The sequence below is a fragment of the Gopherus flavomarginatus genome, chromosome 1 (assembly GCF_025201925.1).
Source record: "Gopherus flavomarginatus isolate rGopFla2 chromosome 1, rGopFla2.mat.asm, whole genome shotgun sequence".
NCBI classification, from domain to species: Eukaryota; Metazoa; Chordata; order Testudines; family Testudinidae; genus Gopherus; species Gopherus flavomarginatus.
The window spans coordinates 80,658,073-80,802,251 of NC_066617.1; positions in this window are offsets into that span (position 1 = coordinate 80,658,073).

Here is a 144,179-nt window from a genome sequence, read left to right on the forward strand (position 1 = left end):
TAAAAGGCACAGAAGTATTGAAAGTTATTCATTCAATTGTATTTAATATACACCAACATTTAAATGCACTTGTTGCTAACCCTGACTCTGTTTATACTGAGCCAGAAATTCCTGTTTCATACTTTTTTGTATATTTTCTGTCACTGTAATTTTTATAATGTTTCAAATACATTGGTTTGAGTCCCTGCTTCATCAAAACTATTGGACATTGGCTCAAATACAGCATTACTCTAGTTCTCATACGGCAGACTACTGTATGATCAAAACAAATGCTTTCTAGGAGACTTTGTCTGAAAAGACAAAATAAAATGCCCATTGTACTTGTTTGCATGAAAAATCAGAGTTTGTTTACTGTGCCATCTTAAATGTCCATTCTTGCATGGAAATTGCGTGATTTGTATACATCATAGCAACAATTGTTGATCATGGGATTTTTGTCATTGGGAGCGGGTTTGGGCCCTGTATTTGGGTTAAATCCTGATCCCTTTGCTCTGCGGGCATGGAACATTCAAACCTCCATACAGCTGCTTTGCAGCACAAAGCATCTACAGAAGTACCCTGAAGGGGTAGCTTGGATTCCACTGCCACCATGAAGCCATAATAGTCACCTGCTGTCTCACATTCCCATTGTAAGAGGGAGTTTGAGAGGGAGAAGGCAACCTCTGGCTACACTCCTCAGCCATCAGAGAGGTCCCTAAGAGATTGTTTCAGTGGCATAACTTAGAGCAGTCTGTGGGCTGCTATACGTTATGCTGCAGGCTGAAATGGCCCCAGGATTGAAGAAATGGAAAGGTGGTTCTAAGCTAGACTGCAGCTGTGATTCTGACAGTTTTAAGCCTTCATTTAAAATAAAATGTTATTACATTCCCTTATATGATGAAACCATTATTTCTTTGTGATACCGTATCCAAAGTGTAGCATTAATAGGAAGTATAGTAGACCTTTACCATAAAAATAAGACAGCATAATGTAAAAACACAGTATAGATAAAGAAATATGTATTTTTTAACTGATAGGTATCGTTTGGTATATCCATATCTGCCTTTCGGTCTATTGTCTGTATTTATTATGTATATTACACATATATTATACTATCAGCAACACACTGCATGCTCTAGTTGTGATTGTCCTTGTAAATGATGGAAACATGTAACATGTCTTATTTCAAAATAGGCTGTTAATGTTTTGCCATATAAAAACTGAGGTTCACTGCTGCTGAGTAGCTTTAATTTTAACAATACTCACTTAGGCAGGATCTTACTAAAGGAATTCCTTATGTTCTGATACTCTGAGAAGCCTCTCTAGACTCTTCTCAGGAATTACAGAGTTTCCAGTTCATTCATACAGAGATGCAATATTATTTATACCTGCAATTAGGAATACTTTGTGGGAAAATTGGCAGGCAAGAGTCCCTGTTTTGGAAGTTGTGTTTATTCCTTATGCATGAACTGATTTTTTTTAAAACTGAAACAAAAATTAAACCCCCCTGCTGACAAAGCCTGCCTTCATGTGAAAGCAGATGATGCTGTGGGTTCAGTTGTGTTGTGAATTAAGGGGTGGTATGGAACTCTAGCACAGCATGCTCTTCTTTTTTGTGGTTGGCTTGCTTTGCGGCCTTAGCACCATAGGGAAATCTCTTTCCACCCACTCATCTATTTGGTGGTTCCTTTCATCCCAGAGTGCACTAGAAAGGAGCAGTCCCAGTGTTTGGGCTAGTGGTAGAACTGCAATTGTCATTAACTCTTGCATAGGAGCATGAGAGAAGAAGACTCCTTATACATCCTTGCACCTAGCACACTCACGGAAGCCAACCATAGTTCAGCCTTCATGTCAAGTAATGTTATGCTAATTAAATCACATCCAAATGCACAACAAATGTGTTTGTTTTGTAATTAGGGAAAATTATATTACAGGGTTCAAAATAATTTAGAAATTCTTTCAGATGCTACAAGACTCGGACAGTCAAGCTATTAAAAAAATAATCACATGATAAAACTCATTGTTAAACAATAGAATACCATTTATTTAAATATTTTTGGATGTTTTCTATGTTTTCAAATATATTGATTTCAATTACTACACAGAATACAAAGTGTACAGTGCACGTTATATTTATTTTTGATTGCAAGTAAAAAACCAAAAGAAATAGTATTTTTCGATTCACTTAATACAAGTACTGTAGTGCAATCTCTTTATCATGAAAGTTGAACATACAAATGTAGAATTATGTACAAAAAAACCCTACATTCAAAAATAAAATAATGTAAAATTTTAGAGCTTGCAAGTCCACTCAGTCATACTGCTTGTTCAGTAAATTGCTCAGAAAAACAAGTGTGTTTACATTTGCAGGAGATAATGCTGCCCTCTTCTTCTTGTTTACAATGTCACCAGAAAGTGAGAAGACATTTGCATGGCACTTTTGTAGCTGGCATTGCATTGTGCAAAAGATTCATATGTCCCTTCATGCTTCAATCATCATTCCTGGGCACATATCTCCATGCTGATGACGGGTTCTGCTCAATAACGATCCGAAGCAGAGTGGACCGACGCATGTCCATTTTCATCATCTGAGTCAGATGCCACCAGCAAAAGGTTGATTTTCTTTTTTGGTGGTTTGGGTTCTGTAGTTTTTGCATCGGAGTCTTACTCTTTTAAGACTTCTAAGAGCATGCTTCACGCATCGTCCCTCTTAGATTTTGGACGTCACTTCAAATTTTTAAACCTTTGGTCAAGTGCTGTAGGTATTTTTAGAAATCTCACATTGGTACCTTCTTTGCGTTTTGTTAAATCTGCAGTGAAAGTGTTCTTAAAATGAACAATATGTGCCAGGTCATCATCTGAGACTGCTATAACATGAAATACATGGCAAAATGCAGGTAAAACAGAGCAGGGGCATACAATTCTCCTCCAAGGAATTCATTCACAAATTAAATTAATGCATTATTTTTTAACGAGCATCATCAGCATGGAAGCTTGTCCTCTGGAATGGTAGCCGAAGCATGAAAGGCATGTAAATGTTTAGCATATCTGGCATGTAAATACCTTGCAATACCAGATGATTGATTGAGAGCCACTCGCGGTGCTAACAATTCTCTCACTTTTCTGCCTTCCCTTTCCCTGTTTTTGGTTTTCTTCTCTTTTGCAACCCTAGTATTTTGATTTAGGGACTCGTCACACTTTCTCCTTTTGATTGTTTCAGTGTGGCAATATTTTGTATTTTATTATTTGAAAAATCTATTTATAAGCTGTTTGGACATTCATATCTTAATTTCAGTTTGACTTTTGCCTTCTGTCTTATTGCATTGTAATCCTGTATCTGAATTTGAAATTCAATGGATAGGTAAGGAGTATCATAAGTAGATTATAGTTAAATTATTATTAAACACAAACGTGTCCAGCTGGCCTGGATTCTTGATTGACTCTTTGTTTTTCTTTGTCTCTTCTCCACTTCACCATGTAGACAGTTGTCCAAACCTATTTCCTGCTTTTCTGACAAAATCCATTATATCTCTTTTCAGTCTTTCATCCCTACAGCACAAATAACAAACATTGTATGTAACTACATAGAAAAGTAGTATTACAAAGGTAATGCAATATTTTTGGGGAAGATTGTTTTTTTAACCTATTTCATTATTCAGCTGTCTTGAAACATCTATACACATTCACTGAAAGGTTTGTGAACCAGGACACTTTTATCTATTTCTATTGGGGAATCATTGTGGATAGTTCAAGAAAAATGTCTATGCAGTGTACTGCAGCAATACAAAAGCAAATATCACTAGGTTGTTTGGATACATAAAAAGAGTGAAAAATAACACTGAAAACATTATTATGGCACAATACTGAGCTACTGTACAGCGGGTCCAGATTTTGTCTCCTCTCTCTCTCTGATATATAGATATAGATAGTGTGTGTGTGTGTGTGGCTAGTAAAGGTCAAAATAATGGAGATTTGTTTAAACCATTTTGTATGTGTGGGTTGGGAGGTGTTTTGATGAATTTTCCATTTTGAAAAATGTTTGAATTTTTTTGAAATTATTGAAATATTCTGTTTGGACATTTTTTAAACAAAAAGTCTGCTTTTTGGTTTGAAATGACACTTCGTTTAAAAATTTAAGTTAATTTTTTTGGGGAAAAAATCTTAAAAATGTTGAAATCAAAAATGAAATATTGAGAAATTATCTGAATAAAACATTTTGGTTATCCCAGTATGATCATTCCCTCCTCCCCTGCCACCAGATTTTCAGTTTGTGGGCATTTTTGAGATTTTGAAATTTTCATCCTCATTCCGGACAGGAAATTGTTTCAAAATCTCGAGAATTCTCAGCAGATGGGAAAATCACTTTCTGCCCAGCTTTAATTATCATCTGTGTTACTAAGATGGATTTCAGAGTCTCATGAAAGACAGAGGCCTCCATGGAGATGATCTTGGGACATCTATAAATTTGGAGAGCCAGAATATTTGCTCAGTCTACTTTTGGCAAGGTCCTTGTGTCCCACCATATATTGAGGCATTAAGGCTACGGAAATTTCCATCCAGCTTTGATCTTTCTATGATTCTTTTTGTGGAGAGCATACCCTGTGCCATACTCTCTAAAAAACTTGACATAAAATCAGAAGGCCCCAATCTTGCAATCTTATTTGTAGAAGTAGCTCTATGGAGGTAAATAGGACTACTATGTGAGTAATGATTACAGGATCAGGCCTAATGTAAGGGAGAAATATGGCAAGCAGTAGACATGTCACAGCGCTACACTGTGCTCTGAGTTCTCTATAAATTTAATGCTACAGCACCATGGGAAAATGGAACAGCTCTTGAGAGTTCATGGAAGCTCATCAACACATAACTGCTTTACAAATGGAATTCCTGAAGTGCCTGCTCAGATTATTTTATGTTTGTGTTTTCTGGTAGCGTGACATTCTCCTTTGATTCAAATGTCTGGATGCTAATATACAGGAGATGGAAGAGATTTTTTTCCATTTCTGCTGTTATGCTTCTGCAGTATTGTCACTTTAAGAGAAAAAACTGCTTGGCTAGGATAGTTGTTAAACCCTTGGAGTTTCACTTGCCTTCCTGATTTGTCCTGGTTGCCTGATTTTTCTACCTCGGTTCCTCATATTCAGGATAATGAAAGGAAGTTCATAACAATTACTAAACATGACACCAACTAAAAGCAAAAGAAAGAAAACAAATTTGTTCTCTCCATAAAGTACCAGAGACAAAGGATCAGAGGGGTAGCTGTATTAGTCTGGATCTGTAAAAAGGAACAGAAAGTCCTGTGGCACCTTTAAGACTAACAGATGTATTGGAGCATAAGCTTTTGTGGATGAATACCCACTTCCTCAGAGACAAAGGAGCGAATTTAGAAGGAAGGTCAATTGCCTAGAATCCCATATCTAAAAGTTCTTCCAAAGGTTTAAAGCGGTCCCTGCACAAGCAGCCAAAATTGAGTCAGTTCCATTAGAAAATAGAGAGGTAACCTTAGCAACTTGGTTATTTGTTGTTACATCTTTGGAAATTAAAATGGACTTTCTTGCCCCTAGGGTTGCCAGGGTTAGGTAATAAGGTGGAAGTAGATCAAAGAAATTGTCATCTTGGAAAAAACTCATAATGTTCCAAATAAAAGGTGGAAACAATTGGTGCTAGGCTATTTCAGCAGCTCTTACAAAGGAAAATTGTTTTCATAGGAAACTGACAACATAAAAATATGGTGTTAAAATATGAGGCAAGGAGCTGCTGGCTGGAGCAGAAGAGGATGATTCAAATGACTTGGGATATTTTTTTAATTGAGAAGGCATTTTGTAATTTAAACAAGCAACTGGTGGACAAATCTGGCAGCCATTACATTTCTCTGTTTGCAAAAAATGGTGAACTTTGGAAGAATATTTTAATCATGTGGAAAGGGCAGCCTGTCAATTCTACTTTCATATCGAGCTATTGACAAAGCAGAATGAATAAAAGATGAATCCACTGTGGAATATTTGTTCATGAAAATGATTTCAGTGAGAAGGACAGCAATATTTATTTTTTCTTCATTTCTGGGTCTTCTGCTGCTGCTTTGTGTCTATTTATTTACTTAAGTGCTGCTAATGCTGCTGGTGATACACTGACATATAGGAAGATACAGCCTCTCACCTTGGAAGGTGAGAGTAAAATTCAAGCCCAGACAATGTAGATCAGAAACATGTTTTATGCAGTTAAACTGGAAACAGATTGACATATAATCACCAAAGGTCTTCATGGAAGGTGTTTGTTTTAAGCGGGGATCTGAAGGTGGAGGAGAAGGAATTCATTAGAAAAATAAGCCATGTTCATGGATGGCACAGAAAAACATGTGATGAAGGGTGTAGGAGGATGGAAATTTAACAGTTAGGAAGTTGGTTTGAGTTTGAGAAACATAGGCAAAATGTCCCCAGAATGCCAGAGGATTCCAGTTTTTGCTTTTGTCTTATGACATTCAAAATATCTTCCATTGCTAGAAATGGTTTAACCACCCTTTTTTCCCCCAAAGGGAAAAATGTTACATAATATTTGTGTTCCTTGGATTGGGTCCAATAACTGTGTGTAAATCATGATATTTTCAGAGCCCAAAGGATGTATGTTTTTAATGGCCTGGACTTCACTCTATAGATATAAATGTTACATTTTCCCCAGATGTCTCTTATAAGACGGACAGTACAAGACATATTAAAAACTAAAGTTTTAAAAATCAAGGACATATTGAAATTGAAAAATTTATTCTTTGTTGTATATAAATTTATTAATAAAGCCTAAAGAAACAAAGATTGCTAAGTCATTCCATATATTATAGGGATTACACATGTTCCTTATCAGTGAAGAATTGTGGGTTTGTACCTATTGGTGTCACAAAAATCTATCCGAGTACTGTATATATTTTTTCTACCTACTTTAGCTGTCAGGATCATGGAATGGTGGTGCATCATATTTAGTTCCATCCAGATATTATCAGCCTGTATTTGGCTGGTTTTCACAACTGTTTTTGAAAACGAACATAAGGCTTGATTTATAATTAGTTCTGAGTACGATGCAAGCTGAATGAGATTAGGCAGCAAAACCATCATTCTTATAGCATTTCCAGACTTCTACATTTTTTTGCTAGAGCAGAAGGGATTCATTTTATTTTTCTCACTGAAAAAATTACTTTTCCAGCTGGCCAAGAAACTGTATGAAGCTCGTCCTTTGTGAGATTTCTGCGCCTCACACACATAAAATCCCCAAACCTAGAGAAGGGTGCTGTATAGCCATCACTTGGAGGCATCTTGTGTCTGGAGTCTCACTTTGGTCCATAGGATGTCTACAACAATTGCCATCTGGCCAGTGGCTATCCAAGAGGCAACAGACAGCCATTGAAGGAGGCTTGAAACATAAAACCAATTTATTTAAACCATGGTTTTATGAAACAGTAAAATTTTTGCAGCACATTGGTGATAATTACATTTGTGAAGTGGTCTAATAAAGGCATAAATCAATACAGTAGGCCTGGGTTGATGTATGAGGTGGAGAAACAGTCCCATTCTCTCTGTACTATATATAAGACTAAGGTATTTTATGGTACATAGATGAGGCAGTAACCTGATGGAGACTTGTGCCTGCCCTTTAGCCCTGGTTATGTTTATAAAGGAATGACCTCACCTTGGCCTATATTAGTACACTATAATTTGAAAAATATGTCAGACTGACTGAAGTCGGGAAATCAGGACGAGCTCGGTGTCTGAGAAAGCAAAATGAGAGCCATATGCTCTCAGTACATATGCTCTCAGTACATCACTTCTGAAAGAAGGGTGAGTAGGTAACCTCAGATTCAGCACATCAGCCTTAGCTACATGTATGAGGCATTGACCTCTGAGATGGTTGATAAGCAAATCCTAAATAGATGTGAGGCAGAGTTGCTAAGAAAGTAAACCAGGGATGGATATTTGAGAGAACATTCTCAGTGGGCATGTTATTACAATGTGAAAATGTGTGAAATAATATGAGAAAGCTGGTCTACACCTATGCAAAATTTCTTTATAATTCAATAAAAAATGCTATTTTTCCAGAAGGATTTCTGTATTTATAATTACAGAATTTAATATGAAGTTGTAAAATCAGATATAAACTTATACCCCAATATTCTATAAGGTGGTTCAAAAATACAGATAGGAGAGATATTATCTGTTCTGTAGTCTTTAAGAATAACTTCTATAGGATCATCTTAAATGTCTTTTAGAACCTTGCTGGTTTAATCTTGTTCCCATTCTGTAGGTCTTTTCTTGAAGGTTATTAGTGCTAACAGTAGAAATATGCTTGATCTAATGAGAAAAATGGCAGCCTTCCTCTAATAGCTTGTTATGAAATCATCCTCAATAAATTATTGACAGTTATTTTAGAGAAAGATACAAATGTTAAGCAAGCATTGTGATTCAGAGGTGAAATCAAAACTAAAATTAGTTTTAGCCTACATTTTTGCAGTAAAAATTTCCTCGTTGCCTATATTTCAGCCTCTGTGTATGCATATTTCAGCCCCATTCTAAGCATCCAGAAACCTAAGCCTGGCACAAACTGGGGAATGATATGTTTCCTCAGAGTGTCTCTGTATGCAAATCAGCAGTCCCATAGGATGAGCTACCATATCATGTTTAGCCCAGTGATTAGGTTACTCACCTAAGATATAGGAGACCTAGTTCAAGTCCCTCTGACATGGGGAAGGGGATAGGAACAGGACTCTATCACCTCTTAGGTGAATGCCTTTGTCACAGTGCTACTATAGGATATTATTATGGAGCAGTGGATAGATAATGAAAGAGTCCTTGGGCCAGAGAGAGAGAGAACAAGTATGAGTCCATAGCATAGCAGTTAAAACACGCACTTAGGAGAACCACGAAGCAGTCCCCCTCTTCTCCAATAAATGTTTTAATGTTTTATCCATAATGGAACACTTTCAACAAGAGTCTGAAGGAGGCCTCCACATCAAAATATCCCATAGACCACTGCTTAAGGCACTTACCTGAAAGGTAGAAGATCGCTCGTCAAAACCGTTTCAGTCAGAGTGGGCACTTGTAATGGGGGATCCTACAGCCTAAGTGAGTAGGCCAACCACTGGATCAAAAGTTGTGCAGGGGCTCCTCCTCCAGCTTTTTGCAAAAATGGCCTAGGCACCTACATCCAAAAAAGGTTTGCAGCTCAGAATCCTAAACAGAGAGAGGCACCTCCCTCAAGCCCAGATGTAGGCATCTATCTCAAAGAGGGATTAAGGTTTAGGACACACCTCTTGCCTGGGCATCTCCAGTTGGCTGGTTTAGGCAGGGAGCTGCCCAGCTTGCTGGCTTTTGTGAATCTGAGTGAATCCATTCTGAGGTGGGGGGTTTTGTGAATCCATTCTGAGGTGTTTGTTTTCCTTTATTCATTATGAAGGAATCCTCAGGGCCTAAATCAGACTTTGTGAATCCCGATAATTCTCCAGGTCAGGGATTGGCAACCTTTGGCACGCGGCTGGGCCAGTTTGTTTGTCTGCTGTGTCTGCAGGTTTGGCCGATTGCGGCTCCCACTGGCCTCAGTTTACCATTGCAAGCCAATGGGGGCTGCCGGAAGCAGAGCAGGCCAAGGGAATGTGCTGGCCGCTGTTTCCCACAGCCCCCATTGGCCTGGAGTGGTGAACCATGGCCAATGAGAACCGTGATCGGCCGAACATGCAGATGCGGCAGGTAAACAAACCCATCCCGGCCTGCCACGGTGCTTACTAAAGGTTGCCGTTCCCTGCTCTAGGTACTTAAAAGGCAGGTAGGATTATGCTAGATTCTAATCCATAGTGTCTGTGTGAACACAAGTGCAGCCTCTACATCTGACATGTATTCATAGAATGGTGTTGAATTCGCAAATTTGTTCTATGCAGACTAAACCTTTTCATAACAATTGCTTTCTGTGCTTTTATTCTGGAGTCACGCCAATTAAAATCTGAGAAGAACTCTCTTGAAGATGTTTTACATTCATGAACTACTGTGTCTTCTGAATTTAACAGCATGATCCTGTTTTTATTTGGTGTCCTGTTGCCAGCTGTCTTTCAGTTTCAGCAGTGTGACAAAATTCCACATGACTATAATCAACTGGCCTTTAGGCAAGTTTTGAGGGGGGAAATATGGAAGGTGTGTTTGTGTCCATGTGTTTATATTCCTTTCCATTATAAAGTTTAAATTCTTCCCATATTTATGATTTTAAATTTAGCATTATTTATGGTATTAATTTGTATATAGACCAGATCCTCAGCTGGTGGATATTGTCATAGCTCCATGGAGCTCAATGGAGTTATGCTGATTTAAACCTACTGAGGACCTGGCTCATTTATTTTTATTTAATGTTAAGTTGCTCTTTCATATTTATTCTCTATAGAGGGTTACTGGCCTTCGCATATACTTCATGGAATTGTTTCCAAGGCCCACAGTTGCCCCTTAAAATAGTCAGGCTGATTTTTTTCCTTGACTGAAGAATTATTAAATATATTATTTAACATTAATTCTATTTGCTCAGTATGAGTGGATCTTGTCTCCCCCACAGGGCTATGAAAGGAAATTGCTAATTATTTGTACATCCACATTTGTGGATAATTCTGCACTGTAACTGAATTATCTTCCATCTGATTATCCTCAGTTGTCAGATCTTAGGTAATAAGGTAGGTAATAATTGGAGATATACCAATCTCCTACAACTGGAAGGGACTTTGAAAGGTCATCATGTCCAGCCCCCTGCCTTCACTAGCAGGACCAATTTTTGCCCCAGATCCATAAGTGGTCCCCTCAAGGATTAAGCTCACAACCCTTGGTTTAGCAGGCCAATGCTCAAGCCACTGCTCTAGCCATACCTCCCCAAGCAAAATCAATAGTTGGTTGTTTGACCTGCTGTCCTTGTCAAATATTGGGTTTTAAGATTTTTGTTACATGAGGTATTTCACTTATCAAATTGTAAAACCAAGCCAAAAACACCTACTGTTTGCTAACTGGAACTGTTAGACCAGAAAGTCAAATCTACATTCAGTACAATTGTGGTGGTGGTGGTGGTAATGGATCATATATGAATTCCTCATCTAAACCTAACCTGTAAATTCCTGGTCAGATCCAGAGGGGTTTCATTACAGTTCCACTATCAATGGCAGGAGAACAATGGATCTCATATGTGATTTTCTCCATTTAGGCCTAAAATCCTACAAAAAAAGTTCACAAGATTTTGATGCCATCAACAGTGAACACTGAGCTAAACTTACCAAATATGAACATGACCCAAATGCAGCCTCACTTCAGCCCACTTTGACTAGCAATGTGGATCACAGCACATCTTTGTGCATTTTAGTGAGGGAGTGACAGTAAAATAGGCAATGGAGGCAAAGCAGTTATTGACAAAGCAGTAGTTTAAATAATCTAATCGTTTCCAACACAATCATAAAACAGGCTGTTTCATTTTATTTTACAAATTTTAATCAGATTGCTGGTGATTAAAGCATAAGCAAAGATGACAGATGTGCTCTGGTTGTGTTTATCCATCATTTCATCTTGGTTCATAATAACAATGAGCCAAATTAAATAAAACTCTGGCTCATACTATGTGGAAACTGATGCTAAATTGAACAAACCTTGTCCTCCCCCCTATTCCGATCAAATTTTTGGTCTTGCATAAGTTTCCCCAATGCAGAAACCAGATGGAGTTTTCATTTACTCCAACTTGGAGATGTTATCTTTATTAGATTTGTTGCAATCATACTGTTATCATTTTATAAATTCTGTAGCTGACAATAGAAGCCTGCTTTTCCACTGTTTCCTATTTAAGAATCTACACGCTCCTGAACAACAATCTATCCTCATCAAATGGAGACCCAATGCTGACCCCTTTTGAAAGTGTATAAACAGGCAGATTTTGTTTAAAAAAATAGTCAGTAGGGAAAACACTTTAGATAATTTTGATGTAAGTGGAATATCAAATGTCTCGGTCACTGGTTCTGTAATACCAACATTTCTGTACAATTGATTTCTCCTCTGTAAATAGTTTGTTAGAGTGAACTTTTAATGTCCCATTTTCCTCTCAGCTATCAAAGAAATATAGCTTTCAAGATCATGTACCATAAAACGTACATGTGAATTCCACCATAACTATGAAATGACTAAAGTACCAAACAGAGGCTTCTGAAGACAAAGTTGGATGAAATTCTTAAAATACACGATTTAAGGAGTAAAGGATAAAAATCACATATAGTACAAATGATTTCAAAGACAAACAAGCCAGGACGTTCTTTGTGTGGAAGAAGCCACATCAGTGGGGATTTATGGCAGGAATTTCATACCTGCCGAAAAAGATATCTTTTGGTTTCATTTACTAAAATTTGTCTCTTCAAGGGCAGAAGTAACATTTGATGAGTCTCAGTGTGCACAAGAGCTCTGTGCTTAGTGGATAAGATTCAGAAATAATAAAGATGATATTATTCCTTTGTTATCAGCAGGATGATCAAGGAAAAAATATTAGATCTATTCCTGGAGTCACAGTAACGTCAAGGGATTTTGGCTGTCTCAGTCAGTACTGGATTTTGCAGTGGGAATGGGATTCTTGAGGATAACTGAGGGGGTGCTGCTTCAGTGCTTCCCAGCCAATCAGAGCCCTCCTATATTTGAAGGGTTGCTAGTGATCTTACCCTTAGAGGCACTGGGTATGTCTGCACTTGGAGCTAGGGGTAGGGATTCCCAGATGAAGGAGACATACCCCTGCTATCTCTTAGCAAACTAGCATGCTAAAAATAGAATGTAGCCATGGCAGCATGAGTGGCAGGCAAGGCTAACCATTAGAGTACAAGCTGTTAGTCCATAGGCACATACTCAGATGGCTAGCCTCTTCCACCGTTCATGCTGCCGTGGCCACACTCTACTTTTAGCATGCCAATTGGATGAGATTTGCATGAGTACATCTCCTTGAGCGAGGAATCACACCCTGAGCTCCCAGGGTAGACATATCCTAATGAGCATTGTGAATCTTCTGTGGGTGTCTGGACACCACCTATGTAAAACAGTGGATGGAGGTAGCAGGTCAGTTTCTATTCTGCAAAAGCCACTGCTGGACACTTGCTGCATGCTCTAGGAGATAAGCATACCTCATTCCTGCATCACACCTAGTACTCCAGTCAATGCATATAACACCACGCCTCCTGGTTCCTTCCTTTTATAAAGGTTCTTCATTCTCCCTTCCCACTCATTTCTTCAATCACACTCCAGCTATGCATCTTGATATTCTTCTAGCTTCCCACTTCTTTGTGCAATGCTTAACCATGCTTCTCTTCTCCTCCTTCTACTGCTTAGCTATGCTACACAGAGCATTAGAGAAAGGGTTTTTTAGCAAGAACTAGGTGCTGGTCACATTACTGGCCCTATTGCAGCTCTTTTTCTTTTGGGTGTCATTCTACAAAATTTTTCAAGGGAGTATTATCCACTACTCCAACTTTCTTGCCCTTGGAGCTCTTCAATCAGTAATGCCTTGACTTCAAGGCATGGTCAATATGAGAGCTGAGTAAAAATAGGCATTTCTAGCCTGTGGGAAAATATGATATTTCAAGACCTCAAGCTGGGACAAAAAATGAAATATCAAAAATGTTCATGGGGAAAAAATGTTCTGAAAATGTTCAGTTCAGAAATGATGAAGCATTTCACTTTTGCATTTTTGATTGACATTTCAGCACTCCAGAATCACTTCTTTTTTCCAAGTCAGTTAAACATTAAGCTGCATTTTCCTGTTGTGGAGCGTTGCCTCATGAGCACTGTAATTCAGGTTGCCTGATGATCCATTCTCCTAAATAGACTAGACTCCCTTGCTGGACTACATGTCCCATGATGTACCTACAGTCATATGATTGCATGACACACCATGGCATTCAGTCATAAAAAAAGACTGTGTGACATCAAGGGATGTGTAGTACAGCTGGTAGCCCATGTAGGAGAGAATGGAGGCCTGAACTACATCTTATATGAGGCAATGAGCCACAGAAGGGAAATGCAGTTTAGTTTTGAACTGACCTGAAATTAACCATTTTTGAGTCAGTTCACCAAAACAGAAATATTTCAATTTGGGTTCAGCCAATCCAAATCAAATATAAAATAACAGAAAAACGGGAGCAAAATGGTAACTCAATTTTCCCATTAAAATTTTAAAGAAGTTTCATTTATTGTCAAAAAATCATTCCAATAGAAAATTCCTAACCTGCTTTACTTGGCACTCTAATGGTCTGAAGGCTGTGGGAGTTGCAGTGGCTACTAGCTGATATATTATTAAGCTTCTTTGAGTCTTATTTTTGATAGAGTGTACTGATTTTGCAAACGTTGCCAATAACACTATGCCCTCTTGAAAGAGTTTATCTATCTTGAGGTTAATGATTTGGTTGTGAACAAATGGGTTGAGTTACACATCCTAGTGAAGTAAGATCAAACTACAGTAAATAAGGGCTTGTCTATATATAGTGTGTTAGGCTGCACTAAAGGGGTATAAAGTTTAGTCGTACTAATGTACTGTGCACTAACATGAGTGTGATTGGATATGAAAGGGCAATAATAGGGATTTTCACGCACTCAGATTGTGCACAAACACTGAAGCACAAGGCAAGTCTGAGTGCTTTGGTGGATATACAACTCTAATTTGAGAGTAAATATTTTCAGCTTAGACATATTATCCTGGATCAAATATTGAGGACCTACCAGTGCTCGAAAACTGTCTTAATAATCTCTGTTGATTGAGTAGGGGGATGTGCTGACCAATGGAGTTGAAATGCCTTCTCTGTTATTACATGCTTGTCTAGTAAACTGTACTGCATTATACTTCTATGTGTCTTCTAGCTTCTCAAATAACATCACTGTCAGTTATACCTCCTCTCCAAGAACTTTTCAACAAGCCCATCCTTTATTATATGACTGTTGCTATCATCACTGTATATTTTTTAATCCTTCAAAACTGGCTATGTACATAATTCTTTTTAATTCATTGCAGATGGTGGCTTTTAGCCTTCAATAGAAATTATAATCTGTTAGTTTTCTATATAAAGATGTTTCATATGTGCTTTTAAATATATTAAAAAGCTGTAACAGTTAACCCCTTGTAGATTTCATTAAGCAGTGAATCTAAGCATTTCATGTTTTTCATTTTTATAATTTTGTGAATTTCTCCAAGTCTTCCCCATATCCTGACCAGATCAAAAAAAGTCTTATTATTACATCAATATCAAGTATTTATTACTTTATCTTTAAATCTACTTTAGTCAATATTTACTATAATTCCAGACGCTTATAAATATGTTGGCATAACATTGGCTAACCTGCCTTGCCTTCTGCTTTGGTTTCACTCAGTACCTCTAATAAGCAAAGTCTGATTCACCACTGTGTGGAAGAGTCTTCTCCCCACCAGCATGCCCCTCATGGCTGAGTTTGGAGTAGTGAACTCTCTTCCTTAGGTACCCATTGCTGATAGGCACTCTGACCCTGCAGTGGTTTGCCCCTTCTCGTGAGCTGGCCCTCTGGCCGGGTCACTTTTAGTCCTGGCTCCTCTAGGGAAATATGAATCCACCACAACAGTGGTCTGTTAGTATCATGCCAGAGGTTCAGCCCAACTTTAGGCTTTTGGAGTCTACCAGGCCTTGGCTCCAGGGCCTTTATGCCTCCACTCTGGATGGTCTGTGTGGGGCATTTAAGTCCACACTCTAGTCTGAGTTCCAGTATGAAGCAGGAGAATTATGTTTGTTCAGACCCTCTGCTGTGTCCCTGGGCTACTTCTAGGGTTGCCAACAGTCCCTCATAAGGGGCATCCTGTATTTTTTCATCTCTATACAACAAGATTGCGAGTTGTGGAGTGCTACACAAAGCAGCAAGAAATACCCTTGGTGATTCTTCACCTTCATCTTGGGAAGAGGGGTGGATCAGGGAGCGGTGCTGAAAAAAACAATCCCTTATTTTTGAAATGCAATGTTGGCAATCCACTGCAGTTAGACCTTCCTCACAAAGGGAAGCCAAACTAGTTATGAGGCACAAAAAGAACAGAGGTCCCAAGTGGGTTCTGACATTTAGGCTCTAACTCCAGTGTGGTCCTTCCTTCCAGCCAGCTTCAAGGAAGTCTGTGATTAGTTTTTGTCACAGCCAGGCCTTCTTTAAGAAGTCTACTCCCTCTCTGTCAGCTACCACTGAAATGGACTTTTCCTCTTTTATCTCCTTCCTCTAGGCCTGATGCCCTGTTAGTCTATAAGGTGCCACAGGACTCTTTGATGCTTTATTAAGGAAGTGCATTAATGAACTCTTATAAAGGGTCCATGGAAAACTTTGCATGTTTTAATAGTTTATTGAAAGTTAAATCTTACAGATAATAACATTCAAGTGATTTGAACAGGATACTCAGGAATCAGAAATCCAAAATCATCTTAGTCAAGGGCACCTATTATTTATCTTTCTTACATGTTTTCAAATTTATATTTATTACATTTAGGAGTGGTATTGAACTGTTACACTTCCCTTCCCTCCTTGTGTAAGTTTTGGGTAATATAAAAATTGAGAGAATTTAGGAGGCATTGAAAAGTGGAAGACAGACTGGATGAGGTTGAGAAAGGAAGAGAGTATGAGGGAGAGCAAGAGAGAGAGGGAGAGAGGAAGAGTGTATGTTTGAGAGAGAGTGAGTTTTTATAAGAGTATGTGGAAGTGAGAGAGTGGAGGGGGATGAATGAGGAGGTATACAGTGAATGAGAAAAAAAGATGGGAAACTTAAGTTTTAATTAAAATTGCAATCTCACGGTCATTTATTACTCATAGAAAAGTAAATGAGAGGGAACATTGGTTATGTGGGGGACAGACATGTCCCCATATAATTTGGCCATTCAAATTATGACATAATTTCCTTCTTTCTTCAGGTGCACTTTGTGATATAATTTCAGTATTTTCCTCTTACTGCTTCTACACTAGATATTTTCTCCTGTCTTTTGACAGGTTTTGACAATGTTTGACTGCTCCCTGGGGCAGAAAGATGTGTGGAAGACTGGGGTCTGTGCTGCTGTTGAAATAGGTGGTGGTCAGACAGATCAAGAGTCAGCAAGGAACATGGGGAGATTTCTAATAGGAGGTACTTGGCCACAGTACAACCATGGATACCTTCTGGTATAAGACTCATTTTATCCTCCATTACTGGCCTGAGACAGACTTCCACTCCACTGCATTCGTTATCTTTTGCCTCCTTAAGGCCCTTTTCAACAAAGCACTTAAGAACTTGTTTAAGTTTAAGCAAGTCTTTAAGTACATCCATATTTAGCAAACCATGTGCTTATGACTCATGTGACTTAAGTATGAGGTTAAATCTAAGCATTTGTTTAAGTGTTTAGCTGACCACAGGTCTAAGTATATAAATCTAGAGTGTCTGCCATATAATTCACATCTAACGTTTAGCATAAGATATGGGATCCTAGATATGGACATTTCAATTTTGGCTCATTTTAAAAAAAGAGACATAATAAAAAAGGTTAACTAGAATTTACAAGCTAAGGCAGTCTTATTTTCTTCTGTATCCTGACTAACCACATTTCTAATATAAATAAGGAAATAGTAGTTACATTTGAAAATATTAAAAGAGAATAAAAATTATGTGTATATATAATTGTCTCTCTTTTTGCCACACTTTGTATGTTACACACCTGCTTAGGTGGGGAAGGGACCATGTCTATGTCTGTTTGTTCAGCATCTATCACAATGGGGCCCCTATTCTGATCAGCGAATGTGAGGGCCACCACAATATAAATATTTAACACAATTTAAAAAATGGGAACTAAAATGCACCAGTATTAAAAAGACAGGCATTTATACTAGTCTATAAATTAGCTGGTAATGATTTTAAATTTACCCTCCCAGGAAGAGTGGGGTGGGGAGAATAAGGGAACAATTTTGATATAAAATAAGTAGACATAAAATGTGGTTGGAAGGACAGAAACAGAAGATAATAATTTAACTTTGACCAAGAGACCTACAAAAAATACCTTTCTCAAAATTCCTAGTAATTTGTGTATGTGTGTGTACATAATGATGCATTACTGTTCCAGAAGAGAATAAGAAATATCTCACCGTATCTGCATAAGAAAGAAAGAAAAAACCCAATTTTGAAATATCTTTATTTGAAAGATGACAGTAATGTTTATGAAAGACTTTTCTAGATGCAAACCATCTGGTTACCGAAAGAATTCAGATGTCATTTTTTTGAGCACAGAGTTAACTGCATAGCTTTGTTCACTATTGATAATAAGAGCAATCCCCCAGGTATGATGTTGAAAATATACCTCTATTTCTTGCAGTTATTGATCTTTAATATATAGATAGAGAGATCTTTATATATATACATATATATATATAGAGAGAGAGAGAGAGAGACAGAGACAGTGAGATATCTTTTATATATATATATATATATATATATATATATATATATATATATATATATATATATCACACACACACAAATTCAGGTCAGTGAAACTGTTGTACATATGTATGTGTACGCACACACCATTTTAATATCATTTGTCCAAAATGAAGTCCTCTCTAAGAAATGCAGAATAAACTGGAATGAGTAGAGAAAATTCAGAAAGATCCCTTTTTATAAGATCCTTGATATAAAGTCAAATTCTATACTATTCAGGTCCTGATCTTGCACAGCATTGTCCACTCACATGGATTTAGATCATGAACTTTAGCGGGACTCTACACAACCAAAAAAGCCTGCCTTACAGTTTGCTTTGCAAGATCGGCAGTTTACACTGATGTGAAGCCAAAGTAACATAGTGAGATTCACTGGAGATGATCCAGATTTACACCAGTTTAACTGACTGCAGAATTTGGTATATTAAATATATGATTCTGAGGATAATTGAATCTCATCCCAGCATATTATAGCAACTAGAATTTAGAAGAATTCCAGCATAGTTCATCTTTCCTTAATAAAATTGATTCATATACTTGAAGCCCAAGCCAGAACTGTTAGAGAAGCTAATCTGCAGATAAATCTCACATTTAAGGACAGAGCCGACCCTTGGATGCACACATGCAGCTTTCATTATGTTAATGGGAGCCACACTTGCACATCCGAGAGCAAAATTTGTTCTTCAGCAAAACTATGTAAGATAAACAGATAGAAAAGTTCACCAGTACAGTAAGGGGGGCTAATTGAAAAAGAGGAAATTCCACTGGGGGATATCTTCAAATACTGGGGAAGGAGCTTTTACAAATAATAAAAATAAGTCAGTGACTTACAAAGCCTAAATATTTTCAGGTGTAATTTGCATTCTTCTTCCACTGTCAAAGTAAACAGTTCATATATATATATATGTATTGGGGGGACTCACTCAGTATATGAGAGGTTGGAATGTCTCTCTGAGACTGTTTGAGCCCCAAGAGCAGCAAAGCTCAGGCAGATTTGATTGTTTCTTTATGACTTACACTGCCTATGAGTACAAACAAAAGCAAGATGATAAGATTAAAATAATAATGTGTATACATATCTTTTATGTCTAGAGCAGGATGGGAACATTCCCTGCTTTATACTCAAAATTGAGCAGTGCTGATCTGAACAGCCCTAGGAGAGGTGCAGGGCACAGTGTCATAGGGAAGCAAAAGTGGAAGGGAGAAAGGCCAGGCCTAGATCAAATGGCACCCCAGGCCAGGAGCGTCTTTGGTGTCCTTCACATTTGTTAAACTTTTGAATACCTTATTTTTTATTGCATTTGTAGGCCATTTCACAACTCGGATGTATGATTTGCATGCATGATTTATCATTGTCATATAAGACAACACGTTTTCATGCTAGCATCTGTACATCTGTATTTATTCATGCCATATGTAAGCAAATAAAAAAAAATGTTTCCTCTAAGCTTATAGAAAGTTTTTAATTTTAAGAATAACTGAAATGTACTAACAACAAGATATTGAACTGTGCACTACCATTGGGTGGACCAGTATGAAATAGGGTTACATTAGGTGACAGTCTTAGAATGTTAACCCTAGTCCTTTAGTTCAAAAGATTGTTTTTCTCACCTTTGCCCTTGTGTACTGAAGCACAGCGTCAGTGAGGTCCAAAGACTGGCCTATGGTATTTTCAAGCGATAAAATAGCAAGCGATGTCAGTCTTGTGTCAGCCATAGTCTATCAAAAATATGTTTTATTGAGCCTGAGCTTTGAAAAGCTGTGCTCACCACACGCAACTGTGACCGGTAGCATGAACAGAATCCTTAAAGCTATCCACACATTAGGAAAAGTGTCCTTCAGCTCTGCATCATGAATGAATTGGAGGACCTGGAGTGAAAAGTGCTGCCAGTGTTGCAAAATGTGATAGTTATTGTCCAATTCAACATAGAGGTCTTTATCACTGATGTCTGAACATTCCCCATGTGTCAGCCTCTGATGAAGGTCCATACAGTTGTTCAAGAATGTTTTCCTGTCCTCCAGAAGCTTACTAAGATCATGCAAAACCCTCCAGGTCTTTTTGTGGTGCTTCATTTCTCCAAACCTTTCTTCGTTTGACACTCGACCACTGTCAGTGAATGAGTAAAAAAACTGACTCTTGAATTTTTCTTCTGAGCTTCCCCTCACCTCATAACCCTCGTAACCAAACTATCTCTTCTTCCAATGAATATGAGTTTCCTTGAAGACAGGCTCAGCTGCTATGTTTTCTGCCATTTCTTTGGCAATGACATCTTCAAATCCATTGTCTCTTTAGGCCACAATGAAATCAAGGCACATCTTCTCATCGGTCACAATGTTCTGTGACTAAGTTTGTAATACGCTGCTTACAATGTTTATTCGGAACATGATATTGTGCCAAACCACAACTGAGACCAGAAATTTGAAGTCAGTGATGTGGTTTGCCAGGCTTTGTGCTTCATGTTGGATTCTGGTCTCGGCTTTACTTGACTACACCAGTTCCATCAGGGCGTTGTAAACCTCATTTACTTTGGTACCTCACTGGCCTTATGCTATCAATGTCGCTCTCCCAGTGAGTGTCACTTAGTGATTTCATGGTCAGATTTGTAACATTGTCCATGAGGATCTTCCACCTGATAGCTGAGGCTGAAAACAGGACATATGTCCTTCGCAGTACTCCTAAGAGAGATACTGAATCTAAAGAAGATGACACTGCATCCTACAAAACAATGTGGAGGGAATAGCAGCCACAAGGTTGAAGAAAGCTCTTGGAGTCAATGCAGGGATCCTTGCCTAGACACCACACCTGGACACGATAAATTCTATCAATTCATTTTGAATTGTTTTGTTGCAGTAATGGTCCATAGCTTCTTTATGAACTACTTGACGTAGGTGCTCACATATGACATCGTCATATTCCCCAAGGAGTTCTACCAAACCAAGGAAATTACCATTATGTTCAAGGAACAACTTGTCTGACAAGCCCTGGAACACCAAATTATTCTTTGCAAGGAAGAGGGTAATTGAGTTCAGATGCTTGAGCACATTTCTCCAACGCTGGGTTTCTACATAACTAATGCACTGGTTTTCTGCGTCTATGAATTTATTCAATTTAAGTCTGGACTCAATCTCCATCCATTTGAAGTAGGCTGTAAAATGGCCAAGTGACTTTTTGTGTTGCTTCAGAGCCTCAGCTACATTATGCCAGTACTTGTACCTGGAAAGTGCAAGCAATGATTTGGTATTCTTGTAAAATATTTTGCAACAAAACCAGATTTTGTCAGTTGATTTTTGAGTAAACTAGGCAACGCCAATTCGGTTTCTTTCCATTCTTGAGCACTCTTTTCCTGTATGACTTTGAGAAGTGATAGTTCTGCTATTTTATTAGAAATGTCATATCCTTGATTGTCATATCATCGATGGCCCATTCAAAATTGTATGATCAATATCACCAGAGTTTAGGATTGTCGGCCATAAAACAGGATCTGATATAGCGATTTTTCTCACTGCTGTTTCTGTCATCATACAAGGCTGATTCTTCTTTATAGTTTCTCTCCTTTTCATGTAAACTAGATTTTTCTTTGTCATGTCAATCCTTTTCATGTGAGCAACAGTCTTCTTTATCATCACTCTCCTTTACACCAGAAGGAAAACTGAATGATTCTCCATCACTTTCGTCACATTTCCATTCCTTATCTTCAGGTAAATCTGCTAATTCCTTAGTAATAGGACTTCCATTATTTATGCTTTGCTTCTCAATTTCTTCTGCACTGGGATGATCACTGCTGCCTAAAGCCTGACCTGTGTTCTGTTTCAGATATTTTCCCATCAAATTTGGTTCTTGCTGAAAACTAGATTGCAATTGAGGTTCTTGCTTCCTATACTGAGCTCCTGAAGGCTCCTCAAGAACATCTTTTATTTTCTATTTAGAGGGTGGGACAGATAGTATTAAGGAAAGCAAAAGGCTATGTTCCAGTCTTGGAAGTAATCAAACATTACGTGTTAAGCGTGGCAAAAGAAATAACAGTATTTCTATTACATTGTTGCATAAATAGGGGTTAGATAGATATCTGAGGCTACTCATTAAACATGTCCCTTATTAGTAGCTACTTACACTCTTCAAGTCTTAAAACAAATGTACACTTTCACAATTATTCAATAAAACAAGGTTCAGAGTATCACAGCTGGGATCTCACTTCATTCTTATATCTCACTGACTAACTGGTGACATCCCTCCACTTATATACTCATGAAGATATGGCTAACAAAATTCTAGTCGGTTCAAAGAAAATTTAGTTCTCAGCATATCTGGAAAGTTCCACAAGATTCTACAAGGTCCAGAAAATTCGAAGAGGTTAGTGAAAAATGAATCCACATATGGAATACTGAAACATTTAACTTCAAACATTTTATTTTCCCTTTTGTCATTAACAAGAAAAACAGCCCCCAAGCCCAGCACCCCCTAAGTCCAGCACCCTAGGCAGTTGGCTGGGTCACCTGCCCCTAAATCCTGCCCTGGAAAGGAGCATATAACCTAATGGAAAGTTAAGTATTTTAGAAGTGGGAGGTTTGCCATGAGACAGAGGTATTAAAAATGGTAGCAGCAGCAATCCCTTCCTGGCCCAAATAGGGACATTTTTACCTTCCTATACTAGTAGCAACTTCCATACAACTCAGATGACTCTTTCCACTAAACTAGAACCTACATATGCTCTTCATTGTATGTTATGAACCGAAGACAGCAATGCTATATTAATTATGCACAAAATGTGTGGGGATTCAGTGCTGCATGTGGACAGTCTTTCCAGCTATGGCTGCATAGTGTGAAGCAAATTGTTAGAACCAAAAGTAGGGGATGATAAAGTGAAGTTCCCAGACTGGTCAGGGAATGAGAACCGTATCACTGGCAGGAGAGAGACAGGGCAGGAATTGTGTCTGCCCAGGAGGTCTGACCTTGAGCCTTCTCCAAGTGGCAAGAGATTCTCTCCTCCTCTTCCCACACAATGCCTCAAACAGGCTCCCAGAAGCTCAAAGCTGGCTAGTCCTAAACTGTAAAACACCTCAGGATTGTCCAGTATCCAATGTTAGATAGCTCAATTCTATAGAACATGTTTACACAAATGTCTTCAATGAATAACAAAGAAGGTACAGTATTTAGACTGAATACTTTTTTTTCTACAGTGCATCGTAAATTTAGATTTAGTTGGAATTCAATTTAACAGTACAGGGTTTTTGTGTGTCGGGGGGGGCGGGTTGGTGATGGTGGTTTTTATTAGCTGTCTACTCCCAACAACTAATTACATTATTTCATTTTAGTTTCTACTTATTTTATGTTAAGATCTTGCAGATATTGCTGTCAATTAAGCATGCTGAGATACTTCCATGAAAGGCTCCATAGTAATGCAAAGAATTAGTAGCAATATTCTTTCCCAAAGGATGGTTTTATGAATTCCATGTGGATTCTTCTTCTTAGGGTTTATTAGTTCCTTATCTAGCAAGAGAATCTCTTTAATTCTCAATTAGAAAACCTTTTCACTTCAGGAAAAATATTACAGTTAGCAAGTTTGATTGGGTTCCTGGAGGTTCTCCTTTCTGTCTTTCTTTATGCTATGAGTTTTACAGACAGTTACAAAACACTCTCTGAGTGGGTTAGAGAAGGTCATCCAAGTGGTCAGAGTTAGTAAATATAACAGACTTAGCTGTGTAGGACTTGAAATGCTGGGGATCCAATACTTGTCCATTTTTACCTCATCCTGTTATATGGTTAGTAAAAACATATGCCTCAAAGTCAAGCTGCTGTCCTAGCAGGCACTTTTAGAATTCCAAATCCCCTAAGGTACTCTAACTTCTAACCTCAATATAACAGTTACTTTCAAACAGTGTGGGAAGTTTGATAAAACCTCTCTTTTTTATTTTTCTTTGTTAAACAATTACAAACCAGGAATATCTTGTAGCTCAATAAGAATTGAATAAAATTCCTTGTCATTGATAACTTGGGAATGTTAAATTATAAAATTTCAGTCAGTGTAATTGAATTTCACAATTTCATCTTCACAAATTCTTTCTCAGTTTCTTTTTTAAATTGATAGACATGTCCCCAAATCATATTTTTAAGGAAATAAACCAAGGTGGGAATGGGACACAGAGAAAGTGTATTCACAACAAAGGGAAAAAATAAAATACCAAACTCAACAGTTATATAGACTAACTTTTCATAATGCACAGTAGTCTCATATGAAACATGTTTTGAGAAAGTCTATGACAGGGCATAATGGACTTTGATATTTTATACACCATTTCCTATTTAAATTCCAGTTCAAAACTTTCCAGTTTAAAACTCTGTGGTTCCTTAGCTACTGATAAGTCTTGCAATACTAAGGATCACTGCTTGTATAACACTGTCTTGGAGGTTTGAACTGAGATAATAAGAACCTTGGCTAGCCAGCTAAGACTTTTGCAGAGTGTTTTATAATATACAGTAGTACTAAAATGTGGCATATCTTGGAACACTAGGTAAATTGCTTCATCTTTTAGATACATATCTAGTTTCTTAAACTTGTGGTTTGCTGAGTTAAGAAACTTAAAAATGTTAGAGCAAGATCTCACCACTAGTGTGAACATCTACTCATATGGCTTGAGAAAGCTATGAATTAGGGTCAATAGTAGATTTTGTCTTCAGCTGCCAAAAAATTAAAGAGCTGGATATTTTTGTCACCTGCAGGCATGAAATGTTGAATGCATGTAACTATGGTGATTCAATAAAAAGTAAAAATAATCTGGAAAAAGTGTAGAACTGGGAATCGAGACTGGCAGGCTGCCAAAAGACTTCATCTTCTTTAGGCAGATCATTTTTATTATTGACCAAAATTATATAGCAATATTTCTCTGTAATAGCTATAAGTTTAACTAGTTCATCATTTGTAAAAAGCAATAAGTGTACTTATGGCTCAAGGTCTGCAGATTTATTGTGTAATATTATGTGATATTTTCAAGGATGGAAGACAAGGAAGATCAGTCCCTCCTTCTAAAATGTCATACTTCCATGTCCTTTAGAATATACTCTCTAGAGCTAATGAGATCAGCAGACATTTTGATCTCCTTGCTCATTCACCTTTTGGCCTTTTCAAATATCAAGGGCTAAAGTTTCAGAGTCATGCCAAACAGTCAACATCTCTTTTTCTCCTGTGGTTGACTGCCATCACTGTGCAGTAATTAAAATGACAAGGCTCATTTTATTGGCAAATGTTCACAACTGCTTTGTCAGAGTAACATTTGTCAGTTTAGTTTGGTGAGAGTTGTGCTTTAAGTCCCAAGGGAAGGGCCTTCACTCAAGCTAGTCTATTGTTTCAGACTTTCAGAGTGAATTCTCTTGCAGATAGCCAGTAATGGTACCTGAAAACATTTACAACATTTAAAAGTTAATCTGGATTTATAATTTCATTTTATAAATTACATTACTGTGTACCAGGACAGGTTCAGATAACATAGACAATGGTATACAGGCATCACACTGACATGCTCCCTCACTCTTCTCTTTTCTTCAGAATATACAAATATATATACACTCCTTTTATAGCTATTGCATGATCTAAACACTGTACTCACATTAACCAATCAGCACCCCCTCTCCATGAGCTCAGTAAGTTTTACTGAGGGGATGTACAACAGGGAAGAGTGGCCTCTATGGGAAACTCCTTTTTTGTTATGTACATTGTACAGCCATCATTCCCGTCTTTGCATTCTCAGAGCACAGGAATCCTGGAATTTTGTAGGTGCAAGTGCCTTAGCTGCAATGTTAACACTCAGTAGCCTTTTCTACACTAGGAAACTAACCCATTTCTGACAAGTTGTCCAAAAGAAGTTCCGTTTGACTGATGTTAAAAATGTTTTAACTGATATTTTAATCACGATTACAGGAAGGGTTTTGAATGAATGCTTTCTGCAGTAGTGCAGCAGGTGGTTTTGTCCAGCATACACTAGCCATTAAACCATTTGCAGAAGTATATGAGAAGGATTAACTGCTGGCAACCATTGTGAGCTACAGCTCAGTTTCCTAGGATAGAGTGTGCTAGCGCCCATTCATTACCACCTTACATCATGAATACAGATGTTTATTTTATTTTTCGTAACTGAAATATCTTTTGCTTTGAAAAACAATCATAAAAAAGAATAATTATCCCTGTTCAGGAAACCTGTTTACAAAACTGAACAAAACGTAAATTAAGATATAAAGTGAGTGGATCAAATTTTACAGCTATTTTGTAATTACTTCTCTACAGTATAATTTAGTTATAGTCACAATCAGATCCACAGCTCACAATAGCTTCATTTTTCAAACGCAATATGTTTAGTCACAAACTTTTTACTATCTAGTGACAAACATAAGGAGTGTAAAATTATAAATTGATAAAACCATAGTGTTAGCAGGAACAATGCTATCCAAAATCATCTGGAATTTTTCCAGCTATGATTAAACTACACAAAGAACAAAGGGCTCATTTGAAATGCAGATGTAACATTTTTTGTAGCACTGTGTCGATTGACAAGACTGGGCTGCCTAGTGACGCCTTTTTAATACTAGCGCTCAGTGTACCAGTGTTTGCTTATATCAGTCAAGATGTCAAGATGCTATGTCAAGACCAAGAGTTCAGATCCTGAGGCTAACACTGCTAGCAGCCTAGAAACCACTTCATTCACAATGTCTTTCTCAGGCTGACGAGCATTCAGCCCTCTGAAAAGAAGAAAAAAGTAAAACAACTGGTGTCCTTTCTTTTCTGAACTTCCCAAGGAATCCTTTCAACAATCTGCAAAGTGTGCTTTCCACTGAGTCACTCTGCTCAATAAACGTTGATTAATGCCTTTGTAAAAAAAACAAAAAAACAAAATAAAATCTTTATGAGGATTCCTACTGTGGGCTGGATTGTATTGTTTGATTTAATAACACTTAGATTGACCTCTTTCATTCTATTATGCCTGATTCATGCTGCTATATTGCATTTCAGTGATTGGCTGGGGGATAAATATGGTTACTATTTTTTTTAAATTACATGCAATAATAGAAAAGCTTCTGGGGAAAATTCATTACCAAAAATATACTCAGTCTCCTATAGTGATTAATATATTTTGCCTCCTGATTTCTTACATATGACATTAATGGGTGCTTTGAATGTAATCATGCAGTATAAGTTGTGCATGCTGCTTTCATTTTTCTCATAAATAACTACAGTGATGACTTATGATAACACAATGGCAATATCTGTATGAGTTAACAATTCTAATGGAAACAATACATTCTGCTTAAGGCAGTCAAGCATAAAATGGCTTGCCAGATGCTAAAACCAATATGGGTCCCCAGTACTCTACTTCAGGCAAAACTCCCACCAAGGTGTCAGTAGTTTTGCTTGAGTAAGGACTGCATGAATTTTGTTACCATCTAAAATTCATTATACGTACAAACATAATAGTCACTACTTTCTCAGGGCCCAATCCTTCCTCCTCCATGTAACCCTTCTCATGCCTGAGATGGGGAGAATAGACCACAGCGAGTCAGCCCACTTGAAATCCCATGTAGTTCCCCTATGCAGAAAACAGCAATCAACAACCCTGCAACTACAATAGCCAGAATGCGAGAGAGCGGAGTCACAGAGTGCGGAGAACAGGTGTTGATCCAGACTCGACAATAAGGGAAGGATTCAGTCCCATTATAACACCTCTGGAGGTCCCTGTCCTGGGATACTTTTTCCCTGTAGTACGCCCTCCTTATTTAATGTGATACTACAGACAGTCTCTCAGGGCCCTTTAAGCATTCCACACAGTCCAAACAAATGTATGACACAATCTCTCTGCTGGAGTTCTACTTTATTAAATCACAAATAAACTAAAGTCTTTTTCCTTGGGCTCAGGGAGTGCTCAGCTATTCTCCTTAGGGCCTGTGGTTCTCAGTCCCGACCTCTCTGGCCTGTAGTCTCTCTCCTTGGCTTAGGGACTGCATAGCCCTCCTCCTTGGGATCTCTCTGTGACCATCTCTCTTCAGCTGATTGCTGGTAGCCTTTTATCAGGCCCCGGTGTTGGTTATTCAATTAGCTAACTAGAGGAGCTTGTTCATCACCAGTAGCCTTGGTCCAAACTCCGCTTAAAGGGGCCAGCAGGGCTGGATTAACTTTTTGTGGGCCCAGTGCCAAACATATTTGTGGGCCCCCACAAAAGGTGCAGGGGGTGGGATGGTCAGTCTCCAGAGTGAAGGGCGGGCTCTGCGCAGCCCAGCAGGAAGGGACTGTTTACAAACCTGCAGCTGCCAGACACACACTGGCCTGCCCAGCCCTATGCTGCCCGCATGCCCCTTCCCCTTGAGGACAGGCCCGCACCGCACCACCCCCCTGCCCAGTGCCACACCCTTATGCCCAGCACCCCTCGCCCAGAGACCTCCACCACAGAGCTCTATGCCCAGCCCCTACCCCTCCCAGAGACCTCCCCCACTGGCCTCCCACCACAACTGCACAGCACCATGCACACCACACCGCTCGCCCAGCACCCTCGCCCATAGACCTCCCCACTGCCCACCACCTTCTTCACAGTCCCACCATCACAGCTGCACAGCACACATATTCCTGAGGGGATTCTGCACCAAAAAATAAAAAGTTCTGCACACAATATTTTAAAAGTCTGCAAATTTTGTCAATAAATAAATGTGGAGGCTCCAACATGGCAGTGAGGAGCACAGGCCACTGGTTGCATGGAGGTGAGAGATTACCCTGCAGCCTCCCCTCACCCAAACCCACACCGGGACACCACTTCCTCATCCCATCCCCTTCCTTCCCCACTGCCTCTTCCCCCCTACCCCCACTTCCCCTATCCCCTTCTCTTCCCCATCTCATGCCCCTTCCCCACTGCTCCATCTCCACCGTCCCACCTCCTGCCTTCCCTCCTGCCCCTGCTTCCCCCATCCCCCTTATCTTCCCCATTCCATGCTCCTTCCCCACCACTCCATCTCCTTCTCAGGCTTGCGAGGGGTCAGGTGGAAAGTACCCCCCCCATGAGCTGACAGAGTGGAGCGGGTTGGAGCTAGGTCACTCCACTTCCTGCTGCCTGGTGATTGCAGGATGGGCCCGACCCCACACTCACAGGGCGGTGGGAAGTGGAGTGACCTGACCCCAGCCTACTCCGCTCTGCTCCCCTGGCTCCCAGCCTTGGGACTTGGGGGTCAGGAGGAACTGTCTAAGCCTCAGAGTGATTCACAAACCAAGGAAAGACAGGTACTTGGTTGCTTAAATCATGTGTGAGGCCCAATCCAGTAGGCAACCTCTGAGCACATATACTGGAATGGGTCCTATTCAAAATCCAATTGGAGGAGGAGGAGGTGCTTGTAGTGAAGTCACAGTGGTTAGAGGCCCCCCCTTCAAATCCTTTCTATCTTTCTGCCAGAGAAGGGGGGAATTGAACCTGGGTCTCTCACATCCCAGGCAAGTGCTCTAACCACTGAGCTAAAAGCACTGCTGTCACCGTCACCACCTCCTGCTCCTTATCTTTTTTCCTGCTTCACCTATTTTGTATAGCATGAGTCATTGCCACAAAAAATGCCTTAGGTGCATAAGCCACCTGAGCCCAGACGGCTGGTTCCTGTTCTTGGATCACTAGCAGAGATTGCTGCCTCCCTGCATGTATCCAAGAGAAGGGAATGGATTAGCACACACACCTGTCATCCATATTTCTCATTGGTTATTTTAGGTGACTCCCACCTAGCATACTGGCTTTTGTGAATTGCATTCTTAGGTGTCTTTTTTTCTCCTATCCCTTGCATAGGGTGGTTAGGCACCTAACTCAGCTTTGCAGATCACTTTCTTTTTGTGATTTTCTAGGCACCTTAAAGTTAGATGTTGCGAAGCTCAGTGTTGCAACACCTAAGTCCTTTTGTGGATTCCACCCAAGCAATTTACTTAAAATTTGACCAGGGATTACCAGTGAGAACCAACAGTAATATCAGTTTTATATTAATATTTACATCAACAAGTACACTGAAAGATTAAATTCACATGAATAATGTAAATTGATTTAAAATCTCAATTCACAAGCATTTCCATAGTGTTTACCTGTCACAAATGAAACAAAAATTTTGAACTATCAGTAGTTTACCTGTTTATAGAAAACCATGAGAACTACTCAGTACTACCCTCAATTATCATTACATGGGACCAATTACACTGGTCTACAATTTTTGAGAAGTCGTCTGCTTCAGAGATAAAATGTGATATTTATTATGTATTTTGATGTGCTGAATTCAAATATGACAATTAAAACAACTGATTGGCTACTGTTTCTAAGATATTTAAGTTTTTACATTTTATGTCTATGTATGTTGTGTAGATAGTAGAGTTTTAATCATAAATTGTAAACCTAGGTCTTTTCATGTGTTTATGGTTGCTTTACGTAATAATATTTCACCTGTCCTGTTTATGTAACACTTTAAAAATCAGCAAAAGGGTTATATAAATAAAATGTATTATGAAACAAAAGGCAAAAAACTATTCTGTACATAGTTTAGTCCTATTCAGTGTCTACTCGGCACTTCTTGGCTTGTCTCTTGTATTCATTAAATGGAGCATCTCTTGTCACTGTCCAGCAATAGTCTGCAAGCATTGATGGGCTCCATTTGCCCTGATAGCCTGCCAGGAGATTCCACTGCTGTAGTCTGGAGCCCAACAGCTCTGCCTTATTCTTGGATAGTTCCAAATCCCTGACAAGGTTATTCAGTTCACCTTGTGTTAGGAGGTGTGGTTCAGAGGAGGAGGATGGGAGAAAATGTGGGTCCTGTGACAATGATGGTTCAGGACCAGAAGTTTCATCCTCTTCCTCTTCCTCATCTGACTCAAGTGAGAAGGATTGTGGTGCATCAGGAACCGGCAGTCCTTCTCCGTGGGGTACTGGGCGTATAGCTGATGGAATGTTTGGATAATGCACAGTCCACTTTTTCTTCTTTGACACACCTTTCCCAACTGGAGACACCATGCAGAAGTAACAATTGCTGGTATGATCTGTTGGCTCTCTCCAAATCATTGGCACTGCAAAAGGCATATATTTCCTTTTCCTGTTCAACCACTGGCCAAGATTTGTTGCACAAATGTTGCAGCATATGTGTGGGGCCCACTCTTGTCCTGATCTCCAAGTTTGCAGCCAAAATAAAGGTGATAGGCTTGCTTAACCATAGTGGCTATACTGCGCTTTTGTGATGCAAAAGTCACTTCACCACAAACATAGCAGAAGTTATCTGCACTGTTCACACAAGTACGAGGCATCTCTGCTCACTTTGGGTAAACAGAAATGTGTCCCTTTGCAAAATCAAACACTGACAAATAAGAGAGCACGACATTGTATGATTTCTAGAGCTGATATAGGGCAATTTGTTCAGCAGAGTGATGTAAGCTTCGTTATGATTGCATCATCCATGACTTCTAGGAATAACATGATGCAATTCATATCATGTATGACGCAATACCAGCTTCAGATTGCATCATTCATTGTTTTGCCTCAAAAGCAAGTACTGTCCAAACCCAGTCATAGATTTATTCATAGATCCAGTCAAAGATGTATTTTAGTCATTTCTGGTTTAAATTGAGATCCCTTCCCTTTATAACTCACTTATCCTCCACCATTCCCAAGTCAAGGGTCATAAATACTGACCCAATAGCATATCTTGAAAACTAGAGCCAACCAACAATTTTAAGCATTATTTTCGTTCTCTGTGACGCAGAATTAGTAAAGTTGGACTACATTTATTTCAGAAGCATTTTGGCTGTAGAGCAGTGTTATCTAAGTCTTTGGACTATCCAAAATCTGTTTTTCCTTCCCATATGAAATGTGTAAATTATCTCTAATGTATATGAAAACTAATTATCACTGGGGATTTTTGAATAATCTGACCATGTTTCTATTGCACTGGTACTACAATTACTTTATAATACGTATTTTTCAAGGTTGCTGTCAACCATTAAGTTGGGAAATCAGACTAGATCACAGGCCCTTCTGGTTCATAATTTATTAATCAATTAATTATCTGTCAGAGCAAGGCATGTTAAGCAAAAGCAACCCCATAAGCAAACAAAGCCTGACACAACAAGCGAGGAGAGAGGAGTTGTTGGTTGTGGAGATGAAGAGAAATGAGGTATAAACATTCTGATAGTTTATACGAGAGTGGGAGGTGGAGTTTACACCATGACATTTAGGAGGCTGTGTCCAGTTTCAATAACCAGGAAGAATATTAGATTTAGGTTAGTGTAAGGATGTTGGTAGAAAACTGAAAACATCAGTCTTGTGAAGGATTACAGCCCAGATCAGTGAAAATATGACGTGACTACTAGATTCCCACTATTTTGGGCTGAAATGTCATAATAGGCTGAGCTTGTTGAGATTTTGTCCCATTGTCCGGCTATGCTGGAAAACAGAAAGGAGACACTGGATATGGATAATTAGGCCAAAACTTATTCCTAAACGTCTGGAAGTACCTGGCAGATAAAAAGTGTACAGCACAGGTAATTCCATTATCATTTACATATATTTTGGGAGAGAGTTGCTGCAACCCCTCCCCCTTTACCGTTCCTGGTTCCTCAGTGAAACAGCTGCTGGGACTTTGCTAGCCCATCTGCAAAAAAAAAAAAAAGAAAATTAAGAAGGATCTATAAAGGAGCACTGGGTTGACTCCCTGCTCTATTAGTCACAGGCACCCTGAAACATCCTGTTTCCTCTCCTTTAAAGAATGACTCTTAAATTCTTTACCAATCTGTTACATTTGATCTCTGTATCTGTTCCCTATGGAGTATCTGCATTAGACAGCCACCCCACACTTGCATCATGAGTTGTGACATCATAGCCTAACCCCTGTTTCACTTTTGCACCAACTAAACCCCCAACCCACTGTGGAGAAGGCAAAAAAATAAAAAAATCTGCCTCGCCTTGGCCAATCTGTCAGTGAGGGAAAAATTCCTTCCCACCCTCCATGAAAGGAGCTGTTAGAATAATACCCACAGCAGATCATGATAAACCTGATATTTAACTGCTGCCATGGGTGGGAAGGTGAATGCTGCTCAGCATGATCTAAGTAAAAGACACTTTTCCTGCACTGGTCTGACTATAAATAATCCCTCACTCTCTTCTGGTCACCTGGTGGAGGAGGATGAATCAATGTCCCTATGCTGATCTGGTGTGGAGCTGCTGCAGCAAGTCATTCTCTTGCTCTCTAGCCCTTCAAGGGACTACACCTTGCTAACCAGACAGACAATGGCCCCCATCGCTTATTGAGAGGTGAGACCAATCTCTACAGAACCAAGAAAAAACCCCAACCCATTCTGGTTTTAGATCCAACTTGGAAACAGGAGCTCAGAAGTAGATTTCAGACCTGCCACTGATCCACACTCCACTATGAAATTTAATATGTTCAGATTCTAAATTTAGAGATGGAACATTGGCTTAAATGAATCACTGTCTGGACTGGGTACAGTAATCTTATGTCAGGAGATCTTAATCTTGGACCTTCAATCCTCAATTCTTGCTGAGCTGTGCTTGGTGCAGGACCTCATGGGTGTTGTGGGGGTGGGGGGAGCTCAATCTGCCTTTATGTCACCTCTGTACTTTCCTGATTCCCAGGACCCAGGAGCCAATTTAGCCTCAATTGCAAATTAGAGGAGGTCCAGGGAAGCTTTAACTCATGCCCACTGAGAAGTGCTGGAGAGCAGCTGTACTCCAAACACATACACACACCCTCCAGCCAAATCACTGTTGCTTTCTCTCCCCTGCATTCCAGGTGAAAGAGATTAAGCTGCTCCCCTAAATGGAGGCAGCACTTTCTGTGATCTCTCACACCAGGAGGCATTCTGCTCCCACTTTTATACAGTGCTATGCCCACATGGCTCATGTGAGACCTCTCTTGATTGATGTTGAATGTTAACTACATTTCATGTTTCAGTACATAATTTCCTGTTTAATATTTTATAAGTAAGGAAAGTCTTTCTTCTGAAACCAGGAGAAAGTTTAGAGGAAACCAATAATTAAATAGAAAAACAACTTATTTTCTGTGTCTGGAGCATATATGTATGAGAGGGTGTTAGGATTGTCAAACTGAGTATAGTACAATACAATTGTTCAAATAGGGAATCTGTAGAGAAGACAGCTTCTGACAAAAGCATAAGCAGACTAAGCAATTGCTTATGACCCCAAGCAGCTCAAGGGGGGCCTTGTTTGTTTTTTTATTATGTGTTGGGAGGGGGGATATTCCTGCTTAGGGCTCCCAATGGGATAGCACTGGCACTCAGTATCTTTTTTCTGTTTAGTCTCAGAGGGAAGAAGTTGTAAAACTTGTATTCTTGTATATTTTCCTCTTTGCTTTGTTTTCAGTAAATCTTGGTGTTAGAAAACAGATTAGAGTCTGATCTTTTATCTTCATGCTCACAGGAGCATGGAAAATCCAACATAAATATCAGTTAACCCTTCACAACCTTTTTACGCCATCCCGTTCCAGCAGTCACAACAGTATTTGTGAGTGGGGGGGGGATCACTCTTGGAGAGCCTGAAGAAAATAATCAGCTGAGAAAGCAAAAGACAAATGGAGGTTGGGAAAGCTGCCACCCTCACTGCTGGAAAGTCTAACTGCTGCCAGGTTCTTTGAAGTTGCCCACCATTTGTCTGTCTGCTTCCCACTTTCCCCTAGATTTTGGTAGGAGCAGCTGGCTGTAGATGCAGCATGAAGGGAGACAGCCATCTGCCCAACCAAGAGAACACTAAGCAGCAGTGGCTACTTTTGTCAACCATCAGGAGATGAGATAAATACGGAGACATATTGAGGAGAAAAGAAGCATAGTTTGAACATAGTTTTAGTAGGGTAGTAAAATGGACAGGGACTTAGAAAGTGAAGGCACTTAAAAGTCATATGTGTGAGGTACTATGAATTTGTACCTAAGAGCTCAGCTAATCCCTGCTAGCCTTTATCCTGAATCTAGTGTAAATGCCAGTGCAAATTACTTGACTCATACTTCAAATATCTGAACTATCAAACATCAGCAATCCAAGTATTTACACACAGAGCAATTACTACATTGAATCATCTCTACCAAAAATACCCAGGTTGCCACTGGACAAATATGCATGTAAAGACCCAGCCTCACAGTATCTTGCTCAGATACCATTAGATATTCATGTGACGTTCTGGAATAGATAGTAGCAATAATGACCTCTGAGTAAGGCTTTTCATAGCAGTTAATGAACTGGGTGAAGGGCCTACAGCATTTTGTTTAAAATTATTCATGCCACAGGAAAGAGAAGAATATGAAAATATTCTGATGCCATTGTTTAAATTTAGGATATTGTTATGATGTGACACATATTGCCCTGAAGTACATTTCAAACACTGTGTGAGTTCTGTGTTATGACAAGGAAGTCTGCTTGAAACTAGAACAAGGTGTTAAAGGAAACCAGACTTTATACCTAGAAGTAACAATTATTTTTGAATTTTATAATCACAGCCAAGTTGAACTTCGGTAACAATTTCCAGGTGAGAGGTACAGTAAGTCCACCCTAAGGTTAAATGTTCAGAACTTTAAGCATGAACTTCAAGTCTAAACTAGATCCACAGTGTGCAGGTATTTATATTTGAAAATATATATTGGCACAATAGAGTTCAACGAACAGGGCAAGGACGAAGGCATAACAAATATTTATACAATGTGGGTGCAGCATGGGTGGACTTTTCAGTTTAGTCATTCATTTCCAATATTCCGTAGCAATTTATGTGGTCAGTGCCCGTTATTCTTGTGCAAACCTGGAAGTAATTACTGATATTATTCAGTATATACACACGCATTAAAGCGAGAAAGCCACTACTCATACATTTTAGAACTGTTAAGATGCTTTTATGGATTTTACGAAAAAGACTTCTACAAAGAACAGAAGGGAATATTTTGCAGTGGGCAAAATTATAGGAACAGTAATGCTTTTAAGGACCATGTAGAAAAACAATGTCAAGATTTGGGTTTAACAAACTGATTATTGTGTCTGGAATCATGGTCATTGATACAAAGGAGATATGAGTTTGGTTCCAGAATGAGGGTCCTTTCCTAAGCTGGCAGGATCTCTGCTGGATGGAATGACTGTATTAATCATGGGCTCCTGCAGAAGGGGTAAGAAAAGGAGGACATATTGGTAGTGCAGAGAGAGAGTTTGGAGATCCTGCCTTGGCAGTAAAAATACAGGGTAAAATCTTGACCCCACTGAAGACAATGTTAAACTTTCCATGGACTTCATTGGAGATAGGATTTCACCCAAAAGGTACACATGAAAAAAACTTTAACAAGGTACACATAGAAAACAACTTTAACAATTCAGTCCTGAAACTGAGTTGTGCTCAAAGCAAGGAGTCCAAGGAGTAGGGTTGGAAGCAAGGGTGGCTTTTTGCTGCCTTTGTACACCCCAAATTGGGCCCAGTTTGAGGTCTGCTTCTTCCTTTGTAACAGGTTAGCATAACCTCAGGATGAGTATGCTTCCAAGGGAACACTCTATCATTGAGGAATAGATAGGGTACAGAAATCTCCTGGTAACAACCTGTGCTGATGTCAGAAACAGATGGTTAAGGGTTAATGCCTCTTTTACCTATAAAGGGTTAAGAAGTTCACCTAGCCTAGCTAACACCTGACTAGAGGAACCAATGGGGGAACAAGATGTTTCAAAAGGAAGGAGGGAAGTTTTTCCTTTGTTTAGAGTTTCAGTTTCAGCTGGAGTGAAAAAGATCAAGGAACCTGCCTCTTATCAGAGTAGTAAGTTTTAGAAAGGAATAAATAAATTTATGTTTATTTCTTTGTAACTTGTCTTATGCAATTAGAGGTAGAATCAAATTGAGTATTTGGGTAATTTTTTGTGTAACTAAATTTATGCCCAGGGGAACATCCTCTGTGTTTTGAATCTGTTGCCTGTGAGAGTAGCTGGTATGCTAATCTCTCCCAGAGGGTTTTCTTTTACCTTTCTTTTCTTTAATTAAAAGCCTTTTTCTTAATATCTGATTGATTTTTTCCTTGTTTTTAGATCCAAGGGAGTTGGATCTGGATCCACCAAGAGTTGGTGAGAGAAAGGACGGGGATGGTTAATTTCTCCTTGTTTTAAGATCCAAGGTGTCATAAACAGATAGCTAAGGGTTAATGTCTCTTTCATCTGAAGCACCTGACCAGAGGACCAATCAGGAAACCGGATTTTTTTAACTCTGGGTGGAGGGAAGTTTGTGTCTGAGTCTTTGTCTGTCTGCCTGCTTTCTCTGAGCTTTGGAGAAGTAGTTTCTGTTTTCTAATCTTCTGTTTCTAAGTGTAAGGACAAAGAGATCAGATAGTAAGTTATATGGTTTCTTTTCTTTGGTATTTGCATGAATATAAGTGCTGGAGTGCTTTGATTTGTATTCTTTTTGAATAAGGCTGTTTATTCAATATTCTTTTAAGCAATTGACCCTGTATTTTGTCACCTTAATACAGAGAGACCATTTGTATGTATTTTTCCTTTCTTTTTTATATAAAGCTTTCTTTTAAGACCTGTTGGAGTTTTCTTTTCTGGGAAATTTCAGGGAAATTGAGTCTGTACTCACCAGGGAATTGGTGGGAGGAAGAAATCAGGGGGAGATCTGTGTGTGTTGAATTTGCTAGCCTGATTTTGCATTTCCTCTGGGTGAAGAGGAAAGTGCTTTTGTTTCCAGGACTGGGAACGGAGAGGGGGAGTCACTCTGTTTGGATTCACAGAGCTTGTGTCTGTGTATCTCTCCAGGAGCACCTGGAGGGGGGAAGGGAAAAAGGATTATTTCCCTTTGTTGTGAGACTCAAGGGATTTGGGTCTTGGGGTCCCCAGGGAAGGTTTTTCAGGGGGACCAGAGTGCCCCAAAACACTCTAATTTTTGGGTGGTGGCAGCAAGTACCAGGTCCAAGCTGGTAACTAAGCTTGGAGGTTTTCATGCTAACCCCCATATTTTGGACGCTAAGGTCCAAATCTGGGACTAAGGTTATGATACAAGGGATTGGATCTGGACTCACCAGGGAATTGGTGAAGGAATCTCTCAAGGCTACCCAGGGAGGGGAAGGTTTTGGGGGGAAAGGGAGTGATCCAGACACTGACAATTCTGGATGGTGGCAGCGATACCAGATCTAAGCTAGTAATTAAGCTTAGAAGTGTCCATGCAGGTCCCCACATCTGTACCCTAAAGTTCAGAGTGGGGAAGGAACCTTGACAGCTGGGGTCTCCATATGGGTGGTTTTGAGCCATCCACACCAGCTCTATCTGCCTATGTTGCATTCTAACCGGTGACCTATGGCTGAAAGCCTCTTGGCGCTTTGAGTCATTAAGTTTGGGCCATTAAGTTTCTCCTTTGCTGGTTTGTTTCCACAAAGATAGTTGTTCCCAGATATGATAATTTAAAGAAATAAAATATTAAGTGTGTGTTTTTAAGTGTTAGGTATTTAATAGTATGTTTGGTATATCTCAATGTACAATGATCCAAATGTTGTATCCGATTTTCTACTATTTTATGTAAGTGACAGGTATTTATGTTGCCAAGTACCTGAATTCAAATGAGCACAGTGTTCAAAGTATAATGGACGAAGCTGGTTCAGATCCAGGTTCTATTTTATTGGAACGATCTATGTATAGGATTGGATGGACAAATAAAATGTTCCACTTTTGCCCCATCTCTAATTACTAATATATTTGATTTAAGGTGAGTGAAAATAACGAATCAGAATGCCCAACCCAAAATAATGTGCATAGTATTTGTGACTTCATTTTTATAATCATTTGTTCATTATTTTCATTACTAATTTAGATAAAGGAGTGGAGAGTATGCTTATAATATAATGAGAGGGGTTGCAAATGCATTGGAAGATAGGATTAGAATTCATAACGACCTTCACAAATTAGAGAATTGGTCTCAAATCAACAAAATAAATTCAGTAGAGGCAAGTGTAAAGTACTACAAAGATCTGAGGGTTACAGTGGCTTGCAAACTGAATATGAGTCTGTTTACAGTTGTGAAAAAAGGCTGATATCATTGTGGAGTGTACTATCAGGAGTGTTGTATGTAAGACACAAGACAGCAATTGTCCCTTTCTATTCAGCACTCATCTTGGCTTTCCTGGAGTATTGTGTCCAACTCTGGGTGCTACATCTTTGCAAAGATGAGGACAAATTGGAAAAAGTCCAGAGGAGAGCCATAAAAATGATAAAAGGCTTGGAAAACCTCACCTATAAGGAAAACTTAAAAGAACATGGGCATGTTTAATCTTGACAAAAGAAGACTAATGGGGGACATGATGCCAGCCTTCAAATCTGTTAAGGGTTGTTATAAAGAGGACAGTGACCAAGTGTTCTCCATGTCAACTGAAGGTAGGAGAAGAAGAAGTAATGCAGAAAGGAAAATTGTGGTTAGATATTAGGAAAAACTTTCTAACTCTCAGGATAGTTAATTCCTGAAATAGGCTTCTAAGGGATGTTGTGAAAACCCCATCGCTGGAGGTTTTTAAAAACAGGTTTGACAAATTGTCATAATAAGGGTCCAGATACTCCATAGCAAGAACAGGAGCTCTGAAGCCCAAAGAATAACTATTTGAATCAATTGATGGTGTACAATATTATTTAACTAAAAAAGTATACTGAGTAAAGTAATTTATGAAAGCTGGTGACACTTTGGTCATGAGTATCAATTTGTGATGTATGTAGGGATTGGGTAGAAAGCGTTATAGATGTGTGCTGGAAATATGTTCTTAAAATATGTTGTGGATAGAGCTAATAAAACCCAGCCTGCCCTAGACAAAGGAATGTCTATTTATCTGTTTGACTTGGTTACAGGCAGAGGATAATGAAAGCACATGTATATATGAGGTAAACAAAAAAATCAAGTTAAACAAGCAGGATAGAAGATCACTTAACAAACAAATTAGGGGCCAGAATCTTCACCTCAGGATATTATCCCGGCTATTGAGGTAGAGATACAGACTTTGAATAATATAAGGGTGGTAAAAAGTCCTTGCAGTTATCCATCATTGAAGGGATGGCACAATAAAGCGCCCTTTGAGCCTTCGAAAATTGGATCCTTCTTGGGCTGGAAGGCAAGATTTTCTGGGGATTTAATGTAAGTGAGAAATCTACTTAGACAAAGAGTGTAACTTGCTGAAATTAAGTTTTAGTCTCTAGAAAGTGTATTTTGTATTGTTTTGTTTGTAATCCTAGATCTCTCTTTTATTCTTGCTTAGTATCAATTAAATTTCTGTTCTTTGTTAATAAACTTATTTTTGTTTTATATCAAAATCATTTCAGTGTTGTATATTAACAGTGGAGGGTGACTCCTCAGCTAACATAACAGGCTAGCGTGTGTCCCTCGGAGGCAGCAAACTTAATAACTTCTCTGAGTGTCCAGTGAGAGGGACTGGACATTGAAAAGAGATGTCTCTGGGGAACTCGGGAATTGGGGTGCACTGATTGTTACCTGCAAGACAAGGTTTGGACTGACAGAGTCTTGAAGAGCTTGCTGGCAAGGCAGACAAAAGGCTCTGCCAGGGAGCTAACACATAGCTTAGCACCAGCAAAACTCTCACTTGCTGAGGCTGAGGCTGTGTCTACACTACAAACTTATACTAACTCCAGTTACATCAGCATATAGCCACCACGGTTAGTACATCACATGTGTGAGTGCATAGTTGGCTTCTTATGTTGTCAGTGCATGTACTCACCAGTGTGCTTGTATTGCTGCAGAGTGCAATAAACCATGGGTAGATAACCCACTGTGCTACTCACCACCATCCAGCACATTGTCTTTTGGGAAGTTTTGGCATGCATAATGGGACCAAAAGTTGCACAGGGAGTCAACTTCCCAGTTTGCAATTGTGTCTATCCCATAATGTTATCTATATCCTAGAATTTTTGTGCATTTCTTCAAAATCCCATAAATCCATGAAGCCCTCCTCACTGTCTGCCATTTCTGACAGAAGCATGGAGCCTGCACAGCTCTGCAGTATTTTCGTAAATGTTGCAAGCACAGTGCTCAACATGATTCTGGAGTATTTGCAGAGCTTCAAGAAGAACCAAATGATTGGGGATCATGATGATTCCTTGGAGGACAGATTGCTGTGGGACACAACAAGAACCAATTCAAGGTTGTTAATGGCATTCATGGAGCAGCTGCAGATGGTGGTGCACTGCTTCTGGTACCGAGAAACAAGCACTGATGGGTGGTGGATCATATCGTAATGCAGATTTAGGATGACAAACAGTGGCTGCAGAACCTTCAGATGCACAAGACCACATTTCTGGATCTGTGCACTGACCTCACCCCAGACCTCTAGCACATGGACACCAGAATGAGAGCTGCACTGACAGTGGAGAAGTGAGTAGAGATTGCATTGTCTAAACTTACAATGCCAGATTGCTACCACTCAATAAGGAATCAGGAAATTCACTGTGGGGGCCATTGTGATGCAGGGCCATTAATTGTTTCTTCCTATGCAGAACTCTGATCCTTGGCAATATACAGGATATTGTGGATGAATATGCAGCAATGGGGTTCCAATGCAGTGGAGTGATAGATGGCATGCATATCCCTATTTTGGCACCAGACCACCTTGCCACTGAATATTTCTACAGGAAGTGCACTTTTCTATGGTAATACAACCATTGGAGTATCACTGGGCTTGCTTCACTGACATCAGTGTAAGCTGGTGCATGGTGCTTGCATCTTTAAGAACACAGCAGTGTTCAGAAAGCTACAAGAAATAGACTTTCTTTCCCCATTGGTGGATTACCATTGGGAATATTGAAATGCCAATAGTGATTCTGCTCCCCTGGCTCATGAAGCCAAATGCCTGCCATCTCGATAGCATTGGAGAACAATTCAACTAAGATTCAATCTGCTCAGCAGGTGCAGAATAACAATTGAATGTGCTTTTGGTCATTTGAAGAGTCGCTGGCAATACTTATTCACAAGATTAAAGCTCAGTGAGAAAGTCTGCCAATTGTTATAGCTGCCTGCTGTGTCCTGCAAAATATATGTGAAGGAAAAAGGGGAAAAGTTTCAGTTGGGCTAGAGGGCAGATGTGGTGTGACTGTCTGCTGAATTTGAACAGACAGATATGAGGGCTATAAAAAGAGCTCAATGTAGAGTTATATAGCTCAGGTAGACTTTGAAAGACCATTTTAACAGTGAGCCAGAGTAGTGTGTGTTGTTGTAGTGTATTCTACTCTTCTGTGGCCTGATAGGAATCATGTGGTGATTGCAGTACACATAGGACTATTACTATTACATTGTCCATACACCTATTAATTTTGTTGGCGAATGATCCTATGAGTTGTGTGACAGCTTTCATCCTGACCACATCACATGATCCATTATCTACAGCCAAGCTCTAAGATACAACCACATTTGCTCAAATTCCTCAGACAGAAACAAACACCTACAGGATCTCTATCAAGTGTTCTTAAAACTACGGTACCCACCTGATAAAGTTAAGAAACAGATTGACAGAGCCAGAAGGGCACCCGGAAGTCACCCACTACAAGACAGGCCCAACAAAGAAAGTAACAGAACACCACTAACCATCACCTACAGCCCCCAACTAAAACCTCTCCCGTGCATCATCAGGAATCTACAACCTATCCTGAAGGACAACCCCTTATTCTCACAGACCTTGGGAGACAGGCCAGTCCTTGCTTACAGGACAGCCCCCTAACTTGAAGCAAATACTCACCAGCAACTACACACCACACGACAAAAACACTAACCCGGGAACCAAACCCTGAAAAACAAACCCCGGTGCCAACTCTGTCCTTATATCTATTCAAGGGACACCATCATAGGACTTAACCACATCAACCACACCATCAGGGGCTTGTTCATCTGCACATCTACCAAGGTGATATATTCCATCATGTGCCAGCAATGCCCCTCTGCCATGTACATTGGCCAAACTGAAAAATCTCTACACAAAAGAATAAATGGACACAAATCTGACATCAGGAATTACAACATTAAAAAACCAGTAGGAGAACTCTTCAACCTCCCCGGTCACTCAATAACAGACTTAAAAGTGGCAATTCTTCAACAAAAAAACTTCAAAAACAGACTCCAACATGAAACTGCAGAACTGGAATTAATTTGCAAACTGGACACCATCAAATTAGGCCTGAATAAAGACTGGGAGTGAATGGGTCATCACAAAACCTAATTTTACCATACTAATTTCCCCCTACTGTTACTCATACCTTCTTGTCAACTGGTGGAGTTCCGAAGTCGACGGGAGTGTGTTTGGGGATCGGTCGCTCCCCACCGATCTGTCGGGCAGTCTCGACGTACACTTACTCTCCTCTGACACAATAGAACTCTCCACAATAAGGATAAACCTCATCAGTCTAGGAGACAGAACTTTCTTGGGGGCTGGTCTGAAACTTTGGAATGAACTTCTCCAGCAACTAAAGACCACCACAAACTTCATACCACCTTGTGCTCCAAGTGCAAAGTGCATTTCTTTGACCTTGTCTTCTCTAATATAAATGTACAGCGACATGTATATTAAAAAACAAAAACAAACAAAAGACTTTGCTAATCCAATACATAAATTAAATCTAAATCTAAAGATCCCATGGCACTTTTCCCAAGTGTAGCCTGGGTATCTTGACCTAACTGTTGTTTGGGGGTGGGAGGTTGGGTTGGTTTTTTTCTTTGGACAATTACTTTCTGCTACCTCATTTCCCCCTGAACTTTCAATAGGCTTCAATAGTCTTCTTTTCCTATTTCATATTAGTGTTTTGAGTTCCCATGTGGTATTCAGTAGTTGCCACAGATGGTCTGAGAGATAGTTGCACACAAGTGGTGAGTAAAGTGATTGCTAGCGTTTATAAAGGTTTACTCAGGGAAAAGACCTAGAATCAAGGAAGGAGAATGGTGCTATACAAATGAAAAATGATTATACTATGGTTAACCTAAGTAATATCATAAATAAGATATGCAAATCTTTTCTCCCTCTTTTGCATAACCAGGAGTACTCCGAAAAAAGATTTGTTACAACTGTAATACAGACACAATGAAAAACTTCACTGGATGAAAAATGAAGGTTTAAGTGGCATTCCATTTCTGATGTCTGTTTCTTATTACTGTCCTCATTTCTTGTCAGGTTTTTATAGTTTTATCTATCCATGTCTTTGCAGTATCAAGAACATCTGTTTTATATATTTAAAGTAACACCAAAAATTGCTCTTAATTTTCTTTTATTGCAGATTCAGGTCAAGGCCATCATGCCTGGTCTAGTATTTTCTGACATTTCAGTCTAATGTATTGCCTTGTGATTGTCTAGTCAAATTAATCATCATCATGTTTCATCTGAAAAGGGTATTTTATCAAACAACCTGTCTATTAATTCAGTGTCAACAAAGAAACATCCAGATCAGAGATTTCAAATTGAGAATCTATTATAGATAGACATCTGCTGATAATCTTACATGATGTGATTTAAAATACACATGTTCCTATCCAGATTTGGAATGTATTTGATTCGTGATACCCAGAGATAAGATTGAATGTGTGGTGAAGACTGAATTTATGGCAAACTATATGTATAGTAGTGAACATTGTGGTCTGAAAAGATTGTAGTGAACTTGACCAAATACCCATATGAACTAACTTGAATTGGCTTCCACACCTTAAATTTACCATGCAAACATTTAAATTCATGCATGATTTATTTCTTGAAGTTTTTTCTTCTAAGTTCTGTTAAAGGTGTTGGTTATGATCTTTAAATCTTTGAAACTTCTAAGATCTAACATTGTTGGGAAACTGCTTAACAGCTAGTCTACATGATATAATTATACTGGAAAAAATTTCCATGACATTCCAGTATAAGAGTTATGTTTATGTCACTTTTTAAGGATTTAAGCTAAATGGAAAAAAGTGATATGGAATAAGACTCCATATCGGGAGTTATACGGGCATCACCAATGAAACTTTCCCAAGAAGACAAACCTTAAGTCTCCTCCCGTTAACCCATCATGATAATTGATTTTATCTAGAGTGTACTTGCCAAACATATCCTGTGCTGGCAGCAGAATATGATCACTATAAGCAGTTAGGAGTATTTGTCATCTCTCCTCTTCTGACAATTCACCATAGTCCAGGTTTGGCATCCTTTGGAATAAGGCTTAGAAAAAACTTATTTAGGCAAACATTTTGATGACTATAGAGATGGACATGTTGGTTATTAGTTAATCAATACCACTAGAGGTGGCTTTTATAGCTTCCAGATGGATAGTTTATGTATTTATTTAAAAATGTTCAGAATCCTTGGTAGTGAGCAGAATTTGGGTTTCATTGAATACCATCAATTATCCTGTGAAATTATGCTAAAATACAAAGGACATTAATATTCCTTTGAATGAATATAAGAATTTTTAAAATAGGACAAGAACTATTAAAAATGTAGCTTAGAATTTATTTGAAAATTGCATTTCCCAAGTTTTGGCAAATTGGAGACCTTAATGAGCTGTCTGACAGGGGTATCCGTATGAAAAAAAGGAAAATGTTAGAATACATCTCATGAAAACTGCAAGGTCAAATCGTGATATCCTTACTGAGGCAAAATTCTTATTGACTGCAAGATTGACTTAAGTGTTGAATTTGTGCAACTCTTCAGAATAACTACAATTACTTTAATTCAGCCCTGCCTACTATATATTAAGCACAAGAAACCATGTTTGTTTGTTTGTTTGTTTCAGAACAAATAATGCTGATCTTACGTTTTGCTTGCTAAAAGAAGGGGAATTTATGTTTCTGGAAATAAAAAGTCCTAGCCTTCTGCCCTAGCACTGATAATCATTGATATTTAAACTCCAGGGATATTATTTCCAATTTATCTCATATTTCTGCACTTTAGACTTTTCTGTCAATGCTCTACTAAGAGGGATGTTAATTTGTAGAAAAGTTACAAAAATATTCTCTCAAAGAATTATCTTTGAATGAAGCTATTCCCTGCCCATCACGCATGCCCTTTGCAGTATCCAGTGATTTTATTTTGGTATGAATCACCATTAGTATTTAAAAAAAAATGACTACATGAAAGTGACTTTAATTCACTAAAATATCTTTACTCTCTGATTGTATCTTTCCTTTCACAAATGAGATGAAATGTGCCAAAAGTAATACCCAGTTTTGCTATTTTTAGAACCAGTTCCTAAAGTATTTGTTCCACAAGAATGACTAAATTAGATTAGAGCAAGATTCAACACAGATGTGTTGATAGCTCCCTATTGTAAACATGTGTGGGGAATCTGCCCCTTGTCCTATTAGTGTCATTCTTACAATGGAGGACATAAATTAAGAGTCTCCTCTCTGAATATCAGGTTTCATGGTAATACATCCACTGACTTCAGAAAGCTCTTGAAAATCAGACAGATAGTGAATTGAGAGAGATTTTTAATGGTGAAATTTGTTCTATAATGTGCAGGTCTGTGACTGGAACCAACCTGCTGTAACAAAAATAAAGCACAGAAAGTCAATTTCCTCTTTTATAATAAATCTTTTATAAAGGTTATGCCTTTCTTAATATGAAGTGCAGCCTACAAAATCTCCAAGTTAAGGTAATAACAAATATTAGAAGCTTTCTCAGGCCTTGCTAAACTGTAATCCACTTAAACTGGGGTGTATTAAAGGAGTATCCATGCCAAGAGCATGTGTCAATATAAAAGCCAAAACCTCTGATTTTAGCATCATAGAAAGCCAATATACCTTTCAATGAGAACAGTAGCATAATATGGACAAAAAAAATTGGCAAGCAATAAGAATTTGCATATAATAGAGAAGGTATGGATGTACTATTAAGTGTTAAATGCTGCATGTAATTTAAGTTTAGGGCTATGGTTTCACACAAGGTTAATGACTGGCCATTTTGCTGAAATACAATTACCATATTTCCTCTGATGTATTAATCACAACTTGGATATAGATCAGGTAGAATTTCTGTTTTCCCTCTCCATGTTTTTCAAGTCTTCCATTATTTATGTTTCCTTTGTTTTTGCTTTACTTTGAATATGACATGCTTCCAAAAATACAATGAGCCAAATGCCCAGGATTCTTAAATACCATAATTGCAATAGTAGTTTTTTCTCATTAAAGGTGTAACTTTTTCAATTGAGTACTAAAGCATAAATGAAAATTTGAAGAAAACCTATATTTATTATAAATTGGTTGACAAATAACCAAAGAAACTCTAAAGAAATGGCTATATGAACCCAGGGCCAGTGCAACCATTTAGGTGACCTAGGCAGTTGCTTAGGGCGCTGACATTTGGGGGCACCATTTTCTTCGGCAGCGACTGAGGCAGCTGGATCTTCGGCCTCCCCAGTCGCCGCTGGCATTTACGAGGAGGGAGCTGGCGCAGGGGAGCGAGGTGGGAGGCCACCTGCAGCAAGTAAGGGAAGGGGGTGACATGCAGGGGAACTCCCTGCCCCAGCTCTCCCCTGCCCTGCCTCTTCCCCAAACACACTGTGTCCACTTCACTTCTCCCATCTCCCAGGCTTGCGGCGCCAATCAGCTTAGGTGCCGCACACCTGGGAGGTGGGAGAAGTGAAGCAGCAACAGCGTGCTCGGGGTGCTCGTGCTTGTGCGCGGAGCAGGTGTAAGCTGCGGCGGGGGGGTGCCTCAGGGAAGAGGGTGGGGGTGGGGAGCTGCTCCAAGGGGGGTCCCTGAGGGCAGAGGGGGGGAGCTGCTGCGGGGAGGGTGTTTCAGGGTGGGGGCTCGGGGGGGGGAAGGGCGCAAGGTGTAAGTTTCGCCTAGGGCACGAAACTTCCTTGCACCGGCCCTGTATGAACCTGGTCTTTGCTATCAATATGAGCAGAATGATGGGAAGTTGCTGTTCAGAAGTTAAACTTAATAAATTGTAAGAATTACCATGTTTAATTGATGGATTGTTTCTCTTAAATCTGCATAATTTAAATGTTATCTGCCATCTACTGGATTTACTTTATCTCCAAGAAGATAAATGGCTATAGCATATACAACACACACAGTCTCACATTATAAAAGACTGGGATGAAATTTGTACTGAATTCAATAGTTTAAGTAGCTGATCCCCAGTGGATTGCAAAAATGACTATGGCAAGATGGATATCATCAAGAACTGTAAATATTCTGCAGTGACCTTATCATCTTGGAGTAAATGTACCAGATGGGTTTTCAGAAAAGGCTGGACATGCATAACAAGATAGTTAAGAAAGGGCTTATTTTCATAATCTCATCCAAACAGAAAACAGTTGAACATGCATGCAATTCTATAGTAAGCAATTGAGGATAGTGCATGCATGCTTTTGTATGTGGCCTATAGTAGGTATGGAGGATAAAGCCTTGTAAACCATTGGCCTACCTATGAAATTGTCTTCTGTAACAACCAAGAATTATGATATCATCACTTGCAGGAGGAATTATGATGCCACTGGTTCAACATACTCTTTCCATGATAACTTTGTACCTGAGAAGGAGGGAAAACCTTTGGAGACAATGTAAGACTACATTGGCTTTGTATAGCTTGTTTGAGAAGGAACTGACTGACAATAGAAAACTATGCATACTCCTCAGACTTGTGCAGAATCCATCCACAAAACCTCACATTGCTAGACAATACCTGAAATGAGGATGAAGTTCAGCTTCTCCTGGGGAAACACTGGTCTCCTAGTCAATGTTATATACAAGCACCAAGTTTTATTCTTCTTGTAGGAAAAATAGCATGTATTCCATCTAGAGGAAGCTATGGAAAGAGAAAAAAACAGAAAAAAAGATTAGTGCTAAGGCCTCCCATTTCTAAGAGGTAGAGATCCTTAACCATAGTTCATCAGAACTAAAGTGTGGGTGAGTACAATTGCTGGAAGAGCTCAGGGAAAGGTTCCAGCAAGTAAGTCCAGTTAGGTCATTCCTTAAATGCTCAGGTCAAAGATCATATTGAGAACATTAACTCAGAAATCTTCCAACAAATTCAAGGTAATAATCACGTGCACTATACAGGAGAGTAGATTGTGACGAGGAATCAAACAGGCAAGACGAGTGTGTGTATAACAAAGCACAAGCACTAACTACAGTGGTATCAAACCAGGAAAGATCAAATAAGGGGCATAATTTCACAAAGCAAGGTGATGCAAAGGTATATAAGAGCATAAGGACTCTCTCTGTAATAGCATTTGACAGAACTTATAACCTATCCAGTTAAGAGACCAAATCATGCAATACAATACAGTGCAGGAGGTCAGGCTATATGATCATAATAGTCCCCTTCTGGCCTTGAAATCCATGAATCTATGAAAAAAAATGTTAGTTTTTTTTTTTCAAATGGGAACAATAGAAATGAATACTTTAAAATTGATGAGAAGAGAAATTATATAGAAAACAAAAACTGAAGAATATTTCTGGAAGGACTCCTGTAAAGTATGTAACAAAGGAAGATGTATAAATAGTAGTTAATGATATTTGCATTCTAAATGGCCTTAGGGATTTTCACAATGCTGCTGAGACCATTATCTGACAAAAAATTGTATTCTATCTTTTGAAATGCACTATGTACCTATAGTATTTTTAGCCTTGGGACCTGTCATACATTTTGAAATGATACTTTGTAGTCCTACCCAGTGCGTGAGAGCTGTGTATGGGAATGACACGTTTAAAAGCTATATATTATATGCCTTTACCCAAAACCTTTCTTTGTTTTAAAACTAAACATTTACACTATCAGAATTAGTACAAAAGGGAATAATGAACATTATAAGACATGGGAGAAAATATCTGAGTCTATTTAACTTTCATAGCTCCAAAATTTAATTATGTAATAAAATCATTCTGGAAGTTTTAAGACCTGGGAGGAATGTACTTTATATTTACCCCAGGACTAAATTGGCAGGATAATATTACCCCCCAAAAAAGCAACCAAATATATGGCCATCATTCTGATGCCACTTGTAAATCAGAGTACTTACAATAATACTGGTGTAAAAATTAGAATCAGAATTAGAATTAGAATCTAGCCAGAATCAGCATTTCTAAGTGCCTGTCACCATAGTAGCTCTGAAGTCCAGTGCAATTAACCCAAAATTTAGAATTTTGTTGTAACAATTTAACATTTGAACATTATCTGTAAATACACTTTATATATCCAAGGAGTATATTTTTTTTTAGCAAACTATATTCCTGACAGGAAGAAGTACTCCTTATATTTTGCAGATTTCAGTACAGGAAACACACAATCACTAACAATCACTTTATTCTCAAATATTATATATGCTCACCATGCTCCTGTTGTGATGAAGATAGTATGGGAGGTATCAGTCTGAAAACCACACTGAGCAATGTGTCTGGAATTGGTAGGAAAAGAACTTGATCAGAAAGGGAACCTGGAAACAAGAAATAGATTGCCTGAGGTTAAGAAATTAAACAGATCACAAGAGACGAAATATTGTGAAATAGGAAAAAAGGAAGAAAGAGAAGAGAAGAACAATCATAGAAATGAGTGATGGAAATTATTTAATCATCTAGACTACTTCCCCACTACTATAAGTTTTATTCCATACAGCATATGCGGTCCCATCTATTCTTTTTTAATGGCCCAAGAGATTGGACTCCTGCAACTTCCCTTAGAAAGTTATCAAACAGACTGACATATCTCACTGTCAGGAAGTTTTCAGGAAGTTATTCAGCCTAAATTTCCTCTCAGTTATTTCCTATTTCTCCTAGTTATGGCTTCTTGTGCCATCCTAAACAATTCCTCTCCACGTTTGTTGTTCAGAGCCTTAGAAATATGTATACCTTCTGTTTTCTAACTAATTGATTATCCTCCATAAAGCACCAAATACTCTAGGACCTGGTTACCTCAGACAGTGCCTCTACTCCTGAATCCTGTCATGGTATCTGGAAGCAGTGGAGCACTTCAGATGTTGGACTTCAGAATGGTGGACCTAGTGGGGGCAGTTTGCAAATCCTTAGCTCCTATGTATAGTCACTTGGAGCTGGTGGCTAACTAAGTTAAGACATGATGAAGGCACTTCTCCTGGGTAAGACTATGGATGTTAATATCCTCTTGATGAGTGATGTCTTGAAGTGACATTCCTGTTTTAATTGCCCCCCCCCTTTATTAGGCACAGTTTTATTGGAAGATGCAGGTGAAGCTGAGTGTGTATCTCAAAGTTTGCGCAAAATATGGTGTTTTAAATATGCAGCTACTGCCTGCACATTGCAATGATGGCTGGCTGATACATTCATATTTAGCTCATTTCAGTATTTTAAAAGAGACACTTATATCCAAATTGATCTAATGTTTCAGTCCAGTGATGCTGGATTTCCCTTAGTAGGATATGTGTCATGCTTGATTTCCCAAAGCTTATAGCTGGAGAGTCCATGTAGATACTGAACACACACAAGATATTACAAGAGTAAGATGTACATGGCAGGAAACAACATCTGTGGGTTTTGGGTTTTATTTTTAAGTCTTTGATATTTCAGCCTCCAAAGATGTCCCGGATAAATTTTTTTGCTTTCTTTTTTACCTAAACCAAATTCAGATCTGATCTGAATTTGCATAAAAAAAGATTTTATTATTGTTTTCCAAACCTGGCTAGAATCAGTTGCCCAGACTTGTTCTTTCTTTATCTCCTGTGTTTATACTAGTAGATGGAGGGCAGTTAGAATTAGAACATTTCGAATTTCTAATTGAATGAGACATGAAATACACATTAACAGCATTGGAGTGTGTGTCTACTCCATTGCATAGAAAATTGAAAATTTTCTCATTATAACTAATAACAACTGTGAAAATATGGTAAAGAAATATTGTCATGTGACACAAAAACAGATGAACAAACAATACAGTAAGTGAAAAAATCAGTACGCAGAGGAAACAACCGGATCAAAGAATATATCAAATATAACTATAGCAAATTCAGAAAAGAGTTAAATGAGGTCCCTAGCATAAATATCTGTCTAATTTTATCTGCATAGTAAGGATAGTTTCTTTAATGATGAGAATGAGGCAATAAATCCAATCTGATTCGTATATGTAGTACAGGATTTCCAATATAAGGCAGACAATATCTGGGTTGGATGCATATGGCCAGGATCTAGTTCCGTTCAACAAATCCAAGCATACTTGGGAATATTAATAAAGTAATTGGTGCTTAAAGTGATCTGAAAAAAGTGGGGGAGTCAATCATAATCTGGAAGTAGTGGCTTAAAGTGTGCCCTTCAGAGACTCAGTTTGATTTAAAAAAATGATCTGGTCTGTGACCTGTTGCACCACCCCCACCCACACTACCCCCTTAAACCTTGGGAGTAATGTTGTTTAAGAGAATACAGTTACTGATTCTTTGGATGGATTCCTCTGCAGCACAGTAAAGTAATATACAGTCTCTAGGGCCCAGGTCTACAGACACCAGCTTCTTCCAGGGGTCCTCAACCCCACCGTCAGCCCCAGGCCCCACCACCACCCAACACCTTCCCCCAATCTCCCACCCCTACCCTGCCACTTCCCACCCACATTCTGTTCCAGTCCCCACCCCAATCCCTTCTCCCAAGCCCCCATTCCAACTTCTTCCCTCCCCTGCTCCCTCCCACTCCATCTCTTCCCTCCCAGTTCCTCCCTCTGCCCTGGGTGCGCCATGTTCCTGCTTCTCCATCTCCCCCTCAACACCAGCTGATCACAGTGGGAGGGAGGGGGAGGAGTTGATTGGTGGGGCCAGCAGCATATGGGAAGCACTGGGGCGGCGAGCTGGCTGCTGGTGGTTGCTGAGCACCCACTATTATTATGGATCACCCAAAAAGTTAGTGCCTATGCCCAGATCCACTAAGGGACTTAGGCATTTCAATGCTCAACCTAACATTTCATCATCTATAAAATCAATGGATCAGCAATGGGAACCACAAAGCCAGAGTTGGGCACCTTAGCTGCCTGTACAATACACAGGGAAAGATAGGTGCATAAGAATGGGATCCACAAAAGCCAATGTGCTATGCAGGGAGCCACTTAAGGCCTGGTCTACACTGCGAGGGGATCGATCTAAGATACACAACTTCAGCTACGAGAATAGCGTAGCTGAAGTCAATGTATCTTAGATCACATTAAAATTACTTACTTTGCATCCTCGAGCCACTGGATCGACGGCTGTGGCTTCCCTGTCGACTTTGCTTCCGCCTCTTGCACTGCTGGAGTTCAGCAGTCGACGGGTGAGAGATTGGGGATCGATTTATCCTGTCTACATTACACACGATAAATCGATCCCTGATAGATCGATTGCTACCCACCGATCCAGTGGGTAGTATAGACGTACCCTTAGATAGCTCATGGGGGATGCCAATAAGAGGAATGTAGCCTATGTCCTGTTCCTCCTTACAGTTAGGCACACTGCAGGGAGGATCCTATACTTGCTTGTGTTCTACAAGAAGGAACATCTCTCTTAGAGGCTGTCAGCTTTGGTATCTATGTCATGTCTTTCAAAAATAAGTTAAATCAGTGGTTCTTAACCTTTACTGCAGCCTGGAACCCTTTGGTTCTCAAAATATGTTCTTGCACTCCTTATGTCTAGATATATTTTTGTTTGTATATTACAGTGATCATTAAAAAATGTATAATGTTAATAAATATGTAGGTTTGATGAAACAAAGTAGTTGTACTTATGTGCCTGTGCTTAATTTGTGTTTTCAATGATTTACCTTCAAAAAAAAATCTGGCATGTCTTGCACCCCCAGAAAGGGCATCTCGCACCCCCAGGAGGTGTGTGCACCCCAAGTTAACAACCACTGAGTTAGGTGCTTACCTCACTCCACATAAAATGGCTGGAGGAGGAGGAGCCTACCTCATAACCTTTACCCAGTGGTTAGAGCACTCCCCCAGGAGGTCACTTGCTGGAGGATTCTCTGCAGCTTGAGGTCTTCAAACCACAATTTGAGGACTTCAGTAATTCAGACATAGGTTAGGGGTTTGTTATAGAAGTGGATGGGTGAGATTGTGTGGCCTGCATTGTGCAGGAGGTCAGACTAGATGATCATAATGGTCCCTTCTGACCTTAAAGTCTATGAGTCTATGAGGTTCAGAATTGAGGTTTGATTCCTGCCTCAGCCTGATGGTGAGAAAGTATTTCAATGGGAGCCTCTGACACCTATCAGGACAGTGCCCCAGCCAATGAGTTATGGGATACTCTGATGCAGGAGTCCCTCAATCTCTCCTGTTGAAGCTGTTCCACTTTGGCTAAATCCATTTGGCCAGAGAGAGAAAAAGAGAGAATGACTGGGTAGCCTGATAGAAATCCCATCTGGCAGGATGGAGACCCAGTGCCCAATCCCCTGGATCCAGTGTTTATTAATTAGTCATACAAAGTGTAATGGCTTCAACAAGAGAGATTGAGGAAGCTCATATCAGAATATTGCATGGTCCAGTGGTTAGAGCTGTCTTGTGACGTCTGGGAGACCTCTGTTCAAATTAGGGGATTTGAACCTGGGTTCTTCTTCGAGTGATTGCTCACATCCATTCCAGTTAGGTGTGCGCGCCGCGCGTGCACGTTCGTCGGAAACTTTTTACCCTAGCAACTCCAGTGGGCCGGCAGGTCGCCCCCTGGAGTGGCGCCGCCATGGCGCTCGATATATACCCCTGCCGGCCCACCCGCTCCTCAGTTCCTTCTGACCGCCGTGTCGGTCGTTGGAACTGTGGAGCGCGGCATTGCTGTCCTCCACGTCCCTAGCTCTCCTTGTTACTACCGTTATTACTACAGTTGTTAGTTAGTCGTTAAGTATAGTTAGTTAATTAGTTGTAGTGTAAATAGTATTTGTATATAGTTGTTCGCCGGTCTGGGCTGTAGCCCTTCCCGGCACCCGGCACCGGGCTCATGCCTGGTTCGCCGGGCTTTAAGCAGTGTGCGGCCTGTAAAAAGCATATGCCAACCAGCGACCCTCACGACGCGTGTCTAAAGTGCTTGGGGGAATCGCACAGGTCGGACAAGTGCCGCATTTGCAAGGCTTTTAAGCCAAGAACAAAGAAGGAGAGAGACCAGAGACTCAGGACTCTCCTGATGGAAGCGGCACTTGACCCAGCAGCTTCGCAGGCCGTGATCTCGACGCCGGCACCGGATCGCACCGGCACCGGGAAGACTCCCCGGCACCGACCTTCCCCTGCACCGGGTGCAGAAGCAAGACCGTCAACGTCTGCTACTCCAGCCAGGCAGACTCGGATGGAGCGCCCGGCATCAACATCGGCCGCGGCGCTACCGGCACCGTCGACTCCGGGCCCGGTGGGTCCGTCGAGTCCGGTACCGCCAAGCTCCCCCATAAGATCTGGGGTCGAGCTATTGGTCCCATCCACTCCGGAGACCTTCGCCTCGGCATGGGACCTTATCGCCCTGACTGAGTCTACTCAGCCGCCACCCCCGGTACCTCCGGTGCGGGTAGCATCTAGGGGCAAGCCCATGATGACGGCACCATCTCGGGACTCGCGCTCGCGATCGAGGTCCCGACGCCTCGGTCGCTCGAGATCCCGCCGCCGCTCGCAGTCCCGGCACCGCTCCCCTCGGCGGTACCGGTCGCACTCGCGGCACCGATCGACCTCCAGACGGTCACGGTCTGACTCCAGCCATCGATACTGGCACCGTGACTCTAGGAGCCAGTCTCGCCGTCATTCACCGCGCCGGTCGACCTCCCGGCACCGAGCTGGTGACAGGTCCCGGTCCCGGTCCCGGTCAACCTCCCGGCACCGCGTCGGTGGCAGGTCCCGGTCCCGATCCCGGCACCGAAGCAGCGGCCGGTACCGGTCCAGATCCCGGCACCGAGACAGAACCTGGTCCCGATCCCGGCGCCGCTATGACTCCCGGTACCGATCCTCGGCACCGAGAACATCTTCAGTGCCGAACCGCGCAGACTCTTATCAGCCGCGGTCGGCCCCGCCATGGCCTTCTAGACAGCCGTCGGTGTCATCTCAAGCAGACAGCGTGTATGCGCTGGGCACCGACAGGCAGGCGGCATTATTCCAAGACCCTCCGCAACAGGACCAGGGTCCGCAGCAGTGGGGGTTTTGGACACCCTGGGCGTACCATCAAGCCCAGGGCCCCCAACAGCTTCCTGCTAGGCCTGCAACGGCGGAGCACAGGGTGCCAGAGGCGTCGTTGTCTCGCCCCCCTCCCTCCCCTGATGGAGAGGAAGGATCGAAGCAGCAAGACTCTGGTCTTGCTCCTGAGGCAGAGGCGAGGGCTGAGGGGGACCCCCCACTGGACACTTTCTTGCCAGGGGTCTCCTCATCCTCCTCCCCCGACGAAGCGGTGGCTGGCACTTCCTCCAGTAGCCCTCCTCCGCTAGATCTCAGGGCGCACCAAGACCTCCTTAGGCGAGTAGCACAGAATCTGAGCTTGCAAGCCGAGGAGGTCTCTGAGAACGAGGACCCCATCGTCACCATCCTCTCATCAGATGCTCCCACCAGGGTCGCCCTACCCTTCATTAGGACGATCCAGGCCAACGCCAATACAATCTGGCAGTCACCGGCCTCCATCCCCCCTACGGCGAGGGACATCGAGAGGAAGTACATGGCCCCCTCCAAGGGCTACGAGTACCTCCACGTGCACCCGACACCGTGTTCCCTGGTGGTGCAGTCGGTGAACGAGAGGGAGCGCCACGGACAGGAAGCCCCAGCCCCCAAATCCAAGGAGGCCAGGCGTATGGACCTCCTCGGCCGTAAGGTCTATTCGGCTGGGGCCCTTCAGCTCAGGGTTTCAAATCAGCAAGCCCTTCTTAGCAGATATGCTTTTAACTCATGGGTGGCAGCGGACAAATTCAAAGAGCTGCTGCCACAGGAGGCCCAGCAAGAATTTGCGGCCATTCTGGACGAGGGCAAGAAGGTTGCGCGAACCTCATTGCAGGCCTCTTTGGACGCTGCAGACTCGGCTGCCCGCACCCTCACCTCGGGGGTAACGATGCGCCGCATCTCCTGGCTTCAGGTCTCTGGCCTTCCACCGGAGCTCCAATATACCATCCAGGACCTCCCGTTCGAAGGCCAGGGCCTGTTTTCAGAAAAGACAGACCCCAGACTCAAAAGTCTTAAAGACAATCGGGTCATTATGCGCTCCCTCGGGATGCACACGCCAGGAAAGCAGCGCAGACCCTTCCGGCCACAGCAGCAACAGCAGCGTAGGCCATACCCCCAGTTCCGCCAGCGGCAGGACCTTAATAGGTGCCGCGGCAGGAATGGGAGGCGTAGGCATTCGGGGAACCAAGGGGGGCAGAATCAAAGCTCCTTTAAGCCCCCGCCTGGGCCCAAGCCTTCGTTTTGAAGGTGCTCCCGAGGGCGCAGTAACAGTTTTCCCCACGGATCCTTCCCCCCCGTTTTCCAACCGCCTTTCGTTTTTCCTCCCGGCGTGGACCCAAATAACATCGGACCGCTGGGTCTTACGCACGGTGCAGACGGGATACCGCCTGCAGTTTATATCATTTCCTCCTTCCCGCCCCCCTTCCTCGTCCCTCTTCAGGGACCCCTCTCACGAGCAATTCCTTCGGCAGGAAGTACAGACGCTCCTCAACAAAGGAGCTATAGAGGCGGTTCCGGAAAACGAGAAAGGCAAGGGGTTTTATTCCCGCTACTTTCTGATCCCCAAGACCAAGGGAGGCCTCAGGCCTATCCTCGACCTGCGAGAGCTCAACAAGTACCTAGTGAAGTTGAAGTTCCGCATGGTATCCCTGGGGACCATTATCCCATCCCTGGATCCGGGAGACTGGTACGCCGCCCTCGACATGCAGGACGCTTATTTTCACATTGCCATTTGGCCACACCACAGACGTTTCCTTCGATTCGTGGTGGGCCGCCTTCACTACCAATTTGCAGTCCTCCCATTTGGCCTTTCTACGGCTCCGAGGGTATTCACGAAATGCATGGCCGTCATTGTGGCTCATCTTAAGGCGCAATCGTATCCACGTGTTCCCTTACCTAGACGATTGGTTAATCGGGGCACGTCGGAGCTACAGGTTTACAGCCACGTCCGCAGGATCACCGGCCTGTTTGCTACCTTGGGCCTCATGATCAACGTAGACAAGTCCACCCTGCTCCCCACGCAGAGGGTGGAGTTCATCGGGGCCGTCCTGGACTCCACCGTGGCCAGGGCTCTTCTGCCGTTACCACGGTTCCAGGCGTTGTCGGCGATCGTTCAGCGATTGCGGGCAGCCCCCTTAACATCAATACGGACATGTCTAACCCTGTTAGGCCACATGGCAGCATGCACATTTGTGACCGGTTACGCTCGGCTCCGCATGAGGCCCCTCCAGTCGTGGCTCATCGCGCATTACCGGCCAGCAAGACAACCACTAGACATGCTGATCACAATTCCCCAAGGGGTGTTGGATTCTCTCAGCTGGTGGCTAGACCAGTCCGTAGTGTGTGCGGGGCTCCCATTCCACCCACCCCAGCCCTCGGTGTCCCTAACGACGGATGCCTCAGATCTTGGCTGGGGGGCCCACTTGGGATCCCTGAGAACACAAGGCCTGTGGTCCCCGCAGGAGGTGAAGCTGCACATCAACATGCGGGAGTTGAGAGCGGTCCGCCTTGCTTGTCAAACGTTCTGTCACCAGCTTCGGGGTCGTTGTGTCGCGGTGTTTACCGACAACACGACGACCATGTACTATATCAACAAGCAGGGCGGCACCAGATCCTCTCCCCTATGTCACGAGGCGATGCAACTCTGGGACTTTTGCGTAGCCCACTCTATTCACCTCACGGCTTCCTTTCTCCCCGGAGTACGGAACACGCTGGCGGACCGCCTGAGCAGATCCTTCCTTTCACACGAGTGGTCCCTTCACCCGGACGTCGCCCTCTCGATCTTCCAGAGGTGGGGTTATCCCCGTGTGGACCTCTTCGCGTCCGGGGGGAACAGGAAATGCCAGGTTTTCTGCTCTTTTCAGGGCAGAGAACCCGGGTCTATAGCGGATGCCTTCCTTATTCCGTGGACGACCCACTTGTACTATGCGTTTCCCCCGTTCCCGCTGGTCCACAGGGTCCTTCTGAAGGTGCGCAGGGACAGGGCTCGCGTGATCATGGTAGCCCCGGCGTGGCCCAGGCAACATTGGTACCCCATGTTGCTGGACCTGGCCATAGCCGACCCAGTGCCCCTGCCCCTTCACCCGGACCTGATCACCCAGGAACACGGGACTCTCTGTCACCCGGACCTGCAGTCGCTGCACCTAGCGGCGTGGCTCCTGCGTGGCTGACCAGTTCTGAACTGCGCTGCTCCACCCCGGTACGGGAGGTACTCTTGGGCAGCAGGAAGCCTTCCACTAGAGCGACATACTCGGCCAAGTGGAAGCGTTTCTCCTGTTGGTGCGTAGAGAAAGGTCTCCGCCCGATGGAAGTTTCGGTGGCCAATATTTTAGACTATATTTGGTCCCTCAAACAACAGGGCCTGGCAATATCGTCCTTGCGGGTCCATCTGGCAGCTATCTCCACCTTTCACCCGGGTGGGGATGGCCGCTCCGTTTTTTCTCACCCGACGGTGACTAGATTCCTGAAGGGGCTGGAACGTTTGTACCCTAACGTCTGACTCCCTGCTCCAACCTGGGATCTTAACCTGGTGTTGTCTCGGCTCATGGGGCCCCCCTTCGAGCCGTTAGCTACTTGCTCCCTACTCTATTTCTCTTGGAAGACTGCCTTTCTAATAGCTATCACCTCAGCTAGACGGGTGTCGGAACTCCGGGCTCTCATGGTAGACCCCCCGTATACAGTCTTCCATAAAGATAAGGTGCAGCTGAGGCCACACCCTGCCTTTCTCCCCAAGGTGGTCTCAGCCTTCCACATCAACCAAGAGATATTCCTCCCGGTTTTTTTCCCGAAACCTCACTCTTCAGGCAGGGAGCAACAGCTCCACTCGCTTGATGTCCGTAGGGCTCTCACGTTCTATGTGGAGAGGACCAGACCGTTCTGCAAATCCCCCCAGCTTTTCGTGGCAGTAGCGGACCGCATGAAGGGGCTTCCCATTTCTTCGCAGAGGTTATCCTCGTGGGTAACGTCCTGTATCAGGACCTGCTATGACTTGGCCCACGTCCCTACGGGCCGTGTGACTGCGCATTCTACCAGGGCGCAGGTGTCGTCACTGGCTTTCCTCGCCCATGTGCCCATCCAGGAAATCTGTCGGGCAGCGACCTGGTCATCGGTCCACACCTTTGCTTCCCACTACGCCCTGGTCCAGCAGTCAAGAGAGGACGCGGCCTTCGGATCTGCAGTGCTCCATGCCGCGACTTCTCACTCCGACCCCACCGCCTAGGTATGGCTTGGGATTCACCTAACTGGAATGGATGTGAGCAATCACTCGAAGAAGAAAAGACGGTTACTCACCTTTGTAACTGTTGTTCTTCGAGATGTGTTGCTCACATCCATTCCACACCCGCCCTCCTTCCCCACTGTCGGAGTAGCCGGCAAGAAGGAACTGAGAAGCGGGTGGGCCGGCAGGGGTATATATCGAGCGCCATGGCGGCGCCACTCCAGGGGGCGACCTGCCGGCCCACTGGAGTTGCTAGGGTAAAAAGTTTCCGACGAACGTGCACGCGCGGCGCGCACACCTAACTGGAATGGATGTGAGCAACACATCTCGAAGAACAACAGTTACAAAGGTGAGTAACCGTCTTTTTTCCACATCCCAGGAAATTGCTTTAAACAGTGGGCTAAAAATTATAAGGTATGCACATATCTTCCTCCTCTAGCCAGATTTTACATAGGTGCTCTCAGAACATGCATAGTGGATGAGTATCATAAACAAGTTAGTTCTTCTCTGCCCATCTTCCCCTGTATTCCACTGGAGCTGAGGTGGGAGATAGGAGCCTGAATGTCTACAGTGAGGCAGCAGTGAGTGTGTCCTGTGGCAGAAACTTAGGCAGGTAGGGAACTTTTATTCTAAAAATTTAGGGGCCAAGTGAATTTAAGCACATACAGTGTTAGTCAGCAGCGAAGTGGGAGTTTTGTGGGTTGCAGGGGAGCTTAAAACTGAGACACAGGAACCTAATTCTGAGATTTAAGTGCCTTTGTGGATCTGGGCCTACATGAATAGTTGAAAACCAGATAAAAGTTTATGAAAGAGGAAATTGTGGTTTGGTCCTAGTTTTGGTGTATCAGTGTCCACATAAAAAAAGCAAAACAAAATACCACCTCCAAAGATGGTACTAATTTGAGAATAAAATAATTGGCCCATGACAGTAGTTCTAGAAGAGACGCTAAGGACAGGAAAAGGAACTATGACTCAAATGCTGGATCATACACATGTAGATGGACTTCTATGCCCAGTAGAATTCATTACATTTAGTTGAGGTCTGCTAAAGCATAGGTCCAAACCATGCATTGCACTGGTTAGTGTATATTACAGTTCCCCCTGAGGATCTGAGTATGTCCTACATCTTGGCTGGAGCGTCTGGCTCAAGCTTTTAGCAGTGGAGATCCCTGGTTCAGTCTTAGGTTTTGGCAAAGATGGTGGTAGTAACACAAAATCCAGACCATGAACTAACTACTAGTATAGAAGAATAGAAAAACTTATTCTACTGCTGTTTATGCTTTCCTATTCTGTGGCTAATCAGGGCCAGATTCTCAGATGGAGCTGAAGGCAAGGAAGGTACACTGCTTTACACCTGTCATAAACAGATAGCTAAGGGTTAATGTCTCTTTCACCTGGAAAGGAGTAACCTGAAACACCTGACCAGAGGACCAATCAGGAAACAAGACTTTTTCAAATCTGGGTGAAGGGAAGTTTTGGGTGTGAGTTCTTTGTCTTGGGTCTGACCCTCTCGGCTATGAGAGTGATTTTTCTATCTCCAGCTTTCTAATCTTCTGTTTCCAAGTTGTAAGTACAAAAATAGTAAGGCAATAAGGTTTATATTGTTTTCTTTTGTATTTACATGTGTGTAGTTGCTGGAGTGTTTTGAATTGTATTCTTTTTGAATAAGGCTGTTTATTCATATTTCTTTTAAGCAATTGACCCTGTATTTGTCACCTTAATACAGAGAGACCATTTTTATGTCTTTTTCTTTCTTTTTATATAAAGCTTTCTTTTTAAGACCTGTTGGAGTTTTTCTTTAGTGGGGACTCCAGGGAATTGAGTCTGCAGCTCACCAGGGAATTGGTGGGAGGAAGAAGTCAGGGGGAAAATCTCTTTGTGTTAGATTTACTAAGGCCTTGGCTACACTCACACTTTACAGCGCTGCAACTGGGGTGTGAAAAAACACCCCCCTGAGCGCTGCAAGATACAGCGCTGTAAAGCATCAGTGTAATCAGGGCAGCAGCGCTGGGAGCGCGGCTCTCAGCGCTGCACGCTATACCCGTAAGGGATGTGGTTTACATGCAGCGCTGGGAGAGCTCTGACTACACTCACACTTCAAAGCGCTGCCGCGGCAGCGCTCCCGCAGTGCTGCCGGGGCAGCGCTTTGAAATTCCAAATGTAGCCATACCCTAAGCCTGATTTTGCATACCCTCTGGGTAAAGGGGGTGGGATTAGACTTCTCAATACTTCTGTTTCCAGGACTGGAAATAGGGAGGGTGGAGTCCCTCTGTTTAGATTTACAGAGCTTGCTTCTGTGTATCTCTCCAGGAACCCAGGGAGGGAACACCTGGAAGGGAGAAGGGGGGGGAAATGGTTTATTCCTCTTTGTTGTAAGACTCAAGGAATTTGGGTCTTGGGGTCCCCAGGGAAGGTTGTTGGGGGGACCAGAGTGCCCCAAAACACTCTAATTTTTTGGGTGGTGGCAGCTTTACCAGGTCCAAGCTGGTAACTAAGCTTGAAAGTTTACATGCTAACACCCATATTTTGGACGCTAAGGTCCAAATCTGGGAAAAATGTTATGACAACACCCGCTGAGAATCTGGACCTCAGTGTCTTGGCCTGTCACTCTAATATCATTCACAAACATTACATTTGTTTACAAAAAATCATTGCAGCAGAATTATTCTATTTTAGTAGTTTAAGAAAGAGATTTAATTTGTACTAAGTATTTTACCTTGGATTTGCCTCAAGACTAGAAGTGATTCACTAGGGCCTTGTTATCACTGTTATAGGCTGCACCTGTGGGGACAGGAGTCCACCCTGATTGGCATGAGACTATGAAAATGAGTCACAAGCCCTTATTCAGGGAACATGATACTGACAAAGGGAAGCTTAGGTAGCCTGATAGGAAAAGTACTGAATAGAGCCGTAGTTATTAGCGAGCCTTAAAAGCTCAAAAAGGGAAACCTCTGCATTGAAGAAGGGGCTAGGTGGGAACTCAGACTGCAAAATCCTTCTGTTGAGAGAGAACAATTAAGGTAGTTCAAGCAGAAAGAGCTGTGCACACAAAGGAATGTTAATGGAGTCATGGCCTTAGAAGCTGTTAGAGTTCTTAGCATAATATCAAGTTTGGGAAAGATATATAGGAATATCTTCACTTGCTTCAGAGGCAATTTATATTCTTGCTAAGATTATTTAAGATTTGGATGATACTGTTTGTAGGGTCCTCTTCTAACCACCACCTTCCCAATGGAAATATTCAAGCTCTGCTTATGTCTTAAGCTCTCTATTGGCAAGTGTTATTAGACAGGCTCAGACTAACAAGTTTCAGAAAACACTACCTCCCCCAAACAATATGACCATTATATTTCTTAGGTTTTGAATCAGTCAGTTAAATAGAATTTCTGTTGGCATATCAGCTCACTGTCCAACTGACAATGATTCCTTGATGAAATTTAAAATTAAGGAAAAACTAATTTCAAACCAATATGCTAATTTAATAACTGTTTTATTAACAATGTACAGTGGGATTTTCAAAAGCATTGACAATATAGAGCTTTTCAAATGCTCCTACGTGACTTTTAAGGGACTTGCCATCCTATATCACTTAGGTGTTTTGGAATATCTCATCTATAAACCTTTTCATTATCCAGTTTATATTGCTTTTTCACTTTTGAAACTAGTACAGGTTTCACAAGTTGCATTTTGATTTGATTTCACATAGATTAAAATTTAGCATAATAGTAATTGCATTAATAGACCAAGATTCTGCCCTCAAGAATAATCTTCCACTTCTGAAAACACTTTCTTCCTCTATGCATTTATTTAATGGATTCCATTAGAATAATTGATTAAAGAAAATTACCCCAACTGCAATTGTTGTTATAAGAGAAAACACATAACAGTGTACTTCTCTTGTAATCTTTTCCAAAAAGCAAAGTAAGTAGAAGAAAAATGAGCTTTATGCATATTTACTTGATTATCATGGGCTGATGATCCAAAAATGTATTAAATTCAATAGCATATAATTGGTTGTAGAATATTCTATGAGCTCCTATCTTATCCTTATGTCCTTCAGTTGTATTTGTCAATTTGATTTTGTCATTTTTCATGGGAAACCTCTCATGTAAATGGAACATTGCACTCTATTCAAGCCAGAACAAGTGCTTAACTCATATGATGAAAATAATTAACTCAGAATGCTGATTTCTTGGGTATTCCCTGATACTTTTATGCCTCCACTGGGGACATCACTTGATAATATATATATATATATATATATATATATTAAACATTCTAATTCTTAGTGATGAATGAACAGAAGTCACATAGTCATACCAGTTTAATCACAATTGCCTGTAATCCAGATTAACATATTTCTTGACATTTCATGATCTTTTTATTTAACTAATATAGGGTTATCTATTGTAATTTTCAGCATCCAACAGATACATATCATAAGATTGGAGATTGCCCAAATTTATTTTAAGGACTACGTTTTCTACCTAAATAGCCCTACTTGTTTTGTTTTTTTTAACAGAAGAAATTATCCAAAGCTAACATCCTTCTAATAATACCAAGTGATCCATTTTTGACTCAAGAGAATTTCTTTCTACACCTACTATTAACTTGTGCAAGGATATGACTCTGAAGCAAATGGGAGAACATTCATGTCCCTAGACCTTCAGATTGAATTTCAGCAGTCTCTTCACACAAGATTAATGAAAAATGGATATATATGAGAAGAGAATAAACCCAAAAGATTAGACATCCTGGTCAGTTATAAAAGATATTGTATTACCCCTTTGCTTACCTTTATTACTCTTAGTTCTAAATTAACATGTAAAAAATAATAGTAATGTGAGATCATTAGAAAACACATGGTCTTTATAAGCCTTGATTGTGTCTTCGACGATTGTGATCAAAAGTACTTTACAATATGTTTAAGATTAGATGGCCTGCAACACATCTGGATAGATATATTGATAACTGTTCTAATAAATATAAGAACTTAGGGAACAAGGAATCATCCTTTTGAGAAAGCACTTATCTCCAGATAATTTGGTTTCTTTAGTATTATTCTGATTTATAAATGAGTGTTTTCAATTGATGTGATTCTTTATTCCGTTTCAAAAAGAGTAATAGGAAAAGATGAATTCGCAAATGGATGCCTACATTAGTAAACTAGTCACAAGGTAATTAGAGCAACCATTAAAATATCAATATGCAAGTCTGCTGAGAGGAATATCTATTTGATTCATAAAGTGAGCTCCATGTAACACGTCTTAGGGTGTCCCTGAATATAACTAGTCTTGATTGTCTACAATTACTTTTGAGTAGTCAGAGTTCTTCAATAATCAAGTTTCATGTTGCTAGTTTGCCTTCAGTTATTTTACTGCAATAAAAGCCAGACTTTCCTACTTAGGATAGACTTCCTGGTAAATATGGAGACCCAACACAACATTATTGCTAGTGTCTGAGTTTACATAAGGATACATCCATGAGTACAGCTGATCAAAGATTACAAAAGCAGCGTTGGTGAATAGTCACTCAAATGCCAAACACCAGTTTAATTTGACCATAATTATTTGCTGTTCAATACAATTCACCTGTTTAAGAAATAGTGTTTTTCATCATTGCATGTAAACAAAGCTATTCATAGCTTATTTGTTAATCATTATTTGTTGTTATCCTGTTTTTCCAGTTTAAGGCATCCAATCAGGAAGCAGAAACAATTCCATGTGACATAGGTGGCTACCACACACCCTGAATAATGGATAGTGACCAGCCAAAATAAGCAATTTGCAAACAGTCTCATATGTAGGCTGATTTTTTTTCACAAACAATTCAGTGGATATTTATGGGAAATGAATATAACATCAGAAAACAGGGCTATTTTTGTGGGAGTTTCACAGTGAAAAATAACCAGCTCTGTTAATGAGCTAAAAAAGCTGAGTTTCTAAAACAATAAATAGAATTATTGTTTCAGCTACATAATTCAGCCAATTTCATGGACAATAGGAATTTAAATAAATGTGTACATTTTCCAGTGCATTGAAAGAGTGACTTCCCCCCCCCCAGATCCGTATGCAGAAATTGCTGCAAGCCAGGCTGTATATTTAGTGATTCAGTAGGTGTCATTCTTAGTTTGGTCAGCACTGAATCTTAGTCTTTGGTATAGTTATAGGGGCAACGTGCCATCTTTCAGATGAAGAGTAAAATAAGAGTCCTGATCACTTGTGGTCATTACAGTTCCAATGGCACTTTTCACAAATGCATAGGTGGTAGCACTGGTGTCACAGCCAGATCCCAGTTTCAGTGCTTATTATTTTCTGCTTCCCTAAAATTTCCTCTGTGGTTTCAGCTGGATATAGTATTCTCTTACTTCTGATCTGAAATGGTGGTGTAATGTTGCTTTGTATGCAGTTGAACAGCTCCTCCATTCTAACCCTGAGGTAAGTGTATTTCCTTGGTGCAAGAAATAATCCTCAGATATATGTTTGAGAAGAACATTAAAGTCCTTCAGAATGAAGTGTACTTTATGAATTTAAATTATGGTATTATTTTCTCAGTGTGTCAGGATTATTTTCTGTTAATCCCTTCAACAACTTCAGAAAACTTTGCTTGTTAGTAGTGATTGAGAATTGGTCTTAGAGGGGATGAAGATGCTGCTGCTTTGGCTGTGCCAGTTCCCCTGTGGACTGACTATTCATACACATTGAGCTAGATGTGCATTTGGGGATTTCAATTTCCAATGAACTGCTCACTCAGAGAAGGAATGAGCCCTGATCAGTCTATATATTGCAATGGAGGTAGCAACACTCATGGATTCAATTATACTCACTTAATCACTCAGCAGTTCCTGTTTGTTAGCAAAGTTCTGCAATAGAAAAGGCTCAGTCGCTGACTCTCACTTAATGATTTCCCACTCAACAACTTTCCCCTTCCTTCCAGAGGACATCTGAGCTTTCCAGTCTGTCCTGTACCTGAACAACTAAAGCAGATTATTAATCCCTTGCACGTTTGCATTATTCTCGTAATTACTTAGATCCCAGTCCGTTGATACAACTGTGAGCTAAATACAAAATTCTAGCAATTAATAAAAGTTGGATCATTTATAAAAGACTCTACAGTTTTCAAATCATGGAATTTTTGGATTCAAGGAGGAGAAAAGCCTCTTTGTAAGGGTGGGTAAACACTAGCCCCGTGAGGTGAAGACTACAAATATTTCAGTGGTTTCCAGGAATTTAGTAAAAATGAATAATCTGGAAAACCACATTTAGACCATAATAGTCTCATAGTTGGCTTCCTGAGGAGATGCAGGTTAGAGATTTTGGGTTGATGGATGTCAGAGTGTCAAAGAGTGAACAGGTATGATCATCATGCAGTTGGTATGACAAATCCTGGCATGCATAATTTATAGTTTTAAAACGGCAGAAAAAGACAATAGTGCCTAGAGACTGGATGGACAAACAAGAAGAGAGTCTTGTCAAAAGTTCAGTTAACAAAGAAGACTGTTTTCAAAGTTACATTGGTTAAATCTTTTCAGACAAATTTCCATAAGTGACTTTGCAATTGCTATTGCTTTTATGTGTATAATGCTTTGATACTTGGATAATGGGCAGCAGCTTAAGACTCCAAAATAAATAAAACAGACAGACAGAATTAAGGCTGCATGCAAGTTCCAAAAGAGCAGGCATGCCAATTTTATTATAATGCATTACATTTGAAGGAGGCAGACAGAGCTGTTTTGCTATTAATGACTTTAAAAGTAGAGTTGGTCAGAAAAGGAAATTCCTTCCTGTGAAAAAATTCACTTTTGTTTTTCATCCTGAATCAGGAGCTGGCTCCTGGTGACCCATGGAGCAGAGTAGCAAGGGAAGGAACTGTCCAGCTCCCTGAGTAGCCAGTAGAGCCAGAAAGCCAGCTAGCTGGCTACCTGGTTATTCTGCTGCCCGTCAGTCAGACTGCCAAGGAGGCAGGTAGCCCGAGGAGGCGGGTGGGTGAACTAGCAGAAAACCTGCCTGGTTTCCATCAAAAGTTTCGACAGAACTGAAACTTTTCCATGGAACACTGTTCTGTCTGAAAATTTCCCACCTGATTTAAAAGCTAACTAGAAAACTTAATATATGAGGTTTTTTAAAGCCTAAACAATTTGGGCTTTATATGTTGTATTATATGGACACTGTGGACCAGATCCCCATCTAGTGTAAACTGGCATGGCTCAATTGACTTTAGTAAGTTAACATAATATATATGTTGCTTTGCTCCCCTCCTCCTGTCCCAATCTAGCTCAATAGTTTTTACACTAAAAATGTTATACCGATATAATGGGGGGACAGCCCTCTCCATTCTACAGTACTTCTCCAAAACACTACATGTGCCAAGAAAGAGTAAAAGATTAACATCCACCAAGTTTCTTAATTTGTTAATATGCACCTTAGATCAGGACAATATCTGTCTGAAGAAGACTGGTACATATAGGTAGTTGGTTATTCCCATTCCTAAATGCTTCTCCGGGGGTATTTTATTATCCATGTCTGTCAGTTCAGGCTGCACATATTATATCTAAGGTCATATCTATGCTACAGATACTATATCAGCATAGCTATGTTGCCATAGCTATGGCAGTGTAACTAAAATGGTTAGGGGTATGCATTTTTCACACTCTTCAACCTGTAGCTATGTCAGGCTAAATTTTATGCATACACAAGCCTAGGCAAATCTTTGTAGAGTTTAGCTCTATTCATATATTTAACACTAGTTCACTTTGGAAATCTGGCCATTGGATGTCATATGGTTACAAATATCTTTTAAATGTCCGAGCTGTGAACATTTTAACATGTAGGGGCTGATTCTGACCTCTGAATAGTGTAAATCAAGAGTAAACTCACTTAAATCAATGAGTTTATAACAGTGTAAAGTGGCATAAGTGAGAGCAAAATCAACCCATATTTTTTAGAGGTAGCAAACATTAATATTTTTTCTCACTTATTGATTCTGGTAGCCAACATCCTATACTAAAAGAAGAGATGCACAATAGAGCTGGTTGGAAAAACTTCAACAGAACCATTTTCCACTGGAGAATGCAGTTCTGACAAAATTGAAATTCTTCACAAAATCATGTTGGTTTTTTCCAAAAATTCATTTTGGAGAAAAACTAAGGAAAAAATTCCTACAATTACAAAATAGCTTGTTTTGGAATGAAAATGTTTTGGTTTTTCACTTTGAAATGAATATTTATTTTTTTTAATTTATTTTGTAATATATATTATAATATAAAAAAGTTAAAATCAAAACAAAATGTTTGTTTTGTCAAAACATTTCCATTGACCTAAAACTTTTTTTAAAAGAGAGTGTAGAAATTTGGGGGTTTCTTTCCAATTTGGTGTCAAGTATCAGAGGGGTAGCCGTGTTAGTCTGGATCTGTAAAAGCAGCAAAATGAATGGCTTGCCAACTACAGAACCAATTTCTCCTCTCTTGGTTTTCACACCTCAACTGCTAGAACAGGGCCTCATCCTCCCTCATTGAACTGACCTTGTTATCTCTAGCTTGCTTGCTAGCATATATATACCTGCCCCTGGAAATTTCCACTACATGCATCTGAGGAAGTGGGTATTCACCCACAAAAGCTCATGCTCCAAAACGTCTGTTAGTCAATAAGGTGCCACAGGATTCTTTGCTGCTTTTCCAATTTGGAAATCTCAAAATCGTTTGCAAATTGGAATTTCCATCCTTCATTCAACTCTAATGCACAAAAAAGGATATCAGGGTCTGGGACCTCTGATATTTTAACTATTTAATAGAAAGATGTTCATTTATAACTGGGTACTGGAGCAAAATTCTCAATGGTTAATAGATTCAATAGAACATTCAATCAACGTTCAGTCTGATTAAAATAATCAGATCCCATGTGCCTTAGAGGAAGGTGGATCAGGCCTAAGTTTAAAAGCCTTATTTTAATTGAGTGAAGATCTAAACAAAACGCGAGAAAAATACATTAGGATGAAGTTTTTCAATGACATTAAGGCCTATAAGTACATAAACACCAGATTAATTTAATAATTATGTAGTATTGAACAAATGTTACCTATATTACACAATACAGAGTCCAGAAATTGAGATTAGGTTCACAAATCCTAGATTTTATGCTATAGTATTGACATTCATATGGTTCACATTTTCATTTTGGGAATATTCTGCATGTGTTTTGTTGGGCCCTTGAAGTATTTCAGAATATTAAAGATGATTCAGAACCACAAAAAAATCATGAATTCCAGTCTGCATTTTTAATTCAACCTTTGTGTTGGGGGAAAGGAGCTGAGGTTTCAGTAATGTCAACAAAGAATGTAATTATGCTGTGAACCATAGTAATATTATTGTCAGTTTAGAGTCCTTTGCAGTACTCCTTACTCTTCCAGAATTCTCACTAATGTACTAGGAGATCTGTCAGAATGAGGGGAGCTGCACACAATCCTAATACAGTATATATGACGTGATGGGGAAGATTTCTCAAAAGTTACAGTGACTTTCGCTTCCACAACACCCAGGTCTGTTTGAAATTCCCATGCATTTTCTTCTAACAACTGCACTTAAAGTGTTTTGTCTTGATTTTACTTAGTTGCGGGGGACATAGCCTGGGTGCATCTTGCCACAAAATAATTTGTTTCAGGATTTGCAAGAGCTATAGTTTCTCAGCATAACGTCAGTGACCAATAGGGGCAGATATTTTACCACAATGAATTCAAATAATAACAAAATTTGATCCAGCAGTTTTGACTCAGTCGGAACCACCTTTGAAATACTGACTTACTGTACTATTGAGACTACAGACATATGGATTAGAAAATGAGTCTAGTGAAAAATAGATGTAGTTGTATGAGGCAGATGCTGATCTTTGTTACATTAATATAAATATAATATAGATAATATACAATGAAAATAATATAAATCTGTAGTAATGTCACTAGCTTCAAGAGAGTTATTCTGGATTTACATTGGTGTAGCTGAGGTAAGAATCAAGTCCCCTATTTCCTTGTCACTCTGAACCAGTTTTCATGATGTCAAAATAATATTAATTGGTGGAAAAGGAAATGGAGAGATAACACATGGGGAAAACTGAAGGATGGAAATGTGGGGAAAGCTAAGGTATAATCAAAGTTTATGAGAAGGTCACTGTCCATGCAGAGCAGCCACAGAGGATAACAGGGGAAAGCAGTCAGTTTCTAAAGAGGTTTATAATCACATGAGTTGTGGAACAGAGATTGCAGAAAACTTAATGGAAAAGTGAATAATGCAGAAAATTGCAGTAGAATACAAATAGCAGCTTTTAAGAAATCCTAAGCATATTCACCAAAGGCAGCAAATCAAGAAATAATAGCTGTTTATTTAAAGGAAGATTTTAGACAGATAAGAATTTGAAGTAAAAAATGACAGTGGATTCTGCAAATGTATTAATCTGTAAGTAGGTATTTCCAAAGTAGTTAAAAGCCTTGTCACCCAAGGTAGTGGAATGAACACTAGGGACAGGAGACCAAAGTGAAAATCAAAAGCAGAATGAAAGACAAGATCTACAAAGTGCACTGAATTAGGTAAAACAAGTTGTGGTAGGGGCAGATTATTTAGTTACTATGTTATAAAATACATGGAAGTGGTTCTATTGACTTTGGTCTGAGAAAAATATGAAGAGACATGTTACTCTAAATTAGAGATTCTTCTATCAGTTATAATAACTAATGTATGTACAGTCATGGATGAATGACATCCAGAGGATTCTGATAGGTCACATAATGTGGTACAGAGGCAAGCAGAAACATGCAATTTTTGGAGAAATAGCAGTACAACTTTGCTATGTGTTGAGAATGAATCGAAGAACAGCTGTTGTGAACACCAACTCAGAAATCCACACAGGGCTGCCCAGAGCATTCAGAGGGCCTGGGCCAAAGCAATTTTCAGGGCCCCTTCCATAAAAAAAAGTCGCAATACTATAGAATACTATATTCTCATGGAGGCCCTTGTGAGGCCCGGGGCCTGGGGCAAATTGCCCACTTGCGCCCCCCCTCCCCCCCCGGGCAGCCCTGAATCCGCAAGGATGAGTGTTGGTTCCTTTCCCTGATACCAGGTGGCCATTAGGGAGCTGCTTTCAGACCCAAGGTTGTTGCAGTCCCATTCCCTCCATGTCACTGAGTTCAGCCACCACCATCAGCAGTCTGTTAGGGTTCAGGATAACATAAAACTCAGGAAAACAAACATTTCTGTAACTTGTATGATGGATCCTTTGCATTATGAATATGAAGATTTTTATTTTATTTTATATTGCTTTCTATCTTAGAATTTATAACAATGACCCATCCAACTCTCTAGACCAGAGGCTCCCAAACTTGGTTTGTGGCTTGTTCAGGATAAGTTCCTGGTGGACCACGAGGCACTTTGTTTACCTGAGTGTCCACAAGTACGGCTGCTCGCAGCTCCAAGTGGCCGTGGTTCTCCTTTTCTGGACAATGGGAGCCGTGGGAAGTGGTCGCCCAGCCTGCGCTGCTTCCTGCAGCTCCTCTTGGCCAGGAATGGAGAACCACGGCCACTAGGAGCTACGAACAGCTGTACCTGTGAACACTTAGGTAAACAAAGTGTCTCGCAGCCCGCCAGGGCTTACCCTGAACAAGCACTTTACAGAACTGAATAAATTATTTCTAATGAATATTTTTCTAACTGACCCAGGACATCACTGTGTAATCACTGGTCTGTTGCAAGTGGACTCAATCACTGGATCCCATGGGCTTCCAAGCCACCTGGACCCAGGTAGAGTGATTTAGTATTTAATTATTATTGTAATTGGTACTTGGTTTGTTCATTGCCGATAATTGGTCACTGGTATTCTAACTGGTCATTTGTAATTGGTTTTCTACTTAATATAATGTAATATAATATATAATATATTTTGAAACAAAAAAGTCATTTTGAAATGAAAATATTGTATTTTGATTTTTTTTCAAAACAAATGTTCATTTAGATTAACATGTTCCTATAGAACATTTTGATACCAGAAAATTTTGACCATCGGTGCTGAGAATACCTGGCCTCTAACCTCCTCATAATTAAATTAAGGTACTGTCAGCTAATATGCTTCATTACCTCAACAGCCATCTTATCAGACAAGGATAAAAATGATCTCTAACCAGGATCCAAACTACATAGGCATTTATAGGTCCAGAACAAACCTTTATATTGCAGCTGGAAACTAGAGCACAAGTGTACATTTCTTCCTCTGAGAAACACTTCACTAAAAATATCCTTAAACAAACAACCCTTCTGCACATTCAAAGTTTCCAAATGATCTTAAAGTGTAGCCCAATTTACAATTACAGTAACTTAATATTGAGGTAACATTGGGTGAGTCAAAGTAAACATGCAAAAGGCAAGATTTAAAAAAAAAGATTAAAAGAGAAACCACATTATTGACCACTGTTGCTACCGGAACATAAAGAAGCATCTGAGTAGACAGCATAACTCCTAAGTTGTGAGCCTGAGTAACAAAAACCAGGCTATCTCTCTCAACTGATGGAGCTGATAACTCTTGCCATTTTTTCCAGCTTCACTCCCCCACCCTCAGCATAACCTTAATCTTCTCCAGACTGAGTCACAGACTTACAGCCAACTAACTCTCTTTCATTCAACACTTGAGCTAACAGGAAATTGCGTAAGCTGATCAACTGCACCAGCTGTTTCCAATGAAATAGAGATATAGGGCTGAGTGTTATCCCCTCTTGGATATATTGAAGTTCACACTGTTTCACTGATATGTTAAACATGAAGGGTGATATGATAGAACCCATAGTCCACACAAAAGAGATCTCTGGACACATGAGTAATTGCTCAACACTACCCTCTGAGTCCTGTCTCCATAGGGACAATTTATACTATTTTAAAAGATGTAGCTGCCTGCAGATTCCCTGTGGACAATGAGGTCTATTATCCCATTTGTACATTCACTTAATAGGAGTTACATATGCAATACAGTGGGACAATGGACCTTACTATGTTCAAAAACATCTGTAGGGCCAGATGCACACTTGCTGGTTCAGGAAATGATAAACTACATAACAGGTAATAGCCTGGATCTGTGGACTAGATGGTATTCACTATGAGGCAGGATAGTGTTCTCAACAATAGCATAGCGTTCTACTCTATTTATGAGACGTATCAGTTGAAGGCATATCTTAATGGGACTCATATATTATACTTAGATAGTTACAAGAACATAGGAATTGCCATATCACATCAGAACAGTTTTCCATCTAATCAAGTATCCCACCTCTGCAGGTGGCAAGTACCAGCTACTTCCAAGGAAGAAACTCTGCAGTAAGCAGTTGTGCTTATGTTTTCCCAAATGGAAAATTTCTTTCAAACCCTTATTAGTTAGAGGTTTGCTTATTCCCTGAAGCATAAGGATTATTTCATATAATTCTTGTTTAGTTTATAAAAATGTTTTCTATTTATATCTCTGAATGCTATTGTTATCCATAAAATGTCTATTATTATTATTATTATTATTATTATTATTTTTTGCCGGCTGAGCTCTTGGCATGAATGATAACTTATGGCAATGAGTTCCACAGTCTAATTGTAGAATAGTGTAAAAAGCATTTCCTTTTTATCACTTTTGAATTTGTCAACTTTTAATTTCCTATGAAGTCTCCTTAACTACTCTGTGGGTGAAGAGAGGTTCCATACCATTCATTATTTGTATACTTCTATCAGTGGATTTTCTTTGAGTCCCATCTTCAAGTTATCTCTTCCATTAGAAAAAAAACAAAACCTCTTTAATCCGATTTAAGTTTTGTTTACGGCAGCAGATGATCTTCAGTATTGTCAAATATAGTTTCCTCTTTCATTTATCTTTTGTTGCCAAAGTCTGGTGAGAGATGGTCTTAAATGTTGAAATAGGTTTTTATTTAATATCAGTTATGCTGCCTTATATCTGAGCATATTAAAGTTGTAATCATATTGAACTAAACTGTGATATCTCTTTTAGTTGTTTTAGGATTTGTATATCTCATATTATATTTGTCAGACAGAAACACAAAGTTAATAAGGGGTAAGATACTACAGTGGTAAGCATAGCTTTATAATTAACAGACACCTTTTTCAATAACATATTTCTTCTGTTAACTTCTGTAGCCTTGGGGAGGGGGAAGGGGGAATCAAATAAAATCCTAGACTAAAACTCCAGGAGGTAGTTGATCATGTTAAATGGTGCAACAATATCAGTTTATATATATTCTGTAAACCTGAGCCAAACTGACTTTTCCATACAGGTTCGCATAAAAATGAATAGTTTGGGCTCTATGTGGAACAAAAGATTGCTTCCTGAGAAACAGCTTATTACAGACTCAGAACACCTTCTGAGAATTCTCTGGTCTTCTGCTCTCAATCAGCTCCTCATAAACTTTTGGAAATGAACATATGGGTCTCTAACCTTAAGGGGAAAAAAATCAAAGGCAGAAATGACCAATGGATTGTATGGTTAGAATACAAACACAGCAAAACAACAGCTTTTAAACAAAACAGTGAGACAGAAATGTACCTGGAATAGACTAAAATAAATATTTTTTGTAACCTCTTTGGTAATTGTGAAAGGGTTTTATTTCTAATAGGGTGTGACAGATTTTTATGCAAAGGCCAAAATTTTCCAAATTACTTCAATTAACCTGAAATATCATTCTTGTGAAAATAATGGAAATACAACCTGTTAGCTCCAGGAGAAATTTACAATGGCACTCCAATAAACAGTATTTTTTTTTAATAAATGATCCCTTGTTGACAGAGAGACAGATAGCAGAAAGTCCATAATCATATGATAAAAAGCATCTTTATAACTCATTATCAAGACTTTTGTTTTCCATTTCCCTCCTTGTGTAATTCTGTATGATTTAAGCAATAAGATAATAAGAAGATAGCATACAACATCAGCTCAGTCCCTCTTTCGCCATGTAGTGGGGCACGAAGTGCATCTCTGAAACTTATTTTAACTCGGGATGGGCAAAGCAATTTTGATAAAGTGCGGATCTCATCCTTACTCTTCAGTAGTAACACTAAATCAGAGCCAAAGCTTTTTGAATTATAATAGGCTAGAATAGTTCCAGCCAATTGTTAATTCCATTCTAGAAGTAGATGTATATGTGTGTAGTTGGTTCAAGATCCCTGGCTCTTACTGACAAGCAGGTTTTGCTCCTTAATTCCTCCACCTAAATCTATGTAAATTATCATCCAATATTTTATTATCTGACGTACATTCAAGGTTTATATTAAAATCTCTGGACCACAACAGATCATCCAAAAGTTTCTGATAAAATGAACTTTTTCAGGCAATGTTTTCAAAACTATTAAATATCACAACAAAAACCAGATCATTTAACTCATGTGCTGGACCCTCCTTCCAGTCATGTTTATATTTAGCAAGGAGTTAAGTTCCAAAAGAACATAGTATGGACTGTACATTTTTCTGTCATGTTGCATACATGTCTGTGAAATAATAAGAATGTGACACACCAGAGGTGTATTTGTGACATGCCAGCCAGACTTAATCATGTTACAAGATTGCTCTTTGACATAGGGAAAGTAACAACTAGATAGAACTGGTCCATGCTATCTTAGATATTTCCTGTTGCATGCATGCCAAATGATGTAATGATAGCAGGAAATTATCAAACTGTTGATGATATTTGTACTAATGTGAAGTTCCCTCATATATTGTTCACATACCATCATCCCCATTTGGCTCCTCACTGAAATGTGACTATTTTAGTTGTGATGTATAGTTATTTTTCATCTAATGTTTTGAGTTGCTTCTTGCTGATATGAGATGAGTGCATGGATATTTGAGTGGTGGTGTGAGGAACCATGGCTACAAGCCTCTAAGGTGTAGAATAAGATGCAGTGAAGCTGGGATACCTCATTAACAAACTGCCAGCCAGATTTCAGGGTGTCTTTGGGAACGTGTAATCAAGAAGTGATTGCATACAAACAGCTAAATAGTCTTGATTGCCAGTATTTACTTTGTGATTTTAAGATTGGCTAAGCTATATAGCAAATCTTAATGTAGAAATAGCAAAAACAATAGATTTCTGTGGCAGGTCCGAGGCAAATCAATTGCCAGCAAGATGCATAAATGTATTTATAAATAAGTTGTCTTAAACCCTAACATTTTGTTACCAACTAATGAAATGCCATGCTGGGCAATAATAGCCTTGGCACTTTTTAGGCCATTTAAAAACCTGATCCACACAGTGTGACAAACTGGGGAAAATGTTTATATTAGCTTATGCATATTTTGTCTAACTTGGTTTCCCTGTCATAGTGCGACCTTCCTGAATGTACTTAAACCAAAGGAAATTGTAAAGGGGGCTTGTTAAGGAAGCCAGGAAAAGTAAAACAATGACACAAATATGACAGCCTCTCAGGGACTCAGCTTCAAAGGAGAACAATATCTGGGCTATCAGTTGGTAGGAAAATGTACCTAGCTGGCTCCTTCCAGGCTAAGCCTGGGATCAAAATGAGACCTCACCCCTAAAACACTGTTTTTGTTTGAGAGAGAGAGAGAGAGAGAGAGAGGAAGTGTCTTTTTTTGTGGGTTTTTTTTTTTTGTGAGCTAAGAAAGGGCTGGCCATTAGGATGTGGCAGTGACAGTCTGACAGAGACAGAGGGACCAGGCTGTAAGCTGTGTTTCTGTCTGCTTCTGTCAACTTATAGATAGGGGATAAGCCAGACCTACCTGAGCTATGTATAGAGAGGTGAAGCTTGGGTAAGGGAAAATGTGTGTTGGCCTTTTGGTGGTGTTCTCAGTTTATCTGCCTGACTTTTCGTACATACATTATGTAAATAATAAAGAAAATATTGAAAACTGAGCCTCTTGCTTGAAGCATTTTATTTATGAGTTTTAAGAGACAACTGTACCATTTTGTGAAATTTAAGTACTGAATGCAATATTAGAGATTCACTGAGGACTGAAGGGCAAGGAATCTGGACAAAGTTATTTCATGATTAATTCAGCTATTTTGCCTGCTATTAATGTTTAATTTCTTATGCAAAACTTTTTATGTTTGGTGTAGCTGAAAGTTTGCACTGCTCAGCTGGTGGAGAAAAAGAAATATAACTTTGCTATTTATTCCCTAACTGTTAAGGTGTTGCTTATGCAATTTCTAAATCAGTCTCTCCTTTTAGGATGATTAAATAATAATAACTGATTCAAAGCTTCCTTTATTTCTGAAGAGACCTGAATATTCTACAATGTAATATTGGTTTAGTTAAGATGCCTCTCCTATCTTCTTTTCTTTCTTCTATCTTCCCTGCTGACCAACTGTTCATATTCCTACTCTGCTTCCCTTCCCACTCTGGTTTACTTCCTACTTGTAAAAAATAAATGTGGGACCAGCTGAGTCTGTGTTAAACTCTGACACCTCTGTTTCAATTTGTTGCACTCTCATATTTTGATTTGTTGCACTGCTGCCAAGAAAAAGTGAAAATATAATGTGAAGGTGCTGGGGCCTAGGACAGATTGATTTGGGACCCACAGGTCATCTGCTAAAAGATAGCCAGGGAGGAATCATGGACTAGAGAAGAGTAGCTCCCACCAATAGATTCCAAGGCCAAAAGGGACCATTGTAACATACGCGGTAGAACTTCCCCCAAATAATTCCTCGGCCATGTCTTTTAGACAAACTTCTTATCTTGATTTAAAAATTGTCAGTGACAGAGAATTCACCACAACCCTTGGTAAATTGTTGCAATGGTTAATTGCCCTCCCTGTTAAAAATGTATGGGTTATTTCCAGTCTGAATTTGTCTAGCTTCATCTTCTAGCTATTGGGTTGGGTTATACCTTTCTCTGCAAGATTGAAGATTTGTTCCCTGTAGCAGGGTGGTCCCCTACTGCTGCCCTGAAGGGCTTAAAACAGCCCAGAAGAGGGCTCTGGCTGTGGCAAGAAGCCTGGGCTGATTGGGGAAAGTAGGCTCAGCTGTGGCCATGCTCCAATTAGGCCCAGCTGGCCTCTATAAGATGCCGTGAACCAGAACCAAAGAGTCTCTCTCTAGCTATAGAGGGAGATGGGTCTGGCTGCAGGGAGCTAGACATAAGGTACCTGAGTGAAGCAGGGCTGGGAAAAGGCAGAGGAGCTGGGGAGCTCCAGCCTGGAAAGCCCCAGGCTGCGGCCTAACGTTGGGCTAATAGGTACTGGGGAGGGCAGAGGGCAGCCCGGGGTAGGCCAAGGCAGAAGGTCCAAACCCTCCTTGCCAGTGATGAGTAGGCTGATACTGCAGTCTGCCCCAGGGTGTGGGACTAGACAATGACTGGCAGTAGCCATATACTGAGGCAAGGTGGGGATAGAGGTGGGGGTTCCCCAGGAAGGGGAGACCCAAAGAGAAAGGAGTTGCTGTCAAGGGGCAGCACCCCATGTAAAAGAGCACCGGGGTCCAGGGAGGGACACGGGGGCCAGAGGACAGGCAGATCACCAGCCTACAGAGGGCACTCCGGAGCTGGAACGAGCTAATTCCCAAGAGTCACCAGCAGGAGGCGCTGCAGGGGTCAGTCCACTCCTCTACATTTTCCATGTACGTATTTAGAATATAAACAACTCACCTCTTAACCTTCTTTTTGATAGCTAAATAGATTGAGCTTCTTGATTCTATCACAATGAGGCATGTTTTCTAATCCTTTCATCTTTCTTGTTGTTCTTCTCTGAACCCTCTCCAGTTAATTGACATCTTTCTTGAAATGTGGACACTAGAACTGGACATACTATCCTAACACCAGTGCCAAATACATAGGTAAAATAACCTTTCTGTCTACTTGATCATCCCCTGTTTATTCATCTAAGGCTTGCATTAGCCATTTTTGGCCACAGCGTCTCACTGGGAGGTCATGTTCAGCTGATTGATGTAGATTTGTGAGTCATTTTGGATAAAGTCACTACTTCCCAGGATAGATTCCTGCATCCTGTAAGTATGGTCTACATTTTCTGTTCCTAGATGCATTTTACATGCATTTATATTTAGCCATATTAAAACACACATTGTTTGCTTGCAAGACCAAGCAATCCAGATTGCTCTGTGTTGGTGACTATTCTCTTAATTATTCCCAATCTTTGAATCACCTGCAAACTTTATCAGTAATAATGTTATGTTTTTTCCTGGTCATTAATAAAAATGTTATATAGCATAGGGGCCAAGAACCGATCTCTATGGAACCCCACTAGAAACATATCCATTCAATGACGATTTCTAATGTTTGGGGAAGATTTCTGCAGCCTTCCCCCAAACTCCTGCTACCACCAAGAGATGAATGGAAGGAGGGCATGTTCTCTCCTTCAAACCATTCTTGCTAGACGAAGAAAGATATTTAATCCACTCCCTGGAATTGCCACTGCACACGGAAGTGTCTGTCCCCTGAGAGCACACGAAGGGTTCAAGGAGATGAGAGTCTTAACAGGAAGGCTATCAAAATGTTTTGCTAATCTGAATAAACTTTGCATAAATATCCAAATTAACCTAAACTCTAACTGTTCGATAGCTACTGGCTGAAGGAATTTCTCTTGATATGGAGCTGACTAACAAATTCTTTCTCCCGACAGAGTTGGATTTTGGTATAATTTGTTTCTCAAATAAAAATCCCTTTGCCTGTTTTATAAAAGATCTTTGACATGGGAATTAGATTAAAATTACAGATATGGCTTAAAAGTTGCTTTTATATAGTTGGTCTTAGTTTCATAATTTTCTTGATGTATTCAAAGCCAACTGGCATAACATTAGAGGGTGGGGGAATAGATCCAGGCTCCCAACATTGCATTCTTCTATGTATGCTGCATAAAGCAAACTTCTGCATAGGCAATAATTTTTCTGTTATCAAAACAGCAGATGGAGAGAGTAGGCCTTAAGTTTTACTTTCCTTACTTTCATCAGTTGGTGTCAAAACTCCATTGTGGACTAGAATAGTTTATGATACTAAATTTATGATGATGGCATCAGATAACAGGACTATAATTAAAATCTTTTTGGCATTCCCATTTTTAGGAGCTGATAACTCAATGAAAATAATTCAATTAAAGGTGAAACTTGACACTCAATGTGGTAGTCCAAGAACAATTTTTAAGCCTAAATTTCATTTTCTATTTCCATGTTAAAGCAGTGTACAGAAAAGTTTGTTTCTTTATTTAGAGATCAACACCTGCAGTCCTACAACGCAATTATTTTAGTTTTTAAAAATAAAATTTGGCAGCTCATTAATGTGGACTGGTGCCACTGGCTTTGGTTGGTTTAAAATAGAGATAAAAGGTAAATTGCAAAGCTTATAACTTGCCAAGACCTGCATGTAGGATTCTGTGCTTCTCCTTTGATAGCTGAGATCACATTGCTAACTCCTAAAACCTTTTAAGACGCTGCACAGTTTACATTAACATAGGTGTTAGTAATATCAACAAGTGTTGCAGGAGAAACGCAAGACTCCTTTCTTTCGTCTTAGCAGAAATGGATCGCAGAGAAAATGAGTTTCAGTTCTCATTTTTGAAATGTTATTAATCCGTGTCTCTTAAAAAACAAAAACTGGTCAGGATGATTGTTTTGTTTTTGTTTTTAATGATCTTTTTATTTCCAGCATTATCAACAAGATGGTAAAAATCACCAAAGTCCTGGAATGAATAAAAGCTATTGCAACTCCTCCAAGCATCTTGAAAATATCAGCTGTTGGTTAAAAGTTCTGATCCCTTCTGAATGCTAAGCTGAAATACTTCACATACTATGGGCACAGGGTATCAGCCAATGGGCCCAAGCTCTGCCTACATTTGCTTTAATCTAATAATTCTCCCCCCACCTTTTCAATCTTTATTTCTTGGGGCCTTAAAAATATTAAATATGTTATGCTTCCTTAACCTCCTCTTTCCAGAAGGAATCTAAGGAAATACAAAGACAAAGGCGAAGAAAACAGAGCAGAAGCCAGAGGCAAGGGCTGCCTCTTTGGCTGCTGTTGTAATGTAAAGAGTATGCAAGTCATGCTAAATGTATATTTTTATTTAGTACAATATTGTTAATTAACCCCAGATCATACTGAGGGGATGGGCCTGGGAACCACATGCATGGGGAGCAGGAAAAGCAAGGGGAGGGGGAGACAGGAAACTACACATATCCTCTAGTAGACAGTAAAAAATTATTACAATACCTCTCTCTTTATGATGAGAGGGACATTCTAAAGTAATGGCCAATAGAATAAACTCTGGCATTATGACCTTATTTGAGCATGCTGAGGGTAGTAGGGCCAGGAAGAAGAGGACCTGAGATCAGTCCAGAGGTAGAGGGCTTTTGTGTGGATTGCTTTGTGCTCAACCAATATCCAATAGAAAGTGTATGTCCTCTACTTAGCTGGGAAGGGGTACTAGTAACATCAAAAAGTCTGAGGTGTTTAATGCCTATTTTGCATCTATCTTCACTTAGAAGGTTAACTGTGACCAGATACTCAACACAATTAATATTAACAACAAGGAGGAAGGAAAACATGACAAAAAATGAAAAGAATACATTTAGAATAAATGAGGTGTATTCAAGTTGACAAGGCCTGATTACATTCATTCCAGGATACGTATGGAACTAACTGAAACAATCTCAGAACCATTAGCAATTATCTTTAAGAACTCATAGAGGATGGGTGAGGTCCCAGAGGATGAAAGAAGGGCAAACATTTTACCCATCTTTAAAAAAGAGAACAAAAAGACTCAAACTATAGACCAGTAATTCTAACTTCAACTACCAGGAAAAATATTGAAACAAATTAGTAAACAGTCAATTTGTAAGCACCAGAAGGATAATAGGGTTTTAAGGAATAGCCGTGATGGATTTGGAAGACCAGATCAGATCAAACCAACTTAATTTCATTCTTTGACAGGGTTACTGGCCTAGTGGACGAGGAGAAAGTATAGATGTGATACATCTTGATTTTAGTAATGCTTTTGATATAGTTCCACCTGAAATTTTCCTAAGCAAAATAGGGAAATGTGGTCTAGATGACCTTACAATAAGGTGAGGTACAAAAAGGGTCAGTCCAGCATTCAGAACTATTCAATATTTTCCTTAATGACTTGGATAATGGAGTTGAGAGTATTCTGATAAAATTTGCAGATGATACTAAACTGGCAGGAATTGCAAGCACTTTGGAGGACAGGATTAGAATTCAAAATATCTTGATAAATTTGAAAATTGGTCTGTAATCAACAGATTAAATTTGATAAAGATGAATGCAACATTCTACACTTAGGAAAGAAAAATCTAATGCACAACTACAAAATGGGAAATAATTAGCTAGGCATTAGATCTGGGTGTTGTAGTGGATCACAAATTGAAAATATGAGTCAACAATGTGTTACAGCTGCGAAAAAGCCAATATTCTGAGATGTATTAACAGGAGTGTTGTAGGTGAAACATGAGAGGCAATTTTGGCACTTTACTCAACAAAATAAAGATGAGGTGTCAGCTGAAGTACTGTGTCGAGTTCTGGGCAACATACTTTAAGAAAAATTGGGACAGAGTGGAGAGATTTCAGAGGTGAGCAACAAAAACCATAAAAAAAGGTTTAGAAAACCTGACCTAGGTAAGGTTAAGATTTTGTCACGGTTATTTTTACTAAAAATAAATTTCAAGTCATGGACAATAAACAGAAATTAATGTAAGTCCATGACCTTTCTATGACTTTTATTAAAAACAATGAGGGGGAGGGGTGGAGATTGAAGCTTAAATGTGGGGGGAAGCCCAAACTCTGATGTGGCAAAGGGAAGCATCTGCCACTGCGGCAGATGACAGCTCTGGGGACCCCGCTGCAGCCCCAGCAATTCGGAGCTCAAGGTGCCCCCACCAGCCGTGGTGGCTGAGAGCTCTGGGTGTTCTTGCCACACTCAGAGGCTGATAGATCCAGCCTCCAGGTGCCCCTGTTGCCCATGGGACAGCTGCTCCGGGGTTCCTTGCTGGCTGAAGCCCTGGGGAAGAAGCAGAAAATGTTATAGAAGACTCTGAAAGTTAAAGAATCCGTGACTTCTGTGATCTCCGTGACATAGTCTTATCCTTACCTATGAGATAAGGTTAAAAAAACTGGGTATGTTTAGTTTTGAGATTAGAAGACTGGGTTGGGTGAGGGCTGATAGTCTTAATATATATTAAGTGTTTCTACAAAGAAGACTGTGATCAATTGTTTTCCACATCCACTGAAAGAAGTACCAAAAGTAATAGTCTTAATCTGCATCAAGGGAGATTTCGGTTATATATTAGGAAAAAATTAAGATAGCTTATGTCTGGAATAGTCTTCCAAGGGAACTTGTGGAATCCCCGTCAGCGGAAGTTGTTAAGAACAGGTTGCACAAACACCTGCAAAGGGCGGTCTTTGCTTACTTCATCTTGCCTCAGAGTAGGAGTGTGGACTTAATGATCTCTCTGGGTCCCTTCCTGCCTATAGCACAATGATTCTGTCAAAAAATGTGTTTGGATTTCAGGTGCTAGGAATCAACCCATTGCCTGTTTCATGGGTCAGCAAACTTCCCTTCTTCTAATGGATATAAGAGAAGCTCTACAAGGGAAACCTCAGAGTGATTTTATTCATTGAAATCCACCCTGTGGCTCTTCCACTGGAGGGGACAATCTGACACCCAGTCTGGTTTTGCACTTCTCCATTTCAAAGGAAACTGCAGTGTTGTTTCTCTGCCATTAAGTGATGCTTTTTACAAATGTTGGGCTTGATGCCCCACTAAGTTGCTCCAGTTGTATGTTTCTGTAACTGCACAAAGTTAAATGAAGTTATGCAAGTGGTGAATTAGAACCATAAATTGTGGGAACTCTGAGACTCATAATTCAAAATGGTTCAACAGTGGTTTGACCAGTTTCTCTTGAACCTTGCTTTTTGGGTTCATGAGACTTAACCTTGGGAAAATGGGGTTTGTTGAACATAAACTTTTCTGAATTCTAGGGTCTGTGTACTGGTTCTCAAGTAGAAATTCATGAATCCCTTCTCAAGCTGGATTTGGAACAGTTCACAGCAATCTATTCCTTCTCTTGTTTTGTTTAAGGATGAGGGGAAAAAAAGGCAATGAGCATAATTGAAAGTTGTCTTTCAAAGGGGATGGAGGTTTTTTTACAACACACATGCGAATACAAGAGAAACCTTTATATAGACCAATTCTTAGAATCAAGGCTTATCACTGAAATTCATACCAATTGTATCCTGACTGCTGGAATGTCCTGTAGGAAAGCATCTCTGATTCAAGTGGTTATCTTTGCATAACAACCTCTCAAAGGAACAAACCAACTTGATTCCGATGATGTGCAGAGACAAAGGAAGGTTGGGGGGAATTTTAAGCTTTTTTATTTCCTTTTTTTAAATCACCCCTATTCCCACAAAATGGAGCAATAATTTAAAAAGGTTTACCAAGTGACTTGTTTGTTATCTACTTTGAGTTTAAAGTGGAAGCATCTGGAGCACATTATAAATGAAAATCTCAGCCTTATGTGCTGCTGTCTCTCCTCCTCTTATCTCCTGTTGCCTGTCATAATGTCACAACAATTTATATATCTATAACAGGTCAGAACACTCTGGATGTATATTACTGCCTGAATAAGATCCAAAATCTCTGAACACGACAGTGAAGGGGACTGGACCATTTCTATTAAACTGCATGCTCTTCTTACATGAAAACAAATCTTGAAAATAAAACATGAGTTGAGCAATTAAACTACAGAAAATGCAAAAATACAAAGGAGTTTTTTGGAGATTTGCCTAGTGGGGGAAATTGTAAAACACATGGTTTCTTTATTAAAAGTGTTTACAAACTCTGAATTTGATTCTCATTTACATTGATTCTCATTTGCCGTGGCAGGGTAAATAGGGCTTACAGTGTACATTAAGGCACAGCAGGGTAAAAGGGCCTAATTGTAAATAAGAATCAGGCCCTCAGTGTGTTTCTAGCAGAAATTGTTTCCCCTCAGACACACGCACTTTAAATAACATTAAACAGGTCAAGTGAAAGAATGAAGTGTTTGTTTCCTATTCTGCTATGTTTGGAACTTGTTTCAAGTTGCCAACAGAAAACATCACCATTAAATATCACCTTACATGCGGCAAGAGAAATGGTGTATATGAGAACAGTGATTCCTCGTTTTTCTAATGTGCAAAACTACTTATTCAGCTCCCATAGTCTGCTCCTCTTACACCAGCATAAATCAGTAATAACTCCACTGAAGCCACTGGAGTTGCTGTACATCAGTACTGTGGAGAATCAGGACCAATATTGTACAGTCAGAGTAAGGGTAATAATAGTCAGACCCATGCTTTTCATTATAAAATGATAAAATCAAATTCTGCTGCTGTACGCATGAGGCTACAAGAAATTGCAGACAATTTCTGGCAAAATTGCTTGATTTCAGGAATAAGGGCTTGAGTCTGCTCTCATAATAGTGTCAGTTGGGCATAACTCTACCAAAGCCATTGTAAAGCCAGAGTGAGAGGAGAATCAGGCCCTAAATTAATACTTTACATTACCATTAGAAAGCAAGTAAAATGGAAATGAGTACATAAAATAAGAGTTTTTAATTTCTGAATGAATGTAAATTTGAATGAAGTCTAGGGGAACACAAAAGTCAAACTGGGAAAAAATAAGAAGGTGGCACAGATAAGAACGTAAATGCAAAATCCCTTAGTACAATTTCAAAGCCAAAGGATTTTTAATAGCAGAATAATGAAAAGGACATTTCTTTATATGCTTTTGTGCCCTCACTGGCTAGTGCCAATGACCTCTGAAGATATAAAACTGAAAAAAAGATTTTTAGGGAGTTTGCCCAAATAAGAGCATAATGAAAGAAAACTCATTGGATTCCCCTAATTCCACTCTCATGCAAATTGGTTTTGGATCAATGTAAATCCATTCATTAACTTCAGCAGAGTTTTTTCCTACTTTATACTGGTATAGTGGGGGGACAATCTGGCCCATTGATTTCACTGAAGTTATAACGGACTCACACTTGTGTGAGAAAATCAGGTCCATTGTTCCATTATTTATTTCAAGTTAATGGACCAAATTTTATTGCTGCTTTATGATGGAGTAAATAGTGATGAAGGGTGTTTGTGGCGTAAACTACTCAGGAAATAGAGCATGGGATGAAGCAGCTAGAATTTCACTTGTGAGGAAGGATGGCTACCAAGAGCCAGCACAGACTTGAAAGTAGACCACACTGACTGTCAAGGAGAGATGTTCAGGGCTTCTGTAAAGTTCAGTGATGCAGTGATGTCCTCAGAAGGTCCCAATAGTGGAGCCGTCTTATGGGAATTAAAGCAACTCCCCAGTAGGTCTTAATTTGACTGACACAGAAAAATAGACTGTTCACCGACGTGCACTAGCTTTTTCTGGATTTGGTCCAATGTTTGTCAGTATATTTTATGTCTGTATTATTTTTTCATGCTTTGTTTTGAATAAATGTGTTAATTTCAAAATTACTAACATGTTACATCATATGAGCCCTGAAAATATATTGAGATTTGACAGTCACAAAAATCAGGTAAAGTATTGCCAGCAGAAAGTGGATTAATACTCACTTGGACTATTGCTACCAAGGGGATTTTAGAACTGTATAAGAAAGAAGAGCTCTGTACTGATGTAAAATCGTTGAGATGCAAGTTTAGTGTATGTCTACACTGCAACTGTGATTTCAGCAAGTGTAGATATGTGGAAGCTAGCTTTAATCTGGCTAGCTTGGGTACCAATAAGACTGATATAGTGAAATTGTGGCACCATGGGCTGAAGCATGGGCTAGCCATCTTAGTAAAAAGCAGGCTCCCAACAGGCCTCTTCTAAGGCATCTAGCCTGTGCTGCAGCCCACATTGCTGTGGCTTCACTACTATTAGTACCTGAGCTAGCTATATAAAAGTTACCTCAGATATGTTTACACTTGTTGCAGTCACTCCTCTGATTGCAGTATTGATGTACCTTTGGAAGTAACTTGTGGCCTGTGACTTTTTAGACTTGTGGGCAAATGTTCTTGCTTGTTTCATGACTTGCACGTTCCTGAAAAGATCTTTTATAAAACCTTGAAGAAAAAACATTCATTAAGAATTCTTTTTAATGCTAGAAAAGATCCAACTGCCAGTGAGCTCCTTGGTAACAAAGTAGATATGTACTATACTCATATATTATAAATGTAGATTGGCTAAGGTCTCAATGAAGTTAGTGAGGCTGATTTATCGCTGCAATACTCCCAATTTTATTGAGATATAACTCCATTGAAATCCGTGATCGATAAAAAATGGAGCAATGCAGCAGTGAATCAGGTTCCATGAGAGCCATATTCTTGTTTACTGAGGGGAGAACTGGGCCCAAATAAGGATAAAGTACATCTGATTTGGAAGAGCTTGCTGATACGTTCCTGCCTATAAGGATGCTAGATTTTGAAACCTTCCTCTTTTTCCTTCAAGGCTGAAAAATGTCCTGTTAATATTCGGCTCTTTTAATCTATGTGTTATCAACTCAATTCAATTATCTGCAGATATACATAGCTTAAACATGTAGGACTACTAGAAATTAGGTCATAAGCATGTTGTATATGGGAGGATAATGCAAGATGGGCAGTAAAAGGGCTCATCCTTTGGACGTTAGCAGGTGTTTTAATTATGAACATTATTTTCTATAATCTCAGACAAGTACAGTTCACTTTTCACTTCCTTTCAGTATTTGGCTCCTCTTAAGCAAGGATTACTAACTGCTCTTGTAATGCATGGACAAAGTTTGTTAGGGAATTTAGATAATTAAATTGACAAGGATTAGAGTAACCCTAAAGCCTAATGATAATACATAACCGTGCACGAGGCAGCTGCTTCCCAAACTCTGATACAGTAAAAACCAACCCCACTTCACGGGAAATTTGTCATATTCACTAGGAGACAGACATTAGCCTGCTGTTCTTTATGTAAATGAAAAACTCACACAGACTTCAGTAGTGTTGGGATTAGGCTTTCAGTTCCTAAAGGCAAAAAAAGTCAATGTTGCCTTAGTGCAGATCAAAAAGACTTTTACAGGCAATCATTAATAGTTTACTGAGTTCTATGAGCTTCATCGGGTAGATTTAAACCTATTGGGTAAGTGTATTCAAACCTGCCCTCGGAATTTGGATGCCTAACTCCCATTAAAATGAATGGGACTTGGGTGTCCAAATCCCCTAGATGGCTTTGAAAATCTCAGCCACTGTGCTCAAAGGAAATAGAATGTGTGGCTGACACATGCTGATTTTTTTTTCAAATCTTGAAAAAAAGTTTGTTGGTAGTGGTGTTCTTTGTTTTCTATCAAAATCTAAATTTGAGGTGTGTTTAAATGTGTAAAGGAATTTCTAGAAACAAAATGGCTAGCAGGTTCAGGTTTGGCAAAGGATAAATGCACATGAAAAGGGGAAAACTTACAAATGTTCATTGCAGCTATAGGTATGTCTACACAGCAGCTTGGAGGTGTAATTCCCAACTTGGGAAGATGTACCCAAGCTAGCTCTGCTTGAGCTAGCACCTAAAAATAAGAGTGTGCCTGAAGCAGCATGGGTGACAGTTTGGACTTGCTGCCCAAATACATACCCAGAGGGCTGGGTCGATTGAACTTGTGCATGGACACACTGTTTTTTTAGAGCACTAGCTCAAGCAGAATCAGCATGTGTATGTCTGCCTGCATTGTGAATCACACCTCTCAACTGCTGTGTAGACATACTCTTGAGTTTGCAACCTACAGTACTCCATTCCCCAAGTATTTCTCTTTCCTTCCCCTCCTCCTTTCTCCCCTCCTCTCTCCCCAAGGAAACTCTATCTACAAATGTCTCATTTAAATACAAAAGAAGTCACATTGGTGTCTGACACTGTTTGCATCTCTATCTGTTTTGAATTTCTCCATTTCCTTTTGTCTCTGACAGGAATGTAGTTTAAGGACTGTGATATTGTATACCCTCTGGTACTAAGCAAAACACTGTGAAAAATCAAATCTTCACTTCTTTGGTTTGCTCGACCTGAACTGAACATGACCTTCATCAGTATTTCTGGCTTCCTGTTGAAGAATGAGAATCATTGATGATTTAAAGGATAGAGTCATTTATGGCCAAGGTAACACGCCATAAATGATGTTCCATGTTGTTAAAACTCATAAAGTGCTGAAAAAGTATTTTCCTTTAAAAAAATAAGTTTTGTTTCAGGAGGTATTGTTTGAATGTAAGGCTTATGTGAGCCACAGGATACCCATTCTGGCACCAAGCTTCATGCACTGAATACCTAACAGACTGTTTGGTTTGACATTTTTTGCCAGGTCTGACAGGTCCCCAAGCCAATCGGAAGAAGCTGCTGAAAGTTTTAATGGGCTGAGAGGCCCTGTAATGACAGCCCACCTAAAGCTTTTAAAAGCAATTCTGTCTGTAAGTCATACATGTACATATGAATGAAAACAGTAGTGCTGAAAAACTGCATTGTTTGAATAAATATTGATACACTAACACTTCAGCAATTATTAACAGTGCTTTATTTCTTCAAGTGTTTCACAAAAGGTTAACTATTCAGCCCTCATAACACTGAAGAGGTCAGTTAACTGTTGCTATCTGTTTAACAAATGCAGAAAGCAGAGGATAAGTGACTTGCCCAAGGCCACAGAGAAACTCTGTGTCATATCACAGTGGATGAGTAGAATTTATATAAAAGAAAATGAAGGAAAAACAAGCAGATGTTGAGCGGTCCAAAGGGTTTTCAAATGCTTGAGAGCTACAGTTTGCGAACAGAGTTTGAGATTGGAAAATTTACTGTACATCACAAGGATAAAGAAGACTCACTTCAGAGCAACTAATTGTGAGTAATCTCATTAAGCTCCAGTGCATGGACTGAAAACTGGCATTAAACAAAGGATCATACATTCAATTGGATTTTTCTTCTTCATGTATGTCAATTTTTCCTGACTTTTCTTTCAGAAGATATTTCTTCAGAAAAATACTTTTGATTCTAGATAACAGGCTTGTTATGAGTCTATCACTTTTTCAGATTTTTACCTGTTTTTGCGGGAAAGCTTCACTCCCATTGTACTTTATACAGGATCAGATTAGAAAATGGGTCAGCAAGGAACAATGTGTGAGTATGGTAGACCACTAGCCATGCCATCTCTTTGACATGAATGTAGGAGCAAGAGATGCTATTGCAAACACAGGGTTCTGGGAAATCGTGATGGCTTAAAGTGGGAAGAACTTCCCTGTTCCAACATAATGAAATCACCCAACATAAAGCTCAAGTCGGGTGCCTTTGGGGAAGGTTTTGTCCCTTAGTATGTGCAAAATCAGTGCACATTTTGTCAGTACTGTACGTTCTCACTTAGACTTCTAGCAGGAAACAATGAACCGATGAAGTTAACTTATTTTTGCCTGTTTGGTCTAATTTTCCTTCCTTGGTCTTAATTATGACAAGCATAAGCCTTTAGATCTCTCAATAGCTCTACAAAACAATCAAATTAGGAAATAATTCACCTGTAGCTAAAGTGGGGGGAACTGAAACTACAAGATAAGTTTTAAATCCACTTTTATTATAGTATCATTAAAGTACCTAATGGTACTAATAAATGTAACCCTGCTGTGAAAAATGCAATTTTCTGTATGCTTAAGCTTCAGGACTCCTCTTTAATCATATCTCTGCAAAGGTCTTCTGTCTCAGACAAAATATTTTCCTTTTCACCTAAGGATTTTAAATATTGCTATACTAGTTGTGTGGTTAGTAAAATAGAGTACTCAGTTTAAATGTTTTATGATTGCAGTGGTTGAGGGATATTAGAACAATGTCTACTGCTTAACATGAATACACATTTGGTTACAATTTGGTACCATAAATATTCTAATATGATCTAATATTTCTTACAAGTTATCCATCACCTTGATGTTTTAAAAAGAAATTAAAAGCAAAAACAAGCCATGAAGAGGAGAGAGGAACATAGAGCGATTTTATTAATTTTTAGGCCGATTCTACAAGTGTACATCCAAACAAAATACATCACAAGCAAAATTTTTACCCTGGAAAGAGAAGAAAGCCAGAGATTCTGCAAAGTGTAATATGGACTTCACTATTGCTCTTGATTTTATGTGAAGATGCTCAAATACTATAATAAAACTCTGAGATAGTAACTTTATGTACTCCAACTGAACTTCATTTATAGTGCATCTGAAGAAGTGGGTATTCACCCATGAAAGCTCATGCTCCAAAACATCTGTTAGTCTATAAGGTGCCACAGGATTCTTTGCTGCTTTTACAGATCCAGACTAACACGGCTACCCCTCTGATAGTAAATTATTGATTATCTGAATGTCAAGTGGAATACTGATTAAATCCAGACAATCAAGGGTTTGGATTTTAAACAGAAGTTTCCATGTAGTTAAGTGGAGGGTAACATGATCCTGGTTCAGATAGCACTAATTGAATAATTAAAGTTTCGATTATTCAGGTTTTGTTGAACATACCTTCAGAAATGCTCACTTACTTATGGTTAAGTATTCCCTGATGATGCCCCCCATATCACAGTACCAGTTCTTCAGTTTCATAACCCTCACAACTGTTGACTAAAAAATCAGCATTTACCATGCCACGTCATTTGACTTTACCTTGGTGTTTCACATCTTCCAAATATGCCACAAATGTACAGAAGACTGAATGAATGTATGGGTTCAGAACTAGCATTACAGCCTCCTTTTCTTCCATTTTCACCCTCCCTACATTTTGTATCTATGTACTATGTTAGCAATATAGTTGGCAGCAGTAGACTGGATGACCAAGGAAGCATTGTATCTTTTTTCTCTCACGCAAATGTTTTGAGTTCTTCACCCCAATATTCTGCATGGTTTCCATGTGATCTGACTAATATCGGCAACATCTTTAAAATATATGTTGCCCAGTATTAAATGCACTGAATATAAATGCATATATTGGTACATATGTAACCCAGTCCTGCTTCCATTGAAGTCATTGGGAGTTTTGCTGTTCAGTAGGATTAGGAAAGGAGTACAGTGCACTGATGCATGTATAAAAAAAGGACAGATGTACCTGGCAGACTAGGTAAAGGGCACTGAATCAGCCTTCTCTCATACTTTAGACTGCAGCTCAATGTCCAAAACACTAAACAGTCACAAGTAACAATCAAGAAATGTATAGGGCTGTAGATGATTGTGATGTTTCCCAGTGAACCGGTACAAAGTTATTTAGCACAACTGTTTTGTCATTGTATATTCACTGGGAGAAATTCTCAACATTAAATAGCTCTCAAATTCACAGTGCAATCTGTGTGGTGGCCCAGTGTTAATACTGCTGTACGCAGCAATTCTGGCTGACTAAAAATGCTTCCAGGTTTCCCATCCCCAGTTACATCTGTGCTGCTTTGTTTAGCTAATATGTTACATATTTTTCTCCACTGATTAAGAGATTTTAAATGCACATATATAAAGCTTTCTCTGACCTTAGGAATCTCTTGCTACCACAACCATCTCCATGCCAACATATCATAGGTGTATACGGAACAAAAACAGACAGTAAAATGCGATTGAGAGATGTGGGAACTTTTTCATGAAGAATTCATCCGAACTTACTCTTCTGCTTTTATATATTTAACCACTGTTAAATATATACAGTAAGTACAGGATACTTTAGTAGATCTACAATTTCTTCCCTTTTTCCATAAAGTCTATAACAGGAGAAAAATGAATTAAGTACTGAAGTGATACAGATTCTGACACCTTTATGTATTTAAAGCAGTATCTTACTCTCCAGGAAATTCCACTGAAACCAACAGTACTAATTGTAAAGTAATGTACTATTTCATGTGAATAAGGAGATCAGCATTTGGCTCTATTTTTATTAAATACCACATAGATACTTATTTATTAGACTATTTCCTTGAGTTAGAACATGCTTTCCTACCCAAACATTAAATCATGCAAACAACTCATTCTAATTTTTCTGGTAAATGGGAGGAGAAAGAACAGACTAAAGACATTTTAACCCTGTCCTTATCTTGCCAAATGGTAGTGTGTTGTAATATGGGGCAAAAGATAAATTTTTATGTTTGGGAGGATGTAGCTGTATTTCTCATCTCCAGAGTTCATAACCTCATTTTTTTTTCACTAAAAGACCATATTGGTAATTCATATGTAAAGGTTTTTTGATACCACCATGAAAAAAGAGAATACCTTAATTAAAAAGTTACGGGGAGGGAGAGGGAAATAGTTTTCTTTAGAATCCATGGAAAGTATCTCACTAGCCAAAACAATAGCAGACTGGCTTTAAGAGAATAAAGCAATAAGACGTGGCAGACAATGCATTCGTAGGGGAAAATGTCTTTTATTGAATGGTGAAGTCTGAGTCTGAAGGCCAAGTGAACTTCAACTATCTTGGCTATTACATTTTTTTTTCCTCCCAGAAATATACTGGTCATTGTCTCCTTGCAATTATGAACTGAAAATGTGTAATAGATTAGGGGTGAAGGGACAGTCATTATGTGCATTAAGTGGATACCTAAAAATTTCTTATCCTTTTATCCTAGACATTAAATAAGTCTTACAAAGTAGATCAGCGATGAAGAGTGAATTCTGCTCACTCCTTCTACCCATCCATATTAATAAATAACTCTTTCCACCCCATCACCCTAATTTATTTCACTTAAACACTTCCTAACCAACCTTTCCTCAGAAACCTGGAAAAACTGATGATCAGCGTGTGCTGACACAGAAAAAGAGTAGGATGAGGGAAAGACCCTTGAGAGAAGTAAGGTTTAGAACCAAGGGTCTTTTACTGAAAAATCCCTCACCAGTCAGCTACACCAGGTTAAACTAGAAGACTGCTGCCTCAAATAGTGCAAGGAGAGGAAGTGGTCTCTCAGGTAATCAAGACTCAAGCAATTTAGAGCTTTTACATAAACCAACACACAAATTACACTGGGAAATGAGCTGATACACAAGTGCAATACATTTCCTAAGAATGCCTTCTCCAATAAGCTCCAAATTGTCTTCATAGGCATTGTCAGATAGAACAGCACTAGAGTAACCTAGTCCTGAGGCAACAAAAGGAATGGATAATTGTAATGAGGCCTGCATCCAGAAGAGATGACTTTGTTGATGCACATATGTCCAGTGTTCCAAAGACTCTTACTGAAATAATTTGCATTAATTGTAATTTCATCAAAATAAATTTACTTGCAATATTTGATTCTGATATTGGAAGATTGGTCATCATGGCTGAATAAGAAAAGATCTCTATTGTCTTGAGTGCAAAATCTATTTTATTTATTTAAGTCCTATTTCCTTAAGCAATTTTGCTTCAGAGCTGAGCTGTTTCATAATATTTACATATGTACAAGGGATGTGAACCCTGCTATCCAGATGTGATTAGCCGTTCAATTTAGAGAGAATTCCAAAAAGCCTGCACAGGGCTTGCAAAGTTCACAAAATATAATTTACAATCCCATTTTGTTTGGGGAGAAAAAGTGTTGGCTGGGGAAATTCAATAGGTTGTAGAGCTTCTATTGTCATTCCCTGTGAGATGAAGCAAGAGAGAAGCAACAATGAAATCAGCAGCACTTTTTGTGAATGTGATCTATGATATAAGGAAGAGAAGCCAAATATCAATAAGGGATAAGTTAACTAGTTTGGCTTTTAATAAAATACAAACCAGACTTTAGTCCAAAGTTCTATTTTGGTCTAAACTTAAAAGTCTTTCAAGGTTCAGAAAAGTATGGTTAATGTTACTGTTATTAGAGACAAAGAGTCCTATAGCATCTTATAGACTAGCAGAAGTATTGGAGCATGAGCTTTCGTGAGTGAATACCCACTTCATCAGACGCATGTAGTGGAAATTTCCAGAGGCAGGTATAAATATGCAGGCAAGAATCAAGCTAGAGATAATGAGGTTAGTTCAATCAGGGAGGATGAAGCCCTCTTCTAGCAGTTGAGGTATGAACACCAAGGGAGGAGAAACTGCTTTTGTAGTTGGCTAGCCATTTATAGTCTTTGTTTAATCCTGAGCTGATGGTGTCAAATCTGCATATGAACTGAAGTTTGAAGTCTGGTCCTGAAGTTTTTTTGCTGCAGGATGGCTACCTTTAAATCTGCTATTGTGTGTCCAGGGAAGCTGAAGTGCTCTCCTACAGGTTTTTGTATATTGCCATTCCTAATATCTGACTTGTGTCCATTTATCCTTTTATATAGGGATTGTCCAGTTTGGCTGATGTACATCGCAGAGGGGCATTGCTGGCACATGATGGCTTATATTACATTGGTGGACGTGTAGGTGAATGAACCGGTGATGTTGTGGCTGATCTGGTTAGGTCTTTTGATGGTGTCGCTGGTGTAAATATGTGGGCAGAGTTGGCATTGATGTTTGTTGCATGGATTGGTTCCTGAGTTAGAGTTACTATGGTGTGGTGTGTGGTTGCTGGTGAGAATATGCTTAAGGTTGGTGGGTTGTCTATGAGTGGGGACTGGCCTGCTTCCCAAGGCCTCTGAAAGTGAGGGATCGTTGTCCAGGATGGGTTGTAGATCACTGATGATGCATTGCAGAGGTTTTAGCTGAGGACTGTATGTGATGGCCAGTGGAATTCTATTGGTTTCTTTCTTAGGCTTGTCTTGCAGCAGGAGGCTTCTGGGTACATGTCTGGCTCTGTTGACTTGTTTCCTTATTTCCTTGTGCAAGTATCTTAATTTTGAGAATGCTTGGTGAAGATCTTGTAGGTGTTGGTCTCTGTCTGAGGGGTGGAGCAAATGTGGTTGTACCTCAGCGCTTGGCTGTAGACAATGGATTGTGTGGTGTGTCCGGGATGGAAACTGGAGGCATGAAGGTAGGCATAGTGGTCAGTGAGTTTTCAGTATAGGGTGATGTTAACATGACCATTACTTATTTGTACTGTGGTGTCTAGGAAGTGGACCTCCTGTGTAGATTGATCCAGGCTGAGGTTGATGGTGAGGTGGAAGCTGTTGAAATCATGCTGGCATTCTTCCAGTGTCTCCTTCCCATAGGTCCAGATGATGAAGATGCCATCAATGTAGCATAGGTAGGGAAGGGGCATGAGTGGACAAGAGCTGAGGAAGCGTTGTTCCAGGTCAGCCATAAAAATGTTGGCATATTGTAGGGCCATGCGGGTGCCCATAGAGGTGCCACTGGTCGGGAGGTATATATTGTCACCAAATTTTAAATAATTGTGCATGAGGATAAAGTCACAGAGCTCAGCAACCAGTTGTGCTGTGGCATCATCAGAGATACTGTTCCTGACAGCTTGTATTCCATCTGTGTGTGGGATGTTTGTGTAGAGAGCCTCCACATCCATGGTGGCTAGGATGGTGTTTTCTGGAAGATCACCAATGCATTGTAGTTTTCTCAGGAAATCAGTGGTGTCACGGAGATAGCTGGGAGTGCTGGTGGCATAGGGTCTGAGTAAAGAGTTCACATATCCGGATAGTCCTTCAGTGAGAGTGCCAATTCCAGAGATTTCCAGGTTTGTGGATCTTGGGTAGTAGATAGAATAACCCTGGTCAGGGCTCTAAGGGTATGTTGATTTGTTCTGGTATTAGTGTAGGGAGTGTCCTGAGTAGATGGTGCAGTTTCTTAGTGTAGTCCTCAGTGGGATCTGAGGAAAGTAGCCTGTAGCATTTGGTATTGGAGAGTTGTCTGGCAGCCTCCTTTTGGTAGTCGAACCTGTTCATGATGACAACCGCACCTCCTTATCAGCCTTTTTTATTATAATGTCAGTGTTGTTTCTGAGGCTGTGGATGGCATTGCATTTTGCACAACTTAGGTTATGAGGCAAGCAATGTTATTTTTCCAGAATTTCTGCCTGTGCACGTAGGCAGAAGCATTCAATGTAGAGGTCCAGACTGTCATTTCGACTCTCAGGAGGAGTCCATGTGGAGTTTTTCTTCTTGTGCTGTTGGTGGGGGGTATCTGTGTATCAGTGGGCTGTTCAGTGTTATCTTGAAGGTATTCTTTGAGTCGAAGACTGTGAAAGTAGGCTTCCAGGTCACCGCAGAACTGTATCATGTTTGTGGGAGTGGTGGGGCAAATAGAGAGTCCCCGAGATAGGACAGACTCTTCTGCTGGGTTGAGTATGTAGCTGGATAAATTGACGATATTGCTGGGTGGGTTAGGGGTGCCACTGTTGTGGCCCCATGTGGCAGGTAGGATTTTAGACAGCTTATGGTCTTTTTTCCTTTGTTAGAGAGGTGAAGTATGTAATGTAGATCTCCTGCCTTATTTTAGTAAAGTCTGTTTGTGTGGAAGGTTGGTTATTTATGAAAGTCTCCAGGTTGGAGAACTCTTTTTTTGATGTTTTCCTGTTTGCTGCATAGGATGCTGATTAGGTGGTTCCTCAGTTTCTTTGATAGTGTATGGCATACTCTCTCACTGTGGTCTGTCCAGTATGTAGATAGCAATGGATTTTTCACCTTCAGTCCATTTGATATACGCCATCATGTGCCAGCAATGCCCCTCTGCTATGTACATCGGCCAAACTGGATAATCCCTACGTAAAAGGATAAATGGACACAAGTCAGATATTAGGAATGGCAATATACAAAAAACCTGTAGGAGAACACTTCAACCTCCCTGGACACACAATAACACATTTAAAAGGGTAGCCATCCTGCAGCAAAAAAACTTCAGGATCAGACTTCAAAGACAAACTGCTGAACTTCAGTTCATTTGCAAATTTGACACTATCAGCTCAGGATTAAACAAAGACTGTGAACGGCTTGCCAACTACAAAAGCAGTTTCTCCTCTCTTGGTGTTCACACCTCAGCTGCTAGAAGAGGACTTCATCCTCCCTGATTGAACTAATCTCATTATCTCTAGCCTGATTCTTGCCTGCATATTTATACCTGCCTCTGGAAATTTCCACTACATGCGTCTGATGAAGTGGGTATTCACCTATTAAAGGTGATGCTTCACTACATCTGTTAGTCTATAAGGTGCCATAGGACTCTGTTGCTTTTTACAGATCAAGACTAAAACTGCAACATCTCTGATATTGTTATTTTTCTACTATTGGTCCACCTCCACAATTCCTGGTTGCTACAAGAAGCATAAATACCTAATGTGACAAAGTTCCTCCTCTACCTTGGCAGATTTGCTCACTTCAGTGATCTTCCCCACAGTCTGGATCAACTCCTCCTGTGTCTGATCAGGAGTTGGGAGGGAACCCAGGCCTGCCCTCTACTCTGGGTTCCAGCCCAGGGCCCTGTGGATTGCAGCTGTCTATAGTGCCTCTTGTAACAGCTGCATGACAGCTACAACTCCCTGGCTACTTCCCCATGGCCTCCTCCAAACACCTACTTTATCCTCAGCACAGGACCTTCCTCCTGGTGTCTGATAACCCTTGTATTCCTTAGTCCTCCAGCAGCACATTCTCTCACTCTCAGCTCCTTGTACCTCTTGCTTCCAGCTCCTCACACGCACTTCCTCTCCTCTGGCTCCTCCCCATCTGGCTGGAGTGAGCTCCTTTTTAAACCCAGGTGTCCTGATTTGCCTGCCTTGATTGGCTGCAGGTGTTCTAACCAGCCTGTCTGTCTTAATTGGTTCTAGCAGGTTCCTGATTAGTGCAGTCCCTGCTCTGGTCAATCAGGGAACAGAAAACTACTCACCTAATGACCAGTATATTTGCCCTCTACCAGACTCCTGTACCCCACTGGCCTGGGTCTGTCACACTAAATATCACAAAAAAAGATCATTTTGGTTGTATCTGTGGCATAGCCAAAACCAGAGAGCATTGCAAACCATGAAAGGATGCCTGATCTTGTTAAAATTTCAGACTGATTTTAAGACCAAATTGGTTGTAATAAGCTCAGATGGATGTGATTTATGTTTATCTGAAAGGAATCTCTTGAATATTACCTATGACTAGTGTGTATACAACCTTATTTGATCATTACATAACTAAATATAGAAGGGGAATGAATGTTCTCTTCCTGAGACTTATAAGAATACTAGAATGGCCATGCTGGGTCAGGCCAATGGTCCATATAGCCCAATATCCTATCTTCTGATAGTGACTGGTGCCAGATGCTTCAGAGGGAAAGAACAGTACAAGGCAACTATTGAGTGATTTATTCCCTGTTCCCCAGTCCCAGTTTCTGACAGTCAGAGGTTTAGGAACACCCAGACCATGGGCTTGCATCCCTGATCATCTTAGCTAATAGCCATTGATGAACTATCCTCCATAGACTTGTCTAAATCTTTTTTGAATCTAGTTATACTTTTGGCCTTCACAAAATATTTTGGCAATGAGTTCCACAGGTTAACTGTGCATCGTGTGAGGAAATACTTCTATATGTTTGTTTTAAACCTACTGCCTATTAATTTAACTGAGTGACCCCTGTTTTTTTTTTGTTATGTAAAGGGGTAAATAACATATTTTTATTCAATTTCTCCATACCATTTATGATTTTTAGATCTCTGTCATACCCCCCTCAGTTGTTTCTTGCCTTAAAAGTCCCAGTCTTTTAAATCTTTTCTCATATGGAAAATGTTCCATAGCCCTAAGCATTTTTGTTGCCCTTTTCTGCACTTTTTCCAATTCTAATATATATTTTTTGACATGAGGTAACCAGAAATGCACACAGTATTCAAGGTGTGGGCATACCATGGATTTATATTGTTTTCTGTATTATTATTTATCCCTTTCCTGATGGTCCATATCATTTTGTTTGCTTTTTTTGACTACCATTGCACGTTGAGCATATGTTTTCAGAGAATTATACATGATGTGTTCAAGATCTTTTCTGAATGATAATAGCTAATTTAGACTCCATCATTCTGTATGTATAGTTGGGATTATGTTTTCTTATGTGCATTTCCTATGTGCAGCAAGGGAGATTTAGGTTGGACACTAGGAAAACTTTGTGTCAGGATGATTAAGCATGGGATTAAATTGCCTAGGAAGGTTCTGGAATCTCCATCATTGGAGATTTTTAAAAGAAGGTTAGACAAACACCTGTCAGGGATGGTCTAGATAATACTCAGCCCTGCCATGAGTGCATAGGACTGGACCAGATGACCTATCAAGGTCCCTTCCAGTCCTATGATTCTATGATTACTTTGCATTTATAAACATTGATTTTGTCTGCCATTTTGTTGCGCAGTCTGCCTTGGACTTAACTATCTTGAATAATTTTGTATTGTCTTCAAACTTTGGCACCTCTTTTTCCATATAATTTATGAACATGTTGAACAGCACAGATCCCAGTACAGATCCTTAGAGGACCCCACAATTTACCTCTCCCAGCTGTGAAAACTCATGATTTTGTCCTACACTTTGTATCCTATTTTTTTTAGCCAGTTACTGATTCTAAGCCTTCTCTAATGGAACCTCAATTTGGGGCATTTCCTCAGATTTGTTATCTCGAAAAGAATGGCTGAGATGTGGGAATCTCCTGCACATCCTCTGCAGTGAAGACTAATGAGAAGAAAATAATTTCGTTAATCTGCAACAACCTTGGCCTGGTCTACACTACGCATTTAAATTGATTTTAGCAGCGTTAAACTGATTTAACACTGCACCCGTCCACACAACGAGGCCCTTTCTATCTATATAAAGGGCTCTTTAAACTGGTTTCTGTACTCCTCCCCGATGAGAGGAGTAGCGCTGAAATTGGTATTACCATATCGGATTAGAGTTAGTGTGGCTGCAAATCGATGGTATTGGCCTCCGGGCAGTATCCCACAGTGCACCATTGTGACCGCTCTGGAGAGCAATCTGAACTTGGATGCAGTGGCCAGGTAGACAGGAAAAGCCCCGCGAACTTTTGAATTGCATTTCCTGTTTGCCTAGCATGGAGCTCTGATCAGCATGGGTGGCGATGCAGTCCCAAACCAAAAAGAGCTCTAGCATGGACCTTACGGGAGATACTGGATCTGACCGCTGTATGGGCAGACAAATCTGTTCTATCAGAGCTCCGTTACAGAAGACGAAATGCCAAAGCATCTGAAAAAAATCTCGAGGCTATGATACAGAGTCCACATCACAGTGCTGTGTGACAAGCGTAACGGAAAGCCAAGGAATCAAATGGACGCTCATGGAGGGACGGAGGGGGTACCTAGGACTCCAGCTATCCCACAGTCCCCAGCAGTCTCCGAAAAGTATTTGCATTCTTGGCTGAGCTTCCAATGCCTGTAGGGTCAAACACATTGTCCGGGGTGGTTCAGGGTATAGCTCGTCAATGTACTCCCTCTCCCCCACCCCGTGAAAAAAAGGGAAAAAAATCGTTTCTTGACTTTTTTCAATGTCACTGTATGTCTACTGCATGCTGCTGGTAGACACGGTGCTGGGACAATGAACAACAGCATCCTCTCTCCTTCCTTCCCCAGTGGCAGACGGTACAGTGCAGTAGGACTGGTAACCATCCTTGTCATCATCCCGTGAGTGCTCCTGGCTGGCCTCAGGTGAGGTTGGCCGAGGGCGCCTGGGTAAAAATAGGAATGACTCCCGGTCATTCCCAGTAGATGGTACAGAATGGTTGGTAACTGTCTTCATCATAGCAACTGGGGGCTGAGCTCCATCAGCCCCCTCCCTTTCATGTGTAAAGAAAAGATTCTGTACTGCCTGGACTATCATAGCAGTGGGATGCTGGGCTCCTCTCCCCACCACCATTTAATGTCCTGCCTGGACTATCATAGCAGTTGAAGGCTGCCTCCCCCTCATTTTATCTCACTAACAAGTCAGTGTTTCTTATTCCTGCATTCTTTATTATTTCATCACACAAATGGGGGGACACTGCAATGGTAGCCCAGGAGGGTTGGGGGTGCAGGGAAGCGATTCTGGGGTTGTTGCAGGGGCACCCCCTAGAATGGCATGTAGCTCATCATTTCTGTGGGATCTGACATGGAGCAGCTGTGCTTTCTGGTTCTCTGGTACACTTGCCCCATATTCTAGGCAGGACTGACTCTATTTTTAGATACCAGAAAGGAGGGATTGACTCGGGGAGTCATTCCCATTTTTGTCTTTGCGGCCCCTGCCGACCTCAGCCAGGGGCACACATGACAGTAGCAGACGGTACAGAACGACTGATAACCGTCATCTCATCGCCAATTTACAATGACACAGCAGATGGTACAGAATGACTGATAACCATCTCTGCTATCTTGCAAAGGCAAATGAATGCTGCTGTGTAGCACTACAGTACCGAATCTGTTAACAACATCCCGTAGACATACGGTGACAGTAAAAAAAGCTGAACGGGCTCCATGGTTGCCGTGCTATGGCGTCTGCCAGGGCAATCCAGGGAAAAAGGGTGCGAAATGATTGTCTGCCGTTGCTTTCACGGAGGAAGGAATGAGTGACAACAATTACCGAGAATCACCCGTGACCCTGTTTTTGCACCATCATGCATTGGGATCTCAACCCAGAATTCCAATGGGTGGGGGAGACTGTGGGAACTATGGGATAACTACCCACAGTGCAACGCTCCAGAAATCGACGTTTGCCTCGGACCATGGACGCACACCACCGAATTAATGTGCACTCAACTTTATACAATCGGTTTTACAAAACCGGTTTATGTAAAATCGGAATAATCCCGTAGTGTAGACATACCCTTAGTCTTACTTGAATGCTCCTTTAGCACTTCAGTCATCCACTGGCCCCACTGATTTTTTGCTAGACTTCCACTTCTGGTGTACCTACAAAAAACTTTGCTTTTTGTCTTTTCCCAGTTGCTTTTTTTTTTTTTTTTGGCCTGGATAATTATACTTTTACATTTGACTTGTCAGAGATTGCTGTTTTCTATTTTCCTCAGTAGGATTTGACTTCCAGTTTTTAAAGAATGTCTTTTTGCCTTTAACCACCTTTTACTATGTTTTTTAGCCATGATGGCTTTTTTTTTTTTTTTGGTACTCTGTATTATTTTTAATCTGGAGTATACATTTAGTTTGCGATTCTATTAGTGTTTTTAATAAAAGTATCCATGCAGCTTACAGGCACTTCACTTCTATTACTGTTCCTTGAAATTTCTGTTTAAATAGCTTCCTCATTTTTGTGAAGTTCCCCTTTTTGCTATTGTGGTCAGTTTCTTTGGTATTTTCTCCCCTACAAGAATGTTATATTTAATTAACTGATGATTTCTGTTACTGAGAAGTTCAGCTATCTTCATCTCTTAGACTAGATCCTGTGCACCACTTTGGACTAAATCAAGAATTTCCTCTCCCCTTATGGAACTCCAAAAACCAGTCATTAGTGGTGTTTCCATTGATAGAAATATCATTGTCAAAGGACAAAGATGCTGAAAACCATAGTCCTCTGATGGAACAAGAAATAATATTGTATTTGATTCTAGCACTTTTTGGAACCAAAAATAAGTCTATTTAAAGGAAATTCACAATAAAAACTTACCTAGTTTCTTAAAAAAAAACTTTGTATATGTCAAAGTTGTAATAAATTCTTAACATCCTACATTGTATATTAGTTATTCACTGTCAAGTTAATATTCAAAAAGCCTGGCTAAAGATTCTGGCTTGCTAGCTGGGGAATCTTCCTCTTCTGAGTATGCTAAAAAGGGCTACCAACTTTCTAAGGGCTACCAACTTTCTAAGTTCTAAGTCTATCCTCTTTTTGGCACTTTTCTTATGTATGTAAGTGGTGCAAAACTTTTTCCATTAAAAGGACAGTCCATATTTTATAATACCACAATTCCATAGGAGGAGAAGTCAAATTTTTCCAATAAAGTGCAATACAAAGTCTTGCTGCTAACAATAATAAAGAAATGACATTGTCATTGTTTAAAATGAAGGTCCTCTACTGGAGCATTAAGTAAGCCTGTCAGGCAACCTCTAGGAAGCTCCCTTGTCATTTTGTCATAAAATGAATCTCTTTAATAATTTCCTCCTCAGACAGTCTAATTCCTGGGCACAATTACCAGCTGTCTGTTACAGCTGCATTCCTTTTTCCCCTCTCCTTTCTGTTTGTCCTGTGTGGCCGCCCCTCCCGGCCATTGTGCTAACTAAAGTCACAGCCCTATTCATAGGAATGGCTTGTACAGACTAACTGGAGCCATTGCTCTGCCTAGGGAGGGGGCTTTTTGCTTCTTTGTTTGGCTCCTTTGTTCAGACCTGGGCTCGGTGTGGGGGGTGCTGCCCAGAATGCAAGACCTGAAGTGGCCAACTAATTAAGCATATGAGTCATACCTGTGGCTCAGAACATGCCCAGGCATGCCTATGCTTACCTGCAGCTTTTCCCTGCCTTCTTTCCTCCCCTGTATCAAGAGGAGCCAATCAAATGTACTGGTGGGAAACTGCCTGAGTTTGCCTTTAAAGCCGGACATTTTCTGATCAGACCTCGGAGAAGGTCCTTGCTTTGCCACCTGGTCTGATCAGCTAGGGGTCTTTGGGGGGCCCTCTCCCTGCTCTCATTTGTTTTTGAGCGTACCCCAGTTTTTAAACTCCCCTCCCACGAACAACAAATTTGTGCCTGGAGAACTCCTGATTATTGTAAGCGAATCGAGTCCTCTCTCCATCCTCCGATGCTACTGCTGTTCCTGCCTCTGTGCTTGCTGCTGTCCTGGGGATTGGTAAGAACTCCCTCTTGCAGACTCCCCCTGTCCTAGCTGCTGGCCTTGTTTCACCAGCAGACAGACCCAAGCTAAATCCTTGGTCTGTATCTGTAATCTGTTTCTTGCTCCGCATCGCCTTTGCTGCTAAAAATAAGCCTGTGCCGCTGCTAAGCTGTGTCTTCCTGGACTGTATCCTGGGCCGCCAGCTTGCAGCCACCCCACTGCTGCAGCCACCCCCACCCCCCCCGGGGCTGTACCCTGGGCACACACCACTCTGCCCTCTGGAACTGCTCCCCCTCCCGATCAAAGAATCGGCATAGTGTAAGGTGCACCTATTAGAATCAGGTTCTTAGTCTAGATACGTTGTAATTTCATTTTCATAGCTGTGGTTAAGTTAGGTTTAAAGAATTGTTTGTATTGTGCTCTGTAAGTTAGGTTTAAAAAAGAATTGTTGCATTGTGTTCTGTTACTTGCTAATTTGTGTAGTCTTGGTTAAGTTAGATCACAGATAAGATTTTGCGGTGTTCTGTATAATTGTGGTTAAGTCTGTCTTCCCGCTGCCCTAACCCCCACCCTCAAGCTTGCCCGTGTCTTCCCCCGAGCTCCCCAGTCACTCGTTGCAGTCTCTCTGCTGTTTAAACTTGCAGCCTGTCTGCTCTCTGTGTCTCCCTGAGTTTAAATCTCCCTCCGCAGCGCCTCTGCCTTTGGTCTCTGCTCCACCACGTGCTTCTCTTCCCCCATCCCCCAACCTCATTCCTCTACCACTGCCTTTCTCTCTCTTTCTCTCCTTTAATCCTTTCCCCCACGTGTTCACCCCGCTCCTACTGCTGCCAAACCTCAATTGTATTACTGAAGTCTAGCATAAAACCCCATTGGTTACCCTTTTTCTCTCTGACACACCTCACATTTTACATTTACACCACTGTGACACATTTTTACCTATAGTTGTTGGTTATTTAACACATTTTACCCATAACTGTTAGTTGGTTATGACACACTCTTTACATATAAATTGTTAGCTACCTGTTACATTTATACTTCAGTGTTAATTGGTTACCAACTGTATTGTACCCCACTGTATTGTACCTCACTATTGAAACCTCCTATACTATTTACTAAAAGAAACCCCTCCCCAACTATCTACCTTAACAAACCCCATACCCCTCACTATTGAATTTTCCCTGTTTTTGCATTTTCTTAATAAAGTTTATTTTGCACCCCACCAGTGCAGTAGTTGTCCCCCAAGATCCCCTACCCGCTGGCAGGGTCACAAGCATAGCCCCTTTTCCCTGCAATCTCTCCAACCTCCATAGTAGCAAAAACATAGATCTTTACTGGTGTCAGATTCCATTTATACAGAAATTTATTTTAAAAAAAATCTTTTTGAGCTACAGAAATTGAAGATGTATTTCCCCTTTCCCACATAGAGACCTGCTCATCCAGATCAATTTCTTTGTCCAAGTCCCTCCCCTCTCATCCTCTCACCTAGGTTGTTTTTTTAGCAATATTTTTTTTAATCAAAACTGTATATGTGTCTTACACATTAAACCTTTTGTTCCTGCTCTCGCCTGTGTCAACTCCTCAAATGTGGTTAAGGGTCTAAATAGAGCTGCCTTGTCTCTAGGTTTCTCAATCAAATGTTTGACTTGTATCAAAAATGTGGGATCTTTATATGATTTATGTTATTATAATATCTTTTGGTATGATTTCAAATCAGGACATAGGAACAGCTGTCCAAATTGAATAATCTCAGCTCTTATTCACAATAAATAGTCACTTAGATATTTCTTAGGGATAAATTCCTGATTATTAATGGAAGAAGCTAAGGAAGAAGACCTCGGTAACAGGAACTAAAAAGAAAAAAAGTCCAAAGATTCTGAAGTGTCTGGATGAAGGATGATTTTTTTTTAATATTTATTTTTGGTGACCTAAATTTCTTTTTAATCCATCAATTACTATAAAATTGGGCTCCAGTCTTATTAGAATTTTACTCAGTGTTTGTGTGGTCTATTGTTAACCCAACTGATCACATATTTTAATTGTGATGGATAAAAATATAACAGATTAGGGAAAGCTTGTCTACTCTACTTTGTAGGTTTATATATAACTTTAGAACCCACTCTTTGTCTTATGTGTTTCCAATTTTAATAGCGCATCCTGTCATATTTTTAATATGATATCAGGGATACCTACCAGGATGCACTGAAACAAAAATAATAACCCTGGGAGAACATTCTTCTTTACCAAGGTTACCTTACTAGCTAAGTATTAGAGGGGTAGCTGTGTTAGTCTGGATCTGTAAAAAGTGACAGAGTCTTGTGGCACCTTATAAGGTATGTCTACACTAAGGGATTATTCTGATTTTACAGAAACCGGTTTTGTAAAACAGATTGTATAAAGTTGAGTCCACGCGGCCACACTAAGCACATTAATTCGGTGGTGTGCATCCATGTAACGAGGCTAGTGTCGATTTCCAGAGCATTGCACTGTGGGTAGCTATCCCATAGCTATCCGATAGTTCTCGCAGTCTCCCTCATCCGTAGGAATTCTGGGTTGAGATCCCAGTGCCTGATGGGGCAAAAAACATTGTCGTAGGTGGTTCTCGGTACATCTTCACCCCTCCCTCCGTGCAAGTAGCAGACAACCGTTTTGAGCCTTTTTTCCTGGATGAACTGTGCAGATGCCATAGCACGGCAAGCATGGACCCTGCTCAGCTCAAGACAGCAATCATGGACGTTGTAAATACCTCACACATTCTCATGCAGTCTATGCTGAACCAGGACCTGCAAAACCAGGCGAGGAGGAGGCGGCTATGGCAGCGCAAAGACGAGAGAGATGAGGACGTGGACACAGAATTCTCTCAAACCACAGGCCCCTGTGCTCTGGAGATCATGCTGGTAATGGGACAGGTTCTAGCCATTGAACAGCGATTTTGGGCCCAGGAAACAAGCACAGACTGGTGGGATCGAATACTGTTGCAGGTGTGGGACGATTCCCAGTGGCTGTGAAACTTTCGCATGCATAAGGGCACTTTCATGGAACTTTGTGACTTGCTTTCTCCTGCCCTGAAACACCAGAATACCAAGATGAGAGCAACCCTCACAGTTGATAAGCGAGTGGGGATAGCCCTCTGGAAGCTTGCAACGCCAGACAGCTACCAGTCAGTCAGGAATCAATTTGGAGTGGGCAAATCTACTGTGGAGGTTGATGTGATGCAAGTAGCCAAAACAATCATTAAGTTGCTGCTACAAAAGGTTGTGACTCTGGGAAATGCGCAGGTCATAGTGGATGGCTTTGCTGCAATGGGATTCCCTAACTGTGGTGGGGTGATAGATGGAATCTATATCCCTATCTTGGCACCGGAGCACCAGGGCACCCAGTACATAAACTGCAAGGGGTACTTTTCCATGGTGCTGCAAGCACTGGTGGATCACAAGGGAGGTTTCACCAACATCCACATGAGATGACCGGGAAGGGTTCATGACGCTTGTGTCTTCAGGAACACTACTCTGTTTAAATGGCTCCAGGAAGGGAATTACTTCCCAGACCAGAAAATAACAGTTGGGGATGTTGAAATGCTTGTAGTTATCCTGGGGGACCCAGCCTACCCCTTGATGCCATGGCTCATGAAGCCATACACAGGCAGCCTGGACAGTGGTCAGAAGCTGTTCAACTACAGGCTGAGCAAGTGCAGGATGGTGGTAGAATGTGCATTTGGCCATTTAAAGGCACACATTACTGACTCGCTCAGACCTCAGCCAAACCAATGTCCCCTTTGTTATTGCTGCTTGCTGTGTGCTCCACAATCTCTGTGAGAGTAAGGGGGAGACTTTTATGGTGGAGTGGGAGGCTGAGGCAAATCACCTGGCTGCTGATTACGTGCAGCCAGACACCAGGGCGATTAGAAGAGCACACCAGGAAGTGGTGTGAATCAGAGAAGCTTTGAAAACGAGTTTCATCACGGGCCAGGGTATGGTGTGACTGTTGTGTTTGTTTCTCCTTGATGACCCCCTCCCCTTGATTGACTCATTCCCTGTAAACCACCCACCCTCCCCCTTCAATTACCGCTTGCTTCCTTAGGAAATAAAGTCACTCTCATTTAAAAATCATGTATTCTTTATTAATTAATTATAAAATGAAGGAGAGAACTGACAAGGTAGCCCAGGTGGGGTTTGGAAGGAGGATAGGAGGGAAGGAAAAGGCCACTAAAAAAATTTCAAAATAATGTCAGCCTTTTGATTGGGCTGTCGACTGGAGTGGAATGGGCAGGTGAACGGAGCCTCCCCCCACGCGTTCTCAGTCGTCTGGTGAGTGAGAAGGCTAAGGAATATGGTGAGGGCAGTTATACAGGGGCTGCAGCGGCACTCTGTGATCCTGCTGCTGTTCCTGAAGCTCCACCAGACATCAGAGGATATCAGTTTGATCACGCAGCAGCCCCAGAGTTACATCCCGCCACCGCTGATCTTTCTGCTGACACCTCTGAGCTTCCTGCCGACACCTCTCATCTCGAGGTCTCTCCTGTCCTCACGTTCGTCCCTCCTATCCTCACGTTCGTCCCTCCTGTCCTCACAGTCACTGGCATGTTTCCTGTACTTTGATACCACGTCCTTCCACTCATTCAGATGAGCTCTTTCATTACGGGTCACTTCCATGATTTCCGAGAACATTTCGTCTCACGTCTTTTTTTTCCTCCTCCTTATTTGAGATAGCCTTCGGGATGGAGGAGGGAAACTTGAAAAATTTGCAGCTGCAAGAGGGAGGGAAAAAAGGGAGAGAAGTATTTAAAAAGATACTTTTTACAGAACAATGGTTATACTCTTTCACGGTGAACAACACTATTCACCTTACATTGTACATGTGAGCTCACTACAAGGTTGCATTTTGCATCTTAATATTGAGTGCCTGTGGCTCTGGTGTTAGAGATCACAGACGCAGGTCCAGGCATCAGAATTCGGCTTGCATGCGGCCATGGTAAGTCATTGTCTTTCGGCTTCTGCAGCCTTCATATATCCAGCGCCCTCCTTTCACAAATAGCAAGCAAAGCGCGTTGAGTGCTGCTTCTTTCCTGTTAAAGTGCAGCACCAGAACCGCCCCCATTCAATTCTCTGGGATGATCGCTTTACCCCTCCCCGCACCATGTGGCTGGTATCATGGAAGATCGCTACTAGCCACCCTTCCCCACACCTCGTGGCTGGTAGCAGGGAAGATCCCAGCTAGCCAAACGCGAAAAAGCTCAGTGCCAATCCCGCCCCCATCCCCGCTTGGCTAAATATAGGGAAGGATTTCTTTTAAGCCACAGGCAAACAGCCCAACCATTTCTGTCCCCTTAATTAAATTCCCGTATTTCAACCAGGTTACCATGAATGATATCACTCTCCTGAGGATAACACAGCGAGATAAAGAACGGATGTTGCTTGAATGCCAGCAAACACCAGGACCATACGCAACTAGGCTTTGTCATGCAATGATACCAGATTACTTGCTACATGCATGGCGTGGTCGAGTGTCCTACCATGGAGGACGGAATAAGGCTGCCCTGTCCAGAAACCTTCTGCAAAGGCTTTTGGAGTACCTCCAGGAGAGCTTCATGGAGACGTCCCTGGAGGATTTCCGCTCCATCCCCAAACATGTTAACAGACTTTTCCAGTAACTGTACTGGCCACGAATGCATCCCAAGTCCTCAGGGCAAATTAATCATTAAAAAATGCTTGCTTTTAAACCATGTTTTATATTTACAAAGGTACACTCACCAGAGTCCCTTTCATGGCTTCATTGTCTGCGATAGTTGCTTGGGAAGGCTAGGAGGGTACTTCTGTCAGGCGGAGAAAAAGCCCGGGCTGTTGGGGAGAACGGAGTGCTGAGTGCTCCTTGCAAGCTCGTCCTCCTCTTCCTCCTCCTCATCTTCCCCGTCCAAAGAACCCTCAGGCAAGGCTAAGATTACCCCCACCTCGGAGTCCACGGACAGGGGTGGAGTAGTGGTGGCGGATCCCCCTACAACTGCATGCAGCTCAGCGTAGAAGCGGTACATTTGCAGCCCTGTCTCAGACCTTCTGTTTGCTTCTTTGGTTTTCTGGTAGGCTTGTTTGAGCTCCTTAACTTTCACACGGCACTGTACTGAGTCCCTGCTGTGGCCTCTCTCCATCATGGCCTTGGAAATTTTTTCAAATGTTTTTTCATTTCGTCTTTTGGAACAGAGTTCTGTTAGCATGGAATCCTCTCCACATATAGCAATCAGATCCATTACCTTCTGTGCAGTCCATGCTGGAGCTGTTTTTCGATTCTCAGACTGCATAGTTACCTGTACTGATGAGCTCTGCATGGTCACCTGTGCTGATCAGCTCTCCACGGTGGGCAAACAGGAAATTAAATTCAAAAGTTCGTGGGGCTTTTCCTGTCTACCTGGCCAGTGCATCCAACTCCAGATTGCTGTCCAGAGCGGTCACAATGGTGCACTGGGATAGCTCCCGGAGGCCAATACCGTTGAATTGCGGCCACACTAACCCTATTCCAAAATGGCAATACCTATTTGAGCGCTACTCCCCTCGTCGGGGAAGAGTATAGATATCTATAGTAAGAGCCCTTTATATCGATATAAAGGGCTTCGTTGTGTGGACGGGTGCAGGGTTAATTTAGTTTAACGCTGCTAAATTCAGTATAAACCCGTAGTGTAGACCAGGCCATAGACTAACAGATATATTGGAGCATAAGCTTTCATGGGTGAAAACCCACTAGTCTATAATGTGCCACAGGACTCCTACTAGCTAAGAAATTTTATATTTGTTCTATTCCTCCAAGTCTATTACTATTTCATTCTACAATGAAAGGTAATTTCCCTTAAACACATTTTTGTATTTCTCCACAATATTTACTCCTAAATATGTTAAAGATTCCCATTTAAATTTATGTAGCTGATAACAGTTTGTTTTGACATTTTGGGGAATATTCATTCCTAGAATTTCAGATATACCATAGTTTATTTTGAAGCCTGAGACCTGCCCAAATTCCAAAGTGTTCAATAACTTTTAATTAGTCTTTTGGATCCTTTAAATATAACAAGAGATAGTCAGCATACAAAGCTGTCTTTTGTGTTCTAATCCAGAAGATGTTTGATGCCCTTTATCAAGAGGCTGTTTCTCACGTTTATTGCAAGTGGCTTAGCTTGCTTAAGCAAACAGGAAAGAAGGGACAACCCTATCTCTAGACGAATTAAAAGGGCTTGATGACCATTAACCAAAGGAGATGCTCAAGGATGTGTATACAGGGCCAAGATGCCCACAGAAAACCGATTTCCAAAAATAAACCCATACTAAATCTGTCTGAGGTCCTCCCACTCCAGTCAGTTGAAAGCTTTCTCAGTACCCAAAAAAAGCAGTGCACAGGAAGAACTGCTAGAAATAGCATTATAGATCTAGTTCAGAGTTCTTCTGATATTGTCAGGTAAATGCTCGCCAGCAATGAACCCAAACTGGTTACGGTGAACTTATGTGGACAAGATGACACTCAGTCTGATAGCACTTACCATATTTTTTGGCATCCAGATTAATTAAAGAAGGAGGTTGGTATGATGCACAATTGTAAGTTCTTTTCCTTCTTTAGGAATTACCACAATTTTTGCCTCTCTGTAAATTTGGAATCTTGTTCCCCTGCAATATACCATTAAACAATTCAGTTAAAATAGGGAATAACACTTGCTTTAGCACTGTATAAATCCATCAGGACCTGGAGTTTTACTGGATTTTAAATTCACTGTCACAACTTCAACTTCAGCTGCAGCACTTTGCCAATCAAGAGCTGCCATGTCATGGTCTGAGGAAGTGTCACCTCTCAAATACCTATTTATAAATTCAGGAGTGGGATGCCCTGATGTGCACAAAGTATGGAAAAAAGTTAGCAATCAGTTCAGAGATCTGTTTGATGCCAGTTATATATCTTCCTTTTATTTCTAATCAGACAGATGGCTGATCTGTCATTTTTTTCTTAATTTTCTGACTCAAAGCCTATCAGCTTTATTTCTCTTTTAATAATATTTTTGTTTAACAGAGCTAACCTGTTTGTAACTGGTTAATCTTCACTCTTACCTCAACTGTTTTCTCATACACTTTTTTTAAATTTATCTCTACCTTTCAAAACAGAATTTGTTTTAATCAAACTCTCTTCTTCAACAGCTCTCATCTTATTGAGGTTTGATGCTTTATTTTTAAGGCTTCCCCTCGTTACCACCTTTCTTGCATCTCAGTGAATACATTTACCAGCCCCATCTATTTGGATAAAAATCCATGGCTAATGTGCCGAACATTTTTCATTTAATATGCAGATGTCAAGATATTTTTTTACTAAACTTTTCTGTCATTTAAATTTTTTCTTTAGTAGCAGGTTGTGTACCCTCCTTTCTACTTGCCAACTTGCTTAGTGCATGGTTTCCACATAAAAAAGGTGAAATCCTGGTACAATTGAAGTCAATAGGAGTTTTGCCATTAACTTCAGGGGAGCTATGATTTCATTCCAGTTGTTTTATGAAAGGATTAAGAGACTACACCATATCAAGAACACGAGTACTTGTGGCACCTTCTTCGGAATGCATATGCATCCGAAGAAGTAAGCTGTAGCTCACGAAAGCTCATGCTGAAATAAATTTGTTAGTTTCTAAGGTGCCACAAGTAGTCCTGTTCTTTTTGCGGATACAGACTAACATGGCTGCTACTCTGAAATATACCATATCGGACATTCAATGATAGCTTCTCTCATCTGTAATCTAGTTTTCACTTGTTTACACCTTTTCTTCTCTTCCCTTGCCTTCTTCCCCCTTTCCCGGTGATCACCTGGATGCTGTGCAGATGTTTCTCCAACATTTCCATGGATGTTTTTCAAGTGGTTTACTTAGCAGATGTTCTCAGTTGAGCTGCCCAACATTTTTTGCATGAAAAACAAAACCAATGCACTTGGGCCATTTGCCAGCTTTGTGAAAGAAGAAACAATTTTCTTCAGCACAGTTTGAGTTTCTGTCTGAAGAAAAGAGAGAGAGAGAGAGAATAGTTTTGACTATTGCAGGAGTTATTTTTGCTTTGTTGGGTGAAAATTTGCATGTCCTAGAGGAAGGAAAAGTGAAGATTAAAATGAAAATGGCACTTGCTTCAACATATATTTTAGCTGTAATTTAAACATATTATATCAAAAATCTCACTTATAAAGGGAGATATTTGTATTTTTCAAGCAAATATGTCATATTAGTGAACTTATAAGTAGAATGTATGGTATTTGCGGTTTTAATTTGTTCACTTCTCGCTGCATCAAAATGATCAACCTATTTGTTTGGAAGAGCTGGAAGCAGCACTCTGTGCAGCCCATCTGTGGGGCTGTTGCTAATTTGGACAAAGAGGACCAAAGAGGAGATTTGAAACTCACTTTCTTCCTAAGGGTTTGACCTAAAGCTGAGTAAAGTCAATGGGAATCTTAGGGCATCCATGTTTTCCATATAGCAAAATGTATTTTCTCTAGTGATTATCTGTCTTCAGTGTTTTCCATAAAACACTAACAAAAGGATAAAAATAAGTTCTTTTAAACTATTTGGTTGTGATTTTGTTATGCACTTTCTTTTGTTCTCACAGCACTCTTTTCACCATTTATTTAACATTTTTTCAAGGTTTTTAAGAAAAATTAGGTCATTATAGAATATATTGAGCAATTCACCATGACATTTTTCATGTCAAGATATGAGTTTAGTCGTTTTTTCCCATAGACATATGATAATTCTAATTACATTGGCCTCCAAGGCTGAACTGTAGTTATCATTAGTCAATGTATTTCTTTAATTATTATTTTGATAATTAATCTTCCAAGTGAACATTTCTGTAAATGCTCAAGTCAGCATAAAGTTCTGACTTCTGTTTTACCCTCTGGAAAACATCCTCCTCTGTTGTATATGCAATTCATTTTAGTTTCCCTCTAAAACAACAATATTCAATTAATATAAACAATGATGCTTAATTAGTTTGTATTATGCTTCACATCCTGAACAGGTCTATGAGTGCTTCAATATCACAAAGACTTGTTAAAAATAGGAGACCTAATTATTATTATTGCTATTAATTTATTAATACTGTTTATTACAGTAGTGCCTAGAGACCAGCTGAGATTGCGGCACGGCATGCTAGGCACTGTACAAGCACAAAGTAGTATGCCTCTGGCCTATAATTTCTGGTCATCATTTTCCTCTTTATAAGACAATTTTCAGTCTGATATATGCATACAGTGAGATTAATATAAAATTAGGGAGGAGAGAACTCATTAGCACCAAGGCAAATCCAAGCTTCCTTGCACTTCGAGCACCACCTACATTGATCTCTAGCTAGATCTTTAAGATGGTCTGGCTGTATGTTCTGGCTTTGTCCATTATTCGTGGCCATGTGATTGTCAGCCATGTAGCATCATTCCTGGGTAAACAAGCTTCAGAATTTGTTAGTTTTTCATCCTAATAAAAATTCTGTGTCAAGAAGCTACCCAAACTCAGGCAGTGCTGATGGAGGTAGTCGCTGGGTTTGGCTACAAGTATCCTCATTGCTGATCTGGGAGGAAGTAGTATCAAAGAATTTCTAAGGAAAGCACATTTTGTAAATATATATATTTTATTTTGCATTTGAATTAGGATTTCATTTGTTTGTGTAACATTAGCCCCTAGGGTTAGTAGATACTGAACTCCTACCATTTAACTGTAGCCAGGAAATAAAGACCCCCAGACTCTTACTACCATTCTTACTACAACATTAATTATATTATTATATTATTATTATTATTATTTATTTATTTTATTTATGATGACCTAGTATCTCATCTAAATGAACTACATTTGCCTTAAATTTTTAGTCATTTGACCATAATATGTAGATATTGGATTGGACTTGGTAACCTAAAGTACTTTGAAGTGTAGATTTGTACTAAATGAATACGTTTTTGGACTCACATGTTGAAAACAAAGCACACCACATTTGTTATGTCTATTCTTTTGCATTCAGAAACCATGCCTGTTAAATGAGATGCTGCTCAACTGTTGTCACATTGCCTTTGGAGTTTAATTCCTTTAGAACTGCACTTTTACTCAGTTACGCAGTTTCAAGTACAGCTAAAATAATAAAATAGAGCAGATTAATTTATCATTACCACACAAGAACTGGAAATAGCCTTTGGGCAATACATTTTTGCTATCTCTTTTGGGTAATAAAATATTCATGTAATAACATGTTCATCTAATCACACAGATGTCAATGAGCAAACTTGCTTTCGGGATTCAAGGCCCCTTTCATACACATAATGGAATACATTTTCACCTTGATGCATAGTGTTTTAGCCACGTGACTGTGCAGTTCAATGCCCATATGGGTTTTGAAACTCTACCTCTATGTGGCTAACTACTGTAGGAGACTAATAACTGAAGTAGCATTTCTAACAAAGCATTAGATTGTGACTTAATCTTGTTTAAACAATTAGAATCTGATTTATTGAGGTAAAATATATGCGAGAAAACTTTACTTGCAAATCCTTTTACTAAGCTAAAATGGAAGAGCTGAAGAGTCAAAAAGTAAGTTTCTAACTTACTTTTTATTCCTTCCTTCAGTGATCAACTACCTTTTTAGTTATAATATTTATATTGATAAAGCAATGGAATATAGGACTCTTTCTTCAATTTTGGATATGCCCTTTGCTTTTCAAACATGCACTCAAGCAGATATCACTGTAGCAATCCCGTCATAGATGACAAAAACATTAGTGACTTGTAAAGTACAAGTATGAACCAAAAGCTTCCCCATTATGTACAATGGAAAAAATGCACTGTTGGTTCCTACAGATACGGAACCCAGCAAGATCTGTAGATGCATGCACATCTAAACAACAAAATGCGGACACAAACATATTTGAAGGGACCTTACTACCTCTGCCACATCCAGTTGCTTTCTCCACGCCACCAACATCACCTCTTTTCTATCTCAGTTGAGTCTTTGTTGCCTTAGATTTGAGGGGTGTGATCAAGCTAATTGCAACCATATTATGTGCATTCAGACACTACGAATTAATAAAATAGAATACTACATAGTATAGAGTTAATTTGAAAGCAAGCTTTTAGAGGCAAGGTCAAAACTATCTGGCAGTTTCTGCTAATCAGAATGGTAGGAGGCAAAAGAAAAGTCAACATTTTAGACTGAAAGAAGTTAAGTGGATGGAAAACCTTGAATTTGGGCACCATTGATACAGAAGTATTATTATGATTAAGATTGTTAGGAATATTTGTGGATAAGTAGTTTATTGAAAGTTAGGAAAAGTGATGATTAAGTAGGGGTCACTATGACCCATGTGTTTTGTAGACGTTAGTTATAAAGGATATAGTGTACTTTGGAGCAGCACTCTGAAGCAACCTTCAGACATGTTTTTCCTGACACCTTTTCTCCCCAGTGGGTAAGCAACTGGCCACTGCAAACCTACTGTTAATTACCTGGTACCATTCTAGATTTTAGGTAAACATTTGTGATGTTCTAAATCTATTGCTTATGGCTGTGTGTGATTAAATTTAATAAACTGCAGTTTTAGATAGCCCATGCTTACTTGCATTAATCTTTTATCAGATAGAATTGTTGTGTTGGAGGGAGAGGGATAGCTCAGTGGTTTGAGCATTGGCCTGCTTACCCTAGGGTTGTGATCTTAATCCTTGAGGGGGCTGCTTAGGGATTTGGGGCAAAAAATAGCACTTGGTCCTGCTAATGAAGGCAGGGGGCTGGACTTGATGACCTTTCAAGGTCCCTTCCAGTTCTAGGAGATAGGTATATATCTAATTATTATTATTATTGTTCCCATTAATTTATTCCTGACACCACCTGGAGTGAAATAGGTAAGTTATCACCCCTGTGGGTTCTGAAAGTCCTGGGTAACACCTTAGCTGCATAGCTCTTCATCCAACCCCTGATCTCACCCAGACATTAAGAAAGCCAAGAGACTGCATTAAATCATAGAGAGGCATATGTCTCCATGGGTATAGTCTCAGTCTTCAACGGTATGTCTATATTGCACACTAAGCCTTGGATCAGGCTTAGGTCTGAGCCCAAGCCCCTGTCCATCATCACACAAATAAGTTTGACTTGGGTCAGCAGGCACTCAGGACCCAGGTTCAAGACCCTGCTATGAGTATGTGTCATACCCCATGTTCTGCTGTGACTCAGGTCCAAGCCCTGCCATTTTGCAGTGTGGATGCAGGTCAAGTTGCAGACCCAAGTTGGAAGGTCTGCATAGTGCAATATGTACATGTTAGCATGGCCACGAGACCCAGGCATGCCAACTGTAAGTCCAGGCTTACAGGGCAGTGTAGATGCTCAAGCATGGGCTTGGAATCTTTGAGTCCACAAACCTGACTCCCTCAGACCTGGGCTCAGTGTGGTGCATAGACATACCCCAAGAGTTCCTAGAAATCTATGTGGAGCTTGGAAAATTCAGAAGCTCTTGAGGATGAATTTGCTGCCTGTAAGGGTCTGTAGTCATCCTTCCCCATCAGTCTTGGCAGGGACACCACGCCCCCTCACTCCCCCATGGCTCTCCAACAAAAACACAGGGGGCCCCTGTCATAACATTTCTTCCCAGATCTGGCCTTTGCATCCAAAATATCGGTGTTAGCCTGAAAACCTCCAAGCTTAGTTACCAGCTTGGACCTGGTAATGCTGTCACCAGCTAGGAATTATACAGTGCCTAGCTCACTGTGGTCTCCCCAAAACCTTCCCTGGGGGACCCCCAAGACTCAGATGCCTTGAGTCTTACAACAAAGGGAAATAACCCCCTCCCCTTGTTTCCTTGTTACTTCCTCCCAGGCTCCCCTCCCTGGACGACCCTAGGAGATTCCTGCTTCCAGTCCTGGAAACACAAGTACCGAGAGATCTAATCTCTCTTCCCCCTCACCCAGAGGGTATGCAAAGTCAAGCTTAGTAAATCTAACACAAAGAGATTTCCCCCCTGACTTCTTCCTCCCACCAATTCCCTGGTGAGCTGCAGACTCAATTCCCTGGAGTTCCCACTAAAGAAAACTCCAACAGAGCTTAAAAAGACAGAAAAAGACATTAAAAATAGTCTCTTTATAACAGTGATAATATACAGGGTCAATTGCTTAAGAAAAAAAGTGAATAAACAGCCTTATTCCAAAAGAATACAATTTAACACATTCCAGCAACTACACACATGTAAATACAAAAAAATATATAAACCTATTGTTTTACTATCCTTGTACTTACAACTTGGAAATAGAAGATTAGAAAACCAGGAGATAGAAAGATCACTCTCAGAGACGAGAAAAGGAACAGACCAAGAACAAAGGACTCACACCCAAAACTTCCCTCCACCCAGATTTGGAAAAGTCTTGTTTCCTGATTGGTCCTCTGGTCAGGTGTTTCAGGTTCCCTGTGTTAACCCTTTACAGGTAAAAGAACATTAACCCTTAGCTATCTGTTTATGACAGCCCCTGTGTGGGGCTAAACAACAAGAAGTTTTTGGGGCTCAGGCCCTCTAGGTGGGGCTGAGCAATATGCAGTAGGGATCTGGCCTTCTGGCAGGGCAGAGCAATAAACAACTCAATGGGCTCTGGCCTCCTGACAAGGAAGGGCATCTATAAGGCTCTGGCATCCTGGTAGGACAGAGCAGTAAGCAATGTAGGGAGCTTGGGCCATCGGGCAAGGCAGAGCAACAAACAATCTAAGGATCTCAGGCTATCAGGCAGGGCAGGGCAACAAACAGTCTAAGGAGCTCAGGCCCTCAGCAGGGCAGAGCAACAGGCCTTGGCTCAAATGGACACCAGACAAATGTAGGCCTCTATGACCCCGTTGAAGTGTATCCCTTTCTCGTGGGGGTCCTCCATCTCCCTGGGGTACATGACCCATGGCCTATGGCAGTACCAGTAACTCCTCTGTGCTCCTATCAGTTGGTCAGCCCTGCAGTCTTGGAGGTCCTTGGCGCTGTAGGGCTCGTCCTCAGGCATGGAGCTCAGTAGTGCGTGGGATGCATCTGTTTCCTGCTTCAACTCTCCTCCAAATGAGTTTCAGAGCCTGCCTTTTAAGCTTCCTGTCCCACCCCTCTGCTTCCGGCGTGGCTCCCTCTCTACGCTGCCCTTTTCCTAAGAGAAAAACCTTCCTCCATGTTGGAAGAATCTGAAGGAAACTCACTGTTTTCTTTCATCCAGCCTTCTCTGGTGGGCTTTTTTATGAGAAGAGGTGATCTGACCCTTAGTTAAACAGAGACGTCAGACATCTCACAAAAATAGGAGCCTTTTGCAGCAAAGAACCATAAGTGTGACCTGCTATTGTGCCCTGTGGCAGTGTATACCTATCCCGTCTTCTGTCGGGGTAGATAGTGGGTGTGCTGACACTACCAGACTGTCCTGGGCCTCACCATGATGAGATCCAAGGTTCAGAATCAAAACGGTGGCCTTGGGTACTGGGTTGTGTTGCCTAGCGGCCAGAGTCAATACACCAGCCCTAAAGTTCAGGGTGCTGCTCTATCATCAAGTGGCTAGTGCTGATGAAATCAGTCCCTCATGTGAGAATTCCCACCAATTAATATAATGTCAAGAAAATGCCTTCAGCTAGATAATGCCATCAAAAACAATTTCTCGCTCAGTCCACACTTGGCAGCTCTTTGGATCATGCACTGTATATTAATGAGTGTGAATAAGTATTATAACTGACTTCACATGTCACAACAGAGGGGCCTTGGGTTCTTGGCTGTGTGGCCTAGCAGCCAGAGTCAACACCGCATCCCTCAGGTACAGGGTAGCATTGCCTAGTGGCTAGAGTCCATATAGTGGTCCTTGTGTGCAGGTCTGCGTGGCCTAGTGGCCAGATGGAGGCCACCTGCAGAGGGAGTGGTGCCCAGAGGGGGCACCCAAACCCACCCAACTCCACTGGGTCCCAATCCAGGGCCCTAATAGTGGCGGAGTAGTCCGCCACGAGATCAACAGGGAATCCATCCTCAATATGCTGACCTTACACTGGTGGGAGATACCACTCACTCACCGTCCCTGGGTCACGTCCTACCAGGTTTCCTGAAGTTGCTGTTCATAGGACATTGGGGCTTCCGAGCTCCTCAATGTAGGTAACACCCTGGGACAACAGTTATCCGGTCTGAGTCTCAGGATCTCTGGCTCTACAAGCAAGGGCTGTAATGATTCCTGGATTGGAGCTTCCACCAAATGTCTTTCCTCTTTGGCGGTGCACCCAGTCTGAGCTGGGCTGCTCTCCTTTACACTAGCACAACATTTGGAGCATGCCTAGCACAGTCTGAGGGGCAGGACTTTCCTGCCTAGTGTGGATATGCACACCCCATCACATACCCAATGGTAATAATTTATATATATTGTTAGAGGATCCTCTGGCTATGTCTACTTAGAATAATGTGATTTAATATGCTATATGTACAAAAGATTATGAATCATGACCCTCAGGCCACTGGTTCTTAGAAATACTGAGACTATGATGTTTTATAATTCCAGAAGTAGACAGCATTAAGGGTCCTTTATGTATGTTAGCATGCAGTGAAACACATGCATGTGAAGGATTTGTTTTTGTGAACAGGCAAATAGGAAAAAAATATTACTTTATTCCCCCTCCCCCATCAAGCACATATACATAGGTGAACTGAATATAAGAACTGCTTCAATGAAATAAAGAAACTAAAGCCCCAGTTCAGCAATTTCAGTTAGTGAGACTGTCTGTAGTCACAGAGGTCTGCCCTCAGGTAATAATTTGTAAGACAGGAGTCTACAAGTGGTAAAACTTATTTAAATAAAGCATACATAGGATGCAGCACAAGTGCCAGAGGGAATTACAGTGCATCTTGCTGCATAATTGTGTTCCCAAACAGATTATCAGGAGCAAAGATGCTGTGGAATACCTTTCTAGCCCATGAGCATGTCAGAGACCAACAAAAGAAAACAAAACAAAAAAAATCCCCAAAACAGTGGATGGGAAGCACAGCCTCATAGGAATCTGTTTCTTGTTTTCAAGCTTAGCTTTCAGAAAACTCATGCATATCTTTCTCCTGGTTTGGAAGGTGATTGAAAAATATCAATTGTTTTGGTTTCATAGCATTTCACACATACACACACAATTTGATTTTTGTAAGCTTTACAAGGACAAATAATTAATTTTGATAAGGACAAATTTCAATAATGAAAAATGCACAGCACTCCAGTTAGGAAGGAACAATCAGTTGCACGCATACAAAATGGGAAATGACTGCCTAGGAAGGAGTACTGTGGAAAGGAATCTGGATGTCATAGTGGATCACAAGTTAAATATAAGTCAACAGTATGACGCTGTTGCAAAAAAGAAAGCAAACAATCTAGAATGTATGCTCTGGAGTGTTGTAAACAAGACACAAGATGTAATTCTTCTGCTCTACTCCATACTGACCAGGCCTCAACTGGAGTATTGTGTCCAATTCTGGATGCCACATTTCAGGAAAGATGTGGACAAATTGGAGAAAGTCCAGAGAAGAGCAACAAAAATGATTAAAAAAAAAATCAAGAAAACATGACCTGTGAGGGAAGATTGAAAAAAAAAAAAAGTGTTGTTTAATCTGAGAAGAGAAGACTGAGGGGAACATAAGAGTTTTCAAGTCCATAAAAGGTTGCTACAAGGAGGAGGGAGGTAAACTGTTCTCGTTCACCTCTGAGGACAGGACAAGAAGCAATGCGTTTAAACTGCAGCAGGGGCGGTTTAGGTTGTACATTAGGAAAAACTTCTTAACTGTCAGGGTATTTAAGAACTGAAATAAATTGCTGAGGGAGGTTGTGGAATCTCCATCATAGGAGATTTTTAGAGCAGGTTAGACAAACACTTGACTGGGATGGTGTAGATAATACTTATTCCTGCCATGAGCGCAGGGTACTGAACTAGATGACCTCTCAAGGTCGCTTCCAGTCCTAGGATTCTGTTATTTACTCTTTGAATTTTCAAAAAACTCAGAGCCAAGTTGTCCTAAATATGCAATACATAATGTTTAGTTTCATGCTCTCCTCATAATGTTGAAAGTAATGGTAAGTAGAAATAAATGTGCACAACTAACAAAGTTGGATGATTATAGGTCAAATTATTTAATATCTCTGTCATAAAAAAAACTCAAATAGAATCCTTCAAAATCTTTGTTGTTTTTCTGCATATTTCTTATTAAGTATATATTTTTGGTTTTTAAATAATGCCTTTGTTTTTAGTTGACAGAGAAGAAATAACTTTTACCTCTTTGATCACATTATCTACTTTGTATTAACGCACAATATTTTAGGAAAAGCATCACTTTAGAATGATTTTCAAGAATATTTACCAGTGCATAACAAGAAAAACAAAAGAGAATATTCTCCAATATTCAAGAGTATATACACTTCCTGATCTGTAAAATGTAAAATGGTACATAGGGGAGGGATAGCTCAGTGGTTTGAGCATTGACCTGCTAAACCCAGGGTTGGGAGCTCAATCCTTGAGGGGGCCACTTAGGGGCCCAGGGCAAAAATCAGTATTTGGTCCTGCTAGTGAAGGCAGAGGGCTGGACTCAATGACCTTTCAGGGTCCCTTCCAATTCTATGAGATAGGTATATCTTTATTATTTAATGTAAAGTCCAAGAAACTGTTACTTGCTGAATCTCCTGTACACAACAGGCAGCCAAAGAGCTGAAATATTGATCTATAGTCTTCCTTTTTTTTCCAAGAAAATGAATTTGGAAAAAATCTCATTTAAAAAAAATAACTCATGAATCTTTACACCATAGTTTAAGTGATCAAATAATTTGTATTTCTAAATCACACTGGAGGAGTGTTGGGTTATTTTGCCTCTAGAAAAGTATAGGTTACTTGCAGATAAAGCATTGTTTATGTGGGTGCTTCAACATTTTCTTGTTCATCCGAAACTGTTTTCTGCCAGATGACATCCAGAAAGAGATATCAGGAACAAAGAGAAGAATCTGAACAAAGGTATCGACCATGAATAGGTAGATTTAGGAGCTATCAACAAAGAGATGATTGTTGAAATCATAAAAGCAGAAGAAAAGCAAAGAAGAGAGAGTGGAAGGAAGAGAGGAGTGGACTACAGATAGGGACCAGCCTTACCCTAGCAGAGACTGGAAAAGGGGGGAAGGAGAAAGACTGAAGAAGCAGAAATGTCCAAATCCTGCAATGATTAACATCAGTGAGAGATTTGTCTGAATAAGGACTGCAGAATTGCACCTTCAGAATGGGGTTAATGTGTAATGGGGAAAAATAAGCAAGATCCAGTGTTATATCTTAATTCCAATGTTACTTTAAAATGATTGTGAAGCTCCATTTGCATTATACTATGCACAATATATCAAACCTCAAAGCATTGCCTGTCTTTAATGGCCCCTTCTAATAGCCAAAGATCACCTTCTTCTCTTTACAATGCCTGTGGCATGCCATCTGTACCAGAGGCTGTGAATCATCAGAAAATTTCTCTGTGAAAAGGGCATCTTATAGATTCATAGACTCTAGGATTGGAAGGGACCTTGAGAGGTCATCAAGTCCAGTCCCCTGCCCTCACGGAAGGACCAAATACTGTCTAGACCATCCCTGATGACATTTATCTAACCTACTCTTACATATCTTCAGAGATGGAGATTCCACAACCTTCCTAGGCAGTTTATTCCAATGTTTAACCACTCTGACAGTTAGGAACTTTTCCCTAATGTCCAACTTAAACCTCTCTTGCTGCAGTTTAAGCCCATTGCTTCTGGTTCTATCCTTAGAGGCTAAGATGAACAAGTTTTCTCCCTCCTTCTTATGACACCCTTTTTGATACCTGAAAACTGCTATCATGTCCCCTCTCAGTCTTCTCTTTTCCAAACTAAACAAACCCAATTCTTTCAGCCTTCCTTCATAGGTCATGTTCTCTAGACCTTTAACCATTCTTGTTGCTCTTCTCTGGACCTGCTCCAATTTCTCCATATCTTTCTTGAAATGCGATGCCCAGAACTGGACACAATACTTCAGCTGAGGCATGACCAGCGTGGAGTAGAGAGAAAGAATGACTTCTCGTGTCTTGCTCACAACACACACATTAATCTTCAGCTATCCACTTACATAAGAACATAAGAATGGCCATACTGGATCAGACCATCCTGGCTAATACCCATTAATGGCCTTAACCTTCATAAATTTATCTAGTTCTCTTTTAAACCCAGTTATAGTGCTAGCCTTCACAACCTCCACAGGCAAGGAGTACTACAGGTTGACTGTGTGCTGTGCGAAGAACTTCCTTTTATTTGTTTTAAACCTGCTGCCCATTAATTTCATTTGGTGGCCCCTAGTTCTTATATTATGGGACCAAGTAAATAACTTCTCCTTATTCACTTTTTCCACACCACTTCTAATTTTATATACCTCTATCATATCCCACCTTAGTCTCCTCTTTTCCAAGCTGAAGTGTCCTAGCCTCTAACCTCCTCATATGGTACCTGTTCCAAACCCCTAATCATTTTAGTTGCCCTTGTCTGAACCTTTTCTAATGCCAGTATATCTTTTTTGAGATGAGGAGACCACATCTGTATGCAGTATTCAAGATGTGGAAGTAACACGGATTTATATAAGGGCAATAAGATATTTTCTGTCTTATTCTCTATCCCTCTTTTAATGGTTCGTAACACCCTGTTTGCTTTTTTGACTGTCGCTGCACACTGCATGGACGTTTTCAGGGAACTATCCACAATGACTCCAAGATCTGTTTCCTGATTAGCTGTAGCTAAATTAGCCCCCATCATATGGCATGTATAGTTGGGGTTATTTTTTCCAGTGTGCATTACTTTATATTTATCCACTTTAAATTTCAATTGCCATTTTGTTGCCCAGTCACTTAGTTTTGTGAGATCTTTACAACAGCCTTATATCTATTTTGTGCCACTGGAGTGGAGCAGCACAAAGCAGACTTAATGGGGGGCATAATCCTGCCTTAATTACTCATGCCAAAGTTTAGGAGATAAGCAATTGTCAAGACAGGAGCTGAGTGACCCTTAGCATGAGTAATTTAATATGAGGGAATTATATAATTTGTGGTTACAATAACACCCTGTGTCAGGCTGTAGTAACGTATTTTTGAAAAATGCCTGTAAGCCTGGGTCACTTTCCTTCATTTAACCGCAGCAGGAGTGGCTCTGCCTTCTATCACAAAAATTAATTTTATATAGAAATTAGGTGGGGGAAAAAAGCTTTAAAAGAGCCACCTGGTCTTTCCTGCCACAAAATAGCTTAGGTTATTTATGATACTGTTGCATACATCAAGGTGTCCGTGACAACTAACAGCTTTAATGTGTCTGCAGGAGAAGTTGCAGTGCACTTGCAATGTTGGGGTGGATGGGAGTTCAGTCAAATGCCTGTGTTTGAAAGCAGAAGGGAGCATTCCAAACTGTAAATGTGAAAAACAGCAGAGCATGTACAGTAAAGAGCAGCATTTAACAAATGGAATCATTACACTAACACACACTCCCTCCCTTGCTTGAGCGTGTACAGATGTAAACTAAATCAAAACTGGAAAAATAGAATGAATGAGCACCCATAATACTGCCAGATAAATGGACACACACGTTTTGTGTAAAAGAGAGAGTGGGGAGAACCACAAGGCATTTTGTCAGTAGACTTGAGAGAACGAGGAGATAACCCATGTGGTGAGTAACTTTGCTTTTAAATATAAAATTAAAAAGAAAATACAAGCTTTCAGAGTTGGCCCAAGCTTACAAGCCTTGAATGAAATGGAGTGAAGGAAAACGAAAAAATTAAAAGTAAAAGGGAACAAATTAGTCCACCAGAAGTAATGCTAATAAAAGACTAAGATAACTGAAAACAGTGCAGCAGAAGCCAGCATTCCCTGGTGATGACAAGTAATCACTGATGTGAGGGATGGGATTATGTCAGAGTTGGGAATGAAATGGAGGAACTGTAGTGAAATCTCTTTTGCAAAAACGAGAGAGACAGAAAAGAATTGGATTCTAAGCACAGGCAGAGAGAAAAACCCAATTTTGAAACAAAAGTCCCTCAAACAGCCATAACACCTGAAAAAGTCTCTTGGTAGCTCTTGCATACTTAAATGCTTCAGAAGTGATGGAACACACTTAGACAAAGCTGCTTTTCTCCATGGGTGGGATATCTCCATCCTAAATCATGAAATACTAGGATGGTTCTGTCAAGGTTTTTTTCCCCACTTTGAACTTTAGCGTCCAAAAAGTGGGGACCTGCATGGACCCTTCTAAGCTTAATTCCTAGCTTAGATCTGATAACGCTGCCACCAGCCAAAAATATAGTGTTTGGCACACTTCCTGTTCCCTCAAAACCTTCCCTGGGGAACCCAAGACCCAAATCCCTTGGGTCTTAAAACAAGAAGAAACAAACCATCCGCCCTTCTTTCCCCTCCCAGACTCCCCACTCCCCCGGGTTGCCTGAGAGGCTACACTGATCCAAACTCCTTGGATCTTAAAACAAAGAGGAATTAACCTTCCCCTCCCTTCCCCCCACCAATCCCTGGTGAGTTCAGACCCAATCCCCTTGAGTCTTAAAACAAGGAAAAAAATCAATCAGGTTCTTAAAAAGAAAGCTTTTAATTAAAGAAAGAAAAAGTAAAAATTATCTCTGTAAAATCAGGATGGAAAATGCTTACAGGGTATTCAGATTCATATAGACTAAAAGGACTTCCCTCCCACGCCCCCGCCCAGCCTGAGATTCAAAGTTACAGCAAACAGAGGTAAAAATCCTTCCAACACACATTTACAAATTAAGAAAACAAACTTAAGACTAATCCGCCTTTCCTGGCTATACTTACTATTTTGAAACATAAGAGACTGATTCCAGAAAGACTGGAGAAAACCTGGCTGTACGTCTGGTCCCTCTTAGCCCCAAGAGTGAACAGCGAACAAAAAAAACAGCACAAACAAAGACTTCCCTCCACCAAGATTTGAAAGTATCTTGTCCCCCCATTGGTCCTCTGGTCAGGTGTCAGCCAGGTTCACGGAGCTTCTTAACCCTTTACAGGTAAAAGAGACATTAACCCTTAATCATCTGTTTATGACAGGTGCAAATGGATCCCCAAAATGGCAGAGGTAGCCATCCTCACAGGTGTGCTGAATGAGACACACATGAATCACTATGAGACAAATTGGGTCTGGTTTTCAGATGTGCTGATCAACCAAAGCTACAGATGAAATTAGTGGAAGCTGAAGCTGTTCAATACTTCTGCAAATCAGGCTCCAAGCGCTCTTATCCTTTTGTTTTACTAGCACCAGGTGATGGTGGCAGGTGGAGGGGGAGGTGCCACTGGGAATATGGGTATGCTTTGTCACTTGCTGAATGGAGCAAGAGGCTGAAAGATGACAATTAAGTTTATTAATTAAAAAAAATTGTTCTGTGGGCATGAAGGGTCCACAACAGTGGAACCTGTGCTATTTACCTATAGAAAGGATGCAAAATTGTTGGGGGTGGCATTAGAAAGAGCGGTGGGCATGCATGAAACTCAGTTGTGAGGCAGCTCCTCATAAGGCAGCGCAGAGCTAGCAGGTAAGACACACACAGCAGGGCCAGAAGATTCACTGGTGTATGGATCCTGTAATTCTTCCCTCCTGTCAAAGAAAGTACATTAAACTTGTGGAGAGGGGATATTGCTGCCTCTGGACTGCAATGGGGGCCACGACGAAGCCTGGCAGCCTGTTTATAGCCTGAATGAGAGGATCTCCCCAATGCCAAGCCCAGTCCAGCTGCTCTGGCTGAGTGCTGTATACACTTCTTTATGTATACAGAACAGTATCAGCGAGGGTTGCCAATTTTGCCTGGACATATTTCTGGATGTTTCACCACATGACAATCTTTAATTAAAGAGTAATCTTTAATTCTTGGAGACTCCAGGACAATCCTAGAGGGTTGGCAACACTGCTACAAGGCAGTGGAAACTCTGTGATGGAATTATTACTTGAAGTTTGCCTGTGCTACTGCTATGCTTGTCCTCCACAGAGACATTGCAGGAATCATCAGAGAGATAAAATGATATCCTGTTTGGTTTCCATTTATTGAAATCCAGCAGCAAAGAACAGAAGCCCTGCTTTTACATGGAGCTACTTTCTGCCCCAGCACCCTCCCTGTTCCCCCGTACTCACAAAGCTGATACCCTTTACCAACTCAGAAACCTCTTGCCACTCTTAATTGCTTCGCAGACTCCTCTGTTCACTTTTCTGACTTTCCCAGACTCTCCTCAGTTGTTAGTGTCCAAACAGGTGTGTGTCTCAACCACTCAGTACTAATTCTCCTCCCCTGGCCTTATAATTCATTTACAGCTGAATTTACAGCCCATGACACCCCTGCTTACCAGTCTCAACATCATAAACAAGTATTTCTCAATTAAAATAAAACCACATCTTCCATTACCCTAGCCACCGACTCTTTCAAGTCTCCTGCTTATTGTCTCGGTGTCTGGCACAGGTGCTGGGAGTGTGGCCATACCCCTGGTTGAAGTAGTAATAATGACCCAAATACATGGTTTCCACCTTCGGCACCCCCACTATAAAAACTGTTCCAGCACCACTGGTGTACGATATAGTTCACAACAACTCAGAGTGCCAGTCTAAAGTCAGACTGTCAAAAAACAGGGAAGACATCCCAAACTGGTAGTATATTCTATAATTAGATTTCACCTAGCCAGTACAACCGAGCATGCCTGGATTACTATGTTTGTCTTACCATGGAGTCAAAATAGTCTGCCTTAGACTCCCCAGCACATCTTGCCACCCAGACAAACTAGACTAAGTGATAAAAGGTTATTAAAACCAAAAATCACCACACATTAGATCACTCTGGACCCCAAAGGGCTAGTCACACACATGAGGTCAGGGGATATTCTTGATGTCACCAAAGACAACACTGTAGCCAATTTTTCCAGTAAACTAACGAAAGATTTATTAGCAAAGAAAAAGAAATGAGCATTTTTGAGAGGTTAAAGTACATTACAGGTGAGTCTAAGTTTGTAGTACAATAGATAGCAGAAGTGTAGCATCTGCTAGTTCCCATAAGTCTCTTAGGGTTACCCAATTTGCTTTGGGGACCTCTGTCCATTTGCTCAGACTTCCCCCTGTCAGAATTCATCAGTCAAGAGATATGGGATCATTCCTTTGAATGAGTATTTATAGATCCATTTCACAGAAGACATGCTGACAAGCGTCTTTACCTACATGGGAGCTTCCTGTGATGAGGAAGATTAGGAAATGCAGACTGAGATTGAGAATCCATTGTTGCTTAATAGCCCTTGTTTTGAAGTCAACAACCTTTTCATTTACATTTCCAAGGCTCCAATCTTGGATGGGTAAACATAATCTAAACACAATATGATAGCCAGTAACAATCCTTCATAAGTTTTTCATGACGTTTTACATATTAAGTGATCTTACATCTAAATATTATCCCCTTACTAACATTCAGTGGGGGTGTTTTGGTTGTTTGCTCCCAGTACCAAAAGGGGAAGGGTCAATGGGAAATCAGGAGAGACCAGTGCTCCAGGTTGATTGAAAGGGTGGGCAGGCTAATCAAGGAGTCAGGAGGACGGGGGCTGTGAGATGGAATTGCCTGGTTTGGGGCTGAGCTAAGGAGAGAGCAGGGGCCCAAGCTGAGCTGCTGGGAGCAGAGCTGAAGCTACAAAGCCAGAGCACAGCCCGGAGAGAACAAACCTACCCTGGGAGCAGAGCTGCAACAACCAGAGCCAGAGGGACCAGAAAAGCGGCCCAGGAAGCAGGTTGGCAGCAGAGTCACAGAAGCAGCCTGCAGAGCAGACCTGTCCTGGGAGCAGATCTGTAGCAACCGGAGCCAGACTGTCAGAGGAGCAGCACAGCAGCTGAAGGCAGAGCAGCAGCAGCAGCCATGCTGAGGAAGAATGGAGCTGGAGCTGGAGATGGGGCTTGAGCAATCCAGAGCCGGATATGGTGAGCAGCTGGAGAGAGTGAGGAGGACCCTGGGCAGTGGGCCCAGCACAGAGAGACGCCTCAGCCAAAAGGGTTTGCAGACCAGACTTGAAGGGGGATCATAACCCTGACAGGGTGGGGGTGACACTAGAAAGAAGGTTCCTACCACCTAGAGCCTGAGAGCGTGTGGCCACTGCCAGAGCAAGCATCCAACCCACAGCATCCCTGCAGCACAGCCAAGGCCTGAGAAGGAGGCCTGGGACCTCCAAGAAACAGACTGTGAACTGCCCTGACATTCCACAGACGCTGTTTGTGATGTTCCTTGCCGCAGAGCGGGGCGATGTGTTTCCTTCAACCTTTCCCATTTTTCCTTATTCCTTTTAAACTACTTGTTAATTAAATAAACTGTATTGCTTTAAATTGTATGCAATGATCAGTGGGACAGGAAAACATCCAGTTCAGAGAGAGTACTTTGGAGTGGGGACACCCTAGCCCCTGACTTAGGTGACCACAGCAAGGTTGAGGATAGAGCCCCCCCAGGAATCCTGGGCCCCAGCCTTGTTGGGGTTATGAGGACTCTGCCAGACAGGAGAGTGCAAGGGGAGTTCTTGAGAGAAGGGAGGCCTCTGAGTAAATGAAGTGGGAGCGAGGACTCAGAGCCTTCTGCTAGCCCATTTCACCGGGGTAGTGCAGAAGCCAGGAAAGTTCCCCACAACAGCGGAACCATTCCCCCACTTACATAATCACTAATACATCCATTTGGTCTAGGACTAAGTACAATGTAAATCCACAAGTTTTAGATGAGTGAAGACACTAACACTGACATTTCACTAGCTTTCAAGTATTTAGAGCAAATGTAATTATCGAGGCATAAATCTCATGTGATAACATCCCCCTTTGTTCTGTTTTAACAGATGAATTTGCTTGAACACACTGGGACCTTTGAACATTTGTTTGGTTTCTATTAGCTTGCGGCCTTCCTTTGAGCTGGCAGCCTGCTAAGGAGCATCACACTTCCATCACAATAAGAGGATGTCTCACTTTCTCTTCCCAGGGTATCTTCTTTGTCATACTCCAATACTCTGTCCTAAAAATTCTCCACAGCTTTGCATATAAAGCAAAACCCCTTAGGGACCACAACTTCTAATATCCCAGAATTCACTAATTATAATGCTTATTCAGACTCATTAATATACAGCACGATGCAAAGAGCTGCCAAGTGTGGACCGAGGGAAAAATTGTCTTTGGTGGCATTATCTAGCTGAAAGCATTTTCTTGACATGATATTAATTGGTAGGAGCTCTCACGTGAGGGACTGATTTCATCAGCACTAGCCACTTGATGACAGAGCAGCACACAGATAATTAATTTACAGTGGCAGCAGACCCCAAAGGCTAGAATGTGAGTGTGCCATAATAGTATGTCCTGAGTATTGGTAAAGCATTGTTTCAGACCAAGTCACAAATTAGACTCTGGGTACGTCTACACTACAGGATTATTCCAATTTTACACAAACCAGTTTTGTACAACAGATTGTATAAAGTCGAGTGCACGCGGCCACGCAAAGCACAATAATTCAGCGGTATGCGTCCATGTACCGAAGCTAGCGTTGATTTCTGGAGCGTTCCACTCTGGGTAGCTATCCCATAGCTATCCCATAGTTCCCGCAGTCTCCCCCACCCATTGGAATTTTGGGTTGAGATCCCAATGCATGATGGTGCAAAAACAGTGTTGCGGGTGATTCTGGGTAAATGTTGTCACTCATTCCTTCCTCCGTGAAAGCAATGGCAGACAATCATTTTGCGCCCTTTTCCCCTGGATTGCACTGGCAGATGCCATAGCATGGCAACCATGGAGCCCGTTTTGCCTTTTGTCACTGTCACCGTATGTGTACTGGATGCTGCTGACAGAGGTGGTACTGCAGCGCTACACAGCTGCATTCATTTGCCTTTGCAAGGTAGCAGAGATGGTTACCAGTCGTTCTGTACCGTCTGCTGTGCCATTGTAAATTGGCGATGAGATGTCAGTTATCAGTCATTCTATACCATCTGCTGCTGTCATGGGTCCTCCTACCTGACCTTCGCTGAGGTTGGGCGGGGGCGCAAAGACAAAAATGGGAATGACCCCTCAGGTCATTCCTTCCTTTATGTTGTATCTAAAAATAGAGTCAGTCCTGCCTAGAATATGGGGCAAGTGTACTAGAGAACCAGTGTAACAGAGAACCAGAGAGCACAGCCGCTCCATGTCAGATCCCACCGAAATGATGAGCTGCATGCCATTCTAGGGGGTGCCCCTGCAACAACCCCACCTGTTGCTTCCCTCCTCCCCCAACCCTTCTGGGCTACCATTGCAGGGTCCCCTCATTTGTGTGATGAAGTAATAAAGAATGCAGGAATAAGAAACACTGACTTTTTAGTGAGATAAAATGAGAGGGAGGCAGCTTCCAGCTGCTATGATAGTCCAGGCAGGACATTAAACGGTGGTGGGGAGAGGAGCCCAGCATCCCGCTGCTATGATAGTCCAGGCACTACAGAATCTTTTCTTTAGACCTGAAAGGAGGGGGGCTGATGGAGTTCAGCCCCCAGTTGCTATGATGAGGACGGTTACCAGCCATTCTGTACCCTCTGGCGGGAACAACCGGGAGTCATTTCTATTTTTACCCAGGCGCCCCCGGCCGACCTCACCTGAGGCCAGCCAGGAGCACTCACGGGATGATGACGAGGATGGCTACCAGTCCTACTGCAGTGTACCGTCTGCCACAAGGGAAGGGAGGGGAGAGGATACTGCTATTCATTGCCGCAACACTGCATCTACCAGCAGCATGCAGTAGACATACGGTGACATTGAAAAAAGTAAATAAACGATTTTTTTCCCTTTTTTTTCACGGGGGGGTAGGGTCAATAAGTTGACGAGATATACCCTGAACCACCTCGGACAATGTGTTTGACCCTACACGCATTGGGAGCTCAGTCAAGAATACAAATGCTTTTTGGAGACTGTGGGGACTGTGGGATAGCTGGAGTCCTCAGTACCCCCTCCCTCCCTCCATGAGAGTCCATTTGATTCTTTCCCTTTCCATTACGCTTGTCACACAGCACTGTGCTGCGGCCTCTGTCTATCATAGCCTGGAGATTTTTTCAAATGCTTTCTCATTTTGTCTTCTGAAACGGAGCTGTGATAGAACAGATTTGTCTCCCCATACAGCGATCAGATCCAGTATCTCCCGTACGGTCCATGCTGGAGCTCTTTTTGGATTTGGGACTGCATTGCCACCCATGCTGATCAGAGCTCCAAGCTGGGCAAACAGGAAATGAAATTCAGAAGTTTTCCTGTCTACCTGGCCAGTGCATCCGAGTTCAGTTTGCTTTCCAGAGCGGTCACAGTGGTGCACTGTGGGATACCGCCCGGAGGCCAATACCATCCATTTGTGGCCACACTAGCCCTAATCCGATATGGTAATACCGATTTCAGCACTACTTCTCTCGTCGGGGAGGAGTACAGAAACCGGTTTAAAGAGCCCTTTATATCGATATAAAGGGCCTCGTTGTGTGGACGGGTGCAGCGTTAAATCAGTTTAATGCTGCTAAAATCAGTATAAACGCGTAGTGTAGACCAGGCCTCTGAGAGGCACTCCTTCCCTCCCAGAGCCAGGGAGAGTTATCTGCTACTGGTTTATAGTAATGGCAGATTATTTCCCTATCTCTACTGGCTCAGCTAAGCTGACAGTCACAAATTCTATTCATTCTGCTCCTTTGTGTGCCTATTCCCTGCCTATCTATATGGAAGGAGAATAAAGATTTGCATTGTTGAAAAATTTTCCTTCAAATTTTTCAAAGGAAAAAATGGATTTCAACATTTCTTTTCACAGAAAGTGTCTGCTTTTTTACTTTTTTTTCCCCAGCGAGAATTCAGCTCCCATGATGCACCATAACAAGGGACACCCTGGATGAAACTGAAGGGAGGCCATGGTAGAGCATGGACAATGTAGTCTGATCAGGGAGCCTGTCCTATGGAGGAGAAAGGGAGCATGAGTCACACAAGTAGAATTCTGGTTTCTCCTCATGGCGGCATTTCTGAATCAAAATATTTAAGTTTCTGGCTGAAATAGTTTGGTATTTGAATCTTCACTGAAAATTGAAAATTTTCTGTGTCCAACCAGTTCTAACAGTGACCCCACAGAGATGGCTCTCCTGCCACGCTGTGGCCTGTGATGTAGGTAGACTTGTGCAGGTTAAATAAGGAAGAATTTTATACAACTTTATCCACCTGTACAGGTGCATAGGGCAAGAAACAATCTTGCCCAGAATATCCTTATTATTAATTATTATTATTATTATTGTCATGTATATTTTATTTTATTGTGCCCAAAAGTGTACTACAGAAAATAAAAATGCAGTTTCTGCTCCAGAGACATTGCAGTGTACACAACATGTTCAGAAGACAGACAGGAGGGAGGAACTTGGGATCAAGACTGATGATAAAAACACAAACTTGGAGACTGAGTCATCTGCACAGTTTGGTGGGTCTTAAACTCAGTTTTTAAGGTTTGTTTGTGGAAGAGGAGTTGGGGTACTGTTGAATGTATCTAAAATAAGGATGATAAAACTCTTTCTTGATAAAGATGGTTAGTATTACTTACTCACATTGTAGGCATCCCAAAAAAGTGAGTTTTCAGCAGTGATTAAAATGAGGATAGGCTAACACATATGGTCTAGCTCTGGAAGAGGTAGAAAAATGTCCATGGATAATCTTTGGAGGCCTTATTACCACAGAGAAACAGTCCACAGGCAGTCTTTCATGGTGGCTACTTGGAATCAGGAAAAACTGATTCAATGTTGAAACTAAAATCTATGATTTATTACACAGGAAAATAGAGCCCTTTAGAAGGGTTGCATTTACCATCCTACTGTAAATCCTTGATTTTGATATTTCTAATAGCAAATCTCCACCAGATACATTCTAGATTGTAAATAATGTAACAATAAAAATAATCCAGTACTGTATATTAATCTTCCTGCATCTCCACGTGTTGTGTGTGTCATTGGGTCAAAAGGCAATAAAACTTACAATAGCAATGCAATACTGCATATGCTGTTTGGCTCTGAACGGAAATGTGTATAAAAGCTTTTTATATTTAGGCCACCATTAAATTGACTTTTGAATATGAAACCAAGCTGTTACACTAAAGAATAATAAGTAAATTTCACAGGTATCAATTTGATAGATTTTCTCTGAAATGCCCTCAAATTTGTTGGATGATTTCCTGAAACAGATAAATCAGCTATTTGTGTGCTATGTGGTAGGCAATGGTTGTTGAAGGAAATTAATAACATCTGTAATTACAAACTGTTGAAATGAAATCTTGCATGACTGGCACTAGAAAGGCTATTAGAAACTGTGAGAAATATTGTCTAACGTAAAATGAAAATCATGTTTTTTTCCTGTTTGATTTCCTTGCCTCCAGTTACTTTCCTATACACCCAGATCCCCCATAATAACAACCATGGGTGTGCTGCTGACCGCAACTGTATCATTTCTTTGCATGCCACTAATGTCCCAGGTGTGTGCCAACGTTTCTAAAGAAAGTTAGACTAAAGAAAGCACAGCATTAACTTCAGACTTCAGTTAACATTTTTCATGGTAACACACATGTGGAATTGTTTGATCTTAACCTCAGAGACATAATGTATTTTTGTCAACTTCTCTTGCAGGAACACCATGTTCATTGCATTTGACAGCTACCTTATTGGCATACATTGTAAATGCTTTACTTTCATGCCATAAGTGTTTTACATTAAATATTATTAATTAGGTGGAATCTCCTTCTTTGGAGGTTTTTAAGGTCAGACTTGACAAAGCCCTGGCTGGGATGATTTAGTTGGGGATTCGTCCTGTCTGAGCAGGGGGTTGGACTGGATGACCTCCTGAGGTCCCTTCCAACCCTGACATTCTATGATTCTATGATTATTATTATATTAACATTTAAATTGCAGTACCATTTGGAGGACATGAGCAGGTCAGCCCTCTGGTGCGAAGCAGGGTGCAAAAGTAAAGAAAATCTCCCTGCCCCAAAGAGCTTATCAACTAAAAGAGAAGACCTAGCAAACGATGAGACATAGAAGGCAGATGAAGTGAGGATGGAGAAGGCAGAATAATAAAACTAATAAGATGTGTACAATTTCTAGGTGAGGGGGAGCAATAGTCACAGCTCACCACCTGCCTAGGGAGGTAGTATATTGTAAGCATGACTAGAGAGCTGAGTTTTGAGGAGAGTCTTGAGGGTAAGATGGCAGCTATTTATAGATTTTTCCCTGAGCATGGAAAAAATAACAAAAGCGCCTGTCAGAGAAATGGAACACAGTGAAGGCAAGCGTGCAATAAAATATTGGGATGGCTAGGCAAGGCAGGGGCTAAATTCTGAAGGGCTTTGAAAGTAAGGAGAAGAAGTTGGTGTCTGATGTGGTGGAAGAAGGGTAGCCAGTGGAGGGATAAGGGTAGTGATATCTTCAGAGCTACATATAACATATCCTATCTTCTTTGCCAATTGCAATATGCAGTGGAATGACTTTGTGAATCACTCAAACTTTTCATTAAATGCTATCACAGACCCATTAAAGTGTGATTATAGTCTGGAAAATGACTCTATAAAGATGCCATTGGCAGTTCGGAGTTTATTATGCCTCAGCTTCACAAGTGAAAATTGGTCCTGCACAATAGCTGCATAACTGTGTCATCTTATTGACTTTCCCCATGACTTCCCTCTCCTGCTCCTGCCCTATGGTTTTGCTTCCCCTCTGTTATGACATGTGCGAAGTTAGATTGTAAGCTTTTTGTTGTATGTGTGTGGGGGGGGACTAATAGGCACCAGTGTAATACAGCTAAATAGTAAATATGTGTCTGTATTGTGCCATTTTTTCTGGGAAATAGCACAGCTTAGAGACAACAATTCACCAAAGAATTCTTTTTTTTTTCTTTTTTCTTGAATGTGAATATGATTTGAATGTGTTTCAAGCACAGATTTCACAGCACTAGGCCTCCAATTCAACAAACTATTCCAGTTCAGCAAAGTACTTAAGTACCTACTTAAGTTACATTAAAGTCAGTGGGACTTAAACATATGCATAATTGTAAACATTTACTTAAGTGCTTTGCTGTGCACAGGATAGAAACAATCCCTCTATCAGTTCATAGGATCTGTACAGCACATTGTAAATTCAGTACAGTAAACTGTTTATTGTGTAAAAGCAGCAAAGAGTCCTGTGGCACCTTATAGACTAACAGACGTATTGGAGCATGAGCTTTTGTGGGTGAATACCCACTTCGTTGGATGCATGTAGTATTTATTATTATTTAAACTATTAGGCATGTAGTGTTTATTCTGTATCTTTTTAAACTTTTAAGCAAACTTTGTGTCCTTTTGGAATGTTTTTCTTTGTCTCCTTCAGGCCCTATTTACTTTTCAGTTTTAGTTGGTTTTGATTGTTCTTTTGCTTTCTTAGCTGTATCAGGACACTACTCAGGCATCGAAAGTCTCAGCCTTTTTGAGGGCAATTGAGACTGTTTGAATGGCAATAAAGTGTTTTTTTTTTATACCTTTGCTAATGGCTGCACAAAAAAGGCATTTTAATTTCTCCAGGTATTTTTGTCTCTTGAATTCCATTATTTCATATCAATGGTGATTTGGAGATTCCATTCAAAGGATCTGCAAACTTTTTTGGTCTCAGAATCAGACTAGGATCTTGCAGGAACAGAGTTTCATGTGAGATTTTCAGTATTTCTTGGGTTTGGCTGCAATCAGAAATATCTCAGGACTTGTTTTTGGACTGGATCCTACTTTCATCGAATTAAATGGCAAATATTTTCCATTGATTTCCATAAAGGCAGGATCAGATAGTTTCTCATTGATTTTAGTCCATATACTTGTGGCCAGGAGAGGAAATGTAAGCAGAAAGGAAAGGCCAGGAGAGGAAGTGTAACAGAGGCATGTGAATTATTTTATTATTATTATTTATTATTTATTCATTCTAAAAAGCTGACCAGCCTTTTTTCAACCCTTCAAGGTTGGATTTCCATCTCAGATTGCACTGGGGGCAAAAGTTCTTATTTCACGTTTCATTGTCTTCAACCTTACTGAATTCAAAACTTGAGTGCTTTGGGGATAATAAAACTATATTGTTAGTTAGAATAACATATTCTAACATTTTAAAACAGGCTTCAATTTGTGAGTGCAGACAGATTAATTATATTATTCTCAAGAACTGTTTGAGAAAAGAACAGTGCTCAGAGCTAAATTTCTTACAATGTGTGATTTAGATAAAGGTAATGGAAAACCAATATATATACCAACTCCATATTATATATATATATATATATATATACACGTGTGTGTGTGTGTCTATGAGTGTGTGTGTGTATGTATGTACCTGTGTAATAAACGAAGATGTCAGAATGATGTTAGGAAAGTTCATCTAAACTGGGGTCATTTTCATTTTCCTGTACTGCAGAAATAACCTATCTTCTAAATACAATGGAAGGGGCTAATGTATCTTCATCTTTCTTAAACTTTACTCTTGGTGTTGCTGCTATACTATTCAGATCTACTTCAAGCGTGATCCTGGCACAGCACCACTGAAGCTAATGGAATTGCCCTGGTTACACAAGGGTTAAATTTGACCCCATATAGTGAGTCAGAGTTGAGTTAGAGTCAAAATTTGGGTTTGCACCTCTCAGTAACTAAAAAGTTAAGTACTGTAAGTGATTTGGGTAACTGGGCCTGATTCTCTGTTATGCTAAGACTCTTTTTGCCAGTCTGGCAGTAAGAAGAAGCCTTACAGCCGGTGGAAATGGCCTATGAGAATCTTGTGCTGGGGAATCTCACTGGCTAATGTGATGCAACGTCTCTGTGCTGGTTCTGCTCTCAGATGAAGTTGCTGAGGCCTGTCCAGAGCACAATGCACTTATAGCTGTTCTCCGCTTCCCAAGTCTCAAAGGGGTCCATGACAAGCCTAGCATAACTTAGAACAACTCTGAGGAAGAGCTGTTGTAACTTACACTAGGAAGCAGGAATCCCCCTTCAATGCCCTCAAATATTTTTTTCCAGAGAATAAAAAGCATAACTAAAAACAATGTGCCTGATTCGATAAGACAGTGAACTACTTCTGTATAGATGAGCGCTTTCAACTATCAGTAAAGTCAGTAGTACCCAGACACTATGATGATAGGTGAAAATATACAAAAAAACTAGATAACTATGTTCTATAAGTGCACAGAATTTCAAAGAATCAGGCCCATTGTTTGCATAGACAGTTACTGTAATGATTAGCACTGAGACTGGCATGGTTTCAAAGACAATTGTCTTATATTCCCACTGAAATGAAGACAGAAGGGAAAATGATCTTCACTCATGCTATGACCTCTGTTTTTAATAAAAATTCTCTATAAATGTTTAGTGTATATTGTGAGTTAATGCTACGATTGTTATTTATGAGGATTCACCACAGGAATGGGTAATTGTAGGATAGTTTGTACTGGTTAGGAAGTTTTTGAGTTTCAACTGACAATTCCTCCAGCTATTTAGAAATAATTTGTGCTAAGTGGAACTCTGTGTTTGGTTTCAGGTTTCATTTATGTGTTTAGAATTCTAACAGATATGAAATAGACAAAAGTAAAATGATCCTTAAAAATGTGAAGTTCTGTTTGTAAAGTTAATTGTAGTATTAGTATCATGAAGGATAGTATTTGCCAAACCTTAGCCTTCGAACTATGCTTAGTGGTAATACTATAATAGTAAGGCAGCTAAACTGCCTGTAATACTATCCCATGAACATTGTGCTCTGGACAGGCCTCAGCAATTTCACTGAAAAGGGATTAAGGTTGGCAACATGGGAAATCCCTTGCCAGTGCAAACCCTTAAAAGCAAGGCAATGCCAAGTTGTGGGACAGCTCTTTACCATATCCTAATGCCCATACAGCATGTTTCCTCTGACAACAGTAGTGTCTGCATGCTCACAGAACTTCCTTCTCTCTCCAACAGGTAAGAAAACAGACTATTCAATCGCATTAGGAATTTTCTAGTGGAATGTTTTTTCTCAAGGAAAATGCAGTTTCTGCAAAATCAAGATTTCCCACAGGAAAATCTCAATTTTAACAACAAAATTTGATTTTCTGTTGGAAAAATCAAAATGGAATATTTTGTTTTGGATCTGGTCAACCTAAATTAGAATATTTCGTTTTGCTGAATTGATATGAAATATTTCATTTAAAATCACTTCAGTAAAACATTAAACTGCATTTCCCTATCAGCATTTTGCCTTTAAGGCCCATGGTCTCTCTTAAGGGGGGGGTTCCTAAAGGATTATATCTCACACTATGCAATAAAGATTTCCCTCTCACCAAGTGCTGCATAGTGCATCATGGGAAATATATTCTGCCCAGGAAGCCCGGCCTACAGGGGATAATGGAGGCATCTGACACCCAAATGACAAGTTCCATGAGGCAATGAACCACAATGGATAAATGCAGTTTAATGTTCAATTGCCTCAAAATGAAGCATTTTGTGTAATTTCAACAAACCTAAATATTTTATTTTCAATTTTGGAAATGCTGAAATGTTTTATTTCAGTTGAAAACATCAAAATGCATAAGGCTTACTTCCCACTGTGTTCAAAGTAATCTCTAACCTTTACTTGGAGGAAAATAATACATCAATGAAAAAATGGAAAAGCTGACATAATAAACAGGTTATGCATCTAAATATAAAGAAAACAGAAGTTTGGATGTTATCATGAGGCAATGAAAGACTTTAACCAACATTAGTAACTGACAAGAAGGAAGAGGAAAATGAGTAGAAAAGCACCAACTACAATATGTGAACAACACACAACAAGGCTTATTGCAGTGATTGGTGAGATAAGGAACAACTGGGACTGTGATATACTTAGGCTACCCTATGGGTCCTTATGTAACTAGGTCATGTATGGTTGCATGTATATTTAGTTCACATGGCTATTTGAACCGTACCATGTCTGTGTGGGTTCTTCATCCAGTTTTTGTTGAGTAAAGAACAAAAGACATACAACTAGCCTACTGACACAAAAGAGCTTGAAAATAAATAAATAAATAGATCTATCGTGCTCAAGATAAAATTTTCAAAGCCTAATATTTTCCTCAAATAAATCTGATTTCCTCCAGAACAACTAAAGTTACCTCCCCTCACTAAGAGTTATTTCCATTTCAAATGCCACAGATGTTCTTAGTCTGTCCTCATGCCTCAGAATTGCTGAGCCACTTTTGTTCAAATGAAAAAGAGAAAGAAAGAGAATCACTTTTGGGCACAGACCATATCTGGAAAATTTTCGCATGAATAGAGAAATTTGCAGAAAGTTGTGAGTGAGTAAAAAACAGGGGTCAGAATGCAAAGTTTAAAGCCACATTAAATACAGAATACACTGACACTATCTCTGTTATGTACAGTATTAAAGCACAACTCAGGGTCAGGACAGTTGTCTTTCCAGTGGGATGGGGGATCGTGGTTGTCCCGACACATTCAAAATAATAATATGAAGTTCAACAATATATTCTATATAATTTGTCAGACCATTTTGACCTCTGATAAGTCAGCTTCTTAGATATCTAATATGTTTATTATGGTGGATCAAGATAGATAGATTTCTGCACTGGGTTGGTACTGTGGGGACTGAGTGCCCTCGTTCACTTTTAAATCAGCATGAGCTGATAAGGCTTTAAAGTTTTTAGGATTAGGCCAAATAAATCTGACATCTAGACTTTACAGTGTTCAGTTTTCCTTCTCTTCTAAAGTTTGCTCCTTGGAACTTCTTGCTATGTATTAATCATTTTTATTACACAAGTGGGCTTAGGTATTATTTTACAGATGAAGTGACTGTTATGATGAGATACTAGTCCCATAGTCTTTGAACAGTATATTCATTT